Below are 144,179 nucleotides of genomic sequence, written 5' to 3'. Positions count from 1 at the left end.
GCGAAGAAAACAAATGACAAGGCCAAACGCATGGGGTCAAGATAAGATACATGGGACGCTGTGCGTGCATGCAGGAGCATTAACTGGCGCCTGGTCATTATGTTTATCCATCCCCATCAGTCACCATGCATGCAGGATTACTACTAGTACTTCTCTGGTCAAGGTAATTAACCAAATGACCTGGAGAGCAGCATGCACAGCTCACACGGTGCAAGGTCAGCCCAGTAACAGTTCACCTTGAACCAAAATGCCGTCGAACCGAACGCCAGGCATGATTACCCTTTTGCGGTGCAAGTGGAGTACGTTGCGGTCGTGGCCGGAGCATCAAGTATAGCATCAAACCGGACACTTCTGGTTGACTGTGAACCGAACCATTTGTTGGATCGATGCCGGAGCAGCATCGCCGATCGGCAACCAAAAATTGTCGGGCCATCCAGAGATCCTGCAGCCAGCTGAACTGGGTTTGGGTGGACAGACGAGTCATGACTCATGACGGCAGAAAGCGATCCGTCCATCTTCAGGTCAGCCCGCCATATGTACACCAAGTCCATGGAGAGCGGTGCCACCGCGGGTGGCCCACGCGGCAGTTGGACAGAGACCGGCCACCTCCTGCGCCAGGCTCGCACGCCTGGACCCGGCGCATGGACCGCTGCGGGGTCGTCCTGTAACTATAGAAAACGCCCCCCCTGTTTTTCCTTTCCTAGTCCTGGCCTAGCTCCCCGCAAAAAAAATAGTCCTGGCCTAGCTCAGCATCTCTATCCAATCCTCCCTTCCCTTCTCTCTCCACCTCTCTCTTTCCTTCTCTCTCTCTCGAAGATTTCTTGTCCTCGTCTGTGCGCTCCGGCTCGGCGTGGTCAATCTCTCGGCGGACGCACCCACCCGCCGATCCGCGCGTGATCCTCCGTGATTTTCGCTGGATCTTGCTTAGCTAGCTGCGGGTGCGCGCATGTCGACGGCGCTGGCGCCGGGGATGGCGCGGGGGCACGGGTTCCGTGGCGCGGGGAAGGGGAAGCAGCGGCCGGATTCGGAGGAGCCGGAGACGAATCTTGGCGGCGGCCCCAACGGGTTCTACGTTGAGGAGGAGGAGGGGGAGGAGGTTGGGAGGGAGGAGCTGCGGGAGCTGGAGGAGGCGCTCTCGGATGCCTCCTCGATCGGGGCGGCCTCCTCGGATAGCTCCTCGATCGGGGAGGACTCCACGTCGGAGAAGGAGGAGGGAGAGGAGGAGGAGGTGGAGAGCGAGGCGCCGGTGGATGAGGTGCTCGCTATGGGGCTCGGGACCCTCGAGTCTCTCGAGGATGCGCTGCCCAGCAAGTAAGCTTTCTTCTTCCCCATCCTCTTGCTCCTTGCTTTATTATTAATTAATTACCGGAGGTTTTTGCTAAATTTGTATGATCTTGTTTGTGATCTCTTCAAGTTTTTCTTGGTCAAATAGGATATTTCTTAGTCCAACAAGTCTTAGAGAAAAAGATGGATTTTTTTTCTTCTTTGAGGAAAAAATCTGTTCTGATTCCTCGGCCAGTTGTGTTTTCTGGTGTAATCATTAAGCTCTGTAGATCACAGAACTAGCGTACTAGTCTGCCTGTTCTGTTGAACTTTGCATTCTACCAGGACGGACCATGGAGAAAGTTAGCATCTTTCTGCTAGTCAAAACAGATAAAGATCATGGATGGATTTAATTTGGTGTGTGTAATTAGCTGGAATCCCGGGCATGTGAATAGCCCAGCGGTGCATCGACTACAGGCCAAATACTCTGCAAATATGCAATTACTAGTACCCATGGAGTGTTTGCCCTGAACATTAACTGACCAAGATGAATGAAATTAATCGCAGGAGGGGCCTCTCGAATTTCTACGCCGGCAAGTCCAAATCCTTCACAAGCCTGGCGGAGGCTGCAGCCAAGGCGGCTGCCAAGGAGATCGCCAAGCCGGAGAACCCCTTCAACAAGCGCCGCCGCGTGCTGGCGGCATGGTCGCGGCGGCGGGCCTCCTGCAGCTCGCTGGTCACCACGTACCTGCCGCCACTCCTCTCCCTCGACCACACTGTGGTGGAGGGGGACGAGGAGGAGGAGGAGGAGGAGGAAGAACGCTCGGACGACGGCGACGACGAGGGTAACAGCAGCGGCAATGGCAGGAGGGAGAAGGCCCCGGCGTCGCCCAGGTTCCCTCCGCGCAGCCTGCACAGCGCGTCCCAGAAGGCGAGCGTCATGAGTAGGAACACCATCAATCCGAGCACGAGCTCATTCCGATCTCCAAGGTCATTCTCCCTCTCCGATCTGCAAAACGCTGGATACAACTAGCTGAAACATAGGCCGAATTTAGGTTGGCGAGATGGTGCTGCTGCCGCTGCTGCTACTGTATAATCAAGAGGTCTCTACATATAAGAGAACATTAATTTGTTGTGTTTGTCTGTCTGTTGGCCTCTTCTTGAATCACCTGGTACAATAGCATGACATGGCAATGGCAACCCGAAGTGGCCGCTTCTTTCAGCCAAACTGAAAGTTCTTAACCGTGTTCTCATCGATTAAAGGATAATGATGTTGAGCTGATGTCGTTGATGACAGGTTAGTGGTTTAATAGTTGCTCTGACCAGCGGTGTTTGCTGGTGGCAGCAGAGAGGCAGAAATGGTGGGTGATGAGTCCCATGCATGCCTCATCCAGTTGTTAGCGACTCGCTTTAGGCTCTCTTCAGCTGATTGCTACCATTAGCCAGCTAATCTAAAAGCTTAGCACACGGAAAGAAAAACATTTTCCTTTCAGAGGTGGCATAACCTTCACCTCCCAAAAAATTGAAGTTCTTTTTTTTAAAAGGATAAAGTTGAAGATCACATAGACGAATAGCAAACGCTATGCAGATCATCTGGCACAAGCAATGGCTTCCAATGGAGGGGAGTAATTAACTTCATCCTCACGAGAGCAAAAGCTATAACTGCCATAGAAAAAGTGGAAATCGAGAAGCTCTTTGACGGGTCGCCACGTATGGCACACCGGTTAACGAAGCAGGAGAGAAGCGCGATCCGGACTAGTTAACCTGGGGAGGTGGAAACTAAGGCAGCAGGCGGATCACAACCTTAATCTCTCTTGATTAGTGTATAGCTCGCACGTAGTAGTACGTTTCTGCCGCGACTGGGCATTCAAATTAAGCGGCGCGATCTCCCATCTGTAGTAGTAATCTAGTGCGATGATGATGTTGTTTAAGGTTTCGAAGGGGCGTGCCGATGAGATGACGAGATGAGATGAGCTTTCTTCGGGCGCCCGATCGGGGCCGGAGGCGTTTAGTGTGTGAGCGGGACGGGGCATCCTATGCTAATGCTAACCCGCTCTTTGCTTATCTGCTAAGAGTCGTATTCCATCGGCAAGTGTGATTAGATAAGGGTTTCAGGTACGAGAGGGAGTGTGGGAGGAAATGAGAATCGTGGGGGCGGGCGGCGGTGGGGAGGGGATGATAAGGTGCCAACGAAAAGAAAGGCGTGGGGGAAAGGGAGCAGCTGGGCCCCGCGGTGCGCAGCGGTGTGCGAGCGAAGGAGGAAAGGTAGGCGGAAGCGGCGTGACCTGATCTTATCCTGTTTCGCCGGGGAGGTGGTGCTGCTTGAAATACTCCGAGAACGTACGGCGGCCGAGCCTCGCTGTCTGGTGGGGTATGGGTCTATGGGGCAGGTCACGCCGCTTGGCTGGCTGTAAAAAAGGAAAGATTGCTCCACCTACGGCAAATTATCTGTAGTGATTGTTCCCTACAATGGATTTGCATAATTTGGGCAACGGTGTTTCGTGGTGTCCCGCCGTCCGTGATATCGCAACTTAATAGGATTAATATGAATGACAGCCTACTCATATCAACTAGATGTATTTTTTTTTTCAAAAGCCATCCTAAATGAACCTTAAAGTTAAGGGCCTCTTTGATTCATAGGATTGCAAAAACACAGGAATAGGGAAAACATAGGATTTGAATGACATGTCCATTGGATCTTTATAGGATTTGAGTTTGTTTGATTGTGTCACAAGAAAAACAAAAAATTTCTTCCAAGAAGGTTGGAGTGGAGTAGTACAAATGAATCCTTAGGGAAAAAAATCCTATATGATTCAGGTGGTGTTTGGTTCTCTAGTCCTAGGACTTTTTCTAGTCCCAACTAAAAAGTCCCTAGTCCCTAAAAAGTCCCTCCATGTTTGTTTCCAGAGACTAAAAAGTCCCCAGTCCCTTCCTAGAGGTTATTAAATGACCATGTTGCCTCTAGTATATAGAAAAATAACAATCAAACAACACCATGAGGTGGCGGGCCAATGGGTGCATGAAGGAGCATTGTTGGAAAAGTCTCAAAAAGTCCCAAAAAGACTCTCCTTGAGAGTCTTCTTCATTTAGTCCCAAATGCCTAGTTTAGTCCCTAAAAAGTCCTCCCCGTTTGGTAAAAACTCTAAGAGGGACTTTTTCTAGTCCCTACACAAAAAGTCCCTGGAAACAAACACCCCCTCAATCCTACGAATCAAACGATCAACGTAGGAAAAATTCCTAAGGATTCTAATCCTTCAAAGATCCTATGAAAATCCTTTGAATCAAAGAGACCCTAAGTGTGTTTGGCTTGCCTTAACTTCTTGAGAACCATATCCAACTCAGTTGACCCCACGTTGCCTCCTTCTCTGACGACTCGGGGGAGATCCAATCGCGTCGCCGTCGGACTCCCTTCCCTCCTCCTCGTCTCGCCGCCGCCTGAGGCCCTGCAGGCGAAGCACATACAAGTCCGGGGATGGCGGCGGCGGGGTGATTCCCTAAGTCGGCCTCTCACCCCCGGCCTGGATCTCATTGGCGGCAACCCATCGGATGCCTCGGTTGATCCGTGTGGCGGCTGGCCACGGGATGCCTTGGCCGGATCAGCAGGAGAGGGTGGCAGGGCTCCGACGCTCATCGGCGGGCGGCAGCATGGTGTCGACGTTGGGAGGCTCATATGCATGGCAGTGGCTGGAATGTGTGCACAAGGCGACGACGTTCCCGTGATCTGGCGTGGCGTCTTCTTCGGGCGGTGTGGTCCCTGATCTGATTCATATCTCATAGGCCTGCCTCGGGACTTTTTGGCTTAGAAGGATGCAGTCCTCCGGCTGTGGTGGTCCTGTGGTGAAGAAGGTGGACGTGGCGGAGGAGCTAGGCTCATTTTTTTTGGAGGAGACAGAAACTGCGGGCGAAAGCCATACTTTGACTATGGTCGAAGCCAACGACGACGGCGCCTATGGGCGTCGCCACCTTGATGAAGGCGTCGACATGTAATCTTCGACTTTCCTTCCAGAACACTTGAGGGGAAACCCTAGGTCTGGGTTTGCCCGAATTAGATGATGGCGACACTTGGGGTCGTGTTCCCCGTTGGGGGTATCATCTTGGAGTTAGGCCTAGCTAGCGAGACTAGTGGTTGGTGGCGGTTTTCCGGTTGCTTTTCTGTCGTCAAGCAGGGATGGTCTGTTGCTACGGTGGCCTTGCGAACATGGTGCACAACGGTGGTCTAGGGATGTGATAGCGGTACAGATAGCCAAATCATGTTCGATGATATTGACGGCTTGTTGCAGCCAAGGCGACGTAGTTTAGGCTTGTGGTGTATTGCCTGGGGCCTGTGGTCATGCTAAGATTTAGCATCGACAAACACTTGCATCGGAGGCATGGGATCGTTGGAGCGTCTCCATGAGATTTTGGTGGTACCATCTCTTCCTGCTATTTGAGCTACGATCGATGTCACTTGAAGATCGACGGAGGTCTGGTTCCGCGGATGGTCTTTGGCAAGCCGCTTTCATAGTGCATGCACGTTTAGTCCGTGTGGCTGTGTCCAAGTTCGGATCACGCGCGCTTGTCCCATCTTCTTTTGGATCAACACTTGCTCAGCGTGGATTATCATTGCTTTTCCTCACTTTTATTTTTGTTTTCTATCTGCCTTGGCATAGCTTCGGTCATATGACTTTGCTAGTTGTCGGTGTGATTTTTGTGTGTGCGTGTTTGTGTTCGCCGTGTGTATCTTAGCTATGTAGAGGTCGGGTGTGTGCTCTTTGTATTTGTATCCCCTTGATACTCCATATGAGCTAATAAAATCCACCCATTGTCCAAAAATGGTGTGTTTGGCTTGGAGCAATTTGAGGATAGGTGAACGACTAGAAAGTTAATCTCAGGTGCACAAGTAAGGACAAAATGCGCAGAAAAGACCGGTGTTAGTTTGTGATGCCAATTTAGATTGCAAGTGCAACGGCCAAGAACTGTTGGGTGAACTAGTGGGTTTGGCCAAGGCATTACAATTTGTATTGGAGCCAACCCTCGTGGTTACATGGGCATGTGTGTCAGTGAGGAAAAAATGACAAATTTGACCCGTGGACGAAAAGAATTCATAAAGTGAACTGTTGACGAAAAAAATCATCCGACTGATCCTTTTGTGTAGCGCTCGACAGCTAGGCGCCACACTACATTATGCAGTGCCTGACTGACTGGCACTACATGTCGGGGTACGACGCTGGCTAGGCGTGTAGCGCCTGTCAGTCAGGTGCTGCACAGTGTAGTGCGGCGCCTGGCTGTCGGGCACTACACAAAAGGGTTAGCTGGATGAATTTTTTTGTCTACAGTTCACTTTGTGAATTCTTTTCTTCCACAAGTCAAATTTGTTGTTTTTGCCTGTCAGTGATGCATGCATGGGGCACATGGGCATGTTGGTACTGTAGGGGTGTTGGGAAACGTAGTAGAAAAAAAAACCGCCCTCCAATCACTTAGAAACAAATATGAAGATATATTAATGGTTTGGATTCGATCGTTACCGACTCTTGAGTTGCAGCGGAACAAGACGAGGCGTCGTAGATCGTACTTGCAATCCCTTGAACCACGGATGAACGATCCCTCGAACTATCCATGAATAGTCCCTCGTACAGAAGACCGAAAGCACGACCTCTCTACGAGTTGCAAGCGTACAGTCTTCATGATCCAGCAGCGCTTCGCCGTCCAGAGCTTAATCGTCGCAGGAGAATTAGAGGAAGGAGATTAGAACCACACTTGGTTTCTAATTATGAGGATTATAGGATCTATCTCAAACTCTAATTGTTCAACTAGGACCAACTACAACTAGAACTAGAGGACCAGAGGAGGCTCCAAGACTTGTGTAGAGAAAAGGTGCAAAAGCCTCTAGTATATATAGATTAGAGGGGAGAGGAGGGGGCGCCACAAGGAGGGAAATAACGCCCCTCCTTGAGCCGGCCAAAGTGGGGAGGGGGAGTCCTTCCCCCACCCCAACTCGTCCCCCCTAGTGGGAAAGGGGTGCGCCTCTCCTCTTGGCCCTTGTGGCCCAAATTGCCTTCCACCTCTTGGCCTTTAAGACCCGTTCATATTTAATTAATTATGAAAGCCTCCTAGCAATTACTAGAGCCTTTTATTATTAATTCAACAACTTCAAAAACACTTTCCATCTATATATTATTTATCGATAATACCCAGTATTACCCGATAAACTCTGAAAACCTTCTAGTGACCCCGAAGCGCTTTAGGTTCCTCTTGAAACTATTTCGAATATTAATGAAACTATTCCAAATAAATCCTTGTCACTCCCATGCTAATAACACTCAGCAGATCGTGATTACCTTAAGCTTGTGACCCTATAGGTTCAGTAAAACATAGACATGAACAAAACCCTTTTGTTCAATGACCGATAACGGAACCGTGGACGTCCATATCGATCCCTATGGGTACGCGAATGACATTCAAGTGAACCTTTGGTTATCATGTGTTATTCCCTTTGCTTCATGATACTTCACAAAACCCGAGGTGAGATCTATCGGTATCCTCTTGAGTCATACACATGCTCATTAAACCATTATCCTCGTTACCGGTTCTGTTCTTCTTTCTCGATAAATACTATATAGGTGGAAAATGTTTCGCTGATATTAAACTAATAATAAAAGGCTCTAGTAATTGTTAGGAGGCTTCTATATTTAATTTAATATCAGTGGGCCTTAAAAGGCAAGTGGTGGAAGGAGTATTGGGCCACCATGGCCCAATAGTGGAAGGCGTGTTGGAAATATGCCCTAGAGGCAATAATAAAGTGGTTGTTATTATAATTCCTTGTTCATGATAATTGTCTATTGTTCATGCTATAATTGTGTTATCCAGAAATCGCAATACATGTGTGAATACATAGACCACAACATGTCCCTAGTGAGTCTCTAGTTGACTAGCTCGTTGATCAATAGATGGTTACGGTTTCTAACCATGGACATTGGATGTCGTTGATAACGGGATCACATCATTAGGAGAATGATGTGATGGACAAGATCCAATCCTAAGCATAGCACAAGATCGTGTAGTTCGTCTGCTAAAGCTTTTCTAATGTCAAGTATCTTTTCCTTAGACCATGAGATTGTGCAACTCTTGGATACTGTAGGAATGCTTTGGGTGTGCCAAACGTCGCAACGTAACTGGGTGGCTATAAAGGTGCACTGCGGGTATCTTCGAAAGTGTCTGTTGGGTTGGCACGAATCGAGACTAGGATTTGTCACTCCATATGACGGAGAGGTATCTCTGGGCCCACTCAGTAATGCATCGTCATAATGAGCTCAGAGTGACTACGGAGTCAGTCACGGGATCATGCATTACGTAACGAGTGAAGAGACTTGCCGATAACGAGATTGAACAAGGTATTGGGATACCGACGATCGAATCTTGGGCAAGTAGCATACCGATGGACAAAGGGAATTGCATACGGGATTGATTGAATCCCCGACATCGTGGTTCATCCGATGAGATCATCGTGGAACATGTAGGAGCCAATATGGGTATCCAGATCCCGCTATTGGTTACTGGCCGGAGAGGTGTCTCGGTCATGTCTACATGGTTCCCGAACCCGTAGGGTTTACACACTTAAGGTTCGGTGACGCTAGAGTTGTTATGGGAAATAGTATGTGGTTACCGAATGTTGTTCGGAGTCCCAGATGAGATCCCGGACGTCACGAGGAGTTCTGAAATGGTCCGGAGGTAAATATTTATATATGGGAAGTCATCATACGATCACCGGAAGTATTCGGGGGCTTGCCGGTATTGTACCGGGACCACCAAAGGGGTTCCGGGGGTCCACCTGCCCCTGAGGGCCCTATGGGCTGTATGTGAAAGGGAACCAGCCCCTAAGTGGGCTGGGCGCCATCCCCCCTAGGGCCCATGCGCCTAGGGTTTGGGGGAAACCCTAAGGGGGGGGGCTTGGCTTGGGGGGCAAGCCCCCTCCCCTTGGCCGCCGCCCCCCTCTAGATCTCATCTAGAGGGGCCGTCCCCTTCCCCCTATAAATAGAGGGGAGGAGGGAGGGCTGCAGAACCTCATCCAAGGCGCAACCCTCCCCCTCTCAAACACCCCCTCCTCCTCCGCTGAGCTTGGCGAAGCCCTGCCGGAGAACTGCAAGCTCCACCACCACGCCGCCGTGCTGCCGGAGTTCTTCCCCAACTTCTCCTTCCCCCTTGTTGGATCAAGAAGAAGGAGACGTCCCCGTGCTGCACGTGTGTTGAACGCAGAGGCGTCGTTGTTCGGCGCTTAGATCAGAATCAACCGTGATCTGAGTCGCTGCGAGTACGACTCCTTCATCCGCGTTCTTGTAATGCTTACGTCTCGCGATCTTCAAGGGTATGAAGATGCAATCCTCTCTCTCGTTGCTGGTCTCTCCATAGATTGATCTTGGTGATGCGTATAATTTTTTTAGTTTCTGCAACGATCCCCAACAGTGGCATCATGAGCTAGGTCTATGCGTAGTTTCTATGCACGAGTAGAACACAAGATGTTGTGGGCGTCGACTTTGTCAATTTACTTGCCGTTACTAGTCTTATCTTGATTCGGCGACATCGTGGGATGAAGGGCCCGGACCGACCTTACACGTATGCTTACGTGAGACTAGTTCCATCGACTGACATGCACTAGTTGCATAAGGTGGCTAGCGGGTGTCTGTCTCTCCCACTTTAGTCGGATCAGATTCGATGAAAAGGGTCCTTATGAAGGGTAAATAGAAATTGGCATATCACGTTGTGGTTTTGGTGTAAGTAAGAAACGTTCTTGCTAGAAACCTATAGCAACCACGTAAAAACTTGCAACAACAATTAGAGGACGTCTAACTTGTTGTTGCAGCATATGCCGTGTGATGTGATATGGCCAAAAGGATGTGATGAATGATATATGTGATGTATGAGATTGATCATGTTCTTGTAATAGGAATCACGACTTGCATGTCGATGAGTATGACAACCGGCAGGAGCCATAGGAGTTGTCTTAATTTATTATATGACCTGCGTGTCAATGATAACGCCATGTAATTACTTTACTTTATTGCTAACCGTTAGCCATAGTAGTAGAAGTAACAGTTGGCGAGACAACTTCATGAAGACACGATGATGGAGATGATCGTGGTGTCATGCCGGTGACGATGATGATCATGGCGCCCCGAAGATGGAGATCAAAAGGAGCAAAATGATATTGGCCATATCATGTCACTATTTGATTGCATGTGATGTTTATCATGTTTATACATCTTATTTGCTTAGAACGACGGTAGCTTAAATAAGATGACCCCTCGCTAAAATTTCAAGAAGTATCCCCCCTAACTGCGCATCATTGCGAAGGTTCGTTGTTTCGAAGCACCACATGATGATCGGGTGTGATAGATTATAACGTTCGAATACAATGGGTGTAAGCCAGATTTACACATGCAAAACACTTATGTTGACTTGACGAGCCTAGCATGTACATACATGGCCTCGGAACACGAGAGACCGAAAGGTCGAACATGAGTCGTATAGTAGATACAATCAACATGGAGATGTTCACCGTTGATGAATAGTCCATCTCACGTGATGATCGGACACGGCCTAGTCGATTCGGATCACGTATCACTTAGATGACTAGAGGGATGTCTATCTGAGTGGGAGTTCATTAAATAATTTGATTAGATGAACTTAATTATCATGAACTTAGTCTAAAAATCTTTACAATATGTCTTGTAGATCAAGTGGCCCACGCTAATGTTGCCCTCAACTTCAAGCGTTCCTTGAGAAAACCAAGCTGAAAGACGATGGTAGCAACTATACGGATTGGGTCCGTAACTTCAGGATCATCCTCATAGCTGCCAAGAAGGCATATGTCCTTGAAGAACCGCTAGATGAAGCACCCATTTTCCCAGCAACTCAAGACGTTATGAACGCCTAGCAGTCGCGTAGTGATGATTACTCCCTGGTTTAGTGCGGCATGCTTTACAGCTTAGAATCGGGGCTCCAAAAGCGGTTTGAGCAGCACAGAGCATATGAGATGTTCCAAGAGCTGAAAATGGTTTTCAAGCTCATGCCCGAGTCGAGAGATATGAAGTCTCCGACAAGTTCTACAGTTGTAAGATGGAGGAGAATAGTTGAAAGGATCGATATGGTTGACTAGAGGGGGGGTGAATAGGCAACTACCAATTTTTACTTTTCTTTACCAAATTAAACTTTGCATCAAAGTAGGTTGTCTAGATGTGCAACTAGGTGAGCAACCTATATGATGCAATAACAACAAGCATACAAGCAAGCAAGAGAAGTAATACTAAAGAGCTTGCACAAGTAAAGGTAAGAGATAACCAAGAGTGGATCCAGTGAAGACGAGGATGTGTTACCGAAGTTCCTTCCTTTTGAGGGGAAGTACGTCTCCGTTAGAGCGGTGTGGAGGCACAATGCTCCCCAAGAAGCCACTAGGGCCACCGTATTCTCCTCACGCCCTCACACAATGCGAGATGCCGTGATTCCACTATTGGTGCCCTTGAAGGCGGCGACCGAACCTTTACAAACAAGGTTGGGGTAATCTCCACAACTTAATCGGAGGCTCCCAACAAAACCACGAAGCTTCACCACAATGGACTATGGCTCCGTGGTGACCTCAACCGTCTAGGGTGCTCAAACACCCAAGAGTAACAAGATCCGCTAGGGATGAGTGGGGGAATCGAAAATCCCTTGGTGGAAGTGTAGATCGGGGCCTTCTCAACCACTCCCGAGCAAATCAACAAGTTTGATTGGCTAGAGAGATAGATCGGGCGAAAATGGAGCTTGGAGCATTTAATGGAGCTTGAGCAATAAATGGAGCTTGAGGCGTAAGAGGTAAGTCAAAGGGAAGAAGGAGACCCCTTTTTATAGTGGGGGCAACAATCCAACCCTTGCCCCTCACCAACCAGCCCCACACAGGGCGGTACTACCGCTGAGAGGGGGCGGTACTACCGCCAGGTCAGCGGTACTGCCGCGCCAGCCAGCGGCACTGCCGCGCAGGGGGGACTAGTAGGGAATAGGACCCAACGCGGTACTATCGCAGTGGTAGGGGCGGTACTACCGCTCCTGGAACGGTACTACCGCCTCTACAACCGCAACTAGTGCCACAAAACTCGACACAAGAAAAAGACCCCTCGAGTCGAGGCGGTAGGAGCCACACAGCCCAGCGGTACTACGGCAGCGGGGTCACGGGCGGTACTACCGCCGTGGAGCGGTACTGCCGCTTGTGACCTTTCAGCCGTACTACCGCTGGTAGTGCGGTACTACCGCTGGGGCACAGAAGAGAGAGAGAGAATCTCTCCAAAGAGGCTGAGGACGAGGCGGAGGTGCCAGGCACCCCAGCGGTACTGCTGCCGTGGAGCCACGGGCGGTACTACCACTGTGGAGCGGTACTGCCGCTTGTGGCTCCTCAGCGGTACTACCGCTGGGTTGCTGGTACTACCGCTTGGACCCAGACAGGGGAAGGAAGAGAGGAGAGATCTCTACAATGGAATGGAAAAGCTCGGAGGGTGAGAAGCTGATGTCTACGTGTTGATTCCACCCATGCAATACCCCAGCGGACCCCCTCTTGATAGTACGGTGCCCTCTACGCAACTAGTCCACCGAGAAAGAAACGAAAGAGCTACACCGTCTTGAAATACACTCCGAGGGGAAGAAAACGTCTCGTGCCAGGGGAGAATCTGTGAATTATTCAAAGCACAAGATTACTCCGCAAGCATGTTGTCATCAATCACCAAAACTACTTTGAGAGAGATATGCCGTAACAATCTCCCCCTTTTTGGTGGATTGATGACAACTAGGGATTTGCACAAGGAAAAGAAATAAAATAAGAAAACTAAGAACTACAAAATATAGACGGGCTCCCCCAGAATGTGTACACCTGGTTAGAGGAGCATTCAGAAAGCAAGACACACACATCCGGATCAACAACCCCCCTATATTTTATAGTCCAACAATTCTAAGCACAATATATATAAGAGAAGAGAATATAACAGGACAAGCATGCAACTCATAATAAACTACAGTACTGAATAGACATAAGTAATAAGGTAGCGATAGGGAGCATATGTCTCACACCATATGTCTAGAACTTAGGTCTCACGGGCACCAAACCAAACCAGACAAAGACACCGAGAGAACACACAAGAAAACACAAGACGACAAACACAAAGCACGACACAAATCCCTATACTCTCTCCCCCTTTGGCAGCAAGACACCAAAAAGGGAAAAGAGCGATGCTACAACTCCAGGTGATGGCAAGCTGAGTATCTCGAATCATCAAATCTCAGCGTGATCGTCTGCATCTCCGTCGTTGGTCGAAAACTGCTCGGCATCGGAGTCGGTCCAAGGGCAGTGCTGATGAATCCACTCCTCCTCTTTAGTGATCTGCCCCTCAGAACCACTGGCAACTGTCGCTCCCAACTGACGCATGAGCTCCTTGTGGCGCATCCTGGCATGCTTCTCCGCCACATGAGTCATGTACTGACCATGAGACTCCATGCAGAAAAGCTTCTTCAACTTGTTTTTAAGCTTCTTCGCCCACGAGGGTTCAGCACTAGAGGGGCCAATATCCTCCTTGTGATCATCAGTGGCTGCCCCACCCTCGGTCTCCATGGCAGCAGTAGCAACAGCAGCAGACGGACCCCCTGTTTGAGGCGCTGGGGTGACCCAATTGTCCTTCTTCCTCAGACGCTTGATCTCATGAGAAACCAAGTCTCCAGTCTCTAGCAACACTCTGGGATAGGTCTGTGCCCAGGCCCTCTCAATGAGCCTCATGATGAATGGACCATATATCGGGCACTTGCGCTCAGACACGGCAGAGAGAAGTTCAGACCACATGAAATGCGAAATATCCAGGCTCTCTCCAGTGCTTGCTTCCTTCTCATGCTGACAGAAAAAGAGCATGTCCACGAGGTAAGAGTGGACCATATCCAGATTCCTGATCCGAGGGAAGAGAGTCTCATGGAAAATGCGATGAAGAATGTCCAGATATGGAGACAGCTCATAGGTCTTCTTCTCAGTTACTGGGTGAACTTTCACAGTGCAGTAGGGCCAAAGGGCTTGCTTGTGGGTGGACATAGCATTGCGGTGAGGGCGGAAACCGACAGGAGTCTCAAGCCCGTGATCCACCACATCAAGTAACTCCATGAAAGCCTTCCACTTGACGGAAAGTAGCTTGCCATTAGTCATCCATGTCAGAGTCCTGTCGACATCCGTCCCAAGATGGACGGTGGCATAGAATTGAGCCACCAAATCCGCATCGAAATCCTTGTTGAATTGCATGATCCTGAGAATGTTCAGCTGAGTGCACATCTGAAGGGCTTCGCCAAAGTACTCCGGGTCCTTCTCCATAGCATCAGTGTCAATGGAGCGAACATCAACAAAGAGATTCTTCTTGGCCTTGATCACATCAAAGTAGATGGCAAACTGAAAACGGTTCCAGAACGGGCGGTTGACCAAAGTGGGTTCTTGGTCCACCGCATAGGGGTTGCGGCGACGCTTCTCCCAAAACTCCTTGTTGGTCATCTTAGTCACAGTCTTCCCCTTTGCCTTGTTGGCGGACCTCTTTGATTGCTGAGGAGGTGGAGGAACACTTGCAGATGCACTTGCTGGAGGCGGTTGGGTGCTCGAGGAACCACCGACTGGCTCAGAGGTGCGGTAGCGTTTTGATGTTGCACGCCCGGGGTTGATACGACGACCTTGATGCTCAGAATGGTCATCACCTAGAGCCAAACACAAGAACACGCAAAACAACCAGAAAGAACGAGCATAAGCCAACAAACACAACAAAATAATCAAGGTAAGGTAGGAATATGATGGAATCTGGCATGCCGCGGTAGTACCGTGACATGCCCGCGGTAGTACCGCCCAAGCGGTAGTACCGCCCCAAAGAGAGCGGTAGTACCGCTCGAGGTCAAGCGGTAGTACCGCTCCAGCGAGAGCAGTAGTACTGCTTGAGGCGGAGAAACAGCAGTTTCCTACAGCACTAGGCGGAGAAACAACGATTTCCTATTACCGTGGTCAGATCCGGCACTACCGGCCTGCCAATTCAAAAATATTCCTACCAAATTCTAATCGAGATAGTCTAGTTGCCTTCTCCAACCAACTCAAGCCTAGATTTAGCCAAAAATCTAGAGATGCAACCACCATTGCCCCTAAAAAACAAGATCTGAAAACGAGACAAAAGGAGACAAGGAACGGGGGCAATACCGGCATCCATGGCAAGAGAACGGGATGGGGATCGATTCCACCAAAGGAAATGGAGAGGGATGCCCCGGAGATGGAGATCCGCCGGAGCCCTCTCGCGGCGAGTAGAGGATGGAGAGAGGAAGAGGAAAGAGGGGGCGAAGCGAATGGGTATGGGGAGAAGAAACCTCCCCCTGCCCCCATATAACCCCCTGGTCCCGTCCCTCAGTGGTAGTACCGTGCTGGGGGTGGTAGTACCGCTGGCGAGCGGTAGTACCGCGCACCACCAGCGGTAGTACCGCCCAGCACGCTGCGGCAACCAAACGACATGGCTTTTGCTCGAAGAAAAGACAAGAACGACAAGAAAAGAGAGCACACCAGCAAACAACCAAGACATACCTCTTCAAAAGAGGGCGATGGCCGAGGCCACCTATGTTTGAGTCAAGAGGTATGACGCCGCGAAGATTTTAACCTTGGGCCCATGACCAAAACTCGTCTTTGAAACACAAGTACCATCAACGATGTCTAAAGTGAAAGACTTGATCAATTTATGCATAATGGGGGGAGGGAGAGTTCATTGAGAGAACAACACTCCCCCTATGTCCATGCCTATACCTAAACTAGACAGCAAATTGAGCGTGGTGGGGTGTGCAAGGGTTCAAGCCACATTGCTCGAATCAATGATATTTAGCTCATGCCTTAACTCACGAAATCTTGCTTCATCCAAGGGCTTCGTGAAAATATCTGCAAGGTTGTCATGAGTGTTGACATAGTTTAGCTCGATCTCTCCTCGCCTAATGTGATCCCGGATGAAGTGATACCGAATCTCAATATGCTTCGTCTTGAAGTGTTGCACCGGGTTGAGAGAGATCTTGATGGCACTTTCATTGTCACACCAAAGAGGCACTTTGTCACAAGTGACACCATAATCCTTTAAAGTTTGCCTCATCCATAGGAGTTGTGCACAACAACTACCGGCGGCAACATACTCCGCCTCAGTGGACGAGAGAGACACATAACTTTGCTTTTTGGAAGACCAACTTACCAAAGAGCAACAAAGGAATTGGCACCCTCCGGAAGTGGACTTCCTATCCACTTTGTCTCCCGCCCAATCAGAATCCGAGTACCCTACAAGCTTGAAGTTTGATCCTCTTGGGTACCATAAGCCAAAGTTCGGGGTATGAGCCAAATACCGAAAGATTCGTTTGACCGCCACATAGTGACTTTCCTTAGGTGCGGCTTGAAACCGTGCACAAATTCCCACACTCAACATGATGTCCGGTCTAGATGCACAAAGGTAAAGCAAGGATCCAATCATGGAATGATATACCTTTTGATCCACCACTTTACCATTGGGATCTAAGTCAAGTTGGCACTTGGTGGGCATTGGAGTGGAAGCCGGCTTGACGTCACTTAGCTTGAATCTCTTGAGCATGTCTTGAGTGTATTTGGATTGATTGATGAAGGTTCCTTCTCTTCTTTGCTTCACTTCAAACCCTAGAAAGAACTTCAACTCTCCCATGGAGGACATCTCAAACTTTGAGGTCATGAGAGCGGCAAATTCCTCATTGAAAGCTTTGTTAGGAGAACCAAAGATAATATCATCAACATATAATTGGCACACAAACAACTCCCCTTTGACCTTCTTAGTAAAAAGAGTGGGGTCGATTAGCCCAACTTCAAAACCACGGTCTTGTAACAACTCGGTAAGGTGGTCATACCACGCACGTGGGGCTTGTTTAAGGCCATAGAGTGCCTTATCGAGTTGATACACATGATCGGGAAAGTAGGGATCCTCGAACCCAGGGGGTTGCTTGACGTAAACCAATTCATTAATAGGACCATTAAGAAAAGCACTCTTCACATCCATTTGTTGTAACTTAAAGTTATGATGAGAAGCATATGCAATCAACATGCGAATGGATTCAAGACGAGCAACTGGAGCAAAGGTTTCACCGTAGTCGATACCCTCGACTTGGGAGTAGCCTTGTGCTACCAAATGAGCCTTGTTGCGAATGATAATCCCATGGGCATCTTGCTTGTTCTTAAATATCCACTTGGTTCCTATGACATTGTGATTCCCGGTTGGTCTTGGCACCAATCTCCACACTTTGTTGCGCTCGAAGTTGTTGAGTTCTTCATGCATGGCATTGAGCCAATCCGGATCTTCTAGCGCTTCATAGACCTTGTGGGGTTCCACACAAGAGACAAATATGTGATGCTCACAATAATTTGCTAATTGTCTACGAGTGCGTACCCCCTTTCTTAAGCTTCCAAGCACATTCGTCATGAGATGATCCTTGGTGGAGAGCTTGGAAGCAACCTTGGCGGCACGGCGCTCTAATTCCTCCTCAGGGGTGAGACGAGGAGTGGTCACTTGATCATCTTGAGCGTCGTCTTGGGCTTGTTCTTGTTCTTGAACTTGTTCGGAGGAGAGAACTTGACCTTGGGCATCACTTGATGTGTCAACGCCGTCTTGAGCGTGATCTTTCCCTTGGTCATGTTCTTGAAGATGAGGGCCTTCATGTTGAACTTCGGAAGCGTGTGGGCCTTGGGTTGGTGATGGCTCCACTTGAGTGGAGCTTTGTCCTTCTCCTTCGGCCAAAAGGGGTTCCTCAATGGGTAGGATAAAGCCAACAACCATTCTTCTTATGGCTTGGGGAGGAATTTCATCACCTACATCACAAGTGCCACTTTGGTCCACTTGGGAGCCGTTATTCTCATCAAACTCCACGTTACACGTCTCCTCAATAAGTCCCGTGGATTTATTGAGGACACGGTAAGCATGAGAGTTTGTAGCATAGCCAACAAATATGCCCTCATAAGCTCTAGCCTCAAATTTGGACAACCGAACACCTTTCTTGAGAATGAAACACTTACACCCGAATACCCGGAAGTACTTGAGGTTGGGCTTGTTACCGGTGAGTATCTTGTATGGAGTCTTGTTCAAGCCCTTGCGGAGGTAGAGCCGATTGGATGCATGACACGCGGTGTTGATGGCTTCGGCCCAAAAGTTGTACGGAGACTTGAACTCCGCCATCATAGTCCTTGCTGCATCCATCAACGTCCGGTTCTTCCTCTCTACAACACCATTTTGTTGAGGGGTGTAGGGTGCGGAATATTGATGCTTGATTCCCTCATCACTAAGGAACTCATCCAAGGTGTAGTTCTTGAACTCGGTGCCGTTGTCACTTCTTATTGTCAAGATCTTTGCATTGTGTTGACGTTGTGCTTCATTTGCAAAGTCAATGACGGTTTGTTGGGTCTCGCTCTTCCTCTTGAAGAAATACACCCACGTGTACCTTGAGTAGTCATCCACAATCACCAAGCAATACTTCCTACCTCCAAGACTATCGAAGGATGGAGGCCCAAAGAGATCCATGTGAAGGAGCTCCAAAGGCCTCTTTGAATAAATGATAGTCGTGGGAGGGTGAGCCTTCTCATGTAGCTTTCCTTCGATACAGGCACTGCAAGCACGATCTTTAGCAAAACTAACATTCGTTAGTCCACGGACATGGTCCCCCTTGAGGAGACTTTGCAAAGATCTCATATTGACATGGACTAAACGGCGATGCCAAAGCCATCCCACATCAACTTTAGCCATTAGGCATGTCACGGTCTTAGTGCGTCGCTCCGAAAAGTTAATCACATATAGACCGTTCTCGACATGCCCAACAAAAGCTACTTTAAGAGTGTTGCTCCACAAGAGGGCCACGGTATCGATATCAAAGAAAGTGGCAAAGCCCATGATTGCAAGTTGACGAACGGAAAGTAAATTGTATGCAAGGGACTCAACAAGCATGACCTTCTCGATCGTGAGATCATGAGAGATGACCACCTTTCCAAGTCCCAATACCTTAGAAGATGAGGCGTCACCCCACTCGACATTGGTGGGCATAGATGGAACCTTGTGCACGTCCACCACCAAGTCCTTGCTTCCGGTCATATGATTTGTAGCTCCGCTATCGAGCAACCATGATCCCCCACCGGAAGCAAACACCTACAAGAGATCAATGCTTGGTTTTAGGTACCCATTTTGTAATGGGTCCTTTGATGTTAGTAACAAGTGTTTTTGGAACCCAAATAGACCATTCAATGTATTCATGAGGAGAACCAACAAATTTGGCATAAACATGCCCATCACTAGCACGGCATAACACATAAGAAGGATTAAAATCGCCGGCTTTGTTGGGAGGGGTGACATTGGCCTTCTTGACATTGTTCTTCTTTTCCTCGGAGGCACTCTCTCCCTCCTTCACAAAGGTTTGCATGAGAGGAGGAGGTCGTTTGGTCTTGTCATTCTTCTTCTTGTTCTTGGAGTCGGGCACGTACCCAACCCCTTCCTTGGCCACAACTCCCTTTTGGTTGATCAAGAGATCGTTGAGGTTCTTCTTGCCTTGTATGCAAGTCGCAAGACCTCTCTCAAGTTGCCCCTTTAGCTTAGCGTTCTCCTCAACAAGATGCACATGCTCACAACACGCGTTAGTAGCATTTGCATTATCAATTAACATCACACGAGGGAAAGTGGCTTTTTCCTTGGTTAGCTTTACTTGAAGTTGATCATGAGACTCTTTGAGGCTAGCATGAGAACCCTTCAAGACCTTGTGAGCCTTGTCAAGTAGATCAAACTCCTCTTTGAGTCTAGCAAGATCAACCTCAAGTTCGGCCTTCTCGGAGTTTAGCACATGAGAAACTATGAGGACATGATCATAATCTTTCTTTAACTTAGCATGATCAACGTTGTGTGACTCCTCAAGAGCCAAACGAAGACCACGCTCTTCCTCAAGAGCATTGGAAAGATCCGAAATCTCATCGGCATAGTCACGACTATGCCCTTCCATCTTAGTGATGGTGTCTTCGTGAGCCTCGATCATGTCATTGGCTTCACCAAGTTGTTCCAAGAGAGCAACAAAGTGCTTCTTGGATTTTCCCTTTAGCTCCCTCAAGTTCATTAATGCTATCCGTCGGAGAAGGATGATTAATGATGGTAGTTTTGATATTGGGGGTTACCTTGTTGGTGGCTTTAGCCAGGAGGCACTTGGCGGTGATGCTCTCATTGGGTGAGTCGAAGAGAGACACCCGTGAAGTCGTCACAATGGCAACGGAGGCCATGGCAACCGACTCATCATCTTCATCATCGTCATCATCCCCATTGTACTCTTCTTGTACAACCAATGCCTTGGGAGGAGTCTTCTTGGTGAAGTTGTTCTTGTTGGGGAACGACTTGGCCTTGTCCTTTCGGATGAGATTGCCACCATTGTCTTCCCTCTTCTCATACGGGCATTCCGCAAAAAAATGACTCACGTTGCCGCAATTGTAGCAAGTCCTTACACGTTGCTTGCCCCTCATGCCACTCGAGTTATTTTTGCTAAAGTTCGGCCTCGAGTTTTTCTTGCTCCAAAATTGCCTTGAAGCAAGTGCCATGTGTTCATGATATGCATACTTCGTATCTTTGGGGTTGCTCTCCTCTTCTTCCTCTTCTTCTTCTTCAACGATGAGCTTGGCCTTCAATGCAAGGTTAGGCTTCTTTGCCCGTTGAGAATGGAGCACCGCATTGTTGGCGGTCTTGTCCAAATGTTCATGGCCACAAACTCATCCAACACTTCGCTTGAGGTCAAAGTGTGGAAGTACGGTCTTTGACGAATGACGAAGGACATGGCCTTGTGGTAGGGCATCATTGCCTTTAGGAATTTGCGCTTGATCCAATTGTCATCCATGTCCTTGCTCCCGTGATCTCGTAGTGAGACCGCGAGTTTGTTTACTCTCCGTTAAAGCTCACGAGGTTCTTCATCTTCTTTCATAGCAAACTCATCGGCCTCATCTTGTACCACTTCATAGTTGGAGCGTTGAATGCTTGCGCTTCCCCGGTAGAGAGAGACAACACAATGCCATGCATCTTTGGCCAAGGCGAAGGGACGAAGATGAGGTAGGTCTTCGGGTGGAATTGCATCTTGAATGATGAAGAGAGCATTCTCGTTGAATTGATTGTCCGCGGCTTCTCGAGGAGTGAAGTTGCTTGGATCATGTGGATAGAAACCTTCTTCAATGATTCTCCAAAGGTTAGTGTTCACATGATTTAAATGACGTTTAAAGCGGTAAACCCAAGAATCAAAGTCCTCATTTGTCACAATCTTAGGGGGAGGACCGGCATGATTCAAATGAGTGGAAGGAACCGGTCCACCATAAACAAGTGGTGGTTCCACATGGGCAAAGATGCCGGTGCCATTCTTACCACTAGAAGAAGGAGTCTTTTCACTACTAGCTTCCCCCTTGTCGGGGATAGCATCCGTCACCTTGTTGGCGGGGTCACCCACTTTCAACGGTGTGGTGGATAGTTTAAGCCCCTCAAGAAATTTAGTAAACATGCTTTCAACTTCGGTCGTCATGGAGGTTTTCAATGTCTCCAAGGCCACATTGAACTCCTCACGAGAGACCAAGGTTCTCCCATTGCCCATAGACGAGATCAGATTCACACCGGAGTGTTCCTCCACACCGTCTACGGTATCAACCATACTCTTTGGACGGTAAAGTCCTTAATAAAGAGATGAGGCTCTGATACCAATTGAAAGGATCGATATGATTGACTAGAGGGGGGGGGGTGAATAGGCAACTACCAATTTTTACTTTTCTTTACCAAATTAAACTTTGCATCAAAGTAGGTTGTCTAGATGTGCAACTAGGTGAGCAACCTATATGATGCAATAACAACAGGCATACAAGCAAGCAAGAGAAGTAATACTAAAGAGCTTGCACAAGTAAAGGTAAGAGATAACCAAGAGTGGATCCGGTGAAGACGAGGATGTGTTACCGAAGTTCCTTCCTTTTGAGGGGAAGTACGTCTCCGTTAGAGCGGTGTGGAGGCACAATGCTCCCCAAGAAGCCACTAGGGCCACCGTATTCTCCTCACGCCCTCACACAATGCGAGATGCCGTGATTCCACTATTGGTGCCCTTGAAGGCGGCGACCGAACCTTTACAAACAAGGTTGGGGCAATCTCCACAACTTAATCGGAGGCTCCCAACAAAACCACGAAGCTTCACCACAATGGACTATGGCTCCATGGTGACCTCAACCGTCTAGGGTGCTCAAACACCCAAGAGTAACAAGATCCGCTAGGGATGAGTGGGGGAATCGAAAATCCCTTGGTGGAAGTGTAGACCGGGGCCTTCTCAACCACTCCCGAGAAAATCAACAAGTTTGATTGGCTAGAGAGATAGATCGGGCGAAAATGGAGCTTGGAGCATTTAATGGAGCTTGAGCAATAAATGGAGCTTGAGGGGGAAGAGGTAAGTCAAAGGGAAGAAGGAGACCCCTTTTTATAGTGGGGGAAACAATCCAACCGTTGCCCCTCACCAACCAGCCCCGCAAAGGGCGGTACTACCGCTGAGAGGGGGCGGTACTACTGCCAGGTCAGCGGTACTGCCGCGCCAGCCAGCGGCACTGCCGCGCAGAGGGGACTAGTAGGGAATAGGACCCAACGCAGTACTACCGCGGTGGTAGGGGTGGTACTACCGCCTCTACAACTGCAACTAGTGCCGCAAAACCAGACACGAGAAAAAGACCCCTCGAGTCGAGGCGGTAGGAGCCACACAGCCCAGCGGTACTACGACAGCGGGGTCACGGGCGGTACTACCGCCGTGGAGCGGTACTGCCGGTTGTGACCTTTCGGCCGTACTACCACTGGTAGTGCGGTACTACCGCTGGGGCACAGAAGAGAGAGAGAGAGAATCTCTCCAAAGAGGCTGAGGACGAGGCGGAGGTGCCAGGCACCCCAGCGGTACTACTGCTATGGAGCCACGGGCAGTACTACCGCTGTGGATCGGTACTGCCGCTTGTGGCTCCTCAGCGGTACTACCGCTGGGTTGCACGGTACTACCGCTTGGACCCAGACAGGGCAAGAGAGGAGAGATCTCTACAATGGAATGGAAAAGCTCGGAGGGTGAGAAGCTGATGTGTACGTGTTGATTCCACCCATGCAATACCCCAGCGGACCCCCTCTTGATAGTACGGTGCCCTCTACGCAACTAGTCCACCGAGAAAGAAACGAAAGAGCTACACCGTCTTGAAATACACTTCGAGGGGAAGAAAACGTCTCGTGCCAGGGGAGAATCTGTGAATTATTCAAAGCACAAGATTAGTCCGCAAACATGTTGTCATCAATCACCAAAACTACTTTGAGAGAGATATGCCGTAACAATAGTTCTGTCAGCGAGCACATACTCAAAATGTCTGGGTTGCACAACCGCTTGTCTCAGCTGGGAGTTAATCTCCTGGATGACGCGGTCATTGACAGAATCCTTCAGTCGCTTCCACCTAGCTACAAGAGCTTTGTGATGAATTTCAATATGCAGGGGATGGAGAAAACCATTCCTGAGGTATATTCAATGCTGAAATCAGCGGAGGTGGAGATCAAAAAGGAACATCAAGTGTTGATGGTCAATAAAACCACTAGTTTCAAGAAAGGCAAGGGTAAGAAGAACTTCAAGAAGGACGACAAGGGAGTTGCCGCGCCCGGCAAGCCAGCTGCTAGGAAGAAGCCAAAGCATGGACCTAAGCCTGAGACCGAGTTCTTTTATTGCAAGGGAAACGGTCACTGGAAGCAGAACTGCCTAGCAGATAAGAAGGCCGGCAATACCAAAGGTATATATGATATACATGTTATTGATGTGTACCTTACCAGCACTCGTAGTAGCTCCTGGGTATTTGATACCGGTGCGGTTGCTCATATTTGTAACTCAAAATAGGAGCTACGGAATAAGCGGAGACTGGCAAAGGATGAGGTGACGATGCGCGTCGGGAACGGTTCCAAGGTCGATGTGATTGCCGTCGGCACGCTACCTCTACATTTACCTACAGGATTAGTTTTAAACCTCAGTAATTGTTATTTAGTGACAGCTTTGAGCATGAACATTGTATCTGGATCTCGTTTAATGCGAGATGGCTACTCATTTAAATCTGAGAATAATGGTTGTTCTATTTATATGAGAGATATGTTTTATGGTCATGCCCCGCTGGTCAATGGTTTATTCTTATTGAATCTCGAACGTGATGTTACACATATTCATAGTGTGAATGCCAAAAGATGTAAGGTTGATAATGATAGTCCCACATACTTGTGTCACTGCCGCCTTGGTCACATTGGTGTCAAACACATGAAGAAACTCCATGCAGATGGACTTTTGGAGTCTCTTGATTATGAATCATTTGACATGTGCGAACCATGCCTCCTGGGCAAAATGACCAAGACTTCGTTCTCCAGAACAATGGAGCGAGCAACCAACTTATTGGAAATCATACATACTCATGTGTGCGGTCCAATGAGCGTTGAGGCTCGCGGTGGCTATCGTTATGTTCTCACCCTCACTAATGACTTAAGTAGATATGGGTATGTCTACTTAATGAAACACAAGTCTGAGACCTTTGAAAAGTTCAAGGAATTTCAGAGTGAGGTAGAGAATCAACGTGACAGTAAAATAAAGTTCTTACGATCAGATCGTGGGGGAGAATATTTGAGTCACGAATTTGGCACGCACTTAAGGAAATGTGGAATTGTTTCACAACTCACGCCGCCTGGAATACCTCAACATAATGGTGTGTCCGAACGTCGTAATCGCACCCTGTTGGACATGGTGCGATCTATGATGTCTCTTACCGACCTACCGCTATCATTTTGGGGTTATGCTTTAGAGACTACCGCATTCACTTTAAATAGGGCTCCGTCGAAATCCATTGAGACGACACCGTATGAATTATGGTTTGGGAAGAAACCTAAGCTGTCATTTCTGAAAGTTTGGGGATGCGATGCTTATGTCAAGAAACTTCAACCTGAAAAGCTCGAACCCAAATTGGAAAAATGCGTCTTCATAGGATACCCTAAGGAAACTATTGGGTATACCTTCTACCTCAGATCCGAAGGCAAGGTCTTTGTCGCCAAGAATGGATCCTTTCTGGAGAAAGAGTTTCTCTCGAAAGAAGTAAGTGGGAGGAAAGTAGAACTTGATGAGGTATTGCCTCTTGAACCGGAGAGTAGCGCAGCTCAGGAAGATGTTTCTGTGGTGCCTGCACCGACTAAAGAGGAAGTTAATGATGATGATCATGAAACTTCGGATCAAGTTGCTACTGAACTTCGTAGGTCCACAAGGACACGTTCCGCACCAGAGTGGCACGGCAACCCTGTCCTGGAAATCATGTTGTTAGACAATGGTGAACCTTCGAACTATGAAGAAGCGATGGTGGGCCCGGATTCCAACAAATGGCTTGAAGTCATGAAATCCGAGATAGGATCCATGTATGAAAACAAAGTATGGACTTTGACAGACTTGCCCGATGATCGGCAAGCCATAGAGAATAAATGGATCTTTAAGAAGAAGATAGACACAGATGGTAATGTGACCATCTATAATGCTCGGCTTGTCGCTAAGGGTTACCGACAAGTTCAAGGGGTTGACTACGATGAGACCTTCTCACCCGTAGTGAAGCTGAAGTCTGTCCGAATCATGTTAGCAATTTCCGCATTCTATGATTATGAGATATGGCAGATGGACGTCAAAACGGCATTCCTTAATGGTTTCCTTAAGGAAGAATTGTATATGATGCAACCGGAAGGTTTTGTTAATCCTAAGAATGCTGACAAGGTATGCAAGCTCCAGCGCTCAATCTATGGGATGGTGCAAGCATCTCGGAGTTGGAACATTCACTCTGATGAGATGCTCAAAGCGTTTGGGTTTACACAGACTTATGGAGAAGCCTGTGTTTACAAGAAAGTGAGTGGGAGCTCTATAGCATTTCTCATATTATATGTGGATGACATACTATTGATGGGAAATGACATAGAATTCTTGGAAAGCATAAAGGCCTACTTGAATAAGTGTTTTTCAATGAAGGACCTTGGAGAAGCTGCTTACATATTAGGCATCAAGATCTATAGAGATAGATCGAGACGCCTCATTGGTCTTTCACAAAGCACATACCTTGACAAGATATTGAAGAAGTTCAATATGGATCAGTCCAAGAAGGGGTTCTTGCCTGTATTGCAAGGTGTGAGATTGAGCACGACTCAATGCCCGACCTCGACAGAAGATAGAGAAAAGATGAGTGTCATCCCCTATGCCTCGGCCATAGGTTCTATTATGTATGCCATGCTGTGTACCAGACCTGATGTGAACCTCGCCGCAAGTTTGGTAGGAAGGTACCAAAGTAATGCCGACATGGAACACTGGATAGCGGTCAAGAACATCCCGAAGTACCTAAAAAGGACTAAGCATATGTTTCTCGTTTATGGAGGTGACGAAGAGCTCGTCATAAAGGGTTACGTCGATGCTAGCTTCGACACAGATCTGGATGACTCCAAGTCACAAACCGGATACGTGTATGTTTTGAATGGTGGGGCAGTCAGTTGATGCAGTTGCAAGCAAAGCGTCGTGGTGGGATCTACATGTGAAGCGGAGTACATAGCAGCCTCAGAGGCAGCACAGGAAGCAGTCTGGATGAAGGAGTTCATCACCGACCTAGGAGTTATTCCCAATGCGTCGGGCCCAATGACTCTCTTCTGTGCAAACATTGGAGCTATTGCCCTAGCCAAGGAGCCCAGGTTTCACAAGAAGACAAGGCATATCAAGCGTCGCTTCAACTCCATTCGTGAATATATTCAAGATGGAGACATAGATATTTGTAAAGTGCATACGGATCTGAATGCCGCAGATTCATTGACTAAACCTCTTCCACGAGCAAAACATGATCAACACCAGAACTCTATGGGTGTTCAATTCATCACAATGTAACTAGATTAATGACTCTAGTGCGAGTGGGAGACTATTGGAAATATGCCCTAGAGGCAATAATAAAGTGGTTGTTATTATATTTCCTTGTTCATGATAATTGTCTATTGTTCATGCTATAATTGTGTTATCCAGAAATCGTAATACATGTGCGAATACATAGACCACAACATGTCCCTAGTGAGCCTCTAGTTGACTAGCTCGTTGATCAATAGATGGTCACGGTTTCCTGACCATGGACATTGGATGTCGTTGATAACGGGATCACATCATTAGGAGAATGATGTGATGGACAAGACCCAATCCTAAGCATAGCACAAGATGGTGTAGTTCATCTGCTAAAGCTTTTCTAATGTCAAGTATCTTGTCCTTAGACCATGATTGTGCAAGTCCCAAATACTGTAGGAATTCTTTAGGTGTGCCAAACGTCACAATGTAACTGGGTGGCTATAAAGGTGCACTGCGGGTATCCCCGAAAGTGTCTGTTGGGTTAGCACGAATCGAGACTAGGATTTGTCACTCCGTATGACGGAGAGGTATCTCTGGGCCCACTTGGTAATGCATCATCATAATGAGCTCAGAGTGACTAAGGAGTTAGTCACAGGATCATGCATTACGTAACGAGTAAAGAGACTTGCCGATAACGAGATTGAACAAGGTATTGGGATACCGACGATCGAATCTCGGGCAAGTAGCATACCGATGGACAAAGGGAATTGCATACGGGATTGATTGAATCCCCGACATCATGGTTCATCCGAGGAGATCATCATGGAACATGTAGGAGCCAATATGGGTATCCAGATCCAGCTATTGGTTATTGGCCAGAGAGGTGTCTCGGTCATGTCTACATGGTTCCCGAACCCGTAGGGTCTACACACTTAAGATTCGGTGACGCTAGAGTTGTTATGGGAAATAGTATGTGGTTACCGAATGTTGTTCAGAGTCCCGGATGAGATCCCGGACGTCACGAGGAGTTCCGGAATGGTCCAGAGGTAAAGATTTATATATGGAAAGTCATCATACGGTCACCGGAAGTATTCGGGGGTTTGCTGGTATTGTATCGGGACCACCGAAGGGGTTCCAGGGGTCCACCGGGAGGGTCCACCTGCCCCGGAGGGCCCTATGGTCTGTATGTGGAATGAAACCAGCCCCTAAGTGGGCTGGGCGCCATCCCCCCTAGGGCCCATGCGCCTAGGGTTTGGTGGAAACCCTAAGGGGGCACCCCCCCTTGGCTTAGGGGGCAAGCCCCCTCCCCTTGGCCGCCGCCCCCTCTAGATCTCATCTAGAGGGGCCGACCCCCTCCCCCCTTAGCCCTATAAATAGAGGGGAGGAGGGAGGGTTGCATCACCTCATCCAAGGCGCAGCCCTCCCCCTCTCAAACACCCCCTCCTCCGTTGAGCTTGGCGAAGCCCTGCCGGAGAACTGCAAGCTCCACCACCATGCTCCCGTGCTGCCGGAGTTCTTCCCCAACTTCTCCTTCCCCCTTGCTGGATCAAGAAGAAGGAGACGTCCCCGTGCTGCACGTGTGTTGAACGCGGAGGCGCCGTTGTTCGGTTCTTAGATCGGAATCAACCGCGATCTGCATCGCTGCGAGTACGACTCCTTCATCCATGTTCTTGTAATGCTTCCGTCTCGCGATCTTCAAGGGTATGAAGATGCACTCCTCTCTCTCGTTGCTGGTCTCTCCATAGATTGATCCTGGTGACGCGTACATTTTTTTAATTTCTGCAACGATCCCCAACAAGGCGCCCCCTTTCCTTGGAGGGGAGGGTCCCCCCTATGGCAGGCACACCAAGGAGGGATTCCCTCCTTGGTGGTAGCCCCTCTTCCCCTCCAACCTATATATACGTGAGGTATCGGCACCTTTTGGACACACAAGTTTTGGAGCCTCCTCTAGTTCTATAGTACTATTCTAATTGAGATAATTAGAGATATTTATAGTTCCTCTAATCCTCATAATTAGAAGCCCCGTTTGGCTCTAATCTTCTCCTCTAATCATTCGGTGGCGACTAGTTCTGGACAATGAAGCACTGTCGGATCATGAAGACCGTACACTTGCAAAACTGTAGAGAGGCTGGGCTTTCAGTCTTCAGTTCGAGGGACCGTTCGCGGGGGATCCGCAAGATTGTTCATCTACGATTCAAGGGACTTCAAGTACGATCTACACCGACTCATCTACTTTCGCTGCTATTGTCAGTAACGATCATGATCCAAACCCCTTCTGCATCTTCATATTGTTCCTGGGTGATTGTAGGGTGATTTTTTCTTGTTTTCTATTACGTTTTCCAACATTGATACCCGGTGCGCATGAGTGAGGACAACATACATAGGAAAGTCTAGTGTTGGTCTATGGGGGCAGTCTAGATCCCAAACGCACGCCAGGAACTTGTGGGTGAATCAATGGGTTTGGCAAGGGTGTTGCACCGTCCTTCACTTATATAAAGTGCATACCCCTATGTGTTCCTATAACTAGATGAGTCCCCGCGCGTTGCTGCGGGAACATCTGCATACAATTCATTGTAAATATATTTTTTTACCATGGAAAATTGAATCACTAAAGTTGACAACTTATTCCAATGAACTATGCATGAGGTGTTAAATGCTAAGTATATCTTTTTAAGAGATGAAGTCAACCATCATTAGCATGAATAGACATTGGGTATTCATCAAACAATACAATGATGGGAGCGAAGAAAAAATAACTTGACCAAATGTGGGAAAATATAACCAAAATTGCATTCATATTTGCTCTTTCCAAGTGAAGCAACATCATTCATTCTTTATCAATTTTACATCTGGATAACAAAAGATAGGACAGTTAATATATCATTTTTTGAGGAACATGATGTAGAGCATCAACATATATTTCAAGAGGAGATGTCATAGAAAGGGGGAACAATGATAGTTGTGATAATTAGTTCAATTCAGCTGGCGACCTAAATGGGTAGACCTAAAAGTCAATGTGATATGCATCTGATCTTTCTTTGCTATTGTGTTTCAATTTAGACTGAATTTCCTTTGTTACATAGATCTAACTTCAAGTCCCATAAGACAACCAATGAAACCAAAGTCATGAGCAATTCTCCAATAGTATATAATTAGCATCACCGAAAAGGTTGCTAACCTACACCAAAAGAAAAATTAGAGGTGAGAGCTACAGACTAAGTGCTAGTTATAAGGTAAACACCAATTGGTTCCTGATAGGGAAACTGCAATATAGGACAAAGTAAAAATATATGAGCACTTGTTGGCCTTCAACTATGGACTCTGAAAAGGCTACTGCTAAATATATTAGGATGTTCCAATAATTGTACCAGTGGTGTCAGTGTTGGGGAACGTTGTATGGGAAACAAAAAATTTGTTACGCTCACCAAGATCAATCTAGAGATGACCATCTACGACATACCCTTGTAGATCGCTAAGCGGAAGCATTAAGAAATGCGGTTGATGTAGTCGAATGTCTTCGCAATCCAATCACGATCCGTCCCGAGAACTCCCGATCCAAGTGCCGAACGGACGACACCTCCGCGTTCAACACACGTACGGCTTGATGATGCCTTCACCTCCTTGATCCAACGAGCGATGGTGAAGTAGTAGCTCGAGTCCTCTGGCAGCATGGTGGCGTGGTGGCGGTGGGGGTGGAGAAATCTCGGCAGAGCTTTGCGAAGCACTACGGAGAAGAAGATGGCTATGAGGGAGAGGAGGAGCAGCACCGTGGCACGAATATATCTGTATGGGTGCGGCTTCCCTCTCTCCACCTCTCTCTATATATAGGGGGAAGGGGGGAGGGGCGCCCCTAGATCCCATCTAGGGGGCGGCGGCCACAAGGCAGATGAGGGTGCCCCTAGGGTGGCTTGCTGTAACGCCCTCGATGCGGCTATATCTCCCACGTGTCGAAGCACGACTTAGAGGCATAACCGCATTGAAAGCAATGTCGCAAGTGAGGTAATCTTCACACAACCCATGTAACACATAAGGGAAAGAGATACATAGTTGGCTTACAATCGCCACTTCACACAATACATGAATCAAGCATTACATCATCCAGATACACACAAGGTCTGACTACGGAACCCAAAATAAAAGAAGACTACCCCAAATGCTACACAGATCCCCGATCGTCCCAACTGGGCTCCACTACTGATCAACTAGAACGGAACAACACAAAGGACAAGATCTTCAACGAGCTCCTCCTTGAGCTTGGTTGCGTCACCTGCACGTTCTCATCGGCACCTGGAAGCTGGTTTTGGAAATATCTGTGAGTCACGGGGACTCAGCAATCTCACACCCTCGCGATCAAGACTATTTAAGCTTATAGGTAAGGTAAAGGTATGAGGTGGAGCTGCAGCAAGCGACTAGCATATATGGTGGCTAACCTATACGCAAAAGAGAGCGAGAAGAGAAGGCAAATGCACGGTCGGACAACTATGATCAAGAAGTGATCCTAGAACAACCTATGTCAAGCATAACTCCAACACCGTGTTCACTTCCCGGACTCCGCCGAGAAGAGACCATCACGGTTACACACGCGGTTGATGCATTTTAATTAAGTTAAGTATCAGGTTTTCTACAACAGGACATTAACAAATTCCCATCTGCCCATCACCGCGGGCACGGCTTTCGAAAGTTCAAATCCCTGCAGGGGTGTCCCAACTTTTCCCATCACAAGCTCTCACGGTCAACGAAGGATATTCCTTCTCCTAAGACAATCCGATCAGATTCGGCATCCCGGTTACAAGACATCCTCGACAATGGTAAAACAAGTCCAGCAAGACCACCCCATGTGCCGAAAAATCCCAATAGGAGCTGCACATATCTCGTTCTCAGGGCACACTGGATAAGCTAAGCGTACGGGAGCCAACGTAACCCAAGTTGCCAAGGGACGGCCCCACACGGTGCTTTGGGTTGGACCAACACTTAGAGAAGCACTGGCCCGGGGGGGTTAAATAAAGATGACCCCTGGGCTGGCCGACCCAAGGGAAAGAAAAGGCTAGGTGGCTGATACGTCTCCAACGTATCTGTAATTTTTGATTGCTCCATGCTATATTATCTACTGTTTTGGACTATATTGGGCTTTATTTTCCACCTTTATATTATTTTTGGGACTAACCTATTAACCGGAGGCCCAGCTCAGAATTGCTGTTTTTTGCCTATTTCAGTGTTTCGAAGAAACGGAAACTCAGACGGAGTCCAAACGGAATAAAACCTTCGGGAACATGATTTTCTCACCGAACGTGATCCAGGAGACTTGCACCCTACGCCAAGGCATCAGAGAGGCGGTCACGAGGGTGGGGGGCGCGCCCCCTGCCTCGTGGGCCCCTCAGTGCTCCACCGACGTACTCCTTCCTCCTATATATACCTACGTACCCCCAAACGATCAGAACAAGAGCCAAAAACCTAATTCCACCGCCACAACTTTCTGTATCCATGAGATCCCATCTTGGGGCCTGTTCCGAAGCTTCGCCGGAGAGGGCCGTCATCACGGAGGGCTTCTACATCATCATAGCCTCTCCGATGAAGTGTGAGTAGTTTACCTCAGACCTTCGGGTCCATAGTTAGTAGCTAGATGGCTTCTTCTCTCTTTTTGGATCTCAATACGAAGTTCTCCCCCTCTCTTGTGGAGATCTATTCGATGTAATCTTGTTTTTGTGGTGTGTTTGTTGAGATCGATGAATTGTGGGTTTATGAGCAAGTCTATCTATGAATAATATTTGAATCTTCTCTGAATTCTTTTATGTATGATTGGTTATCTTTGCAAGTCTCTTCGAATTATCCGTTTGGTTTGGCCAACTAGATTGGTAGTTCTTGCCATGGGAGAAGTGCTTAGCTTTGGGTTCGATCTTGCGGTGTCCTTTCCCAGTGACAGAAGGGGCAGCAAGGCACGTATTGCATCGTTGCCATCGAGGATAACAAGATGGGGTTTATTTCATATTGCATGAATTTATCTCTCTACATCATGTCATCTTGCTTAAAGCGTTACTCTGTTTTTAACTTAATACTCTAGATGCATGCTGGATAGCGGTCGATGAGTGGAGTAATAGTAGTAGATGCAGAATCGTTTCGGTCTACTTGTCACGGACGTGATGCCTATATACATGATCATGCCTAGATATTCTCATAACTATGCTCAATTCTGTCAATTGCTCAACAGTAATTTGTTCACCCACCGTAGAATACTTATGCTCTTGAGAGAAGCCACTAGTGAAACCTATGGCCCCTGGGTCTATTCTCATCATATCAATCTCCATCACTTTAATCTTGTTTTGCTTTTTACTTTGCCTTTTACTTTTCACTTTGCATCTCTATACCAAAAATATTATATCTATCAGATCTCACTCTCGTAAGTGACCGTGAAGGGATTGACAACCCCTAATCGCGTTGGTTGCGAGTAGCTATCGTTTTGTGCAGGTACGAGGGACTTGAGCATGGCCTCCTACTGGATTGATACCTTGGTTCTCATAAACTAAGGGAAATACTTACGCTACTCTGCTGCATCATCCCTTCCTCTTCATGGAAATCCAACGCAAGCTCAAGAGGTAGCAAGAAGAATTTCTAGCGCCGTTGCCGGGGAGTCTACGCAAAAGGTCAACATACCAAGTACCCATCACAATCCCTATATCTCGCATTACATTATTTGCCATTTGCCTCTCGTTTTCCTCTCCCCCACTTCACCCTTGCCGTTTTATTCGCCCTCTCTCTCTCTCTCCTCCCTCTCTTTTCCGCTTGCCTTTTTGTTTGCTCGTGTGTTGGATTGCTTGTTTGTCGCGATGGCTCAAGATACTACCAAATTGTGTGACTTCACCAATACCAATAATAATGATTTCCTTAGCACTCCGATTGCTCCTCTTGCAAATACTGAATCTTGCGAAATCAATACTGCTTTGTTGAATCTTGTTATGAAAGATCAATTCGCCAGCCTTCCTAGTGAAGATGTCGCTACTCATCTGAATAGCTTAGTTGATTTATGTGATATGCAAAAGAAAAAAGATGTCGATAATGATGTCGTTAAATTGAAGCTATTTCCTTTTTCGCTTAGAGATCGTGCTAAAGCTTGGTTTTCATCTTTGCCTAAAAATAGTATTAATTCTTGGAACAAGTGCAAAGATGCTTTTATCTCTAAGTATTTTCCTCCTGCTAAGATCATCTCTCTTAGAAACGATATTATGAACTTTAGGCAACTTGATCATGAACATGTTGCACAAGCTTGGGAGAGAATGAAATTAATGATACGTAATTGCCCTACTTATGGTTTGAATTTGTGGATGATTATACAAATTTTTTATGCTGGATTGAATTTTGCTTCTATAAATCTTTTAGATTCGACCGTGGGAGGCACTTTTATGCAAATCACTTTAGGAGATGCTACTAAACTCCTAGATAATATTATGGTTAATTATTCTCAATGGCATACTGAAAGATCTTCTAATAAAAAAGTGCATGCGATAGAAGAAATCAATGTTTTGAGTGGAAAGATGGATGAACTTATGAAATTATTTGCTACTAAGAGTGTTTCTTCTGATCCTAATGATATGCCTTTGTCTACTTTGATTGAGAATAACAATGAATCTATGGATGTGAATTTCGTTGGTAGGAATAATTTTGTTAACAACGCTTATAGAGGGAATTTTAATCCTAGGCCATATCCTAGTAATCCTTCTAATAATTATGGGAATTCCTACAACAACTCTTATGGAAATTATAATAAGATGCCCTCTGAATTTGAGAATAGTGTTAAAGAGTTTATGAATTCACAAAAGAATTTTAATGATTTGCTAGAAGAGAAATTGCTTAAAGTTGATGATTTGGCTAGGAACGTTGATAGATTTTCTCTTGAGATTGATTCTTTAAAGCTTAGATCTATTCCTCCTAAGCATGATATCAATGAGTCTCTCAAAGCCATGAGAATTTCCATTGATGAGTGCAAGGAAAGAACCGCTAGGAAGCGAGCTTCCAAAGATGCCTTTATTAAAGCGCGTTCTTCTAATTCCTATGAAAATCAAGATGAAGATCTAAAAGTTATTGATGTGTCCCCTATTAAATCTTTGTTTTGCAATATGAATCTTGATGAAACAGAATATGATCTTCCTTTACCTAGAAGGCGTTCTAAAAATTCGGAGTATTTAGATATTTATGATGAAATTGATGAAAGTGGGATTGAAAGAAATAAAAATCTAGATGTTGCTAAACCCACTATATTGGATTTCAAGGAATTTAATTATGAAAGTTGCTCTTTAATTGATTGTATTTCCTTGTTGCAATCCGTGCTAAATTCTACACATGCTTATAGTCAAAAGAAAGCCTTCACCGAACATATTGTTGATGCCTTGATGCAATCTTATGAAGAAAAACTTGAGTTGAAAGTTTCTATCCCTAGAAAACTCTATGATGAGTGGGAGCCAACTATTAAAATTAAAATTAAAGATCATGATTTTTATGCTTTGTGTGATTTGGGTGCTAGTGTCTCTACTATTCCCAAGACTTTGTGTGATTTGCTAGATTTCCATAATTTTGATGATTGCTCTCTAAACTTGCAGCTTGCGGATTCTACTATTAAGAAACCTATGGGAAGGATTAATGATGTTCTTATTGTTGCAAATAGGAATTATGTGCTCGTAGATTTCATTGTTCTTGATATAGATTGCAATCCTTCTTGCCCTATTATTCTTGGCAGACCTTTCCTTAGAACGGTTGGTGCAATTATTGATATGAAGGAAGGGAATATTAGATTTCAATTTACATTAAAAAAGGGCATGGAACACTTTCCAAGAAAGAAAATAAAATTGCCATATGAAACTATCAGGAGAGCCACTTATGGATTGCCTACCAAAGATGGCAATACCTAGATCTATCCTCGCTTTTATGCCTAGCTAGGGGCGTTAAACGATAGCGCTTGTTGGGAGGCAACCCAATTTTATTTTTATTCCTTTATTTTTGCTCCTGTTTAGTAATAAATAAATTATTTAGCCTCTGTTTTGGTTGTGTTTTTGTGTTTAATTAGTGTTTGTGCCAAGTAGAACCGTTGGGAAAACTTGGGGAAAGTCTTGTTGAACTTGCTGTAAAAAACAGAAACTTTAGCGCTCACGAGAACTGCTGTCATTTTTTATTTGGAGAGTGATATTTAGTTAATTCTTTTTGCAGATTATTAATAGATAAATTACTCACGTACAGCAATTTATTTTAGAATTTTTGGGGTCCAGATATTGCTCTAGCTACAGATTACTACAGACTGTTCTGTTTTTGACAGATTCTGTTTTTTGTGTGTTGTTTGCTTATTTTGATGAATCTATGGTTAGTAAAATAGTTTATAATCCATAGAGAAGTTAGAATACAGTAGGTTTAACACCAATATAAATAAAGAATGAGTTCATTACAGTACCTTGAAGTGGTCTTTTGTTTTCTTTCGCTAACGGAGCTCATGAGTTTTCTACTTTAAGTTTTGTGTTGTGAAGTTTTCAAGTTTTGGGTGAATTCTTGTGATGGATTATGGAACAAGGAGTGGCAAGAGCCTAAGCTTGGGGATGCCCATGGCACCCCCAAGATAATCCAAGGACACCAAAAAGTCAAAGCTTGGGGATGCCCCGGAAGGCATCCCCTCTTTCGTCCACTTCCATCTGTAATTTACTTGGAGCTATATTTTTATTCACCAACATGATATGTGTTTTGCTTGGAGCATCTTGTATTATTTGTGTCTTTGTGTTTTAGTATGACACAATCATCCTTGCTGTACACACCTTTTGAGAGAGCCATACATGAATTAAAATTTGATAGAATACTCTATGTGCTTCACTTATATCTTTTGAGCGTTATAATTTTGCTCTATGTGCTTCACTTATATCTTTTGAGCGTTATAATTTTTCTCTATGTGCTTCACTTATATCTTTTGAGCTATGTAATTTTTCTCTATGTGCTTCACTTAGATCTTTTAGAGCACGGTGGTGGATTTGTTTTAAAGAAACTATTGATCTCTCATGCTTCACTTAAATTATTTTGAGAGTCTCTTAATAGCATGGTAATTTACTTAATAATAATATGCTTGGTATTCAAGATTTGTGAAACTTTCTTTTGAGTGTGTTGAATACTAAGAAAAGATTGAAGCATGGTAATTGTTTTGAGATATGGAGGTGATAATATTAAAGTCATGCTTGTTGAGTAGTTGTGAATTTAAAGAATACTTGTGTTAAAGTTTGTGATTCCCGTAGCAATAGCATGCACGTATGGTGAACTGTTATGTGATGAAGTCGGAGCATGATTTATTTATTGATTGTCTTCCTTATGAGTGGCGGCGGGGACTAGCGATGGTCTTTTCCTACCAATCTATCCCCCTAGGAGCATGCACGTAATACTTTGCTTTGATAACTTCTAGATTTTTGCAATAAGTATATGAGTTCTTTATGACTAATGTTGAGTCCATGGATTATACGCACTCCCACCCTTCCACCTTTGCTAGCCTCTCTAATACCGCACACTTTTCGTAGGTATCATACACCTACCATATACCTTCCTCAAAACAGCCACCATACCTACCTATTATGGCATTTCCATAGCCATCCCGAGATATATTTCCATGCAACTTTCCACCGTTCCGTTTATTATGACACACTCCATCATTGTCATATTGCATATCCCGGTACACCGCCGGAGGCATTCATATAGAGTCATATTTTGTTCTAAGTATCGAGTTGTAATTTTTTAGTTGTAAGAAAAATAAAAGTGTGATGATCATCATTATTAGAGCATTGTCCCGGTGAGGAAAGGATGATGGAGACTATGATTCCCCCACAAGTCAGGATGAGACTCCGGACGAAAAATAAATAAAAGAGGCCAAAGAAGCCCAAAAAAAAAGAGAGAAAGAAAATAGGCCATAAAAAAGAGAAAAGGCCCAAATAAAAAAATATAAATATAAATGAGAGAAAAAGAGAGAAGGGACAATGTTACTATCCTTTTACCACACTTGTGCTTTAAAGTAGCACCATGATCTTCATAGTAGAGAGTCTCTCATGTTATCACTTTCATATACTAGTGGGAATTTTACATTATAGAACTTGGCTTGTATATTCCAATGATGGGCTTCCTCAAAATGCCCTAGGTCTTCATGAGCAAGCAAGTTGGATGCACACCCACTTAGTTTCTTTTGATGAGCTTTCATATACTTATAGCTCTAGGTCATCCGTTGCATGGCAATCCCTACTCACTCACATTGATATCTATTGATGGGCATCTCCATAGCCCGTTGATACGCCTAGTTGATGTGAGACTATCTTCTCCTTTTTGTCTTCTCCACAACCACCATTCCATTCCACCTATAGTGCTATATCCATGGCTCACACTCATGTATTGCGTGAAGATTGAACAAGTTTTGAAAAAGTTAGAGTATGAAACAATTGATTGGCTTGTCATCGGGGTTGTGCATGATTTGAATACTTTGTATGGTGAAGATAGAGCATAGCCAGACTATATGATTTTGTAGGGATAACTTTCTTTGGCCATGTTATTTTGAGAAGACATAATTTCTTTGTTAGTATGCTTGAAGTATTATTATTTTTATGTCAATATAAACTTTTGTCTTGAATCTTTCGAATCTGAATATTCATATCACAATTAAGAAGATTTGCATTGAAATTATGCCAAGTAGCACTCCGCATCAAAAATTCTCTTTTTATCAGTTACCTACTCGAGGACGAGCAGGAATAAAGCTTGGGGATGCCTGATACGTCTCCAACGTATCTATAATTTTTGATTGCTCCATGCTATATTATCTACTGTTTTGGACTATATTGGGCTTTATTTTCCACTTTTATATTATTTTTGGGACTAACCTATTAACCGGAGGGCCAACCTAGAATTGCTGTTTTTTTGCCTATTTCAGTGTTTCGAAGAAACAGAATATCAAACGGAGTCCAAACGGAATAAAACCTTCGGGAACGTGATTTTCTCACCGAACGTGATCCATGAGACTTGGACCCTACGCCAAGGCATCAGAGAGGCAGTCACGAGGGTGGGGGCGCCCCCCCTAGGGCGCGCACCCTGCCTCGTGGGCCCCTCGGTGCTCCACCGACGTACTCCTTCCTCCTATATATACCTACGTACCCCCAAACGATGAGAACATGAGCCAAAAACCTAATTCCACTGCCGCAACTTTCTGTATCCACGAGATCCCATCTTGGGGCCTGTTCTGGATCTCCGCCGGAGAGGGCCATCATCACGGAGGGCTTCTACATCATCATAGCCTCTTCGATGAAGTGTGAGTAGTTTACCTCAGACCTTTGGGTCCATAGTTAGTAGCTAGATGGCTTCTTCTCTCTTTTTGGATCTCAATACAAAGTTCTCCCCCTCTCTTGTGGAGATCTATTCGATGTAATCTTCTTTTTGCGGTGTGTTTGTTGAGACCGATGAATTGTGGGTTTATGATCAAGTCTATCTATGAATAATATTTGAATCTTCTCTAAATTCTTTTATGTATGATTGGTTATCTTTGCAAGTCTCTTCGAATTATCCGTTTGGTTTGGGTAACTAGATTGGTAGTTCTTGCCATGGGAGAAGTGCTTAGCTTTGGGTTCGATCTTGCGGTGTCCTTTCCCAGTGACAGAAGGGGCAGCAAGGCACGTATTGCATCGTTGCCATCGAGGATAACAAGATGGGGTTTATTTCATATTGCATGAATTTATCTCTCTACATCATGTCATCTTGCATAAAGCGTTACTCTGTTTTTAACTTAATACTCTAGATGCATGCTAGATAGCTGTCGATGAGTGGAGTAATAGTAGTAGATGCAGAATCGTTTCGGTCTACTTGTCACGGACGTGATGCCTATATACATGATCATGCCTAGATATTCTCATAACTATGCTCAATTCTGTCAATTGCTCAACAGTAATTTGTTCACCCACCATAGAATACTTATGCTCTTGAGAGAAGCCACTAGTGAAACCTATGCCCCCCGGGTCTATTCTCATCATATCAATCTCCATCACTTTAATCTTGTTTTGCTTTTTTACTTTGACTTTTACTTTTCACTTTGCATCTCTATACCAAAAATACCAAAAATATTATATCTATCAGATCTCACTCTCGTAAGTGACCGTGAAGGGATTGACAACCCCTAATCGCGTTGGTTGCGAGTAGCTATCATTTTGTGCAGGTACGAGGGACTTGAGCGTGGCCTCCTACTGTATTGATACCTTGGTTCTCAAAAACTGAGGGAAATACTTACGCTACTCTGCTGCATCATGCCTTCCTCTTCGGGGAAATCCAACACAAGCTCAAGAGGTAGTAGTGGCGAATGGTAAAACCAAGGTTGGGCCTTGCTAGAGGAGTTTGATTCAAGGCGAACTTTCAAGGGGTTCCCATTATAACCCAACCGTGTAAGGAACGCAAAATCCGGGAACATAACACCGATATGATGGAAACTAGGGCGGCAAGAGTGGAACAAAACACCAGACATAAGGCCGAGCCTTCCACCCTTTACCAAGTATATAAATGCATTAATTAAATAAGAGATATTGTGATATCCCAACAAAATATCCATGTTCCAACAAGGAACAATCTCCAATCTTCACCTGCAACTAGCAACGCTATTAGAGGGGCTGAGCAAAGCGGTAACATAGCCAAACAACGGTTTGTAGGACAAGGTGGGTTGGAGGCTTGGCTTAACAATATGGGAGGCATGATAAGCAGGTGGTAGGTATCGCAGCATAGGCATAGCAAAAGAGCGAGCAACTAGCAAGCAAAGATAGAAGTGATTTCGAGGGTATGGTCATCTTGCCTGAAATCCTGCAAGGAAGAAGAACGAGTCCATGAAGAAGACAAACGGACGTAGTCGAACGGGTCCTCACAAACGCGACGTTATCGGAACCAACCCGAAGAAGCAACACCAGAAAGAAGCACACAACATAGTAAACAACCAACACATGAACATGGAATGATGCACAAACAAGTATGATGCATGTCCGGTTTAAAGAGGCATGGCATGGCAAAGTGCACAAAGAATACTACAAATTAAGTGAAGCTCAATATGCAACGAGTTGCATATTGGCGAAACACCACAATCAAATATTTAGTTCTCTCTCGGTTAGGTACTCAACAATATTAAATGTTGGTTAACATGGCAAGAGGTGAAGCATAACAAAACTAAAATTTTTGGCAAGTTTAAATGTGGCTGGAAACATCAAACAACAATTCCGGTAAATCCTCATGTGCATTAGCAATTTGGTGCAACAACAAATTAAACATTCTTGAAGTTGTTATCATGATGCGGATGACATGATCAAGTTTATGAAATTATTTATTAAAAGTTGACAAGAGCATGATATGAAGCATTTTTCATCATGGCGGAAACGAAAGGGGTGCCACGACAATGACAAGGAAAATGGTGCCACGGCAACATTCTGATGATCCGATAGCTCATGGGGATACCGGTGCAAAAGGAAATGGGTGCGAGTGTGTCATGCAAGAAGATGGGGTGCTCCCGGATTTCGGGTTCCCACATGACGGCGGCAAGGCAAAAGAGGGGCTTCGTGCAACAAACAACTCGGACACGGAGCAACACACGGTTCAACTCATACATCACAAGCATTCGTCCACGGGCGTCGTTCTTGGCGGTTATACCTTCGAAGCGTGCATTATCGGAGGGGTTCGAGTTCGATGCGGTGTAGGGGAAGTAGACGTTCTCGGGACGTTGAGGGAAGTAGTGGTACTTTTCCGAAGAGGAACTTGATGAACCCAACATCTCCAAGGCGACGGTAGCCGTACACGGCAACGGTAACTTGTAGGGTCGTCCATTACGTGGTACTTAGGTGAATCCACAAGAAACGGTAGTCGTACATGGTTCATCGAGGAACTTGACGTTTCGTCCTGTAGTCGTTCAAGTGTCCGACGGTAATGGTACTCGGTCGTTTCGAAGAGGTACTTGGGGTCATTCGAACTTGCCGGTCCCGTCATCTCGAAGGGGTACTTGACGTTCTTAGCGATTCCGAAGACGACGGTAGATGTACACTTGTTGTAGGGGTACTTGTCAGATCCACGGCGACGGTAGAGGTACAAACATTCTCGCGGTACTTGATGGTCCGGTCTTGGTGTAGATGTACGTGGCAAACGTAGGGATACTCGGCATCTTGTCGAACCCAATCGATGGTAAACGTTCTCGCGGACGAAGCCGGGAGGCAAAGGCAAGGCAACACGGTGGCGGCCTGTGCTCACCGGTGAAGCAGCAGCAGAAGACGAAGGTGGTAGTCAGCGGCAGGTGCTCGAGGCGAGAGGAGTAGAGGAACGCAGCGGGGTCGGCCCTGGCGTCACTTGACCAGGAAGATGGCAGAGGGACGCAGGATCCCACCGGCGACGACCTTGAGATGACGACGCCATGGGTTCCCTGGACGGCATCCACGGGAGTTGCAGAGAGGTGAGGTGGAAGGAGCTGGCGCCTGGGCGACACAGGCTCTTGTTGGAGGTCGGCGGCGGCGTCGCAGGCCGGTGGGGCACTTGAGGGCGCTGGGCTATGCAGGACTCCTGCGACAGGAGATGAGCGGTGCGGCTCGAGCTTGAAGGGGAACGAGGCAGCGAGTGTTGCGTGAGGGAGAGAGCGAAAGGAGGGAGGAGATCGATGGAGAAGGGTGGCTGCGTGCGCGGAAGGAGATGGGGATCAAGGAGATGGGGTTCGGCCGAGAGGACTCTGGCGGCGCGAGGGAAGATGCTAGGGAGGAGGGGATCGGGCCAGGGGTGCTAGGGTGCGGCTTAGGGTTAGAGGGTAGGTGGGCTTGGGGCCCAGTAGAGAGGAGGGGTCAGCTGGGACTTAAGGCAAAAGGGCAGGCCTGAGAGGCTGGGCTCTCTCTCCCACTATTTGCTCTAATAAAAAAACAGAAAAAGAGGAAGAAAAGGGAATAAAAGAAAAGGTAGAGAAGGAGTTTGGGCACGGGAATAAATTTCCTGGACTCGCAAAAATGCGCATGTTCCAAGAAAAATGGAGTGGGCATTTTTGAAAGTTTAAATTCAAACTCATTTGATATAAATTGAAATGGTTCGAATAGGAAGTGAGGGTTAGGAAGGTCCAAAAATGTTCGGATTTTTGGTGGAGCTCCGAAAAAAGATGAAAGAATATATGGCAAGGTTTGAGGAGCAACTCGAAGCAGAAAAGAACTGAGAGTTTTTAAATTGCACTTGTGTTTGCGGTAAATCCAAATAATTGGAATATTTACTATAGATCTCTAAATATCGAGAGGATATGTTGTAAAGAGAATCATCATGTGAATTCCCTCGGTTTAAATGGATCAAGGATCCATGCCATTTATTTAGTTGAGTTAAGAAAAAGAAATGACATGATGGCATGATGACATGATGCAATGATCAATGCAATGAACGAAACAAAACACACAACAAAACCCGGAAACCCTGGAAGGCATCTGAAGCTCCGGTCTTGGAGCGTTACAACACTCCACCACTATGAGAGGATCTCGTCCCGAGATCTAGGATGGCACCCGAGGGAAAGAGAAGAGGAAGATAACAGGTAAAGCTAAGTTGCTTGTTTGACAAACGAGTGAAACCAAAGAACCTTGAAAATTTGAACAACTGGAAAGAAAGAATACAACGGAGATGAACAAAGTTGAAACACTCCGTTAGAAAAAAGGAACAAGGAACATTACTAGAACCTTGTAGGTAGAAAGACATAAGAAAAGGGTTGCAATGGACAAGAAGTACATGCAAGCACTACGGTAGAAACGAGATGACAAATATATGAACTTGGCAAAATGAAAGCACTTGGATGTTACTCCGGCTAGAAAAGGAATGATAGCCACAACAATCCGGTTAAAACAAGATAGAGAAAGGATAAGAATGAAAAGATCACGATCTTCACAATTTGAGATGATGACTGAAAAGAGCAATATCACAAAGCCTCCGAAAGAAATGAAAGAATGGAATGGAATGGACGGAGGGGAAAAAGATCTTGAGAGAGCATGCTTACAATAAATTCTAGAACGGGGTTGTTGGATTAACAACAACGAAAGGAGTAAGCTTGTTGTGGGCTTATTGAAAAACATCTCGAAATTATGAGGTGAAATTCTGCCACTAATGGAAACAATAGATTGGATTGATATGAACAAGAAGAAGAGAAACTTATTTCACCGGGAGGATAAATGAAGAACTTGGATCCTTTATAAGCACCATAAATAGTAACAATCCTCAGGGAAGTCTTTAGGTGAAATATAACCCAAGATAACTCCAATGACGAGATTAATGGATTTAATATATCTCATTTTTGATAACTTGTGAATCACGGAGCACGAAGGGAAATTATCAAGAAAGGCATAACACCACCTCAAAAGATATGCGTGAAAGAATTGCACTCCGGATTGCACAAAGAAGAAAACTTGAGCTCCTCTGGAAAGAATCCCGATGAACACTTCGAAAAGGAATTAATCCTTGATGAACCGTCATGTAGAACCTTCATGAAGAACTCCGGTAAACAAAAGGAATGATCAATTGAAAAGAAAGATGAAAAGAGTAAGGTTGAAGCCTTGCAATGATTTGATGATGCTTTGCGACGAGATAAAGATAAAACTTGGAACTCCGGAAAAGAAAAGATGAAACAAGAAAAATCAAGAATTTGACTAACCTCCGGAATAAGGAATTGAATTTACTCGATGAAACAAGAAAAATAATTACATTATGCTTATCCTTCACCAATTTAAATTGATGACAAGCAACGGATTTTTGCATACTACTTATTCTCGTAAAAAGGATTAAGATAGATATAGCGCCAACTTGAAGAGGCCTTCAATGAATCACCGGTAGGATTGAAACAATGAATGAATTGATATGATAGCAAGGAAGAAAATCTTGAACGAACTGCCTTAAGAATTGAAAAACGATGGAAGACAAGATAAAGAAAACACCAGGAAGAATTAAAGAACGAATGCAGATACTTGGGGGAATTTAGATACATGAGAACGAAGAGATCACGAGCTGATAAGAGAATACTCGACTGATGCACCGATAAGATTTAGAGAAACGGGAGCTGAAAGCTAGAATGAATGATATTTGAAAAGATGGCCTTCGGAGGAAAGAAATGGAAACAACTCATGAAATGCTCCGGATGGGTGAAAAGAATTCTCACAATCGAAAATAATAATGAGAGGATGGCATCAAGCTAGTGTTGGGGAATGTAGTAATTTCAAAAATTTCCTACGCACACGCAAGATCATGGTGATGCATAGCAATGAGAGGGGAGAGTGTGTCCACGTACCCTCGTAGACCGAAAGCGGAAGCGTTAGCACAACGCGGTTGATGTAGTCGTACGTCTTCACTATCCGACCGATCAAGTACCGAATGCACGACACCTCCGAGTTCTGCACACGTTCAACTCGATGATGTCCCTCGAACTCTGATCCAGCCGAGTGTTGAGGGAGAGTTTCGTCAGCACGGCGGCGTGGCGACGATGATGATGTTCTGCCGACGCAGGGCTTCGCCTAAGCACTGCCACGATATGATCGAGGTGGATTATGGTGGAGGGGGGCACCGCACACGGCTAAGAGATCAAGAGATCAATTGTTGTGTCTATGGGGTGCCCCCTGGCCACGTATATAAAGGAGTGGAGGAGGGGATGGGCCGGCCCTCTCTATGGCGCGCCCTAGGGGAGTCCTACTCCCACTGGGAGTAGGATTCCCCCCTTTCCTAGTAGAACTAGGAACCCTTCCAAGTAGTAGGAGTAGGAGGGAAGGAAAGGGAAGGGAAAAGGAGAAGGAAGGAAGGCCCCCCCTCCTTAGTCCAATTCGGACCAGCCCATGGGGAGGGGTGCGGCCACCCTTTGAGGCCTTTCTCTCCTTTCCCGTATGGCCCATTAAGGCCCAATACGAATTCCCGTAGTTCCCCGGTACTCCCGAAAATACCCGAATCACTCGGAACCTTTCCGATGTCCGAATATAGTCGTCCAATATATCGATATTTACGTCTCGACCATTTCGAGACTCCTCATCATGTCCCCGATCTCATCCGGGACTCTGAACTCCTTCGGTACATCAAAACACATAAACTCATAATATAACCGTCATCAAACTTTAAGCGTGCGGACCCTACGGGTTCGAGAACTATGTAGACATGACCGAGACACGTCTCCGGTCAATAGGCAATAGCGGAACCTGGATGCTCATATTGGCTCCCACATATTCTACAAAGATCTTTATCGGTCAGACCGCATAACAACATACGTTGTTCCCTTTGTCATCGGTATGTTACTTTCCCGAGATTCGATCGTCGGTATCTCAATACCTAGTTCAATCTCGTTACCGACAAGTCTCTTTACTCATTCCGTAATACATCATCCCGCAACTAACTCATTAGTTGCAATGCTTTCAAGGCTTATAGTGATGTGCATTACCGAGTGGGCCCAGAGATACCTCTTCGACAATCGGAGTGACAAATCCTAATCTCGAAATACGCCAACCCAACAAGTACCTTCGGAGACACCTGTAGAGCACCTTTATAATCACCCAGTTACGTTGTGACGTTTGGTAGCACACAAAGTGTTCCTCTGGTAAACGGGAGTTGCATAATATCATAGTCATAGGAACATGTATAAGTCATGAAGAAAGCAATAGCAACAAACTAAACGATCAAGTGCTATGCTAACGGAATGGGTCAAGTCAATCACATCATTCTACTAATCAAGTCAACAACTCATGTCTTTGGTTAGGAAACATAACCATCTTTGATCAACGAGCTAGTCAAGTAGAGGCATACTAGTGACACTCTGTTTGTCTATGTATTCACACATGTATTATGTTTCCGGTTAATACAATTCTAGCATGAATAATAAACATTTATCATGATATAAGGAAATAAATAATAACTTTATTATTGCCTCTAGGGCATATTTCCTTCAGTCTCCCACTTGCACTAGAGTCAATAATCTAGTTCACATCGCCATGTGATTTAATACCAATAGTTCACATCACCATGTGATTAACACCCATAGTTCACATCGACATGTGACCAACACCCAAGTGTTTACTAGAGTCAATAATCTAGTTCACATCGCTATGTGATTAACACCCAAAGAGTACTGAGGTGTGATCATGTTTTGCTTGTGAGAGAAGTTTAGTCAACGGGCCTGCCACATTCAGATCCATAAGTATTTTGCTAATTTCTATGTCAACAATGCTCTGCACGGAGCTAATCTAGCTAATTGCTCCCCCTTTCAATATGTATCCAGATTGAGACTTTGAGTCATCTGGATCAGTGTCAAAAACTTGCATTGACGTAACCCTTTATGACGAACCTTTTGTCACCTCCATAATCAAGAAACATATCCTTATTCCACTAAGGATAATTTTGACCAATGTCCAGTGATCTACTCCTAGATCACTATTGTACTCCCTTGCCAAACTCAGGGCAGGGTATACAATAGGTCTGGTACACAGCATGGCATACTTTATAGAACCTATGGCTGAGGCATAGGGAATGACTTTCATTCTCTATCTATCTTCTGCCGTGGTCGGGTTTTGAGTCTTACTCAACTTCACACCTTGTAACACAGGCAATAACTCCTTCTTTGACTGTTCCATTTTGAACTACTTCAAAATCTTGTCAAGGTATGTACTCATTGAAAAACTTATCAAACGTCTTGATCTGTCTCTATAGATCTTGATACTCAATATATAAGCAGCTTCACCGAGGTCTTTCTTTGAAAAAACTCCTTTAAAACATTCCTTTATGCTTTGCAGAATAATTCTACATCATTTCCGATCAACAATATGTCATACATATACTTATCAGAAATGCTGTAGTGCTCCCACTCACTTTCTTGTAAATACAGGCTTCACCGCAAGTCTGTATAAAACTATATGCTTTGATCAACTTATCAAAGCGTATATTCCAACTCCGAGATGCTTGCACCAGTCCATAGATGGATCGCTGGAGCTTGCATATTTTGTTAGTACCTTTAGGATTGACAAAACCTTCTGGTTGCATCATATACAACTCTTCTTTAATAAATCCATTAAGGAATGTAGTTTTGTTTATTCATTTGCCATATTTCGTAAAATGCGGCAATTGCTAACATGATTCAGACGGACTTGAGCATAGATACAAGTGAGAAACTCTCATCGTAGTCAACACCTTGAACTTGTCGAAAACCTTTTTGCGACGATTCTAGCTTTGTAGATAGTAACACTACTATCAGCGTATGTCTTCCTCTTGAAGATCCATTTAATCTCAATGGCTCGCCGATCAATGGGCAAGTTAATCAAAGTCCATACTTTGTTCTTATATATATGGATCCTATCTCAGATTTCATGGCCTTAAACCATTTTGTGGAATCTAGGCTCATCATCGCTTCCTCATAGTTCGTAGGTTCGTCATGGTCAAGTAACATGACCTCCAGAACAGGATTACCGTACCACTCTGGTGCAGACCTCACTCTGGTTGATCTACGAAGTTCTGTAGTAACTTGATGATCATCATTAACTTCCTCTCTTGTTGGTGTAGACATCACTGGAACTGATTTCTGTGATGAACTATTTTCCAATTCGGAAGAAGGTACAGTTACCTTATCAAGTTCCACTTTACTCCCACTCACTTCTTTCGAGAGAAACTCCTTCTCTAGAAAGGATCCATTCTCAGCAATGAATAACTTGCCTTCGGATCTGTGATAGAAGGTGTACCCAACATTTTCTTTTGGGTATCCTATGAAGATGCACTTCTCCGATTTGGGTTTGAGCTTATCAGGTTGAAACTTTTTCACATAAGCATTGCAACCTCAAACTTTAAGAAACGACAGCTTAGGTTTCTTGCCAAACCATAGTTCATACGGTGTCGTCTCAACGGATTTAGATGGTGCCCTATTTAATGTGAATGTAGCTGTCTCTAATGCATAACCCCAAAACGATAGTGGTAAATCGGTAAGAGACATCATAGATCGCACCATATCTAATAAAGTACGGTTACGACGTTCGGACACACCATTACACTATGGTGTTCCAGGTGGCGTGAGTAGTGAAACTATTTCACATTGTTTTAACTGAAGGCCAAACTCTTAACTCAAATATTTTACCTCTGCGATCATATCGTAGAAACTTTTATTTTCTTGTTACGATGATTCGCCACTTCACTCTGAAATTCTTTGAACTTTTCAAATGTTTCAGACTTGTGTTTCATTAAGTAGATATACCCATATCTGCTCAAATCATCTGTGAAGGTCAGAAAATAATGATACTTGCCGTGCGCCTTAACACTCATCAGACCGCATACATCAGTATGTATCATTTCCAATAAGTCAATTGCTCGCTCCATTGTTTCGGAGAATGGAGTCTTGGTCATCTTGCCCATGAGGCATGGTTCACAAGCATCAAGTGATTCATAATCAAGTGATTCCAAAAGTCCATCAGCATGGAGTTTCTTCATGTGCTTTACACCAATATGACCTAAACGACAGTGCCACAAATAAGTTGCACTATCATTATTAACTTTGCATCTTTTGGTTTCAATATTATGAATATGTGTATCACTACGATCGAGATCCAACGAACCATTTTCATTGGGTTTGTAACCATATAAGGTTTTATTCATGTAAACAGAACAACAATTTATTCTCTTACTTAAATGAATAACCGTATTGCAATAAACATGATCAAAATCATATTCATGATCAACGAAAACACCAAATAACACTTATTCAGGTTCAACACTAATCCCGAAAGTATAGGGAGTGTGCGATGATGATCATATCAATCTTGGAACCACTTCCAACACACATCGTCACTTCACCCTTAACTAGTCTCTGTTCATTCTGCAACTCCCGTTTCGAGTTACTACTCTTAGCAACTGAACCAGTATCAAATACCGAGGGGTTGCTACGAACAATAGTAAAATACACATCAATAATCTATATATCAAATATACCTTTGTTCACTTTGCCATCCTTCTTATCCGCCAAATACTTGGGGCAGTTCCGCTTCCAGTGACCAGTCCCTTTGCAGTAGAAGTACTTAGTCTCAGGCTTAGGACCAGACTTGGGCTTCTTCACTTGAGCAACAACTTGCTTGCCATTTTTCTTGAAGTTCCCCTTCTTCCCTTTTTCCTTTTCTTGAAACTAGTGGTCTTGTCTACCATCAACACTTGATATTTTTCTTGATTTCTAGCTTCGTTGATTTCAGCATTACGAAGAGCTTGGGAATCGTTTCCGTTATCCCTTGCATATCATAGTTCATCATGAAGTTCTACTAACTTGGTGATGGTGACTAGAGAATTCTGTCAATCACTATCTTATCTGGAAGATTAACTTCCACTTGATTCAAGCAATTGTAGTACCCAGACAATCTGAGCACATGCTCACTGCTTGAGCTATTCTCCTCCATCTTTTAGCTATAGAACTTGTTGGAGACTTCATATCTCTCAACTCGGGTATTTGCTTGAAATATTAACTTCAACTTCTGGAACATCTCATATGGTCCATGACGTTCAAAACATCTTTGAAGTCTCGATTCTAAACCATTAAGCATGGTGCACTAAACTATCAAGTAGTCATCATATTGAGCTAGCCAAACGTTCAGAACGCCCGCATCTGCTCCTGCAATAGGTCTGTCACCTAGCGGTGCATCATGGACATAATTCTTCTGTGCAGCAATGAGGATCATCCTCAGATCACGGATCCAATCCACATCATTGCTACTAACATCTTTCAACTTAGTTTTCTCCAGGAACATATAAAAATTAAACGGGGAGCAACATCGCGAGCTATTGATCTAGAACATAGATATGCTAATACTACCAGGACTAAGTTCATGATAAATTAAAGTTCAATTAATCATATTACTTAAGAACTCCCACTTAGACAGACATCCCTCTAATCTTCTAATTGATCACGTGATCCATATCAACTAAACCATGTCCGATCATCACGTGAGATGGAGTAGTTTCAATGGTGAACATCACTATGTTGATCATATCTACTATAAGATTCATGCTCGACCTTTCGGTCTCCGTGTTCCGAGGCCATATCTGTTATATGCTAGGCTCGTCAAGTTTAACCTGAGTATTCTGCGTGTGCAACTGTTTTGCACCCGTTGTATTTGAACGTAGAGCCTATCACACCCGATCATCACGTGGTGTCTCAGCACGAAGAACTTTCCCAACGGTGCATACTCAGGGAGAACACTTATACTTTGATAATTTAGTGAGGGATCATCTTATAATGCTACCGTCAATCAAAGCAAGATAAGATGCATAAACAATAAACATCACATGCAATCAATATAAGTGATATGATATGGCCATCATCATCTTGTACTTGTGATCTCCATCTTCAAAGTGTCGTCATGATCCCCATCGTCACCGGCGCGACACCTTGATCTCCATCGTAGCATCGTTGTCATCTCGCCAATCTTATGCTTCCACGACTATCGCTACCGCTTAGTGATAAAGTAAAGCATTACAACGCGATTGCATTGCATACAATAAAGCGACAACCATATGGCTCCTGCCAGTTGCCGATAACTCGGTTACAAAACCTGATCATCTCATACAATAAAATTTAGCATCATGTCTTGACCATATCACATCATAACATGCCCTGCAAAAACAAGTTAGACGTCCTTTACTTTGTTGTTGCAAGTTTTACGTGGCTGCTACGGGCTTTAGCAAAAACCGTTCTTACCTACGCATCAAAACCACAACGATAGTTTGTCAAGTTGGTGCTATTTTAACCTTCGCAAGGACCGGGTGTAGCCACACTTGGTTCAACTAAAGTTGGAGAAACTGACACCCGCTAGTCACCTGTGTGCATAGCACGGCGGTAAAACAAGTCTCGCTTAAGCGTACGTGTAATGTCGGTCCGGGCCGCTTCATCCAACAATACCGCCGAACCAAAGTGTGACATGCTGGTAAGCAGTATGACTTATATCGCCCACAACTCACTTGTGTTCTACTTGTGCATATTACATCAACGCATAAAACCTGGCTCTGATATCACTCTTGGGGAACGTAGTAATTTCAAAAATTTCCTACGCACATGCAAGATCATGGTGATGCATAGCAACGAGAGGGGATAGTGTGTCCACGTACCCTCGTAGACCGAAAGCGGAAGCGTTAGCACAACACGGTTGATGTAGTCGTATGTCTTCACTATCCGACCGATCAAGTACCGAACGCACTGCACCTCTGAGTTCTGCACACGTTCAACTCGATGACGTCCCTTGAACTCCGATCTAGCCGGGTGTTGAGGGAGAGTTTCGTCAGCACGGCGGCGTGGTGACAATGATGATGTTCTACCGACGCAGGGCTTCGCCTAAGCATCGCTACGATATGATCGAGGTGGATTATGGTGGAGGGGGGCACCGCACACGGCTAGGAGATCAAGAGATCAATTGTTGTGTCTATGGGGTGCCCCCTGGCCACGTATATAAAGGAGTGGAGGAGGGAAGGGGCCGGCCCTCTCTATGGCGCGCCCTAGGGGAGTCCTAATCACACCGGGAGTAGGATTCCCCCTTTCCTAGTAGAACTAGGAACCCTTCCAAGTAGTAGGAGTAGGAGGGAAGGAAAGGGAAGGGAAAAGGAGAAGGAAGGAAGGGGGCGCCCCCCCTCCCTAGTCCAATTCGGACCAGCCCATGGGGAGTGGTGCGGCCACCCTTTGAGGCCTTTCTCTCCTTTCCCGTATGGCCCATTAAGGCCCAATACGAATTCCCGTAACTCCCCGGTACTCTCGAAAATACCCGAATCACTTGGAACCTTTCCGATGTCCGAATATAGTCGTATAATATATCGATCTTTACGTCTCGACCATTTCGAGACTCCTCCTCATGTCCCCGATCTCATCCGGGACTCCGAACTCCTTCGGTACATCAAAACACATAAACTCATAATATAACCGTCATCGAACTTTAAGCGTGCGGACCCTACGGGTTCGAGAACTATGTAGACATGACCGAGACACGTCTCCGGTCAATAGCCAATAGCGGAACCTGGATGCTCATATTGGCTCCCACATATTCTACGAAGATCTTTATCGGTCAGACCGCATAACAACATACGTTGTTCCCTTTGCCATCGGTATGTTACTTGCCCGAGATTCGATCGTCGGTATCTCAATACCTAGTTCAATCTCGTTACCGGCAAGTCTCTTTACTCATTCCGCAATACATCATCCTACAACTATCTCATTAGTTGCAATGCTTGCAAGGCTTATAGTGATGTGCATTACTGAATGGGCCCAGAGATACCTCTCCGACAATCGGAGTGACAAATCCTAATCTCGAAATACGCCAACCCAACATGTACCTTTGGAGACACCTGTAGAGCACCTTTATAATCACCCAGTTACGTTGTGACATTTGGTAGCACAAAAAGTGTTCCTCTGGTAAACGGGAGTTGCATAATCTCATAGTCATAGGAACATGTATAAGTCATGAAGAAAGCAATAGCAACAAACTAAATGATCAAGTGCTATGCTAAAGGAATGGGTCAAGTCAATCACATCATTCTCCTAATGATGTGATCCCGTTAATCAAATGACAACTCATGTCTATGGTTAGGAAACATAACCATCTTTGATCAACGAGCTAGTCAAGTAGAGGCATACTAGTGACACTCTGTTTGTCTATGTATTCACACATGTATTATGTTTCCGGTTAATAAAATTCTAGCATGAATAATAAACATTTATCATGATATAAGGAAATAAATAATAACTTTATTATTGCCTCTAGGGCATATTTCCTTCAGCTAGAACCATGAATCTTGAACAGAATGGAGCAAGATTGAGAGGAAAGTCTTCTTGGGTCTTCAAAAGCAGAGAATGACGATGAGAAACACCACCATGAATTGTTGAGGCACTCCAAGATGACGATTAGCAAGGTTGAACCAACAATGAAAAGAATTTGAAAGATCTTGGAGAAATACCTATGACTGATGATACTTCATTCTTACGCCAAACTTTGAAAAGAATTTGAGAAGCCCCGGGAAAATTAGAAGAGTCAGGTAAGATCCTGGAAAAAGACATGTGGGTTAGGGCCCACTCAAGGACACACCATTGAACGAGTACTTGAAGAGGAGATTGCACCGGTTGAATAAAATGGCTTGAATGAGATAACAACCTCGGAAGATCTTGAACGAACGCAGAGTGGAAACACGAGTCTTCGAGATATCTTGAGCACTCCGGAACAATTAATAGCGAGAAGTGGAAAGATAATAAGGTGCACCGGCATGGAAAACATTTGAAACGAGTTAAAGGAGATGATCAACACCAAATCTTGAATTGAATCCACCAGAGAAGAAAAGGTCGAAGAATACAACACTTGAAGCTCCGTTAGAATCTTCATGAGAATCACCGGATAAGAACATTGAAAGACAAGAATGAAGAGTCTTCACATCCATAAGATGGATACTTGATTGAGAAAACTGAGTCCTTGAAGAAAAACAAGGGTGGGTGGGCGGGAAAAAACAAAGGCAACTTGGAGACGGATGAAGCAAACAACATTGAGAAGACTTGAGTTGATCTTGCGGATGTTGAAAATGAACGAATCCGCTTGACGAGAGACACACCGATTGAAAAGGATTGACATGACAATCTCAATTATCATGAAGGATTAGTATTCACATGGGAACATGAGAACACCGCTTAGGAAAAAGGTATGGAATCACACTTGACTTCAAAGCAACTCGAATACCACAACTCAAAAACAAAAACAAATGATTGGCTTGCGGAATAAGCCGTAACAAACATATGATAGAGATTTCGTCCGAAGTTTTTGTGGTGGGGCCTACACGGGCTCGATCGTACATCACCATCATGTACAAGGCAGTGCACATGACATCTGAAGTGTCCCCGAGTCAGCATAGCCAAGGACTTTTTAAGCCACAATGAGCCCACTGTAAAACCAACTGTAGATAGGCGGACCACTAGACGTCGAACCCCAATTTCATATCATACATCTGTCGGAAAGAAATCCTACGAGCTACTTGAATTCCCACTTATAAACTCCCGAAACTTTCCGGTTATGCAATCAGGTGTTGGGGATACAGGGGAAGCATAATATCTCACCCAAAACTAGCAAATCCTACATCCAGCTATATCCATCCTTCAACACATAACCAAGAAACCTTCGGAAATCGTTTAGCTCAACCTTTGAAAAGCATCCGTTATACGAGTTATGGCAATATTCCCGAACTCCCGCCCCAGTACTGGGTGGCGTCGATGTTATCTCACCAACAACTGCATAAAAGAGATTTTCGATGTCGGCGAAACTAAGGTATTCCTGAACTGCAACGATAAAATTGTGACGACAACACCTCGGAGCTCAACTCCTCGGGACAGTACCACAACCCCTAAATGTCAGGAGGCACCAAGAACAATGTTCTCGTCACAAAACCATCGGAACGATTTCAACGCGTGATCCTAATTTTTTTAGTGAAATTTGACAAGAGACGAGTCAAAACTCTACGTCAGGATGCCTCACCAGAGCGATGAAGGGACTGAGGAGTAAAAAGAATTCCTAACTCTCCGATATATAATTCCTAAATGACTCAAAACATTTTTCTAGACTCGACAACGCCAGCGATTCGATCAAGCAGGGGGCTCCTAAGGTCGGCGAAGGCCCTGATTACCAACTTGTAACGCCCTCGATGCAGCTATATCTCCCACATGTCGAAGCACGACTTAGAGGCATAACCGCATTGAAAGCAATGTCGCAAGTGAGGTAATCTTCACACAAACCATGTAATACATAAGGGAAAGAGATACATAGTTGGCTTACAATCGCCACTTCACACAATACATGAATCAAGCATTACATCATCCAGATACACACAAGGTCCGACTACGGAACCCAAAATAAAAGAAGACTACCCCAAATGCTACACATATCCCCGACCGTCCCAACTGGGCTCCACTACTGATCAACTAGAACGGAACAACACAAAGGACAAGATCTTCAACGAGCTCCTCCTTGAGCTTGGTTGCATCACCTGCACGTTCTCATCGGCACCTACAAGCTGGTTTTGGAAATATCTGTGAGTCACGGGGACTCAGCAATCTCACACCCTCGTGATCAAGATTATTTAAGCTTATAGGTAAGGTAAAGGTATGAGGTGGAGCTGCAGCAAGCAACTAGCATATATGGTGGCTAACCTATACGCAAAAGAGAGCGAGAAGAGAAGGCAAAGGCACAGTCGGACAGCTATGATCAAGAAGTGATCCTAGAACAACCTACGTCAAGCATAACTCCAACATTGTGTTCACTTCCCGGACTCCGCCGAGAAGAGACCATCATGGTTACACACGCGGTTGATGCATTTTAATTAAGTTAAGTCTCAGGTTTTCTACAACCAGACATTAACAAATTCCCATCTGCTCATAACCGCGGGCACGGCTTTCGAAAGTTCAAATCCCTGCAGGGGTGTCCCAACTTAGCCCATCACAAGCTCTCACGGTCAATGAAGGATATTCCTTCTCCCAAGACAATCCGATCAGACTCGGCATCTCGGTTACAAGACATCCTCGACAATGGTAAAACAAGTCCAGCAAGACCACCCGCTATGCCGACAAATCCCGATAGGAGCTGCACATATCTCGTTCTCAGGGCACACCGGATAAGCTAAGAGTACGGGAGCCAACGTAACCCAAGTTGCCAAGGGACGGCCCCTCACAGTGCTCTGGGTTGGACCAACACTTAGAGAAGCACTGGACCGGGGGGGTTAAATAAAGATGACCCCTGGGCTGGCCGACCCAAGGGAAAGAAAAGGCTAGGTGGCGAATGGTAAAACCAAGTTTGGCCCGTGCTGGAGGAGTTTTATTCAAGGCGAACTGTCAAGGGGTTCCCATTATAACCCAACCGTGTAAGGAACGCAAAATCTGGGAACATAACACCGATATGACGGAAACTAGGGCGACAAGAGTGGAACAAAACACCAGACATAAGGCCGAGCCTTCCACCCTTTACCAAGTATATAGATGCATGAATTAAATAAGAGATATTGTGATATCCCAACAAAATATCCATGTTCCAACAAGGAACAATCTCCAATCTTCACCTGCAACTAGCAACGCTATAAGAGGGGCTGAGCAAAGCGGTAACATAGCCAAACAACGGTTTGCTAGGACAAGGTGGGTTAGAGGCTTGGCTTAACAATATGGGAGGCATTGGAAGAAAGTGGTAGGTATCGCAGCATAGGCATAGCAAAAGAGCGAGCAACTAGCAAGCAAAGATAGAAGTGATTTCGAAGGTATGGTCATCTTGTCTGAAATCCCGCAAGGAAGAAGGAGGAGTCCATGAATAAGACAAACGGACATAGTTGAACGGGTCCTCAAAAACGCGACGTTATCGAAACCAACCCGAAGAAGCAACACCGGAAAGAAGCACACAACATAGTAAACAACCAACACATGAACATGGCATGATGCACAAACAAGTATGATGCATGTCCGGTTTAAAGAGGCATGGCATGGCAAAGTGCACAAACAATACTACAAATTAAGTGAAGCTTAATATGCAACGAGTTGCATATTGGCGAAACACCACAATCAATTATTTAGTTCTCTCTCGGTTAGGTACTCAACAATATTAAATGTTGGTTAACATGGCAAGAGGTGAAGCATAACAAAACTAAACATTTTGGCAAGTTTAAATGAGGCCGGAAACATCAAACAACAATTCCGGTAAATCCTCATGTGCATTAGCAATTTGGTGCAACAACAAATTAAACATTCTTGAAGTTGTTATCATGATGCGGATGACATGATCAAGTTTATGAAATTATTTATTAAAAGTTGACAAGAGCATGATATGAAGCATTTGTCATCATGGCGGAAACGAAAGGGGTGCCATGACAATGACAACGAAAATGGTGCCACGGCAACATTCCGATGATCCGGTAGCTCACGGGGATACCGGTGCAAAAGACAATGGGTGCGAGTGTGTCATGCAAGAAGATGGGGTGCTCCCAGATTCCGGGTTCCCACATGATGGCGGCAAGGCAAAAGAGGGGCTTCATGCAACGAACAACTCGGACACGGAGCAACACATGGTTCAACTCATACATCGCAAGCATTCGTCCACGGGCGTCGTTCTCGGTGGTTATACCTTCGAAGCGTGCATTATCGGAGGGGTTCGAGTTCGATGCAGTGTAGGGGAAGTAGACGTTCTCGGGACGTTGAGGGAAGTAGTGGTACTTTTCCGAAGAGGAACTTGATGAACCCAACATCTCCAAGGCGACGGTAGCCGTACACGGCAACGGTAACTTCTAGGGTCGTCCATTACATGGTACTTAGGTGAATCCACGAGAAACGGTAGTCGTACATGGTTCATCGAGGAACTTGACGTTTCAGCCTGTAGTCATTCGAGCATCTGACGGTAATGGTACTCGGTCATTTCAAAGAGGTACTTGGGGTCATTCGAACTTGCCGGTCCCATCATCTCGAAGGGGCACTTGACGTTCTTAGCGATTCCGAAGACGACGGTAGAGGTACACTTGTTGTAGGGGTACTTGTCGGATCCACGGCGATGGTAGAGGTACAAACGTTCTCGCGGTACTTGACGGTCCGGTCTTGGTGTAGATGTACATGGCAAACGTAGGGATACTCGGCATCTTGTCGAACCCAAGTGACGGTAAACGTTCTCGCGGACGAAGCCGGGAGGTGAAGGCAAGGCAACGCGGCGGCGGCCTGTGCTCACCGGTGAAGCAGCAGCAGAAGACGAAGGTGGTAGTCAGCGGCAGGTGCTCGAGGCGAGAGGAGTAGAGGAACTCGGCGGGGTTGGCCCTGGCGTCACTTGACCAGGAAGATGGCGGAGGGACGCAGGATCCCACCGGCGACGGCCTTGAGATGACGACGCCATGGGTTCCCTGGACGGCATCCACGGGAGTTGCAGAGAGGCGAGGTGGAAGGAGCTGGCGCCTGGGCGATGCAGGCTCCTGGTGGAGGTCGGCGGCGGCGTCACAGGCCGGCGGGGCACTTGAGGGCGCTGGGCTGTGTAGGGCTCCTGCGACAGGAGATGAGCGGCGCGGCTCAAGCTTGAAGGGGGACGAGGCAGCGAGTGTTGCGTGAGGGAGAGAGCGAAAGGAGGGAGGAGATCGATGGAGAAGGGTGGCTGCGTGCGCGGAAGGAGATGGGGATCGAGGAGATGGGGTTCGGCCGAGAGGACTCTGGCGGCGCGAGGGAAGATGCGAGGGAGGAGGGGATCAGGCCAGGGGTGCTAGGGTGCGGCTTAGGGTTAGAGGGTAGGTGGGCTTGGGGCCCAGTAGAGAGGAGGGGTCAGCTGGGCCTTAAGGCAAAAGGGCAGGCCTGGCAGGCCTGAGAGGCTGGGCTCTCTCTCCCACTATTTGCTCTAATAATAAAAAAACAACAGAAAAAGAGGAAGAAAAGGGAAGAAAAGAAAAGGTAGATAAGGAGTTTGGGCACGGGAATAAATTTCCTGGACTCGCAAAAATGCGCATGTTCCAAGAAAAATGGAGTGGGCATTTTTGAAAGTTTAAATTCAAACTCATTTGATTTAAATTCAAATGGTTCGAATAGGAAGGTCCAAAAATGTTCGGATTTTTGGTGGAGCTCCGGAAAAAGATGAAAGAATATATGGCAAGGTTTGAGGAGCAACTTGAAGCAGAAAAGAACTGAGAGTTTTTAAATTGCACGTGTGTTTGCGGTAAATCCAAATAATTGGAATATTTACTATAGCTCTCTAAATATCGAGAGGATATGTTGCAAAGAGAATCATCATGTGAATTCCCTCGGTTTAAATGGATCAAGGATCCATGCCATTTATTTAGTTGAGTTAAGAAAAAGAAATGACATGATGGCATGATGACATGATGCAATGATGAATGCAATGAACCAAACAAAACACACGACGAAACCCGGAAACCCTGGAAGGCATCTGAAGCTCCGGTCTTGGGGCGTTACACTTGCCCCCCCAAGCCAGGTGGAGGGAAACCCTAAGGGGGGCGCCCCACCTCTCCTCGTTACGTAGGAAAGGGTGAGGGGGCACACAACCCCTTAGTGGGCTGGTTTGCCCCCTCCCGTGGCCCATGGGCCCCCCAACACTTGCCCCCCCGAAACCTTTTCGGTCATGCTGGTCGTCACCCGGTACCCCCAGAACAGTTCTGAACTCCAATACCCTTCGTCCAATATATCAGTCTTCACCTCCGGACCATTCTGGAGTTCCTTGTCACGTCCAGGATCTCATCCAGGACTCCGAACAACCTTTGGTAACCACCATAATGACTCAACTATACTTATACCGTCACCAAACGTTAAGTGTGTAGACCCTGCGGGTTCGAGAAGTATGCAGACATGACCGAGACATCTCTACGGTCAATAACCAATAACGGGAGATGGATGCCCATATTGGTTCCCACATATTCTACGAAGATCTTATCGGTCAAACCTTGATGTCAAGGATTCAGCTAAGCCCGTATGTAGTTCCCTTTATCTATCAGTATGTTACTTGCCCGAGATTCAATCGTCGATATCACCATACCAAGTTCAATCTCGTTACTGGCAAGTCTCTTTACTCGTTCCGTAATACAAGATCCCGTGGCTAACTCATTGGTCACGTTTCTTGCAAGCTCAGTGTGATACTGTATTACCGAGTGGGCCCTAAGATACCTCTCCGTCATACGGAGTGACAAATCCCAGTCTTGATCCATGCCAACTCAACAGACACCCTTGGAGATACCTGTAAAGCACCTTTAGTCACCCAGTTACATTGCGACGTTTGGTACACATAAGATACTCCTCCGGTGTCAGTGAGTGACATGATCTCATGGTCATAGGAACATATACTTGACATGCAGAAAACGATAGCAATAAACTTGACACGATCATATGCTATGTTTATATTTTGGGTCTTGTCCATCACATCATTCTCCTAATGATGTGACCCCGTTATCAAATGAGAACTCATGTCTATGACTACGAAACTATAGCCATCTTTGATCAACGAGCTAGTCTAGTAGAGGCTCACTAGAGACACGTTGTTGTCTATGTATCCACACATGTATCCGAGTTCCCGGTCAATACAATTCTAGCATGAATAATAAACGATTATTATGAACAGGGAAATATGATAATAACTAATTTATTATTGCCTCTAGGGCATATTTCCAACAGTCAGGGGGTATAAAGAGCAAACTTAGTCACCATTGTAAATTGGTTCTTCTTTACACTTTTTGCTGCACAATTATATTAAATAAAGGGACAAACAAATATGGAATTGACAGTTTTATCCAAGACGAGAGTAATATGAACTCTTGGGGACCTATTGATACCTAATCCTGATGTGCGCATGACCAACATTGGGTAAATATAATACAGTGTTAGGATTTCATTGCAAAAAGGAAATTTACCAATTTGTTCTCAAGATCTTGATTAGGACAGTTTGCAGGTTTGGCAAATTAAAAACACACCAAGACCAATACAAATGTTGTAGTGAAGGATTTATGGATAAGCTAACTGAGAAAGAAGTATAGAAATGCTATGGTGAGGTACTGCTACTTCTTGAGCTTGCGTTGATTTTTCCCTTGAAGAGGAAAGGGTGAGGCAGCAAAGTAGAGATAAGTATTTCCCTTAGTTAAGAACCAAGGTATCAATCCAGTAGGAGGCACAAGAAAGTCTCCAATCTATGCACCTGCACAAACTAACAAACACTTGCACACAACGCGAAAAAGGGGTTGTCAATCCCTTCACGATCACAAACACGAGTGAGATCTAATAGATATAGGTATAAAAGATAAATAAAATACCAAACTAAAGTAATATAAATAAATTGCAGCAAGGTATTTTTGGGTTCTTTGGTTTATAGATCTGAAAAAATATGATGGAAAATACCTCTAGTGAAACCTACGGCCCTTAGGTCTATTTTCCTGGAGATCTATATGATGGAAAATATTTTTGGGTTTTTTGGTCAATCCCTTGCTACCCCTTCTATCACTGGGTGAGGACACCACAAGATTGAACCCAAAACTAAGCACCTCTCCCATTGCAAGAAAAACCAATCTAGCTAGTTGGCCAAACCAAACTGATAGTTCGAAGAGAAATACAAAGATATCTTAATCATGCATAAAAGAGTTCAGATAAGACTCAAATAATATTCATAGACAATATGATCATAAATCCACAATTCATCGAATCTCAACAAACACACCGCAAAAAAGTATTACATCGAATAAATCTCCAAAAACACCGAGGAGAACATTGTATTGAAAATCAAAGAGAGTGAAGAAGCCATCTAGCTACTAGCTATGGACCTATAGGTCTATGGTAAACTACTCACGCATCATCGGAAGGGCATCAAGGTTGATGCAGAGGCCCTCCGTGATTGAACCCCCCTCCGGTAGATCGCCGAAAAAGGCCCCAAGATGGGATCTCACGGGAACAAAGGCTTGCGGCGGCGGAAAAGTATTTTGGTGCACGCTTCTGATGTTTGGGGAATATTTTGGAATTTATAGAGGTGGAATTAGGGTTGGAGGACACCCGAGGGGCCCACAAGCCCTCAGGGCGCCCCCTTGGGGCGCGGCCTAGAGGCTTGTGGCATCCTCGGGACTCTTCTGGCCCTCTCTCCAAGTCATGTAGGTGTCTTCTGGTCCAAGAAAAATCATCGCGAAAGTTTTATTCCGTTTGGACTCCGTTTGATATGTCTTTTCTGTAAAATTCAAAACAAGGAAAAAAACAGAAACTGGCACTGGGCTTTAGGTTAATAGATTAGTCCCAAAAATAATATAAAGTAGCATATTAATGCATATAAAACATCCAAAATAGATAATATAATAGCATGGAAAAATAAAAAATTATAGATACGTTAGAGATGTATCAGGTACCGATTAGAACTGATAGAAAACTCAATAGTTATGATGTATCCGAAATCTAAATAAATATGTAAATTTGGTAGAGCAGGCCCATGTTGCAACTCGCATGAAGCAATGAGGCGTGTGCAGCTGTTGCATAGAGAAGAAATAATGTAAGTAAGTAGGGGGATATAGCATGAGATAAATTAATACAATACGAACTGAGTCTTTAGGTTACTGGTGGGCTTCTCACTGGGTGGAGCCTAATTTCCATGAACAACATCATCAGGTGCGATTTTTACACATATGCAAGAACGAACCTAGAATTAAACCAATATGTCATGATGTGTTCTAAGGAATCAACCAGGCAAGCAAAAACAATTCCTTTGCATAGCCAAACAGAGCTACCACATCAAACAATAACCAAGGAGAAGCACTTACAAATTGCGTGAATTCTAATACCCAGGCACTACTGCAGGATGCTGCTAACATGACACTACGATCAGAGACCCTTTGATGAAACTATGTGCGATGCATTAATCACAAATGGGGATGTAAAAAACCGTAAAAAAAGGTGCAAAACGTTTGTGATGGAGGATGCATCAAACACGGTTCAGATTTTAGTTGTGTGTGTGGTGCAGGGCACATGGTTAACCCATTCGAACTGTTTGCGATGAGGCAGAACAATGGAAACGGCCAGCCATATCAATGTGTGTGCGATATACGGCATACAGTTCGCTCCGATGAACCGTTTGCTATTAGGGAGTGCAACATAAACGGTTAGCCAGATCAAGGTGTGTGTGATATAGGGCATACGGTTCACTCGGACGAACTGTTTTCGATTAGCGAACGCAACAAAAATGGTTCAACTTAACAAGATGTGTGTGATACGTGGCAAACAGCCGACTCGGATGAACTGTTTGCGATGAGAATTTACAACACAGACGGTTAATACAGTTAGTTCGTGTGCGATTATGTGTGTACAAAAAACTTTGAAAAATGCAAACTAGTTGCTTGCGGTGGCTAGGAGTATCACACACGATGCGTCTGCGAGTACTCATGTGCGATGATTAGTAAATTACACATGCATTTCCTTATGTTAACACTTGTGTGATAAATAACATGTGGCACCGGATACGGTATTCGGGTTGTGTGTGTGCTCCACTTATTTTTCCCGCGCCCCACATGGGTGAATTGTAAAATCCACGCATATTCCCTCACCGGTTTCCCGCCACCAGCTAACGGCTTGCTGCATATAACCCAGGCGGCAATGCACCACCGCGACACTTTGTGAATATCTAGTCCTCAACCATCTACCATTAGGTATTCCAAGCATGCTAGGCAATGACCAAAGCTTCGACGTCGACGCCTACCTGCGTTACATCTTCGGTGAGGAGAACGAGCCGGAGCAGGTCGGGGAGCAAGAACTTCATCGGCCGGTGCAGGCACCATGGCCCATCGACAGCAATATCAGTGTCAGAGTCCTTGGGAGCACAATCGACATATTGCAGAGGAGGTGTGATGAGCAGTTTGCCATCCACCGTGCAAAAGATCCAGAGCTGCTCGGCGGCATGATCGACGACCCACCCAAAGAACCGCCTTCACCAGTGCTCATCGAGAGCCTGATGCCCCACAAGGAATGGGCAGATGACCTCTGCGATTCAGTCAAGACAAAGGCAGCCTGCGGTTTCATCATTGCCCGCGGCAGCCGTGTCAACCTCGATCCCGATGATGTGGTGGCCAGGGTCAAGCGCATCATTGGCGGAGTTGACGTCCCCGATGAAGTAGAACATTGCCAACGTGATATCTTGAGGATGCAGGTGATCGACGGAATTTGCAACCAGGCCAGAGACATGGAAATGGAGCGGTTCCGCGGAGTTGTCATGCGCGCGATTGCACGTTGTCAAGCTCTTCTGGAAGAGGCCCAGCAGCCCCAAGAGCCTCCCAACGCCAGCAGCTTCGTAGGCGGAGGCGGGTCAGGACACTCGGAGTGAACGGCCACAAGGGTGCTATGCTGATCATGGAGTCCGAGAAGACCATCGCCAGAAGGCCGCCAACTCAGCCTTTTAGCTTATATTTTATTATAATTCTATGCATATGTAGGCCGTGAGTGTTCTGGGCATTGCCGCATTTGGCATTTTAAATTATCCTGAATATGTAAGACAATTATTAAGAATTATTAACCATTGCCATTGTAACTTTGCCTCAACGGCGAGCAGAGCGCACACAGGGACGCCAGAGCGGAGCGCGGCGCGTCCGCCTCAACGGCGAGCACCTACGTGGTCAACCTTCTGCCATCAATAAATTTTGACCTTGTTTCTCGTCACATTGCTGATTAAAACGCAATAAGTAATTGCAAATCTATTCGCACCTATCAAACTAATATGTGTTCACACTTAGCATCGGGCTATAAAAACTACCCACTCGAAAATTACTTCACAGTTTCTCTCCTGATCACCCACAAACTGGTTTTTTCTATCAAGTCATTCCGCCATGACCGGTAGGAGGAGTTTAGGGTGGATATATAACCAGGCAGCAAAGACCAAGGTCGCGGAAGCACTAGAGAGGTCCCACCATGAAGCCACAGCCATAGCAGAGATGTCCCGGCGTGCCGTGGAGCCATCGAACGAGCTCTCACGGGCACGCGAGGGCTCTCACAAGCACATTCACGGCGTCGTCCATCGTGACGAGCCGGCGTTCCTGAAGTCCTTCGCTGGCGATGACGACATTCTCGCTGGCGTCACTACGCACCAGGAGCTGGTCGACGGCTTGATGAAGCTGCTCAAGATCAGTGATGCCTCGGTTGACAAGGCGACCAGCCTCGTCGAGCAACTCATGGGTGACAATGCGAAGCTCCTCAAGTTGGTCGTAGAGAAGGAGGAGGAGGCCTCCTGATGGAAGATGCTGCATGAGCAGAGCAGTGCCTCGGAGATGACGCTAAAAGTGGTCGTCGAGGAACTGATGGGTGGCTTGAGGAAGCTCCGGATGGAGCGCGAGCAGGAGGTGGAGGAATCCGTGACTGCTTTCAAGCAAAGTCGTGAGGAATTGAAGAAGGAGCTGGAGGATTTCGCCGCCTGGCGATCCATCGACGAGTAGAGACAGTAGCGACCCATATCATTGTCTGCAATTTCCTTCTTCTCTTGCCCCCATGTCTTCCAGGCTTTGCCGCATGTGGCATTTTAAATTATTCAGAATATGTAAGACAATTATTATCTGTGCCATTGTAAATTTGTCGTCGTATTATCCGTTGCCATTTTATTTGTGGTCGTATTATCCATTGCCCTATGTGGCAATTTAAATTAGGGTGGAACATGAGTTGAAAACATGAACAAAGCAAATGCTGCCATGGGATCACAAGCAAACACCCTCCATCCAGGTGCTTTAGTTAACCCATTAATGGAGAAGTTGTGAGCGAGGCGGGCGGCGGCTGGTGCATGGAGGTCAAAGAGCTCGCTCCCCGGTGAGCATGGGCAGCCTTGCTGCTCGCATGTGTCCCGTCGATCCTGCGAGGTGGACAGGATGCACGCGTCCCGTCAAGCCTCCATGGCGGACTGCTCGCACACGTCCCGTCGAGCCTGCACGGCGGACTTCTTGTGCTCGTCCCGTCTAATCAAATAGCTGCACGCACGCCACCGAGTATGGTTAAATTTCGACACGGTTAATATGATACAACCATTTGCGATATTAACATGTCAGTTTTTTGTTACAAAAAGGACTTCGTTGGCTACTAATGTGTGCGCCTCTTCTCAAACTGGACGATTTTTTTACCACGACATATATGTGCCATGTCATGAAACCATGCCAAGTTTCATGCTTTTTGGGTGTCTTTTTGATTTACTGGGATTTAAAAACCGAGATTCTCAATTGTTAGTGTCAAAACCGGTGGATCTCGGGTAGGGGGTCCCGAACTGTGCGTCTAAGGCGGATGGTAACAAGAGGCAGGGGACATGATGTTTACCCAGGTTCGGGCCCTCTCGATGGAGGTAATACCCTACTTCGTGCTTGATTGATCTTGATGATATGAGTATTACAAGAGTTGATCTACCACGAGATCGTACAGGCTAAACCCTAGAAGCTAGCCTATGGTATGATTGTATGTTGTCCTACGGACTAAACCCTCTGGTTTATATAGACACCGGAGGGGGCTAGGGTTACACAGAGTCAGTTACAAGGGAGGAGATCTACATATCCGTATTGCCAAGCTTTCCTTCCACGCCAAGGAGAGTCCCATCCAGACACGGGATGAAGTCTTCAATCTTGTATCTTCATAGTCCAACAGTCCGGCCAAAGGATATAGTCTGGCTCTCCGGAGACCCCCTAATCCAGGACTCCCTCAGTAGCCCCCAAACCAGGCTTCAATGACGATGAGTCCGGCGCGCAGATTGTCTTCAACATTGCAAGGCGGGTTCTTCTCCAAATTCTGAATATCTGCTAAGTAGTGTCCGGCTCCCCATAAATGTTGCACTTCTTGGCTTCCGCGCCCAATAAGGGCTATCTTCCACGTGTCGAGCGAATGCGAGGAGCCAGGGCATTTTTACATTCGCCACCCTAGCCATGTAAGTAAACTGTCTATTAAAGAGACGAGGATTCTTAGATCCAGACCACACCATCCTCCCACGGCGAGTATCCATCGGAGCGCGCTCGGAAAAATCCATTCCAACATCGCCGGCCATCGCAGCTCCTCCTCCCACTCCCGTAGCCCTAAGCCCGGTGATTGGGAGAAGTGTTCCGTCCCGCACAACCAATTAGTAGAGTTACAGACCCAGGGATTTCTCCCTCCAGCGTATATGGTCCCCGTTCGAGTCGGGCTCGCCACCTATAATGGCGGGGAGCAAGCGGAGAGCTTCCCCAATCCCTCCAAGGGGGAGCGGGTATGCCTTATCCCTTATTTACTAAGGGGACTTGGATTTCCAATCCATCCGTTCCTTCGCGGGCTCCTGGGGTTTTATGGCCTCCAGCTACATAATTTCACCCCCGCTTCCATATTACACATCACTGGTTATGTTGCCCTTTGTGAGTTGTTTCTGGGCTGCAAAGCTCATTTCGAGTTGTGGAAGAGGCTATTCTGCCTTGTGCCCCGTACATAGAAGGGGTCAATATATCAAGTGGGTGGAGCCGAAATATGGCGCATCGCGGGGACCGAATACCTGTCCGGTACCCCGAAGAAGATGTCCGAAGACTGGCCTTTGGAGTGGTTTTACATGGAGGACGTCCCCCTTCCAGATCCTAGTCGGATGGGTCTTCCCGAGTTCGACAATGCCCCTTTGAAGAAACGCCGAAGCTGGCGCCCACGGAGCCCTCAGGAGGAAGATAATGGAGAAGTCCTTTACCTGATGGGCCAGATAAAAGTGTTGGCTCAATCAGGACTGACAATAATCGAGGTTATGTCAATATGTATAATGCGGCGGGGGGGGGGGTGCAGCCACTTCAATATCGAGGGCACCCCATGTGGCGCTTTAACGGGGAAGATGATGCCACCCACTGCGGGCGTAAGGGACCGAACTCAGTTGCTGCTCTAGCAAACAATTTGTCCGATTTGTTCAAGGGAGAGGAAGAGGAGTTCATCCGTATTAAGCCACGGGATGGATTCTCCATGTACAACCCTCCAAGCTGGGTGAGCTGTCACTTTTTACTCCCAACCTTCCCGCATTCTTCGTCATAAATACTCACCTTGTCGTTTCATGGCAGGAACTGCGAAAAGCTATAAGGGAGGTCAACAGCCCACCTCCACAACCGGAGGACCCTGACCGGGCCCTCGATCCCGGACTCGAATAGGATTCGGACATATTTGTGGAGCTGATCAACAGGACATTCTATTAATTGAGCTGCGATGATGCCATGGTGGCCATCATAGCCGACTATCCTGGGCTACTCCCTGCATCACATGTAAGAAAAACCGGAGTCCCAACTTCCAAGAAGGATCCCCTTTTATGCACTTCACCTACCGTACACATATAGTGTTTTACAGGGAAGGCCCTCGGGACGCCATGCCAAACCCGGAGTGACTCGCCAACAAGGGACATCGAAGCCGGGTAGGCTAAAAAGGAAGGTGGTCAGGACTGAGATGCCGGCGCAGAGGTATGATACAGAACCTCGCTCCGTCGTTGTCGTCTTTCTTAAAATATATTGACGTCCATGTTTCCTAGTAGGAAAAACGTTTGCCGGACTATATCCGGAGAGGTTGCCGATCACGCCTCCACCAGTCGGGCTCTAGGGCCGGACATAGAGGCAGAAGCTCACACGGGGCGAACGCCGGATGCTCCTCCTAAAAAGGATGCAGATAGACTATCCGCTACAATTTCCAAAGTGGAGAGCGCCATGAATCACAGGCATCGCCGGGCCATACTCTGTGACGCTTGTTTCTCCCAAGAGGCGTTCGATGCCTTCAACTCAGGAGACGCGTACATCCGTGGTGCTCAAAATGGTCTTGCCAGAGCCACTGACCAGTATGTAAAGGATATACGGGTAAGAAAATCTGACGATTATATATCTGTAGCCCCTGAGACTTGAAATAGCTGACACAACTGATTTAAGGATCATTATTTGTGCAGGTTCTTACAGAGAAGAATACCCAATTGTCTCAAGAGCTAGAAGAGTGCAAAGCCCAGCTACGGGCCGCGGTTGCCACATTGAAGGAGTCCGAGAAGGCCCCCTCTCGTAACACTTGTTTCCATTGCAAAGAATGATAGGTACCAGATAGTATGCGGCATGCATGCAAATCTAACAATAGATGTTGCAGATGACTCCGGAGTGAATCCGGAGGCCGTGCTGGAGAATGCGCAACGTGCTAATCGACAACTAAATGCTGGCGAGCGCGTGCTTACGCGGGTTAGGCAGGAGAAAAATAATCTCCAGGACGCCAATATCCAGCTAGGCGTGGAACTGAAAGATGTCCGAGCCCAGCTTGCGGACTCCGTGAAGGAGAATAAGCGGCTTCGACGCGGCATTTTCAGTAAGTGCTTGAATGAACTTTTGAAAGAGTTCGGCGAAGAAGCCGGCTAACAGAGTTATGTCTGCAGGTATGCTGACGGGTCATCCCGCGGAGGAGATGGTCGGGTCTGCGGGTGATCTTCTACCAGAGCTCTCACAACTGCACGAACAAGTTCGGCAGGTGATGCAGGGTATTGCCCAAGCCTTGTGGGCATCCGCCTCCCCGCCAGGAGGCATGGGGGAGCTTATAGAGAAGCTCAAGGGAGCACGGCGGCACTTACGATTATGGAAGATATCAGCCTGCCGACAATGTGCAAGGGAAGCCTGGGCCATGGTGAAGACGCGATATACCAAAGCTGACCCAAACCACATGGCCGAGGTCGGACATATGGGGCCCGATGGGAAAGAGATCCCCGTCAGTTTGGTGTATGACCAAGTAGAATTAGCCGCAAAGTATTCCCAACAGGATTGTAGGCTAGACAGCCTGTTGGATGGTATAGAAGAAGAATTTAGTCAGTCTTAGTGACTGTGTACTTTAAGTGACATATATAATGTCCCTAGCCGGATTGTAAATCATTTGTCATGGCGGACCTTTTCGCTTGGACCTCTGGACCCGATAGTCCGGAGTGTATCCAAATACCCGCTCGGTTATGTAAAAACCGGGGTATGCGTGGAAATGAGACGTAGGGGTCATAAGTGCTTGAACAGACAAGTACCCAACTAGCTATGTTATATTACATGGATAGTAAGAAACATCTTCCAGGGAGAATAGTTCCGTTAAGGGTTCCTTTCCTGGGTACGCATGCCCTAATGTGCATGTCCGAACTGCGAAAAGAGATGCAGGCTATAAACATCTGGGGGCATGTATCAAAATAAATAAAAGTCATCTTTTGTTCACCGACCGAATATTCCCTTAAGAACGCTAGCTTTCGGCTTCACCCAGTCTGAGGTACACATCCGGCTAACCCGGCAGTAACAATTGCAGAGGTGCTCCCCTTATGCCCTAGCCGAATTAACGGGAACGTAGGGCATAAATACAAGAGCCAGGCAACCCACCTTGGCCAAAACTTAAGTCATATCGATGCATATAATGGCGAAAAAAGGTACATGTGGAAGAATAACACATGTGTGGGGCATAAAGCCCAAAAAAATAGTTATATTAAGCTTCTGTATAAGAAGCCCCCAGGTACAATGAGCGCGGTTAGCGCGTCAAGATTGTGTAGTCAAGACACAAGTTAGCCTTTTAAGGCCTTGAGGAGAAGAAAAAAGAAGAGAGAAAGAGAGAAAAGACAGATAACGGATATGCAAAAAATTGATGGGGGTAAGGAGACGAACATAGAGTCCGGCACTAGGCGTAGAATCTTCGGAGTCTGGCTGCATTCCATGGGTTTGGCTCGAGTCAATTGTCCGATGCATCCCGCAGACGGTACGCTCCACCGGTCAGAACCTGGTCAATAATGAAGGGACCTTCGCATTTGGGCTTGAGCTTGTTCTTTTTCTTCTCCGACAGGCATAGAACTAGTTCACCAATGTTATAGGTTTTGGTCCGTACTTCTCTGCTTCGATACTTTCGAGCCTGTTGCTGATAGAATGCGGAACGGGCTTTTGCCATGTCGCGCTCCTCCTCCAGGGCGTCCAAACTGTCCTGCCGATCGAGCTCAGCCTCTTTTTCTTCGTACATGCGCACTCGATGTGAGTCATGAATTATGTCGCAAGGCAGAACCACCTTTGCGCCGTACACCATAAAAAACGGTGTGTATCGGTAGTGCGATTCGGCGTGGTCCGCAGCCCCCATTGTATGGAGTCGAGCTCCTCTACCTAGTGTGTGTTTGATTCCTTTAAGGACCGCACTAATCTGGGTTTGATGCCGCTCATGATAAGACCATTTGCTCGCTCAACTTGACCGTTAGTTTGCGGGTGATAGACAGAAGCATAATCAAGCTTGATGCCCATGTTGCTGCACTAAAGTTTGACCTCGTCGGCTGTAAAGTTCGTGCCGTTGTCAGTGATGATTCTGTGGGGAATACCAACGGTGTACAACCCCAGATATGAAGTCTATCCCCGGTCCGGATTCAGCCGTTTTAACGGGTTTGGCTTCTATCCATTTGGTGAATTTATCCACCATGACCAGTAAGTATTTTTTCTTATGGGTTCCCCCTTTGAGGGGTCCGACGATATCAAGCCCCCAGACCGCAAAGGGCCAAGTAATGGGAATTTTTTGGAGAGCGGTAGGCGGCATATGGCTTTGGTTTGCAAAAAGCTGGCAACCGACGCAACATTGGACCAGATCATGTGCATCTGCTCGGGCCGTCAGCCAATAGAAACATGTACGGAAGGCCTTGCTTACAATGGCCCGGGCTACGGCATGGTGGCCGCCGAGTCCAACATGGATCTCTGCCAAAAGCTTCCGCCCTTCCTCTTCGGAGATGCACCTTTGAAGGACTCCGGTAGTGCTTTTCTTATAGAGCTCTCCCTCGTGGACCTTGTAGGCTTAGATCACCGCACTATGCAGCGTGCCTCATTTTGGTCCTCAGGTAGTTCCTGCCTGGTTATGTACGCCAGGAATGGTTCTGTCCACGAGGCGATGACGGCCATTATCACGTGGGCTGAAGGTGTTATTTCGATGGCAGAGCCTCCGATTCTGTGAGAGTGTTCGGTATCTGGTGTTGTGTCCGGGTCCGGACTATTGTTACCGGTGTCCCCTTCCCATACCACGGATGGATTAAACAGCCTTTCCAAGAAGACGTTAGGTGGGACAGGATCGTGCTTAGTGCCGATACGGGCGAGGATATCCGCCACCTGATTATTTTCCCAAGCCACATGGTGGAATTCAAGCCCCTCGAACCGAGCTAACTTTTTGAGGACGGCGTTGCGATATGCCACCATTTTCGGATCCTTGGCATCGAAGTCTCCATTTATTTGAGATATTGCGAGGTTCGAGTCCCCATGCACCTCCATGTGTTGAATGCCCATGGAAACTGCCATCCGGAGACCATGCAATAGGACCTCGTATTCGGCTGTGTTGTTGGAGTCTGTGTATAGTATTTGGAGTACGTATTGGACTGTATCTTCGTTGGGGGATGTCAGGATGACGCCAGCCCCCAGACCAGCCAGCATTTTAGAGCCATCAAAGTGCATGATCCAATTGGAGTACGCGCCGTACTCCTTAGGGAGTTCGGCTTCTGTCCACTTGGCGACGAAATCGGCCAGTACTTGCGACTTAATGGCTCGCCGTGGTCTATATGTTATGTCGAACGGGAGGAGCTCGATAGCCCATTTGGCAATCCGGCCCATGGCATCGCGATTGTTTATTATGTCATTGAGTGGTACTTCTGAGGCCACCGTAATTGAACACTCTTGAAAGTAGTGTCGTAATTTCTGGGATGCCATGAATACCGCGTATGCTATCTTTTGATAATGTGGGTACCGTGATTTGCATGGAGTGAGGACAGTGGATACATAATATACCGGCTTTTGAAGTGGGAATTTATATCCGTCCGTCTCTCGTTCGACGACGAGCACTGCGCTTACAACTTGGTGAGTTTCCGCTATATATAACAACATTGGTTCACCGACATTTGGCGCGGCCAAGATTGAGTTGGTGGCCAGGATGGCTTTTATTTCTTCCAATCCGGTCGTGGCTGCGTTCGTCCACTCAAAGTGTTCGGTGCGCCGAAGAAGGCGATAAAGGGGGAGTGTCTTTTCTCCTAATCAGGAGATAAAGCGGCTTAAGGCCGCCACACATCTAGTTAACTTCTGGATTTTCTTGAGGTCAGTTGGGATAGCCAACTGCGACAGAGCTCGGATTTTAGCCGGATTTGGTTCAATTCCTCTACTGGAGACGATGAAGCCCAGGAGCTTTCCGGCGGGTACGCCGAAAACACATTTTTTCCGGACTGAGCTTAATGTCATATGTTCGGAGATTGTCGAACGTGAGCCTCAAGTCGTCTATTAAGGAGTCGACGTGTATGGTTTTAATGACCACATCGTCTATGTATGCCTCCATTGTTTGATTTGCTTTTCCAAAAATGTCTGAATCATGCGTTGATACGTTGCGCCGACATTTTTGAGCCCGAAGGGCATTGTGTTAAAAAGAAGGGGCCATATGGAGTGATAAATGACGTTGCGGCTTGATTGGACTCCGCCATCTTAATTTGGTGGTAACCGGAGTATGCGTTGAGGAAGCACAACGAGTCGTGCCCTGCGGTGGCGTTGATAATTTGATCGATGCGAGGGAGGGGGAAGGGATCCTTTGGGCAAGCCTTATTAAGGTCCTTGAAGTTGATGCATAGGCGCCAGGATTTGTCCTTCTTTGGTACCATTATCAGGTTTGCTAGCCAGTTCGGATGTTTTATTTCTCTAATGAATCCGGCCTCCAGTAACTTGGTAGCTCCTCTCCCATGGCTTGTCGCTTAGGTTCATAGAAACGCCGAAGAGTCTGCTTGACCGACTTGACTCCCTTTAGAATGTTAAGGCTATGCTCGGCCTGCCTGCGTGGGATTCCTGGCATGTCTGAAGGATGCCAGGCGAATATGTTCCAATTCTCGCGCAGGAACTCCCGTAGTGCGGCGTCTACAGTGGGGTTTAACTGTTCCCTGATGGATGCCGTTTTTGTGGGGTCCGTTGGATGGACTTGGAATTTGACTATTTCATCCACTGGTTTAAAAGTGGTGGACTTGGATCTTTTGTCGAGTATCACGTCGTCCCTGTCCACTGTGGAGCGCGACGCAGTTAATTCCTCCGCCGCAAGGGCTTCAGATAATGCCTCGAGGGCCAGTGCGGCTGTTTTGTTCTCGGTGCGGAGTGCTATGTCCGGATCACTAGCTAGAGTGATGATTCCATTGGGCCCGGGCATTTTGAGCTTCATGTACCCGTAATGGGGTATGGCTTGGAAGATCGTGAATGCCTCCCACCCTAGAAGGGCGCGGTATCCGCTACTGAACAGGGCCACTTGGAATGTAATTTCTTCGGACCTGTAATTCTCCGGAGTGCCGAATACCACATCTAGTGTGATTTTCCCAGCGCAACGTGCCTCCCGACTGGGGTTGATTCCTCGGAAGGTCGTGCTGCTTTGCTCAATATGGTTTCTGTCTATTTCCATTTTTTGAAGAGTCTCCTCATAAATGAGGTTTAATCCACTGCCACCGTCCATGAGCACTTTGCTAAGCCGAAAGCCGTCCACAATTGGACTGAGGACCAAGGCGGCTGGTGCTCGGGCTGTTCGGAATTTAGGTTCGTCACTGGCATTGAAGGTGATAGCCGTGTCGCTCCATGGATTTATTGCTGCCACGTGGCAGACTTCGGCAAGGCTGCGGAGTGCTCGCTTACACCTATTATTTGAGGCGAAGGTCTCGAAGACTGTCACTACTATATTGTTATCCACGGGATGGTGCTTTGCGGTGTTTTGAAAGAGGAGATCCTCACCACTCTTGGCCACCTGCCGGAGTACCCAACATGCTCTAAGGCTGTGTGTTGGTATGGTATCCGTTGTACTATGAATTTTGCAGGGCTCGTTAAGCCATCCCTCCAATACGGTTCCACACCCTGTAGTGGGCTTTTGCTTCTTTGTAATTGAGTCGGGCGACTTATGAGAGTGCACCCTTTTAGTTCGGACTGGGGGTTTTGTCAGAGCCGGATTATCCCAAAATTTTGTTTGGGTTTTCCAGGCGCTTTCCATCGCACAGTACTTCCGTACTATGGCCGCCAAGTCAGCAAAGTGTGCTATGTCACGGCGACTTATGGCGTTGAGGATTCCCTTGTCCGTGCAATTGTTGCAAAAGAACGAAATTGTGTCTTCCTCGCGACAGTCCTTGACCTTGTTCATTACAAGGAGGAATCTGGCCCAATAGTGATGTACTGTCTCTTGGGGCTCTTGCCTAATGTGGGAAAGATAATTTGTATCTAGGTGGGTGGGTGGATTTAAGTCCAGACCTTGACCCAATCTGAGACCCAGGGGCGCGGGAGTTTCTGATCTTGGAAGTTCGGGCTCCGGGATGTTGCCCCGCAGGTTCGGCATGCTACCTGATTCTGGGTTCAGGGTTAGGGCGACGTCCTCTCGTGGATGGGTATCCGGCTCGAAGAGCTCGGGAATCCGGACATAGTTCGTCCTCAGGACAGAGGGAGAATCGCCGCATTTCTCCTCCACCACAGCTATCTGATGGGTGACTGGCGGAGAGTTAATCTCCCTTTGGTCGGGTTTAAGCCCAATCCGATCATAGTCCGTAGCGATTCCCAGAGCGGCGATGCGATCCAAGAGCTCGTTCAAAGAGGAGAGCTCCATTGGATCCATCAGCTTGGTGAATTTTGAGCCAATGTGGAGGCTATTTTCAATGACCCGAGAAGTCATCATCGGCGGAGCGGCCGAGCGGGCGGTCATGATGAAGCCGCCTAGTCGGAGAGTTTGGCCTACAGCCAGGGCTCCCCCAAAGGTGATGTTGTTCTTGACAACAAGACGAGCCATCCCTCCTTATGATGATGACACAGTGGAACTCTCAATGAAAGCACCAATGTCGGTGTCAAAACTGGTGGATCTAGGGTAGGGGGTCCCGAACTATGTGTCTAAGGCGGATGGTAACAGGAGGCGGGGGACACGATGTTTACCCAGGTTCGGGCCCTCTCGATGGAGGTAATACCCTACTTCCTGCTTGATTGATCTTGATGATATGAGTATTACAAGAGTTGATCTACCACGAGATCATAGAGGCTAAACCCTAGAAGCTAGCCTATGGCATGATTGTATGTTGTCCTACGGACTAAACCTCCGGTTTATATAGACACCGGAGGGGGCTAGGGTTACACAGAGTCGGTTACAAGGGAGGAGATCTACATATCCGTATTGCCAAGCTTGCCGTCCACGCCAAGGAGAGTCCCATTCGGACACGGGACGAAGTCTTCAATCTTGTATCTTCATAGTCCAACAGTCCGGCCATAGCATATAGTCCGGCTGTCCGGAGACTCCCTAATCCAGGACTCCCTCATCAATGTTTTAGGACGACGACTGATACGTCTCCAACCTATCTATAATTTTTTATTGTTCCATGCTATTATATTATCTATTTTCGATGTTTAATGGGCTTTATTATACACTTTTATATTATTTTTGGGACTAACCTACTAACCCAAGGCCCAGTGTAAATTGCTGTTTTTTTTGCCTATTTCAGTGTTTCACAGAAAAGGAATATCAAACGGAACCCAAACGGAATGAAATTTTTGGGAGAGTTATTTTTGGAATAAACGTGATCCAGGGGACTTGGAGTAGACGTCAAGAAAGAAAGAGGTGGCCATGAGGCAAGGAGGCGTGCCTGCCCCCTGGGCGCGCCCCCCACCCTCGTAGGCCCCTCGCAGCTCCACCGACCTACTTCTTCCTCATATATATATATCCATATACCCCGAAAACATCCAGGAGCACCACGAAACCCTATCTCCACCGCCGCAACCTTCTGTACCCAAGAGATCCCATCTTGGGGCCTTTTCCGGAGCTCCACCGGAGGGGAATCGATCACGGAGGGCTTCTACATCAACACCATAGCCTCTCCGATGATGTGTGAGTAGTTTACCACAGACCTTTGGGTCCATAGTTATTAGCTAGATGGCTTCTTCTCTCTCTTTGGATCTCAATACAAAGTTCTCCTCGATCTTCTTGGAGATCTATTCGATGTAATTCTTTTTGCGGTGTGTTTGTCGAGATCCGATGAATTGTGGGTTTATGATCAAGATTATCTATGAACAATATTTGGTTCTTCTCTAAAATCTTTTATGTATGTTTTTTTATCTTTGCAAGTCTCTTCGAATTATCAGTTTGGTTTGGCCTACTAGATTGATCTTTCTTGCAATGGGAGAAGTGCTTAGCTTTGGGTTCAATCTTGCGGTGTCCTTTCCCAGTGACAGTAGGGGCCGCAAGGCATGTATTGTATTGTTCCCATCGAGGATAAACAGATGGGGTTTATATCATATTACTTGAGTTTATCCCTCTACATCATGTCATCTTGCCTAATGTGTTACTCTATTCTTATGAACTTAATACTCTAGATGCATGCTGGATAGTGGTTGATGTGTGGAGTAATAGTAGTAGATGCAGAATCGTTTCGGTCTACTTGTCGCGGACGTGATGCCTATATACATGATCATGCCTAGATAATCTCATAACTATGCACTTTTTATCAATTGCTCGATAGTAATTTGTTCACCCATCGTAATACTTATGCTATCTTGAGAGAAGCCACTAGTGAAACCTATTGCCCCCGGGTCTATCTTTTATCATATAAGTTTCCAATCTATTTTATTTTGCAATCTTTACTTTCTTATCTATATCATAAAAATACCAAAAATATTTATCTTATTATCTCTATCATATCTCACTCTCGTAAGTGACCGTGAAGGGATTGACAACGCCTTTATCGCGCTGGTTGCGAGGTTCTTATTTGTTTGTGTAGATACGAGGGACTTGCGTGTAGTCTCCTACTGGATTGATACCTTGGTTCTCAAAAGCTGAGGGAAATACTTACGCTACTTTGCTGCATCACCCTTTCCTCTTCAAGGGAAACCCAATGCCGTGCTCAAGAGGTAGCAACAACAAGTTTGTAATTCATTCCCATTCCTTAAACAAGACCTAAAAATGCACCCAATGACACATGTATGATTTCCCACCCATTTTGCTTTCACTGGAGCATGTGGTTGTAGTTCAAATTTGAATAATGGACTACATTAAATGCATAGAAAACTTAGTAATTAGTAATATATATATATATATACAATGGCCAAACGAACCCTGAACAGTTTCAAATTTCAGCCCCACACTCCTGTTATTCTATGTTGCCTATAGAAAACAAAGTTCAAGGTGAGAAGAGGTAGCGATTATCGTTCCACCCACAAGAGGGGCATGTTTCCCTACCAGAACCACGAGGGTTGTGACAGGCTCCGGTTTGTAAAAGGCTTGTAATATAGCTTCGCCCAAATTGGACAATTATATGTACCATGTAGTGACACCATGTCAAGTTTCATGATTTCCTGGTGAGTTTTGGATTTACAGAGATTTAAAAACTGAGATTCACAATGTTTGTGGCCAAGCCAGGACATTGAGACGGTTGAATTTGTTCCCATTCGTTCCATGGGACCTAAACATGCACTCCAAGGAAACATGTACGTTTTTTCCAGCCATTTTGGTGCACTGGAGCATGTATTTGTAGTTCGGATTTGAATTATAGACATTAAATGCCTAGAAAAGTCAATTATTGAATAAAAATGGTCAAACGAACCCTGCATAATTTCAAAGTTTAGAGCAAATCTCGAGTTGTTCTGTGTCACGTGTAGAAAAAAATACGAGGCTAGAAGAGGGAGTGATTATCGTTTGCCCCACAAGGGGACACGCTTCCCTATCGAAACCACGAGGGTTCTTGTGACAGGCTCTGGTTTGTAAGAGGTTTGTAATAAAGCTTGGCGCAAATTTGCAATGTTTTCACCATGACATATATGTGCCATGACGTGACACCATGCCACCTTTGATGACTTTCTGGTGAGTTTAGGATTTATGGGGACTTAAAAACCGAGATTCAAAATGTTTGAGGACGAGCCAGGACACCGGTACGTTTGTAATTCGTTCCCATTCCAGGCATGAGACCTAAACATGCACCCAAGGAAACATGTATAATTTTTCTAGCCATTTTGGTGAACTGGAGCATGTATTTGTAGTTCAGATTTGAATTATGGACATTAAATGCCTAGGGAACTCAATTAGTGTATAAAAAGGCCAAACGAACCCTGAATAAGTTTAAATTTCAGCACGGATATCATGTCGTTCCATGTTATCCGTGGAAGAAAATACAAGGCGAAAAGAGGCAGTGATTATGTTTCGCCCACAAGGGGAACACGTTTCCCTATCGGATCCATGAGGCTTCTTTGAGAGAAGCTCCAATTTTTGTAAGAGGTTTGTAATAAAGCTTGGCCCAAATTGGACAATGTTTTTACCATGACATATATGTGCCATGACGTGACACCATGCCACCTTTGATGACTTTCTGGCGAGTTTAGGATTTATGGGACTTAAAAACCGAGATTTGAAATGTTTGAGGACGAGCCATGACACGAGTATGGTTGTAATTCGTTCCCATTCCTGGCATGGGACCTAAACATGCACCCAAGGACACATGTATAATTTTTCTAGCCATTTTGGCGAACTGGAGCATGTACTTGTAGTCCAGATTTGAATTATGGACATTAAATGCCTAGGAAACTCAATTAGTGTATAAAAAGGCCAAACGAAGCCTGAATAAGTTTAAATTTCAACACGGATATCCTGTCATTCCATGTTGCCCGTAGAAGAAAATACAAGGCGAAAAGAGGCAGTTATTATGTTTCGCCCCCAAAAGGGACACATTTCCCTATCGGAACCACGAGTCTTCTTTGAGAGAAGCTCCGGTTTGTAAGAGGCTTGTAATAAAACTTGTGCCACATTGGACGAAAAAAATTCCTCGACATATAAGTGCCATGTCGTGATACCATGGCAGGTTTCACGATTTTCGGCTTAGTTTTGGATTTATGTGGATTTAAAAACCGAGATTCTTCTCATGAAATGTTTTCAAATAGCACACGGTTCACTCACGAAAGCCGATACTCAATGAAAACTTCGTGGAAACCATATTTTAAAGTTTCATAAAAATCTGAAAATATGTGGGATGTTAAGAAGGTGATGTTTTATAGCGACGCAAAATTTCAAGTTGAAAAACATTACGAGATGTGAGCTATGAAAAAGACAAATTCATCCTTGAATAGTGACATTAATATTCGACACTATTCAACGCTGATTTTGTCTTTTTCATAGCTCACATATCGTAATGTGTTTCAACTTGAAATTTTGTGTGGCAATAAAACATCATCCTCTTAACATCCCGCATTTTTTCAATTTTTTTTGAAACTTCAAAACATCTTTTTCTCGTGGTTTTCACTGGTTTCCACCGAATGTTGGTTTCCGTATGATATTCCTCCCCCCGCTGCGCGCGCGATCTGAGTCGTGCGTTCTGACTCGCCAGAACCCAAACCCCACGGATCGTACGTGTGCACCGTTGGATGCTCCAAGATCGAATGGCAACCCTGAGCCCTTTCGACAGCACATGCAGTACATGGGTAAGCACTGTGTGCATGCATCGTGTAGCTCACGCTTCCTTCTCTACTAGGTTTTCATCAAAACAGGCTACCGTTTCTCGCCATCCTCTCATCGGTTTCCCGCCTCTTCTCCCAGATATGCATGATGTAGATGTTCGTTTAATTCTTATAGTTCATCTCATCCAAAATCAATTAGTTTTATAAAAAAAATCAATTTTAAGGTTCATGGAATTGTGCATTGTAAAGTAAAAACAAAAAGTGACAATTCATTTAGAAAAAAAATAGTTTGGGCAATTAAGTTATGGAAGATTCTAGAGAACAAAGATGTGTTTTGAGGTTTGTGCATTATGCTTAAGTTCAACCATGGAGTCTTTTAGATTGTACATGTGGCAGAATCTGGTGGAATGTAGATGATATCCAACGACCAGTAGTGCTCGGATTTGCCATCTCTATACCATCGGATTGGCTTCATCCAACGAGCAACTTTCAAAGTTATTCTCACACTATATAGGTGTATAGATGTATAGATATATATAGATGTGTCCCATGCTAGACAAAATAAAGTTTGAGCGCATGCATGGGACGACCCCCGCCGCCGCTGCCTCGAAGTTGGGAAACTGACATCATACGTATTGAACCAGGCTTGGAGTCGGGTACGGTGTTTGGTTTGTAATGTAGTTGGTGGCCCATAGAAGTTGTGCATTTGGTATTTAAACACATCATACACCATCGTACCCATACATATTTTCGGGCCGCATGCAGTGTATACGGGGTCTTCTGGTCGACCACGTCTCCCTTGTGCGGTTTTTGTGACGACACGGATATCTGTGGGCTCCCTGAGTGTATATGTATCATCCCTTTGACCGATAATGAGGGGTATGTGTTGGCCATGCATGAATGGATTCCTCCTAGTTCGTGTTAGGGCCGGTCACCGTCAAATGTCGGTCAACCAAAGCTCGAGCTCATGCATTGTCAGGATTCCCTCCCAGATGCTCGGATTGCTGGGTTTGACCTACATCAAACCCTATGTATCTTGTCCTTAACTACCTTGCCTTCATGGTTGTTGTCTGTATCGAGAGGTAGGCACCACATCTAAATTGTACATTATTCTATATTGAAAACACACATCACCCCTTCCCAACATACATCATTTTGGGCCGCATGCAAGAGGTGCTGGTTTTGTGGTCCCTCTCGTACGATTTTTATGATGGTTCAATCTATTGGCCCATGCGGTTTATCGACAACAACAATTGTCATTTGACCAAATGATAGATTCATTGGTCCGTCTTATGGTAGGTCATGGCGACATGCATGTATGAGCAAAGTATTGATCATTACGTGCATCCGCCCCACTGACACGAAGTGGGAGGTGGTGGGCCAAGCATCCCAGCTAGGTATGACATTATGTCATTATATATATCCTAGCTAGGTGGTTGTTAGGATGCTTTCGGGTTTGCGAGGCGGGTGCCACCAAAGATATGCATTGTGTATTTAAAAGTTTTAAACATCCCTAATATTCGTACATATATTTGGCCACTTCCAGGTGGTTCTTGACTTCTGGCCCCTCTCATCGATCTTCAACGACGCGCCCAACCGTGGGCCCGCGGGGTCAAAATTGTGCATTGGAATTTTGAACATCACACAGACCACCCTTGTCACTCATATATATTTGGGCCACATGCTGGCGTGGCTGTCTTTTGACCCTCTCTAACATTATTTATTGCTGAAAAGACTCTGATGACCCTCAACGGACACGGAGTATAATATCTTAGCCGTGTGCGATACAAGTGCGATGTGAATCACCAGGCTTGCGCAAGCACGAGCAAATTAAGGCGAAGGTACTGGCTCAACCTTGTGTGATGCAAGTGCGCTGAAATCACCACGACCGTTCAAGCACGAGCAAATTAAGGTGGAGGTACTGGCTCAACCGTGTGCGATTCAAGTGCGCTGAAATCACCACGACCGCGCAAGCGCGAGCAAAGGGTGGAGGTACTGGCTTAAACGTTTGCGATGCAAGTGCGCTGTAAAACCATCACCTGTGTAAGCTAAAGGTGGGTAAGTTTATTTAGAAATTAGGACGAACCGTGTGCGATAGACCATCTAGCTAGAAATATAAAAAACAAACTACCCGCCTTGAGCGTTGCAAAAATTGTCGGATTCGCGCCACTTTTCCTTATTATCATACACGCTTATTGTTATTGGACCGTGCGCGATCTTGAGCACTCCCGCCCCGCATCAATTCCTTTACCCAAATTTTAGTAGCCACCGTGCTTCAACCATCGCCCACACTCCTCCAGCACCGACCTTAATTGTAGTAAAATTGCAGTAGCGGAGGCATTTGAACCGTCGCCCTCCCTCGTCCACCACCATCTCCACCCACCATTACTGAACTTTTCAGTAACCGCGACGTATCCTCAAACACCACCACCCCCTCCACATTCCCCCACCCGCCCCTCCCGCCCTCGAACTCTAGTTCACGGCGGCCGCCGACGCCGCCGCCAACCCCTACCGGTCTGCCCGTTCCTCCTAGCTTTGATAATAAAGTTCAGGTTACCAAGTGAATCCCATACCGTCGCCCCACTCCCCCTGAGTTTTTAGATGAGGCCTGCAGTGTCTCTCCCCGCCAGATCCACATCCCCTGCTCCAGAATGTCGCAGTCTAAGCTCGACCACGTATGCCGGGGAGCCCGACGAGCGTTCAGCCAAGAAGAGGTTTATCTTGGTCTCTCCGACGGACATTGGCGAGGTGGCCGCCATTCGCCCCGACCTGTCGATCCCGGAGCAATACGTCGCCGCGGAAGCTGGCGAAGACGTTGACTACGTTGCCATGCCGAAGGCTTCATGTCAGCGGGCTAGCGTATTACAGTATCTCGAGAAAGCTGGCTACGACATCAAGCTCGTCCACACTGACGGCTTCATGTGGGCCATGTCACAAGTTAAGTGGTCCATCCCCAACCCCTCTGGTTCAACCGCCGTCGATCTCTTCGACGGCCCTGCCGCTGATCTCCTCTACCAAGCGGTCAAGGATTTGCGAGCTTTATACACCATCGATCCCATTTTGTCATTTCTGAAGGACACGTTCTACAACAGCGGCTTGGGATCCTCAATTGCCAAGTCAGATCTCATCGACCACGACCATGAGGAGGGCATCCACGAGGGTTCTTCCAAGGTGAAAGAACCCATCTGTGACATTAGAGAGCTCACCATGGGTCTGTGCTCTTCCAATTAGAAGGATCCCGTCCATGAAATGTGAGGCAACATTCTATTAGCAAATCTTACCTTTTCTAGCTTGCCAACATGTACCCTTTGTTGTAGTAGCATCTGCCGTGCGGTGCTTTAAGTGTGTCGTGTTTAATTATTTCAGTTATGCAAAAATGTATTGTTCAATAGGTCTATGTGATGTTTAAGTATGAATTGTCCACTTCAATTTCACGAATGGCTATATTTGATTGTTTATAGTGAGTAGATGCCTTGTTTATCTGTATTTGGTTGTTAGGTTGGTTGGAGTGAGCATTTTTCCAGTTATCGAGCAGATGCCTTATTTATCTGTATTTGGTTCTTAGTTTGGTTGCAGTGAGCACTTGTCCAGTTATCAAGCAGATGCCTTGTTTATCTATATTTGGTTGTTAGGTTGCTTTTTTTAGCATTTGTCCAGTTATCAAGCAGATGCCTTGTTTATCTGTATTTGGTTGTTAGGTTGCTTTTTTTAGCATTTGTCCAGTTATCAAGCAGATGCCTTGTTTATATTTATCTGCTTGTTAGGTTGGTTGCAGTGAGCATTTGTCCGGTTTTCAAGCATATGCCCTGTTTATCTGTATTTCTTGTTAGGTTGGTTGTAGTGAGACTCTGTCCAGTTTTCAATGGCTATATTTGGTTGTTATACTGGTCATTTATGCCTTGTTTATTCCATTCATTCACAATGTGTTGTTCATTATGTGCAAGTCGGAACGGTGTCGCTCGACTACATCAATACCAGTTTGAACGGCTATATTTGGTTCCAGTTATTCCTGGTGTAGTTAACACATGCCCTTTATTTCAGTTTTACACATTTATCCAGTGTGATGTTTAAGTATTACCTATGTTCTATTCATTTTCGACAATACTAGTTTGAATTTCAATATTTGATGGCTGTTAAGCCTGTTGTTGGTAACATTGCCTTTCCATTTTATATCTGCTTTAACAGCATGCCGAAACCAACACATTCAAGCTATCATTTGGAGATGATGTTGTTTACCTTTGCTATATTTGTTTGATGTTAAGATTGTTGTACTTATCGTGCCTTTCCACTACTTATGCAGGACAACAACGGGAGTGGCCACCATTTTCCGCCGAGGTTAGCTTCATCCCTCGGCTTGTACTCCCCCCATCGTTCCATAATGTAGTGCATATAGATCCAGGCCTGGACACTAGTTAGCTTTTAATATTGACTTGTTGCTTGTAGGTACATATGCCCTTGGCAAGGATCCAAGCATCGACCCTTTTTGCGTATGGGGCAATAAGATATTGATGAACAAGCATCAAGTGAGGAAACTGATAAGGATTATTAGCAAAAAGATACGAATGGTGGCAAGAAAATCATTTGTTTATGCTCTATCCAACACAACAGTGAGTTGTAGTGTAACATCCCAAAATTCTAAATTTTGGAATGTTATATTAAATAGATAGATTTGATTGATTGTTTGATTGTTGTGGGATTGATTGACTGAAATTGAGTGAAATTCAGAACTTTTTGAAATTTAAATGACAGGGGAAAAGGACTTTCCCAAACTTTCATTTTGCATTTCGGATTTCCGTGAATTCAAATCCTTTCCATCACAAAACCTTGGAGAGAAGATGACATGACTTCTTCCATTTAAAATAAATGAAAACAGGTTTCGAAAATATTTGTATTTCATTTGGAAAATATTTCAAAATTCAGAAACTTTAAGCAACTCAATGATTTTCATGAGAGAAGATAAAATGACTTCTTCAAAACATATGAAATATGAGTTGGAAGTTTAAAAGGATCAAATTCAAAGTCCTTTTGAAATTATTTTCAATTTGGAGTTATTTGGGTTTTATTCAAATTATTTTTATCCAAAAATAAAATAAATGGAAAATAGGGTAAAATGCTTCCCTACATCAGAAAATTGGAGAGAAATAATTTTGAAATAATTTTGGTATTTCTAAAATGATTTTTATTGGGTTTTATTCGACCAGTAGCACTCTTTGCTTTATTTAATTTTTTGTGGGTTTTATTTGATGTTAGAAAAATGTTCAAGTCGTAGAAAATCTTTTTCTAAAAATTTTGATATATTATATGCCTATATAATGTTTGTATTTCTTTTGTTTTATTACTTTTTGTTTGTGTGTGTTCAAAACAAATGTTTATTAAAAAAAATTAGGACGAAGCCGACCGAGCTAGGCCGGCCCAGCCAGAGGCCGAGCCAGCCAAGCCACTCGCCCGCGCGCGCTGCAGCAGTCCACGGCCCAGCGGCCCACCTCCCAGTCGTCCCCGACCCTCGGTCGAAGACCAACTCCAGCACACACCCGCCGCCGCTGTCGTGTCCTCGCCGGACTTCTCCACCGCCTCGCCTCGCCCCTCCTCCAAGTCTTCTCCTCCTCCCCTCCTATATAAACGGAGCACCCCTGCCCCGTTCCCCTAAAAAAACCGAAGCCCCGAGCCCCACAGCTGCGCGGCGCCCTCGCCGGAGTTAGCCGCCGTCGCCGGAGATCCACGCCGCCGCACCGCTCCGCCCCGCCACTCCTAGCCCCCACCGACCCCACCAACCTCACTGCCGCGCCGTGCCGCACGCCCCAGTGCTCTCGCCCACCGCCGTGCACCAGAGCCGCCGCCCGGACGCCCGCATCGGAGTTCGCCACCGGCCGGATCCGCTCCGCCGCCGACCCGTTCGCCCGTTCCGGTACGAACCACAGACCACCCCGGTTTTTGGTTTTCTTTTATGGTTTAGATCGGTTTTGTTAAAAGAAAAACCCAGTTTAGTTTTTTTGTTAGATCTATTCAATGAACGTTCTTTGTTTAGAACTAGATAGCGAGTGTTCGCTCGATAATCTTTTTTTCTACCAGGGACCTATCCATGAATATTTTATTCACAGATTAGCCCCTGATTTTCAAACGATCATTACTTTTTGCTAGTTAGTCGGAATTCGATGAAACCAACGCCCACTTCTTCGTTACGATCCCCTCTACCCAGTAAAGCAACTTAAACTTGTTTTTGAAAGTTTTAGAATTTTCATTCAAACAGAATTGTATTTGAACTTCATTTGATCGTAACTCGAGTTTTATAACTCCGTTTGAGTTGATTCTTTTTGCAAATCGAAGCACTTGACCTAAACTTTCTGATAAGGCCAAATTCCTCAATTTTGGTACTGTTAGAAATTGTTTTCAGTCGCAAGAGTTATTCGCCTATTTTCAAAGTTTTCTGAGATCTTTTCTTTTATTCTTTTGCATGATTGATTATGTGTGGTTACTATTGCTTGCCTACGATAGATTGACCGGAGTGTGAAGAGTAGAACTATCAGGAGTTATGAGTGCGAATCATCTTCATCAACAGTACAAGGCAAGTTCACACTTTGATCATATTCTTCAGTACCAAGTTTTTATGCATTAGTTTCAACCCTGAAACATTGCATGAGTAGGATTGATAACATGTGGGTATTGGGAAGTAGTTGATGAGGTAGGAACCTATTGCCCTTTTATTATCAAACCTTGGGAGTTACTTCTACGTTATGCTCATACTGCTATGCTATGCTTGTAGACGTGGTTTGGTTTTGAGAGAATTCATGAAAGTTGTGAGAGTTACTGTTAACTAAGGTTTTACTTAAGGTGGCTCCTTTAATACACCTCTGGGTGGAATGGTAGGGGCACCCTGGAGCACCCAGTGGTTTGCCCGGGCACCTGGAGAACCTAGTGCTTGCCCAAGGGGATCCCGGAGGACCCGTGTGATCACCCTATGGAATGCCACCCAGGCTCAAAGGGATCATAAGATTATTCATGCTAGAAACTTTTGTGTGCAGCCACAAGCCATTATGGGCTCTGGCATAGTTGTGTAAGTTGTGTGAGCTCTTGAAGAGGTGGACTAGCAGATGTAGGGGGATTGTAGGTGTACAGGTCTACCCGGAGTAAAGAGTTAATGCTTCTAAAAGACTGTGTCTCATTCATCCGTTTCTCAAACATCATGTAGTGTGAGAAATCCAACGAAGGAGATCGAGTCTTGTGGGGAAAAGTGCGCAAACCTCTGCAGAGTGTATAAACTAATCATGGTTAGCCGTGTCCCAGTTATGGACGTCTTGAGTCTTTGGTTCTTGAATTATCATGTTGATCTCAACACTTTATTTAATTAATTTGATGGGGTTAATGATTATTATTTTGGGATTGAGTTGGAGGAACCTTCTCAATATTTATCAACCAACTTTGTAGTTAAATAAAATATATTCCTTTGATGTAGGGAAAAATTGGCTTTTCGCAAAAACATTATAACCATAGAGCTTCCACCAGCCTATGTCCTATGGTGTGATAGCTATTATTCATCCTTGTCCTATGGTGTGAATTTGCCAGTACATTCAATGTACTGACCCTTTGTGGCTACAACGTTTCATGTTGCAGGATTCTTACGACAAGTAAGTGATACGTTAGGGTTATGATTTCTACACTCGGCTTTGTCGTTGGTGTTGATGGGAATCCACAGCCTCGTTACTTCCGCTATATGGATTGAGGTAATAGTATTTACATTATTTATACATGTGATTTACCTCTGCTATAAATCCTCGAGTACTGTGTGTGTCAGCATACCGATACAGGGATGACACTTAAGCACCGAGACTTGACCGTCTGAGGTCGGGTCGCTACAAGATGGTATCAGAGCACATGTTGACTATAGGCGTGACCCTAGAAACTGGCAAGCCCATAGGAAAGATTTTTCTCTACAACTTTCTTCTCAAAAGGATCCTTTTACCTTTCTTCTCTTCTGAGCTTATTCAAATATTCCCTTTTAGTTAGGCTATACCCCTTTCCCCTTTTGACCACGAAGATTTGACTGATGAGACCACTTCAAGGAGTACAAGATATCGGACAACTAAGACCACTTCGAAATGAAGAGGATTTTACCATGCAGTATAACAATGAAAACTACAACGGTTGAAGACTCCAAAGGGAGAATTTGAAGGCGCTAAAGGATTTCCAGATTAGTATGACCTAGGAAGGCACCCCTTATGGAACTTGGCAGACTATGGAAGCTGTCAATACCTGAGATCAAGGTGTATCGGAGAAAGACCGGAACATGGAGCATAAGAACTCAAAGTTTTGTCAAGAAAAACCCTAAGGCAGGAGATATCCACTATGGAATGATAGCTCATGGAAATGACAAGGGAAGAAACACGGCTATCCATGATGTTATCGCCCTCTTATGCCAGTATCACCGTGCTGAGTTAAGCATGCATATGCATGGAAGGATTGGATGGTAGAAGGCTGATGGAGCATCTGTCAGCGAAAGATGAAGTTTTAACCTTAGTTGGTGTATCACCAGGATCTGGAGTATTAAGGAGTTTAAGATGGATCTTCAGGAAGCCATATTTGACAATGAAGCATTTCGTGAAGAACTCAGGACCCAGAAGCTGAAAGTAGCCAAGCTGGAGGAGCAAAACCTCGAGATACCGGAGAAATCGTCAGGAACTGAAGGACAGTAGGACCATGGTTCATGCCAAGGATGTTGAAATCCAGAAGTTTGGAATGCAACTCCAAGAATATTAAAGGACGTCATGAGAGACTTCGCGTCAACAGAGATGATCCGGCAAAAGAACTTGAGAAGGACAAGCATGATCGAAAGAAGCCATCAGAGACATGAACAAGACTGGAAGAGTTTGATAACTTTGAAGATTTATTGACCTTTAGAAAAACAAACCCCTGGTATATACCTACGTTAGATGCGACGTTTGGGAGATGTCACTTGTTTGCTGTTTTCCTGACAGCCACAAAATAAAAATCCGTATTCTCAAAACTATTGTTTGTAGTGTGTGTATCCCCCTCTCTATCTCTCTTATCTTCCCCCCAAAACCCATGGACCCAATAGAGGATGAATGGAGATGAAACCATATTTTTTGGACCGATGAGTCAATTGGAGACTGACCGATGGATTCAGAACATGGAGGATCATATGGATAATAACACTATAGTCGGAAAGGATATGGCCCAGCATGCTCTTAAGTGCTTTGAAAGAGGTGCTGCAACTTGGTGGAGGATGTACCAAACCATCAATGGATGGCAAGGAGTAACCACTTGGGAAGAATTTAAGTTGACTTTGCTAAAATCTCGTCTTGTGTCCCATAAATTGAAGCCTAATGGGAAGGATATGAAGAAACCTTATGCATGCAAGCTTTGTAGAGAAATAGGACACAACCATAAAGAACACAAGGATGAATGCCCTAATTGTGAAGGAAGTCACCCAGCTGAAGAATGCCCAACTAGCAGATCACTTGTTTCTTGTGTGAAGGGACTACCCACTACCCTGCTCAGTGTCACATTTACCCCATGGTACAACGAACCATCCAGCAAAAGAAAGAAGCAATGAAAGGAGCCCTCATGGAAATTTTAGAAGAAACGGTGATGAAGGAAGAGGTGGAGGACACACCTAAAGAAGACCGGAGTAAACCCTACACTAAGTCTTGCTATTCATGTGGAGAAGAAGGACACATCTCCCAAAATTGTCTGAGTGGGGATCTAGTAGAATTCCCGACAGAGGAAGTAGAATATGAACCACAGGAAATAGAAGCCCTGATTGGAACAGAAAAGTCCAGGAAGCGAAGTAGATTGGATTCCAGGAAGGATCTGAGTCATATCACCTGTTATAAGTGCAAGGAGTCAGGGCACTACCTCAGCAGTTGCCCAAAAAGGAAGCCGAGGACCCAAGGAGGCTATATAATCACAATGAAACCTCGAGACTTGTCAGAAGTAATATGTTTATGCTCTAATGAAGCAGGGCACCTTGCCAGAGATTGTCCCAAAGAGAAGGAGACTCATGATAAATAGTTGAGTCTATGAGAAGTATAGTAGTAGTAGTGAGAACATTTTTTTTATATTAAGGCGATGAGTTGAGACATGTAATGGAAAAACAAGAGATTTTAATCGTTGGAGAATCAATAAAGATAGCATTGTTGGTACTGATTTGGATTATATGAGTTGTTACTCTATGAAGGAAGATTTTGACCATTTTCGAGGATATGAGAAATATGGTCTATGGATGAATTTGTGTATTTTAAGGGTGGTAGTACCCTGTGAGGAGATTTGATCCCTGGAAAAGATAAGGATATTCCACGGAGTGGATTTCGGACAAAATAAGCACGAGTTTTATCTCGATATGTGGGATACCCCAAGAGTATGAAGAGATGAAGTACTATTGGAAATAAAGGAGGTAGAATGTTGGCAATATAGCGCAATTGTAACTCTATGATGAGTCTGAGTAATCACATCTTAGTTTGTTACCCATAGAAAGAAGAGAGACAGTACGATTGGATGGATTTAAGAATTCTAGGAAGATGGATGTTGGAATAATGGTCAGTTGCCCCGAGGATGAGTTCAAGGTTTACTAGTGATATGATGAGATGGGACATAACCCACAGGCCCCAGGAGCAGCCAAGAAGCAAGCACACTCTTGCTGAAGGAAAAACCGTGGGAGAAGTTATGATTTTATCGACAGACGATTTTATAGGGGTAACGCAAAACTTGAGAGTTGTGAAGGAATGATATATGTTTGTTTGGCTTGCAGAATCTATGGATTTTTCCTAACTTAGTTCGTCGACAAGAGAAAATTCTGCAATGCTTGTGAGGATGACCGAGTGTTAGAATGCGAGATTCGCTAAACTATATACAGGGTAATGATTTGGGTGCGGGATGGATTGATCACCATACCGACTTACTCTTATTATCCGCCTTTGCTATATGGGATGGTAAATCTGAGTAACTTACCTATAGTAGAGTGACGACGATCAAAACCTTGTTTAAACCTTAGAATGGTATAAGTATTTTTCCCTTGTACAAGGCATTGTTGCCAATCGTAGGATATACGGTGAGGTTCAAGCCCAGACCCCTTTTCTGCAGGGACCCAGTCTAATTGTTGGATGACCACCATGAGATATAGATAGTTGTTTAGTATTGGCGCCAGACCCGTCAAATAAGAAGACCCAGTCTCAGAATAACCTTACCAAGATGAAAGGACATAAGAATTGAGGAAAAGGTTATGCCGCTACCAGAAGAGCCCAGAGAAGAAATTTCCCGAGAATCTGAGAAGACCGACACTGTCAACAATATGGATGAAGTATATGAGTTTGGATGGAACCATAACAATGCTTCTAAGGGTGGTAGCACCCCAAACCCCTGTGGTGATCGATGGATTTTGAGAAGACCCCCGAACCTAACCTATTTTCTTTTTAGCCTCTCTGAATCTCGAGGACAAGATTCATTTTAAGGGTGGTAGGTTCGTAACATCCCAAAATTTTAAATTTTGGAATGTTATATTAAATAGATATATTTGATTGATTGTTTGATTGTTATGGGATTGATTGACTGAAATTGATTGAAATTCGAAACTTTTTGAAAGTTAAATGAGAGGGAATAAAAGGACTTTCCCAAACTTTCATTTTGCATTTAGGATCTCCGTGAATTAAAATCCTTTCCATCACAAAACCTTGGAGAGAAGATGACATGATTCTACCATATAAAATAAATGAAAAAGGGTTTCGAAAATATTTGAATTTCATTTGGAAAATATTTCAAAATTCAGAAACTTTAAGCAACTCAATGATTTTCATGAGAGAAGATAAAATAACTTCTTCAAAACATATGAAATATGAGTTGGAAGTTTAAAAGGATCAAATTCAAAGTCCTTTTGAAATTATTTTCAATTTGGAGTTATTTGGGTTTTATTCAAATTATTTTTCTCCAAAAATAAAATAAATGGAAAATAGGGTAAAATGATTCCCTACATTAGAAAATTGGAGAGAAATAATTTTGGTATTTCTAAAATGATTTTTATTGGGTTTTATTAGACCAGTAGCACTCTTTGCTTTATTTAAACTTTTGTGGATTTTATTTGATGTTAGAGAAATGTTCAAGTCGTAGAAAATATTTTTCCGAAAATTTTGATATATTATATGCCTATATAATGTTTGTATTTCTTTTATTTTATTACTTTTTGTTTGTGTGTGTTTCAAAAAAATGTTTATAAAAAAATTAGGCCGAAGCCTACCGAGCCAGGCCGGCCCTGCCAGAGGCCGAGCCCGCCAAGCCACTCACCCGCGCGCGCGATGCAGCAGTCCGCGGCCCAACGGCCCACCTCTCGGTCGTCCCCGACCCTCGGTCGGAGACCAACTCCAGCACGCCCCCGCTGCCGCTGCCGTGTCCTCCCCGGACTTCTCCACCGCCTCGCCTCGCCCCTCCTCCAAGTCTTCTCCTCCTCCCCTCCTATATAAATGGAGCACCCCGGCCCCGTTTCCCTCAAAAAAATCGAAGCCTCGAGCCCCGCAGCTGCGCCGCGCCCTCACCGGAGTTAGCCGCCGTCGCCGGATATCCACGCCGCCGCATCGCTCCGCCCCGCCACTCCTAGCCCCCACCGACCCCACCAACCTCACTGCCGCGTCGCGCCGCACGCCCCGGTGCTCTCGCCCGCCGCCGTGCACCAGAGCCGCCATCCCGACGCCCGCGTTGGAGTTCGCCGCTGGCCGGATCCGGTCCGCCGCCGACCCGTTCGCCCGGTCCGATACGAACCACAAACCACCCCGGCTTTTTTGGTTTTCTTTATGGTTTAGATCGGTTTTGTTAAAAAACCCTGTTTAGTTTTTTTTGTTAGATCTATTCAATGAACATTCTCTGTTTAGAACTAGATAGCGAGCGTTCGCTCGATAGTCTTTTTTTTCTTTTTTTTTCTACCAGGGACCTATCCGTGAATATTTTATTCACTGATTAGCCCCTGATTTTCAAACGATCATTACTTTTCGCTAGTTAGTCGGAATTTGATGAAACCAACGCCCACTTCTTCGTTACGATCCCCTCTACCCAGTAAAACACTTAAACTTGTTTTTGAAAGTTTTAGAATTTGAATTCAAACAGAATTGTATTTGAACTTCGTCTGATCGTAACTCGAGTTTTATAACTCCGTTTGAGTTGATTCTTTTTGAAAATCAAAGCTCTTGACCTTAACTTTCTGATAAGGCCAAATTCACTCAATTTTGGTACTGTTAGAAAATTTTTTTGGTCGCAAGAGTTATTCGCCCATTTTTAAAGTTTTCTGATATCTTTTCTTTGATTCTTTGGCATGATTGCTTATGTGTGGTTACTATTGCTTGCCTACGATAGATTGACCGGAGTGTGACGAGTAGAACTATCAGGAGTTATGAGTGTGAATCATCTTCATCAACAGTACAAGGCAAGTTCACACTTTGATCATATTCTTCATTACCCAGTTTTTATGCATTAGTTTCAACCCTCAAACATTGCATGAGTAGGATTGATAACATGTGGGTATTGGGAAGTAGTTGATGAGGTAGGAACCTATTGCCTTTTACTATCAAACCTTGGGAGTTACTTCTACGTTATGCTCATACTGCTATGCTATGCTCGTAGACGTGGTTTGGTTTTGAGAGAATTCATGAAAGTTGTGAGAGTTATTGTTAACTGAGGTTTAACTAAGGTGGCTACTTTAATACAACTCTGGGTGGAATGGTAGGGGCACCCTGGAGCACCCAGTGGTTTGCCCGGGCACCTGGAGAACCCAGTGCTTGCCCAAGGGGATCCCGGAGGACCCGTGTGATCACCCTATCGAATGCCACCCAGGCTCAAAGGGATCATAAGATTATTCATGCTAGAAACTTCCGTGCGCAGCCACAAGCCATTATGGGCTCTGGCATAGTTGAGTAAGTTGCGTGAGCTCTTGAAGAGGTGGACTAGCAGATGTAGGGGGATTGTAGGTGTACCGGTCTGCCCGGAGTAAAGAGTTAATGCTTCTGAAAGACTGTGTCTCGGTCATCCATTTCTCAAACATCATGTAGTGTGAGAAATCCAACGGAGAAGATTGAGTCTTGTGGGGAAAAGTGCGCAAACCTCTGTAGAGTGTATAAACTAATCATGGTTAGCCGTGTCCCCGGCTATGGATGTCTTGAGTCTCTGGTTCTTGAATTATAATGTTTATATCAACACTTTATTTAATTAATTTGATGGGGTTAATGATTATTATTTTGGGATTGAGTTGGAGAAACCTTCTCAATATTTATCAACCAACTTTGTAGTTAATTAAAATATATTCCTTTGATGTAGGAAAAAATTGGCTTTTCGCAAAAACATTATAACCATAGAGCTTCCACCAGCCAAATATGCATGTAGTGCTAGCTATTATTCATCCTTGTCCTATGGTGTGAATTTGCCAGTACATTCAATGTACTGACCCTTTGTGGCTGCAATGTCTCATGTTGCAGGATTCTTATGACGAGTAAGTGATACTTTAGGGTTACAATTTCTACACTCAACTTTGCCGTTGGTGTTGATGGGAATCCACAACCTTGTTACTTCCGCTATATGGATTGAGGTAATAGTATTTACGTTATTTATACATGTGATTTACCTCTGTTATAAATCCTCGAGTACTGTGTGTGTCAGCATACCGATACAGGGATGACACTGAAGCACAGAGACTTGACCGTCTGAGGTCGGGTCACTACATGTAGGATGGTAACTACAAACTCTGCAGCCTTCTCTTTTTACTGCCCATAATGAGTTGTTAGACAACAATGTCTGAATCTTTTTCGTTCCCAATGGTTCCCGAAGCAGTTCACTCAAGATTACCTCGCAAAGTACATGATTGGTGGGCATGCAATGATGGTTAAAGTATTTCATCCAGACTACAATGAGCATCGAGAAGTCCTAATGAAGACAGTGAAGGATGGACGGGCAGCCATCACAAGGGGTTGGCCTAGAGTCGTGCGCGCATTACGCATGGAGGAGGGCACAATATGGGCATTCCGCTTGACCTTCTCCAACAACCAGAATGTCTTTCACCTCTTTCTTTACAGTCTTTAGTACAACTATGGTTCATCATTCTTTACTTGGTTCTTCTGTAGTTCTTCAGTATATGTACCTATGCATCGAATTATGGATTCGTGGTTGAACCTATATTTGTAATAAACATGGTTGGATATGAAATAAGTGATTTCCTACTTTCAAATTCAAAACATGTGATTTTTAAATTAGGGATTAATTAGGGATTACACTACACACGGTTTGCGAAAGCGAAACGTCTGCGATATAAGTGGAGATCAGAAACGTTTCTAGGATCCACTATGTGTGCGATCAATCTCCACTACACACACGACTTTCTTTTGAAAACTGTTTGCGTTAGGCCACCTTGCGCAAACATTTACCACATAAAAAGTGTGTGTGATGGACAACCTTTGCCACGCGGTTTCTTCTAAGCACTGTGTGTGATGCATTCAATAACGCAAACGATAAAATTATTAATATCGTGTGCAATGGCAACGCTATCACAAATGATTTTACGTGAAAAAGTGTGTGTGATGTACCTGTGAACGGAAATGTTTTCCTTGGAGCGACTATGTGGGATGTACATACGAACGGAAAATTTTTCGGGGACTGACTGTGTGGGATCTACTTGCGACCGGAAACAATTTCGCCATATAATTGTATTTTTTAGCTCTACTACACGTATTTCCGTATTTGAGCGCTCACCGGTCGCACACGACCTCATTTTGCCGAGCGTGTGTGCCAGGAGGGCATATCCACGACGGTTTCTGGGTCGTGTGGGAAGGACCCCCCTATCTCCCACACTCACTTTGTGACGGTTCCAAATGACGTCATGGAAAGGGGTTAAAAACTGTTTGTTTAGCACCGACGCGCACCAGTGAAGCCTGACTGAAATGGCAGCGGATGGGTCAACCGAATGAGTATAAAACTTGAAATGAGGATGTGCGTACATATCGAAAATATTTTCTTACTCGGGATGATGTGTCTATCATCTTTTGACTTCGAAATGGCCGCAGCGCTCCCCTCTTCCTTCTATCGGCATAGCCGCCGCCACATTCACCAGCCTTCTCTCTCCTTCACTGACGCCACTCCGCTCCTCAGCCTTCTCTCTCTCTCTCACAACCTCTAGATGACATGTCCTTCCCGTCTCTATATATAGAATAGGCCGAGCAGCGGCATGCAGAAGGAGCCAAGCGATGGAAGGCGGAAGGGATAAGCACCCACCCAGTGGCTGTGCGCACCCAGCGGCATCTGTTTCGGCGTGGACTTGCGAGTGTGGGAGGAGTTATCTCGCACCGGTAGAGGATTTATTAGAGGAACCATCTCGCGAATACGAAGCAAAGGAGGCCGTAGTCGTTCGGAATTAAAGAAGGGGAAGTGCAAGGGAAATAGGAAGGCACCGGATCTGCAGCTGCGTTGGTGCTAGCGTTTCTCGGAGATGAGGAGCCGAGGAAGGTGGAGTCAAAGCAACACAAGGGAATAGAGTGTGGGAGGTTGAACCCATAAGCTACAAATCTGGCCACACGTGATCAATCAAATGGATGAGAGAATTGGTTGATGCACCATCCCTATAAACTAAATGTTTTAACAAAAATTGCTGATATGGTATAGTGACATGGAAGCCTACATGTTAATATAGTTGGTCGTAATGGGTTGATGATGTGGATAGGCTGCATGTCAAGAGAAATATGATAGTGGGGATCACCTATTTAGGTATTATAGATTATAGATGTATGCATGCACTCATACAAAAGCTAGAAGGGATTGCATGCAAATCACCAATGCGATATATCAAATAACTACTCAAACATAGAGGTAAAGGTGCAATTAATGAGGACCCTAAATCTTAAAGCTATAATTGGTCGTTTCCTTGACAACTACCAATTGCTAGGTGGGTTTCCCTTTGGGAGTTCAATCATATGTACATGTCAGTCAATGGTTTTGTAGCAGTAAGCTTAGGATCCACTGTAGTATAAACACGAGCTTCACTTATGGAGGGAAACACAAATTCCACCTTACGTAATGCCTTGTCTACCCCCGCTACGAGAGTGCCTTGAGGGAACCTTCGAGGGATATCACATAGGAAGACTATCGAGATGCATGTTTTGTGTTGCTTTTAGACTTTGCCCATGATCTATAATACGCAAAACCACTTTGTCACAAAATATTCAATTGTCGTCTAAATTTAGTTGGCTTTCTTGCACGAGAACAACTTACACATATAAAATTAACTCTTATTAAAGTACTACCTCTGTTCACTAATATAAGACATTTTGGCAGTTCAAATTGAACTGCATCTTATATTTAGGAACATAGGGCGTATATACTAAAAGTGCATAGAATGTTTTGTAACTGTCATACATCACTTGAGAGGATAAGTTGCCTACCTTTCTCCTTAAGGGTTCGACAGTCACTGCTTCTACATCCATAATTGGAAATTATTACAATTATCCCTTGAATTTTGGAATGATCAATCAACCATTACTCAACTCATGACCTCACCATGGCCATATCTTGAAGCTTGCCTTAAATTCTTCTCTATAATTCATTCTATCAAGATCTTGATCCTTCACGGCTCCACCATAAACCAAATCATGACGATCATGAGTGAAGGAAATATGCCCTAGAGGCAGTAATAAAGTTGTTATTTATATTTCCTTATATCATGATAAATGTTTATTATTCATGCTAGAATTGTATTAACCAGAAACTTAGTACATGTGTGAATACATAGACAAACAGAGTGTCACTAGTTTGCCTCTACTTGACTAGCTCGTTGAATCAATGATGGTTATGTTTCCTTACCATAGACATGAATTGTCATTTGATTAATGGGATCACATCATTAGAGAATGATGTGATTGACTTGACCCATCCGTTAGCTTAAGCACGATGATCGTTTAGTTTGTTGCTATTGCTTTCTTCATGACTTATTGATACGTCTCCAACGTATCTATAATTTTTGATTGCTCCATGCTATATTATCTACTGTTTTGGACATTATTGGGCTTTATTATCCACTTTTATATTATTTTTGGGACTAACCTATTAACCAGAGGCCCAGCCCAGAAATTGTTGTTTTTTGCCTGCTTTAGGGTTTCGAAGAAAAGGAATATCAAACGGAGTCCAAACGGAATGAAACCTTCGGGAACGTGATTTTATCAATGAACAAGACCCAGGAGACTTGGACCCTATGCCAAGACACAAAAGAGGAGGCCACAAGGTAGGGGGCGTGCCTACCCCCCAGGCACGCCCTCCACCCTTGTGGGCCCCCTGTTGCTCCACCGACGTACTCCTTCCTCCTATATATACCTACGTACCCCCAAACGATCAGATACGAAGCCAAAACCCTAATTCCACCACCGTAACTTTCTGTATCCATGAGATCCCATCTTGGGGCCTGTTTCGGAGCTCCACCGGAGGGGGCATCGATCACGGAGGGCTTCTACATCAACACCATAGCCCCTCCAATGAAGTGTGAGTAGTTTACCTCAGACCTACGGGTCCATAGTTAGTAGCTAGATGGCTTCTTCTCTCTTTTTAGATCTCAATACAATGTTCTCCCCCTCTCTTGTGGAGATCTATTCGATGTAATCTTATTTTTGCGGTGTGTTTGTTGAGACCGATGAATTGTGGGTTTATGATCAAGTCTATCTATGAACAATATTTGAACCTTCTCTGAATTCTTTTATGTATGATTGGTTATCTTTGCAAGTCTCTTCGAATTATCAGTTTGGTTTGGCCTACTAGATTGATATTTCTTGCAATGGGAGAAGTGCTTAGCTTTGGGTTCAATCTTGCGGTGTCCTTTCCCAGTGACAGTAGGGGCAGCAAGGCACATATTGTATTATTGCCATCGAGGATAACAAGATGGTTTTTTTTATCATAGTGCTCGATCCCAGTGACAGAAAGGGAAACAACACGTATTGTATTGTTGCCATCGAGGATAACAAGATGGGGTTTTCATCATATTGCATGAGTTTATCCCTCTACATCATGTCATCTTGCTTAAGGCGTTACTCTATTTTCATTAACTTAATACTCTAGATGCATGCTGGATAGCGGTCGATGAGTGGAGTAATACTAGTAGATGCAGGCAGGAGTCGGTCTACTTGTCTCGGACGTGATGCCTATATACATGATCATACCTAGATATTCTCATAACTATGCTCAATTCTGTCAATTGCTCAACAGTAATTTGTTCACCCACCATAGAATACTTATGCTCTCGAGAGAAGCCACTAGTGAAACCTATGGCCCCCGGGTCTATCTTCATCATATTAATCTCCTACTACTTAGTTATTTCCTTTGATTTTACTTTGCTTTTATTTTACTTTGCATCTTTATCACAAAAATACCAAAATTATTATCTTATCATATCTATCAGATCTCACTCTCGTAAGTGGCCGTGTAGGGATTGACAACCCCTTATCGCGTTGGTTGCGAGGATTTATTTGTTTTGTGCAGGTGCGAGGGACTTGCGCGTAGCCTCCTACTGGATTGATACCTTGGTTCTCAAAAACTGAGGGGAATACTTACGCTACTTTGCTGCATCATCCCTTCCTCTTCGGGGAAAACCAACGCAGTGCTCAAGACGTAGCACTTATACATGTTCCTATGACTATGAGATTATGCAACTCCCGAGTACCGGAGGAACACTTTGTGTGCTACCAAACATCACAACGTAACTGGGTGATTATAAAGGTGCTCTACAGGTGTCTCCGAAGGTGCTTGTTGAGTTGGCATAGATCGAGATTAGGATTTGTCACTCCGATTGTCGGAGAGGTATCTGTGGGCCCTCTCGGTAATGCACATCACTATAAGCCTTTCAAGCATTGTGACTAATGAGTTAGTTTCAGGATGATGCATTATGGAATGAGTAAAGAGACTTGTCGGTAAAAAGATTGAACTAGGTATGAGGATACCGACGATCGAATCTCGGGAAAGTAACAAACTGATGACAAAGGGAACAACGTATGTTGTTATGCGGTTTGACCGATAAAGATCTTCATAGAATATGTAGGAGCCAATATGAGCATCCAGGTTCCACTATTGGTTATTGACCGGAGACGAGTCTCGGTCATGTCTACATAGTTCTCAAACCCGTAGGGTCTGCACGCTTAAAGTTCGGTGACGATCGGTAATATGAGTTTATGTGTTTTGTTGTACCGAAGGTAGTTCGGAGTCCCGGATATGATCACGGACATGACGAGGAGTTTCGAAATGGTCGAGACATAAAGATTGATATATTGGAAGCCTATATTTGGACATCGGAAGAGTTCCAGATGAAATCGGTGTTTTACCGGAGTGTCGGGGGGGTTACCGGAACCCCCGGGGGTTAATGGGCCTTGTTGGGCCCTAGTGGAGAGAGAGGGGCCGGCCAGGGCAGGCCACGCGCCCCCTCCCCTTGAGTCCGAATAGGACAAGGAAGGGGGGCAGCGCCCCCTTGCCTTTCCCCTCTCCGACTCCTTCCTTCCCTCTCCTAGTGGGACTAGGAAAGGGGAGTCCTACTCCCACTAGGAGGAGGACTCCTCCTCTTGGCGCGCCCTGCAAGGGCCGGCCGGCCTCCCCCTTGCTCCTTTATATACGAGGGCAGGGGCACCCCAAGACACACAAGTTGATCAGTTGATCTTTTAGCCGCGTGCGGTGCCCTCCTCCACCATAATCCACCTCGGCCATATCGTAGCGGTGCTTAGGCGAAGCCCTGCGTCGGTAGCATCATCATCACCATCATCACGCTGTCGTGCTGAGGGAATTCTCCCTCGAATCTTTGCTAGATCAGAGTTCGTGGGACGTCACCGAGCTGAACGTGTGCTGAACTCAGAGGTGACGTACGCTCGGTAGTTGGATCGGTCGGATCGTGAAGACGTACGACTACATCAATCGCGTTCTCATAACGCTTACACTTACGGTCTACAAGGGTACATGGATGCTACCTCTTGAGCATTGCGTTGGTTTTCCCATGAAGAGGAAAGGGTGATACAGCAAAGTAGCGTAAGTATTTCCCTTAGTTTTGAGAACCAAGGTATCACTCCAGTAGGAATCTACACGCAAGTCCCTCGTACCTACACAAACAAATAAGAACCTCGCAACCAACATGATAAAGGGGTTTTCAATCCCTTCACGGTCACTTACGAGAGTGAGATTTGATAGAGATAATAATGATAAGATAAATATTTTTGGTATTTTTATGATATAGATTGAAAGTAAAGATTGCAAAATAAACGGTGTCAGAAATAACTTGTTGACAGGAGATTAATATAATGGAGAATAGACCCAGGGGCCATAGGTTTCACTAGTGGCTTCTCTCAAGATAGCATAAGTATTATGGTGTGTGAACAAATTACTGTTTAGCAATTGATAGAAAAGCGAATAATTATGAGAATATCTAGGCATGATCATATATATAGGCATCACGTCCGTGACAAGTAGACCGACTCCTGCCTGCATGTACTACTATTACTCCACACATCGACCGCTATCCATCATGCATCTAGAGTATTAAGTTCATAAGAACAGAGTAACGCATTAGGTTAGATGACATGATGTAAAGGGATAAACTCAAGCAATATGATATAAACCCCATCTTTTTATCCTTGATGGCAACAATACAATACATGACGTTTCCCTTTCTGTCACTGGGATCGAGCACCGCAAGATTGAACCCAAAGCTAAGCAGTTCTCCCATTGCAAGAAAGATCAATCTAGTAGGCCAAACGAAACTGATAATTCAAAGAGACTTGCAAAGATAACCAATCATACATAAAATATTTCAAAGAAGAATCAAATATTGTTCATAGATAGATTTGATCATAAACCCACAATTCATCGGATCTCGAAAAACACACCGCAAAAAGAGTTACATCGAATAGATCTCCAAGAAGATCGAGGAGAACTTTGTATTGAGATTCAAAGAGAGAGAAGAAGCCATCTAGGTAACAGCTATGGACCCGAAGGTCTGAAGTAAACTACTCACACATCATCGGAGGGGCCATGGAGTTGACGTAGAGGCCCTCCGTGATCGATGCCCCTCCGGCGGAGCTCCGGAAAAGGCCCCAAGATGGGATCTCTTGGGTACAGAAGGTTGCGGCGGTGGAAATAGGGTTTTGTGGTGCTCCTGGATGTTTTCGAGGTATATGAACATATATAGGAGGAAGAAGTAGCTTGGTGGAGCCACGAGGGGCCCACGAGGGGGGAGGGCGCGCCCCCTGCCTCGTGGCCACCTTGTTGGTTGCTTGATGTCTACTCCAAGTCCTCTCGATCACGTTTGTTCCAAAAATCATGCTCTCGAAGGTTTCATTCCATTTGGATTCCGTTTGATATTCCTTTTCTGCGAAACACTGAAATAGGCAAAAAAACAGCAATTTGCAGTGGGCCTTGGGTTAGTAGGTTAGTCCCAAAAATAATATAAAAGTGTAAAATAAAGCCCATTAACATCCAAAACAGATAACATAATAGCATGGAACAATCAAAAATTACAGATACGTTGGAGACGTATCAAGCATCCCCAACCTTAATTCCTGCTTGTCCTCGAGTAGGTAAATGATAAAAACAGAATTTTTGATGTGGAATTCTACCTAGCATAATTATCAATGGAATTCTCTTTATTGTGGCATGAATATTCAAATCCGAGAGATTCAGGACAAAAGTTTAATATTGGCATAAAAATAATAATACTTCAAGCGTACTAACTAAGAAATTATGTCTTCTCAAAATAACATGGCCAAAGAAAGTTCATCCCTACAAAATCATATAGTTTGGTCATGCTTCATTTTCATCACACAAGAATTCTCTCATCATGCACAACCCCGATGACAAGCCAAGCAATTGTTTCACACTTTAGTAATCTCAAACTTTTTTCAACTTTCACGCAATACATGAGCGTGAGCCATGGATATAGCACTATGGGTGGAATAGAATATGATGATGGGGGTTATGTGGAGAACACAAAAAAGGAGAAAGTCTCACATCGACGCGGCTAATCAATGGGCTAGGGAGATGCCAATCAATTGATGTCAATGCAAGGAGTAGGGATTGTCATGCAACTGATGCACTAGAGCTATAAATGTATGAAAGCTCAACAAAAGAAACTAAGTGGGTGTGCATCCAACTTTCTTGCTCACGAAGACCTAGGGCACTTGAGGAGGCCCATTGTTGGAATATACAAGCCAAGTTCTATAATGAAAAATTCCCACTAGTATATGAAAGTGACAAAACAAGAGACTCTCTATCATAAAGATCATGGTGCTACTTTGAAGCACAAGTGTGGAAAAAAAGGATAGTAGCATTGCCCCTTTTTATTTCTTTTTCTTTTTTCCCTCTTTTTTTGGGCCTTCTTTTTTTGGCCTTTTTTGGGACAATGATCTATTAATGATGATCATCACACTTCTATTTATTTACAACTCAATGATTACAACTCGATAGTTGAACAAAGTATGACTCTATATGAATACCTCCGGTGGTGTACCGGGGAGGGCAATGAATCAAGAGTGACATGTATGAAAAATTATGAACGGTGGCTTTGCCACAAATACGATGTCAACTACATGATCATGCAAGGCAATATGACAATGATGATGTGTGTCATGATAAATGGAATAGTGGAAAGTTGCATGGCAATATATCTCGGAATGGCTATGGAAATGCCATAATAGGTAGGTATGGTGGATGTTTTGAGGAAGATATAAGGAGGTTTATGTGTGACAGAGCGTATCATATCATGGGGTTTGGATGCACCGACGAAGTTTGCACCAACTCTCAAGGTGAGAAAAGGGCAATGCACGGTACCGAAGAGGCTAGCAATGATGCAAGGGTGAGAGTGCGTATAATCCATGGACTCAATATTAGTCATAAAGAACTCACATACTTATTGCAAAAATCTACAAGTCATCAAAAACCAACCATTACGCGCATGCTCCTTGTGGGATAGATTGGTAGGAAAAGACCATCGCTCGTCCCCGACCGCCACTCATAAGGAAGACAATCAAATAACACCTCATGTTTCAAATTTGTTACACAACGATCACCATACATGCATGCTACGAGACTTGCAAACTTCAACACAAGTATTTCTCAAATTCACAACTACTCAACTAGCACACTCTAATATTACCACCTTTATATCTCAAAACAATTATCAAGTATCAAACTTCTCCTAGTACTCAATGCACTTTTTATGAAAGTTTTTATTATACCGATCTTGGATGCCTATCATATTAGGACTAAATTCATAACCAAAGCAAATTACCATGCTGTTCTAAAGGACTCTGAAAATAATATAAGTGAATCATGAGAGATCAATAATTTCTATAAAATAGAACCACCACCGTGCTCTAAAAGATATAAGCGAAGCACTAGAGCAAAATTATCTAGCTCAAAAGATATAAGTGAAGCACATAGAGTATTCTAATAGATTACGATTCATGTGTGCCTCTCCCTAAAGGTGTGTACATCAAGGATGATTGTGGTAAACTAAAAAGAAAATACTCGAATCATACAAGACGCTCCAAGCAAAACACATATCTTGTGGTGAATAAAAATATAGCCTCAAGTAAAGTTACCGATAGAAGAAGACGAAAGAGGGGATGCCTTCCGGGGCATCCCCAAGCTTAGGCTTTTGGTTGTCCTTGAATTTTACCTTGGGGTGCCTTGGTAATCCCCAAGATTAGTCTCTTGCCACTCCTTGTTCCATAATCCATCAAATCTTTACCCAAAACATGAAAACTTCACAACACAAAACTTAAACAGAAAATCTCATGAGCTCCGTTAGTAAAAGAAAACAAACCACCACTTAAGGTACTGTAATGAACTCATTCATCATTTATACTAGTGTTAAACCTACTGTATTACAACTTTTCTATGGTTCATACACTCAAATACTAGCCATAGATTTATCAAAATAAGCAAACAACACACGAAAAACAGAATCTATCAAAAACAGAACAGTCTGTAGTAATCTGTAGGTTTCAAATACTTCTGTAACCCCGAAAATTCTAAAGTAAATTTATTGAAGTGAGGAATATATCTATCAATCATCTGCAAAAAGAATTAACTAAATATCACTCTCTAGTAAAAAATGGCAGCAAATCTCGTGAGCACTAAAGTTTCTATTTTTTACAGCAAGATCGCAAAGACCTTCCCCAAGTCTTCCCAAAGGTTCTACTTGGCACAAACACTAATTAAAAGCATAAAACCACATCCAAGCAGAGGCTATATGAATTATTTATTACTAAACAGAATCAAAAATCAAGGAACAAAAATAAAATTGGGTTGCCTCCCAACAAGCGTTGTCGTTTAACGCCCCTAGCTAGGCATAAAAGCAAGGATAGATCTAGGTATTATCATCTTTGGTATGCAATCCATAAGTGGCTCTCATAATAGATTCATAAGGTAATTTAATTTCCTTTCTAGTAGAGTGTTCCATTCCCTTCCTTAACGGAAATTGGAATCTAATATTCCCTTCCTTCATATCAATAAGTGCACCAATCGTTCTAAGGAAAGGTCTACCAAGAATAATAAGACATGTAGGATTGCAATCAATATCAAGAACAATGAAACCCACGGGCACATAATTCCTATTTTCAATAATAAGAAAATCATTAATTCTTCCCATAGTTTTCTTAATGGTGGAATCCGCAAGATGCAAGTTTAAAGAACAATCATCAAATTCACGGAAACCTAGCAAATCACACAAGGTTTTAGGAATCGTGGAAACACTAGCACCCAAATCACATAAAGCAAAGCATTCATGATCTTTAATTTTAATTTTAATAGTAGGTTCCCACTCATCATAAATTTTTCTAGAGATAGAAACTCCCAATTCAAGCTTTTCTTCATAAGATTGCATTAAAGAATCAACGATATGTTTAGTAAAAGCTTTATTTTGACTATAAGCATGCGGAGAATTTAGCACGAATTGCAACAAGGAAATACAATCTATTAAATAACAATTATCATAATTAAATTCCTTGACATCCAAGATAGTGGGTTCATTAATATGTAAAGTTTTGACCTCTCCCATCCCACTTTTATCAATTTTTGCATAAAGATCTGAAAACTCCGAATCATTGGGACGCCTTCTAACTAAAGTTGACTCATCTCCAGTCCCATCATTATCAAGATTCATATTGCAAAACAAAGATTTAATAGGAGACACATCAATAACTTTTAGATCTTCATCATTATTATCATGGAAACTAGAAGAACACGCTTTCACAAAGCAATCTTTTTTAGCACGCATCCTAGCGGTTCTTTATTTGCACTCATCAATGGAAATTCTCATAGCTTTGAGAGACTCATTGATATCATGCTTAGGTGGAATAGATCTAAGTTTCAAAGAATCAACATCAAGAGAAATTTTATCCACGTTCCTAGCCAACTCGTCAATCTTAGACAATTTTTCTTCAATCAAAGCATTGAAACTCTTTTGCAAACTAATAAATTCTTTAATATTGGATTCAAAATCAGAGGGCATCTTATTATAATTTCCATAAGAATTGTTGTAGAAATTACCATAAGTATTAGAGGAATTACTAGGAAATGGCCTAGGATTAAAATTACCTCTATATGCGTTATTACCAAAATTGTTCCTACCAATAAAATTCACATCCATAGACTCATTATTATTCTCAATCAAAGTAGACAAATGCATATCATTAGGATCAGAAGAAACACTCTTATTAGCAGACAATTTCATAAGTTCATGCATCTTGCCACTCAAAACATTAATTTCTTCTATTGCATGAACCTTTTTACTAGTAGATCTTTCAGTGTGCCATTGAGAATAATTAACCATAAAAGTGCATAAAAGTGCCTCCCGACTGAATCTAAAAGATTTCTAGAAGCAAAATTCAATCTGGCATAAAATTTTTGTATAATCATCCAAAGATTCAAACCATGTGTAGGGAAATTGTGTATCATTAATTTCATCCTCTCCCAAGTTTGTGCAACATGTTCATGATCAGGTTGCTTAAAATTCATAATATCATTTCTAAGAGTTATGATCTTAGCGGGAGGAAAATACTTAGAGATAAAAGCATCTTTGCACTTATTCCATGCATCAATACTATTTTTAAGCAAAGACAAAAACCAAGTTTTAGCACAAACTCTAAGCAAAAACGGGAATAGCTTCAATTTAACAATATCATTATCCACATCTTTCTTCTTTTGCATATCACACAAATCAACCAAGTTGTTTAGATGGGTAGCGGCATCTTCACTAGGAAGGCCGGAGAACGGGCCTTTCATGACAAGATTCAGCAAAGCAGTATTAATTTCACAAGCTTCAGCATTGGTAAGAGGAGCAATCGGAGTGCTAATAAAATCATTATTGTTGGTATTAGAAAAGTCACACAATTTAGTATTATCTTGAGCCATCGCGACAAACAATCCAACACACAAGCACACAAGAGGCAAGCGAAAAGAGACGAACTTGGAAAAGAGAAGGGGACGGAAAAAGAGGGCGAATAAAACGGCAAGGGTAAAGTGGGGGAGAGGAAAATGAGAGGAAAATGGCAAATAATGTAATGCGAGGGATAAGAGTTTGTTATGGGTACTTGGTATGTCTTGACTTGTGCGTAGATCTCCCTGGCAACGGCGCCAGAAATCCTTCTTGCTACCTCTTGAGCATTGCGTTGGTTTTCCCTTGAAGAGGAAAGGGTGATGCAGCAAAGTAGAATAAGTATTTCCCTTAGTTTTGAGAACCAAGGTATCAATCCAGTAGGATACAACACGCAAGTCCCTCGTACCTACACAAACAAATAAGAACCTCGCAACCAACGTGATAAAGGGGTTGTCAGTCCCTTCAGGTCACTTACGAGAGTGAGATCTGATAGAGATAATAATGATAAGATAAATATTTTTGGTATTTTTTATGATGTAGATTGAAAGTAAATATTGCAAAATAAACGGTGCCAGAAATAACTTGTTGACAGGAGATTAATATAATGGAGAATAGACCCGGGGGCCATAGGTTTCACTAGTGGCTTCTCGCAAGATAGCACAAGTATTACGGTGCGTGAACAAATTACTGTCGAGCAATTGATAGAAAAGTGAATAATTATGAGAATATCTAGGCATGATCATGTATATAGGCATCACGTCCGTGACAAGTAGACCGACTCCTGCCTGCATGTACTACTATTACTCCACACATCGACCGCTATCCATCATGCATCTAGAGTATTAAGTTCATAAGAACATAGTAACGCATTAGGTAAGATGACATGATGTAGAGGGATAAACTCAAGCAATATGATATAAACCCCATATTTTTGTCACTGGGATCGAGCACCGCAAGATTGAACCCAAAGCTAAGCACTTCTCCCATTGCAAGAAAGATCAATCTAGTAGGCCAAACCAAACTGATAATTCGAATAGACTTGGAAAGATAACCAATCATACATAAAAGATTTCAGAGAAGAATCAAATATTTTTCATAGATAGACTTGATCATAAACCCACAATTCATCGGATCTCGACAAACACACCGCAAAAAGAGTTACATCGAATAGATATCCAAGAAGATCGAGGAGAACTTTGTATTGAGATTCAAAGAGAGAGAAGAAGCCATCTAGCTAATAGATATGGACCCGAAGGTATGAGGTAAACTACTCACACATCATCGGAGGGGCCATGGAGTTGATGTAGAGGCCCTCCGTGATCGATGCCCCCTCCGACAGAGCTCCGGAAAAGGCCCCAAGATGGGATCTCTTGGGTACAGAAGGTTGCGGTGGCGGAAATAGGGTTTCATGGTGCTCCTGGATGTTTTTGGGCTATATGAACATATATAGGAGGAAGAAGTAGGTCGGTGGAGCCACGAGAGGCCCACGAGGGGGGAGGGCGCGCCCAGGGGGTAGGCGCCCCCTGCCTCGTGGCCACTGATACGTCCATTTTCCATCATGCTTTTATATCAATATTTATTGCATTATGGGCTGTTATTTCACTTTATGTCACAATACTTATGGCTATTCTCTCTTATTTTACAAGGTTTACATGAAGAGGGAGAATGCCGGCAGCTGGAATTCTGCGCAACTCCAAAAGTCCTGAAACTCCACGGAACATCTTAAAATAAATAAAGAAATATCCTCGCCAAAGATGAAGGCCAGGGGGCCCACACCTTGCTCACGAGGGTGGGGGCGTGCCCCCTCCTAGGGCGCGCCCCCTACCTTGTGGGCCCCCTGGTGGGTCTCCGACGTCCATCTTCTGCTATATGAAGTCTTTCGATGAGAAAAAAATCAGAGGGAACTTTTCGGGACGAGACTCCGCCGCCACGAGGCGGAACCTTGGCGTAACCAATCTAGAGCTCCGGCAGAGCTGTTCTGCCGGGGATACTTCCCTCCGGGAGGGGGAAATCATCACCATCGTCATCACCAACGCTCCTCTCATCGGGAGAGGGCAATCTCCATCAACATCTTCACCAGCACCATCTCATCTCCAAACCCTAGTTCATCTCTTGTATCCAATTCTTGTCTCAAAGTCCGGGATTGGTGCTAGTAGGTTGCTAGTAGGGTTGATTACTCCTTGTAGTTGATGCTAGTTGGTTTATTTGGTGGAAGATCATATGTTCAGATCCTATATGCATATTATTACCCCTCTGATTATGAACATGAATATGCTTTGTGAGTAATTACGTTTGTTCCTGAGGACAAGGGAGAAGTCTTGCTATTAGTAGTCATGTGAATTTGGTATTCGTTTGATATTTTGATAAGATGTATGTTGTCTAGCCTCTAGTGGTGTTATGTGAACGTCGACTACATAACACTTCACCATTATTTGGGCCTAGAGGAAGGCATTGGGAAGTAATAAGTAGATTATGGGTTGCTAGAGTGACAGAAGCTTAAACCCTAGTTTATGCGTTGCTTCGTAAGGGGTTGATTTGGATCCACATGTTTCATGCTATGGTTAGGTTTACCTTAATACTTTTGTTGTAGTTGCGGATGCTTGCAATAGAGGTTAATCATAAGTGGTATGCTTGTTCAAGTAAGAACAGCACCCAAGCACCGGTCCACCCACATATCAAATTATCAAAGTATCGAACGTGAATCATATGGACGTGATGAAAACTAGCTTGACGATATTCCCATGTGTCCTCGGGAGCGCTTTTCCTATTATAAGAGTTTGTTCCGGCTTGTCCTTTGCTATAAAAAGGATTGGGCCACCTTGCTGCACTTTATTTACTTTTGTTACTTGTTGCTCGTTACAATTTATCTTGTCACAAAACTATCTGTTACCACTTATTTCAGTACTTGCAGAGAATACCTTGCTGAAAACCGCTTATCATTTCCTTCTGCTCCTCGTTGGGTTCGACACTCTTACTTATCAAAAGGACTATGATAGATCCCCTATACGTGTGGGTCATGAAGACTCTTTTCTGGCGCCATTGTCGGGGAGTGTAGCGCCTTTGGTAGGTGGAATTTGGTAAGGAAAAAATTATATAGTGTGCTGAAATTTACTATCACTTGCTACTATGGAAAGTAATTCTCTGAGGGGCTTGTTCGGGGTATCTTCACCCCGTCCAGTAGAGCAAAGAGTTGCTCCTCAACCTACTGAACCTATTGAAAATGAAACTCCTTTTGAGTTTCCTTTGGGTATGATGGAAAAACTGCTAGCTAACCCTTTTACAGGAGATGGAACAAAGCATCCTGATGAGCATTTAAAATATGTGGATGAAGTTTGTGGATTGTTTAAGCTTGCAGGTATACCCGATGATGTTGCTAAGAAGAAGGTCTTCCCTTTATCTTTGAAGGGAGACGCATTGATATGGTATAGGCTATGTGATGATATGAGATCATGGAACTATAAAATATTGAAATTGGAATTTCATCAAAAGTATTACCCTATGCATCTTGTTCATCGTGATTGCAATTATATATATAATTTCTGGCCTCGCGAAGGAGAAAGCATCGCTCAAGCTTGGGGGAGGCTTAAATCAATGTTATATTCATGCCCCAATCATGAGCTCTCGAGAGAAGTAATTATGCAAAGTTTTTATGCTTGGCTTTCTCATAATAATCAAACCATGCTCGATACTTCTTGTGCTGGCTCTTTTATGATGAAGACTATTGAATTCAGATGGAATTTATTGGATAGAATTAAACGCAACTCTGAAGATTGGGACCTCGACGAAGGTAAGGAGTCAGGTATGACACCTAAGTTTGATTATGTTAAATCTTTTATGGATACCGATATTTTCCATAAGTTCAGCACTAAATATGGACTTGACTCTGAGATCGTAGCTTCTTTTTGTGAATCTTTTGCTACTTATGTTGATCTCCCTAAGGAGAAGTCGTTTAAATATCATCCTCCCATAGAAGTAAAAGTAGTTGCACCTATTAAAGTTGAAGAAAAGACTGTCACTTATAATGATCCTATTGTTCCTACTTCTTATGTTGAGAAACCACCTTTCCCTGTTAGAATAAAGGATCATGCTAAAGCTTTAACTGTTGTTCGTAAAAGCAATGTTAGAACTTATACACCTCCTAAGCAAGTTAAAGTAGAACCTAATATTGCTATTGTTAAAGATCTCTTGTCTGATAATATTGATGGGCATGTTATTCAGTTCGAAGGTGAAACTGCTAGAATTGCTAAACCTTGTGCTAAAGATAAACATAGACCTGTGGTAGGCGTGCCTGTTATTTCTGTTAAAATAGGAGATCATTGTTATCATGGCTTATGTGATATGGGTGCGAGTGCTAGTGTTATACTGCATACTTTATACGAAGAAATTAAGAATGAAATTGCACCTGCTGAGTTAGAAGGTATTGATGTCACAATTAAACTTGCCAATAGAGATGCTATTTCACCAATTGGAATTGTTAGAGATGTTGAAGTCTTGTATGGGAAAACTAAATATCCTGCTGATTTTCTTGTTCTTACTTCTCTGCAAGATAGCTTTTGTCCCATTATATTTGGTAGACCCTTCTTGAACATTGTTAATGCTAGGATAGATTGCGAAAAGAATTTTGTTACTATTGGCTTGGATGATAGGGTTCATGAGTTTAATTTCTCTAAATTTAGTAAACAACATCGCGAGGAAGAATTACCTAGTAAGGATGAAATTATTGGTCTTGCTTCTATTGTCGTACCTCCTAGTGATCCTTTAGAACACTATTTGCTAGACCATGAAAATGCTATGTTCATGAATGAAAGAAGGGAAATAGATGGAGTATTCTTTAAACAGGAACCTATTCTGCAACACAACTTGCCTGTTGAAATTTTAGGGGATCCTCCTCCACCCAAGGGTGATCCTGTGTTCGAGCTTAAACCGTTGCCTGATAATCCTAAATATGCTTATCTTGATGAAAAGAAGATATATCCTGATATTATTTGTGCTAACCTTTCAGAGCATGAAGAAGAAAGATTATTGAAAACTCCGAGGAAGCATCGTGCTGCTATTGGATATACTCTTGATGATCTTAAGGGCATTAGTCCCACTCTATGTCAACATAAAATAAATTTGGAAGCAGATGCCAAACCAGTTCGTGATCCTCAACGACGTTTGAATCCTAAAATGAAAGAAGTGGTAAGAAAAGAAATACCCAAGCTTCTGGAGGCAGGTATAATTTATCCCGTTGCTGATAGTCAGTGGGTAAGTCATGTCCATTGTGTCCCTAAGAAGGGAGGTATTACTGTTGTTCCTAATGATAAAGATGAATTGATTCCACAAAGAATTATCATAGGTTATAGGATGGTAATTGATTTCCGCAAATTAAATAAAGCTACTAAGAAAGATCATTACACCTTACCTTTTATTGATCAAATGCTAGAAAGATTATGCAAACATACACACTATTGCTTTCTAGATGGTTATTCTGGTTTCTCTCAAATACCTCTGTCGGCTAGAGATCAATCAAAGACTACTTTTACATGCCCTTTTGGTACTTTTGCTTATAGACGTATGCCTTTTGGTTTATGTAATGCACCTGCTACCTTTCAAAGATGCATGATGGCTATATTCTCTGACTTTTGTGAAAACATTTTTGAGGTTTTCATGGACGATTTTTCCGTCTATGGTTCCTCTTTTGATGATTGCTTGAGCAATCTTGATCGAGTTTTGCAGAGATGTGAAAAAACTAATCTTGTCTTGAATTGGGAAAAGTGTCACTTTATGGTTAATGAAGGTATTGTCTTAGGGCATAAAGTTTCTGAAAGAGGTATTGAAGTTGATAAAGCCAAGGTCGATGCTATTGAAAAGATGCCATGTCCCAAGGACATCAAAGGTATAAGAAGTTTCCTTGGTCACGCCGGATTTTACAGGAGGTTCATTAAGGACTTCTATAAAAATTTCTCGGCCTCTGACTAATTTATTGCAAAAAGATATACCATTTGTCTTTGATGATGATTGTGTAGAAGCATTTGAAATACTTAAGAAAGCATTAGTCTCTGCACCTGTTGTTCAGCCACCTGATTGGAATTTACCCTTTGAAATTATGTGTGATGCTAGTGATTATGCTGTAGGTGCTATTCTAGGGCAAGGAGTTGATAAGAAATTAAATGTTATTTATTATGCTAGTAAGACTTTAGACAATTCTCAAAGAAATTATGCTACTACTGAAAAAGAGCTTTTAGCGGTTGTATTTGCTTGTGATAAGTTCAGACCTTATATTGTTGATTCTAAAGTAACTATTCACACTGATCATGCTGCTATTAAATACCTTATGGAAAAGAAAGATGCTAAACCTAGACTTATTAGATGGGTTCTCTTGCTACAAGAATTTGATTTGCATATTGTTGATAGAAAGGGAGCTAAGAACCCTGTTGCAGACAACTTGTCTAGGTTAGAGAATGTTCTTGATGACCCACTACCTATTAATGATAGCTTTCCTGATGAACAATCAAATGTTATAAGTACTTCTTGTAGTACTCCATGGTATGCTGATTATGCTAATTATATTGTTGCTAAGTTTATACCACCTAGCTTCACATACCAGCAAAAGAAAAAGGTTTTCTATGACTTGAGACATTACTTTTGGGATGACCCACATCTTTATAAAGAAGGAGTAGATGGTGTTATTAGACATTGTGTACCTGAGCATGAACAGGAACAGATCCTACGCAAGTGTCATTCCGAGACTTATGGAGGACACCACGCTGGAGATAGAACTGCACATAAGGTATTGCAATCTGGTTTTTATTGGCCTACTCTCTTCAGGGATGCCTGTAAGTTTGTCTTGTCTTGTGATGAATGTCAAAGAATTGGTAGTAGACGTCAAGAAATGCCTATGAATTATTCTCTTGTTATTGAACCGTTTGATGTTTGGGGCTTTGATTATATGGGACCTTTTCCTGCCTCTAATGGATATACACATATTTTAGTTGCTGTTGATTACATTACTAAGTGGGTAGAAGCTATTCCAACTAGTAGTGCTGATCATAACACTTCTATTAAAATGCTTAAAGAAGTTATTTTTCCGAGGTTTGGAGTCCCTAGATATTTAATGACTGATGGTGGTTCACACTTTATTCATGGTGCTTTCCGTAAAATGCTTGCTAAATATGATGTTAGTCATAGAATTGCATCTCCTTATCACCCTCAGTCTAGTGGTCAAGTAGAGTTGAGCAATAGAGATCTCAAATTAATTTTGCAAAAGGCTGTTAATAGGTCTAGAAATAATTGGTCCAAGAAACTTGATGATGCATTATGGGCTTATAGAACTGCATACAAAAATCCTATGGGTATGTCTCTGTATAAAATGGTTTATGGAAAAGCATGTCACTTACCTCTCGAACTAGAACATAAGGCATATTGGGCTATTAAAGAGCTCAACTATGATTTTAAATTTGCCAGTGAGAAGAGGTTATTTGATATTAGCTCACTTGATGAATGGAGAACCCAAGCTTATGAAAATGCCAAGTTGTTTAAAGAAAAAGTTAAAAGATGGCATGACAAAAGGATACAAAAGCGTGAGTTTAATATAGGTGATTATGTATTGCTATACAACTCCCGTTTAAGATTTTTTGCAGGAAAACTTCTCTCTAAATGGGAAGGCCCCTATGTTATCGAAGAGGTCTATCGTTCCGGTGCCATAAAAATCAACAACTTAGAGGGCACAAATCCGAAGGTGGAAACGGTCAAAGAATCAAACATTATATCTCAGGTAATCCCATAAATGTTGAAACCAATATTATTGAAACCGTAACCCCGGAGGAATACATAAGGGACACCTTCCATACCGTTTGAGACTCCGAAAAGGAATAGGTATGTGGTACGGTAAGTAAACCGACTCCAAAACAATTTTTAAGGCAATATTTCTCCGTTTTGGAATATTTAGAAAAATAGAAAAATAAGTAGCAGTCTGGGAAGGACACGAGGGCCCCACGAGGGTGGTGGGCGCGCCCCCTACCTCGTGAGCACCTTGTGTGCCTTCCGGACTCCGTTTTCTTGCACGTTACGTATTTTGGTCGGTAAAAATTCATTATATAACCTCCCAAAGATTTTGACTCCCGTATCACGCAAATATCCTCTGCTCTTGTTTCAAGCTGCCCCGTTGCAGATTAAATCAACATGTCTTCCCAGGATTCGGAAGGAGAAAGCTATGTGGATGATTACTTAGCAAATCCCAAGGTCTATGGAGATGTGGAACACGATGGATGGACCACGGAGGAAGAAGAGGACTATGAACCCAAGGGGAAGGAGGAGACGAGCTCAGATGAAGATGAAGCACCATTACCTCAACCTGGGGACATGCACGTGGAGTTCGAAAAGTCAAGTCTCCCTAATAGGGTAAAGAAACCCAAGTTCGAGTTTATCCCTTTTCGTCTCTTGCAGGAAAATAAGCAGGACCTATGCAAAAATATATTCACCCTGGAGTGGGAGATTGATGATCTGAGGGATCAAAATGCCGTCCTCAAGCGCAAATTAAGGGGGAAGCCTAAGCCATCAACTAAGCCAACATCACCACCACCTTCTTCACCAACAAAGAAGGAGATATAATCACATGGGTATGGGCACTCCCCTTGGCAACTACCAAGCTTGGGGGAGGTGCCCCGGTATTGTATCACCATCACAACTCCTATCTTTATTGTTTTTCTTAGTTCGATCCTATTAGTAGTTTCTTGATCTAGTAGAATAAAGTTTATGGCATGATTTAGTTTTGAGTTTTGCTTTTTGATCTCTCTATGTAATCGAGTCTGTGAGTTATATATAATAAAGATTAGTGTTGAGTCAAGGGCTTGATTATTTTGCCATGATCTTGGGTGAATAAAAGAAAAGAGAAAAAGAACAAAAAGAAACAAAAAGTTCATATTGATCTTATTGAGAGTAATGACTTCACATAGAAAGAGTATGATGATTAAAAGTTGTTGGGAGTTGGCAGACATAGCTTTGGTCATTGTTGCAATTAATAGGAAGTAATAAGGAAATAGAGGTTTTCACATATAGATATATTATCATTGGCATCTTTTATGATTGGGAGCACTCATTAAAATATGACATGCTAAAGAGTTCATGTAGGACAAGGAAGACAACGTAATGAGTTATGTCTTTCTTATATCTGAGATAAAGTATGTTGTCATGGATCCTCTAGCTTGTTGAGCTTGCCTTTCCCCCTCATGCTAGCCAAATTCTTAGCACCAAGTAGAAATACTACTTGTGCTTCCAAAATCCCTAAACCAGTTTTGCCATGAGAGTCCACCATATCTACCTATGGATTGAGTAAGATCCTTCAAGTAAGTTTTCATCGGTGCAAAGCAATAAAAATTGCTCTAAATATGTATGATTGATTGGTGTGGGAGAAATAAGATTTATACGATCTTGTGATGTGGAAGTAATAAAAGCGACAGACTGCATAATAAAGGTTCATATCATAAGGGGCAATATAAAGTGACGTTCTTTCGCATTGAGATTTTATGCATCCAACCATAAAAGCGCATGGCAACCTCTGCTTCCCTCTGCGAAGGGCCTATCCTTTATTACTATCTTCTACCTTATGCAAGAGTCACGGTGATCTTCACCTTTCCCTTTTAATTTTATCCTTTGGCAAGCTCAGCATGTTGGAAAGAACATGATATATATATATATATATATATATATCTAATTGGATGTAGGGGAGCATGAATTATTATTGTTGACATTACCCTTGAGGTAAAAGGTTGTGGGGCAAAACTATAAGCCCCTATCTTTCTCTGTGTCCGATTAAAACTTCATAACCACAAGTATTGCGTGATTGTTAGCAATTATGAAGGACTAAATGATAGTTGAGTATGTGGACTTGCTTTTTAGCTCTGACATAGACTCTTTCCGATGTTATGATAAATTACAATTGCTTCAATGACTGAGATTATAGTTTGTCGGAGCCCAATAAGGTTTACGATTTATACTTTTGCATTGTGAATAGATCATCACTTGAACATAAGTAATCATATGACAAAATCTATATATGTTGTTGTTATTAGATTAATCATGATGCCTTCATGTCCATATTTTATTTTTATCGACGCCTCTACCTCTAAACATGAGGACATATTTATTCTTATCGGCTTTTCGCTTGAGGACAAGCAAGGTCTAAGCTTGAGGGAGTTGATACGTCCATTTTGCATCATGCTTTTATATCGATATTTATTGCATTATGGCTGTTATTTCACTTTATGTGACAATACTTATGGCTATTCTCTCTAATTTTACAAGGTTTACATGAAGAGGGAGAATGCGGGCAGCTGGAATTCTGGACTGGAAAAGGAGCAAATATTAGAGACCTATTCTACGCAACTCCAAAAGTCATGAAACTCCACGGAACATCTTAAAATAAATAAAGAAAAATCCTCGCCAAAGATGAAGGCCAGGGGGCCCACACCCTGCTCACGAGGGTGGGGGCGCGCCGCCCCTCCTAGGGCGCGGCCCCCCTACCTCATGGGCCCCCTGGTGGGTCTCCGACGTCCATCTTCTGCTATATGAAGTCTTTCGATGAGAAAAAAATCAGAGGGAACTTTTTGGGACGAGACTCCGCCGCCATGAGGCGGAATCTTGGCGGAACCAATATAGAGCTCCGGCAGAGCTGTTCTGTCGGGGATACTTCCCTCCGGGAGGGGGAAATCATCACCATCGTCATCACCAACGCTCCTCTCATCGGGAGAGGGCAATCTCCATCAACATCTTCACCGGCACCATCTCATCTCCAAACCCTAGTTCATCTCTTGTATCCAATTCTTGTCTCAAAGTCCGGGATTGGTCCTAGTAGGTTGCTAGTAGTGTTTATTACTCCTTGTAGTTGATGCTAGTTGGTTTATTTGGTGGAAGATCATATGTTCAGATCCTATATACATATTATTACCCCTCTGATTATGAACATGAATATGCTTTGTGAGTAATTACGTTTGTTCCTGAGGACAAGGGAGAAGTCTTGCTATTAGTAGTCATGTGAATTTGGTATTCGTTTGATATTTTGATAAGATGTATGTTGTCTAGCCCCTAGTGGTGTTATGTGAACGTTGACTACATAACACTTCACCATTATTTGGGCCTAGAGGAAGGCATTGGGAAGTAATAAGTAGATGATGGGTTGCTAGAGTGACAGAAGCTTAAACCCTAGTTTATGCGTTGCTTCGTAAGGGGCTGATTTGGATCCACATGTTCCATGCTATGGTTAGGTTTACCTTAATACTTTTTTTGTAGTTGCGGATGCTTGCAATAGAGGTTAATCATAAGTGGTATGCTTGTTCAAGTAAGAACAGCACCCAAGCACCGGTCCACCCACATATCAAATTATCAAAGTATCGAACGTGAATCATATGGACGTGATGAAAACTAGCTTGACGATATTCCCATGTGTCCTCGGGAGCGCTTTTCCTATTATAAGAGTTTGTTCCGGCTTGTCCTTTGCTATAAAAAGGATTGGGCCACCTTGCTGCACTTTATTTACTTTTGTTACTTGTTGCTCGTTACAATTTATCTTGTCACAAAACTATCTGTTACCACTTATTTCAGTACTTGCAGAGAATACCTTGCTGAAAACCGCTTATCATTTCCTTCTGCTCCTCGTTGGGTTCGGCACTCTTACTTATTGAAAGGACTACAATAGATCCCCTATACTTGTGGGTCATCAGCCACCTCGTTGGTTGCTTGACGTCTACTCCAAGTCCTCTGGATCACGTTTGTTCCAAAAATCACGCTCCCGAAGGGTTCATTCCGTTTGGATTCTGTTTGATATTCCTTTTCTGCGAAACACTGAAATAGGCAAAAAAAACAGCAATTTGCATTGGGCCTTGGGTTAGTAGGTTAGTCCCAAAAATAATATAAAAGTGTAAAATAAAGCACATTAACATCCAAAACAGATAATATAATAGCATGGAACAATCAAAAATTATAGATACGTTGGAGACGTATAAGTGGACGACACTCTCCCCTCTCGTTGCTATGCATCACCATGATCTTGCGTGTGCGTAGGAATTTTTTTGAAATTACTGTGTTACCCAAAAGTGGCATCTGAGCCAGATTTATGCATAGATGTTATATGCACGAGTAGAACACAAAGGAGTTGTGGGCGTGGGTATATACACATTGCTTGCCATCACTAGTTGATTCTTGATTCAGCGGCATTGTTGGATGAAGCGGCCCAGACCGACATTATGCGTACGCTTACGCGAGACTGGTTCTACTGATGTGCTTCGCACACAGGTGGCTAGTGGGTGTCTGTTTCTCCAGCTTTAGTTGAATCGGATTCAATGAACAGGGTTCTTTCTGAAGATCAAAAAGCAATCACTATACCGCATTGTGGTTTTTGATGCGTAGGTAAGAATGGTTCTTGCTCAGCCCGTAGCAGCCACGTAAAACTTGCAACAACAAAGTAGAGGATGTCTAACTTGTTTTTGCTGGGCATGTTGTGATATGATATGGTCAAGACATGATGCTAAATTTTATTGTATGAGATGATAATGTTTTGTAAACACAGTTGTCGGCAACTGGCAGGAGCCATATGGTTGTCGCTTTATTGTATGAAATGCAATCGCCATATAATTGCTTTACTTTATCACTAAGCGGTAGCGATAGTCGTGGAGGCAATAGTTGGCGTGACGACAACGATGCTTCGGTGGAGATCAAGGTGTCAAGCCGGCGACGATGGTGATCATGACGGTGCTTTGGAGATGGAGATCACAGGCACAAGATGATGATGGCCATATCATATCACTTATATTGATTGCATGTGATGTTTATCTTTTATGCATCTTATTTTGCTTAGATCGATGGTAGCATTATAAGATGATCTCTCACTAAATTTCAAGGTATAAGTGTTCTCCCTGAGTATGCACCGTTGCGAAAGTTCATTGTGCCTAGACACCACGTGATGATTGATGTCTACTACACAACCTTCTTGTCATAGGCGTTGTTGGGTGTAGCGACCCGACCTCAGACGGTCAAGTCTCTGTGCTTAAGTGTCATCCCTGGATCGGTATGTTGACACACACAGTACTCGAGGATTTATAACAGAGGTAAATCACATGTATAAAGTAACGTAAATACTATTACCTCAATCCAAATAGCGGAAGTAATAACAAGGTTGTGGATTCCCATCAACACCAACGGCAAAGTTGAGTGTAGAAATCGTAACCCTAACGTATCACTTACTCGTCGTAAGAAGTCCTGCAACATGAGACATTGCAGCCACAAAGGGTCAGTACATTGAATGTACTGGCAAATTCACACCAGAGGATAATGATGAATAATACCTATCACTACATGCATATTTGGCTGGTGGAAAAGCTCTATGGTTATAATGTTTTTGCGAAAAGCCAATTTTTCCCCACTGCAAAGGAATATAATTTATTTAACTACAAAGTTGGTTGAAAAATATTGAGAAGGTTCCTCCAACTCAATCCCAAATTAACACCAATAACCCAACAAATTATTTAAGTAACGTGATGAGATCAATATGATAATCCAAGAACCAGATACTCAAGATGTCCATAACCGGGGACACGGCTAACCAAGATTAGTTTGTACACTCTGCAAGAGGTTTGTGCACTTTTCCCTACAAGACCTGATCTCCTCCGTTGGATTTCTCGCACTGCCAGGTGTTTGAGAAACGGATGACCGAGACACAGTCTTTCAGAAGCATTAACTCTCTACTCCGGATAGACTATACCACCTACAACCCACTACCTGCTAGTCTATCTCTTCAAGAGCTTCATGCAACTTACTCAACTATGCTAGAGCCCATAATAGCTTGTGGCTGCACACGGAAGTTTCTAGCATGAATAATCTTATGATCCCTTTGAGCCTGGGTGGCATTCCATAGGGTGATCACACGGGTCCTCCGGGGTCCCCTTGGGCAAGCACTGGGTTCTCCAGGTGCCCGGGCAAACCACTGGGTACTCCAGGGTGCCCCAACCATTCCATCCAGATGTGTGCTTAAGTAGCCACCTTAAGTTAACCATTAATTATGAACCCTCACATTTGTCATGAATACTCTCAACCAAATCCACGTCTACGAGCATAGCATAGCAGTATAAGCATAACGTAAAAGTAACTCCCAGGGTTTGAATGCAGGGCAATAGGTTCCTACCTCATCAACTACTTCCTGATACCCACATGTTATCAAGTCCTAACCATGCAATGTTTGAGGGTTGAAACTAATGCATAAAAACTGGGTATGAAAGGGATATGATCAAAGTGTGAACTTGCCTTGTACTATTGATGAAGATGATTCACACTCATAACTCTTGATAGTTCTACTCTTCACACTCCGTTCAATCTATCGTGAGCAAGCAATAGTAACCACACATAAGCAATCACTCAAAAAATCAGGAAGAACGAAGAAGACAGTTCGGAAAACATCAAAACCAACAAATAACTCTTGCAACATAAAACAATTTCTAACAGTACTAAAATTATGTGAATTTGGCCTTATCAGAAAGTTTAAGTTAAGAGCTTTGATTTGCAAAAAGAATCAACTAAATCGGAGTTATAAAACTCAAGTTATGAACAAAAGAAGTTTGAATACAAATCTATTTGAATTCAAATTTTAAAACTTTCAAAAACATGTTTAAGTTGTTTTACTGGATAGAGGAGATCGTAACGAAGAAGTGGGCGTTGGTTTCATCTAATTTGGATGAACGAGTAAAAATTTATGGCTATTTGAAAAATCAAGGCCAAGCTATTTTACGGAAAAAAAAATAGCTACGACTAAAGTCTAATGTATAAATACGTAGATTAATTGATAATCTAATTATTCTATCATATTAGTCTAGAAATAATAAACTACAGAAGTATAAAAAAACAAAGAAAGATACCTTTATAAGGTAGAGAAAAAACAACTTTGAAGAGAAGAGACAATTTCCAGAAGTCGCGCCGAAGATGACAAATATATTTTTCTTAAATGAATCTAGTCAAACCAAAATATTGATTTAACCCGAACCGGATGATTTTTGAAGGCTCTATGTGTCTAATTATAGGTGGAAAAGAGGTTTAAGGGTCAAAAGCTAGGCAATATGGGACTAAACGTAGACGAAAATATACGAAACAGAGAAGAAAAAGGCTTACGCCTCGCACGGGCCTAAAGGCCTCGGCCGGCCGCGCGCCGTACACGGGCTGCATTTTTTTTCGAACTCTATTTTTTTCTAAAATTTGTTTTAAGAAAAAACTAAACATTAACAAAAATAATTTAAAAAATACAAAAGAAAACAAAAGAAAAACGGGTCGGCCTGCTGCTATGCTACGCATGTGGGCGGTGGTTAGTTCCAGGCGCACGCGTAGTTTTTTATATAGAAACAAAAAAAGGAAACTAGATAACGAAAATAAAATAAAATTTTATATAGGCATATTATATATCAAAATTTTCAGAAAAAGATTTTCCACAACATGAACATTTCTTTAGTGCCAAATAAAGTTCACAAAAATTCAAATAATTCAAACAGTGCTACTTCTACAATAAACCCCAATTAAAATCATTTAGAAATACCAAAATGATTTCAAAATTATTTCTATCCAATTTTCTGATGTAGGGAATCATTTTACCCTATTTTCCATTTATTTTATTTATGGAGAAAAATAATTTGAATAAAACCCAAATAACTCCAAATTGAAAATAATTTCAAACGGACTTTAAATTTGATCATTTTAAACTTCCAACTCGTATTTCATATATTTTGAAGAAGTCATTTTATATTCTCTCATGAAAATCATTGAGTTGCTTCAAGTTTTTGAATTTGAAATATTTTCAAATAAAATTCAAATCTTTTCAAAAAAACCTTTTCGTTTAATTAAATGGAAGAAGTCATATCGTCTTCTCTCGAGGGTTTTGTATTTGAAAAGAATTTGAATTCACAGAGATCAAAATGCAAAAAGGTGAAAGTTTGGGAAAGTCCTTTTATTCCCTCTCATTTAAATTTCAAAAGGTTTCGAATTTCACTCAATCAATCACACAACAATCAAACAAACAATCAATCTATCTATTTATTATAACATTCCAAAATTTAGAATTTTGGGATGTTACATTGGGCCTCCAAGTGCAGAGGTTTGTAGGACAGTAGCAATTTTCCCTCAAGTGGATGACCTAAGGTTTATCAATCTGTGGGAGGCGTAGGATGAAGATGGTCTGTCTCAATCAACCCTGCAACCAAATAACAAAGAGTCTCTTGTGTCCCCAACACACTGATACGTCTCCATCGTATCTATAATTTTTGATTATTCCATGCCAATATTATACAACTTTAATATACTTTTGGCAACTTTCTATACTATTTTTTGGGACTCACATATTGATCCAGTGTCCAGTGCCAGTGCCAGTTCCTGTTTGTTGCATGTTTTTTGTTTCGCAGTAAATCCATATCAAACGAAGTCCAAACGGGATAAAAACTGATGGAGATTTTTTTGGAATATATGTGATTCTTGGGAAGAAGAATCAACACGAGACGATGCCTGAGGGGGCCACGAGGCAGGGGGCGCGCCCCAGGGGGTCAGGCGCGCCCTGGGCCCTCGTGGCCACCCCGTAAGGCGGTTAATGCCCTTCTTTCGCCACAAGAAAGCTAATATCCGGATAGAGATCATGTTAAAATTTCAGCCCAATCGGAGTTACGGATCTCTGGGAATATAAGAAACGGTGAAAGGGCGGAATCTGAGAACGCAGAAACAGAGAGAGACAGAGAGACAGATCCAATCTCGGAGGGGCTCTCGCCGCTCCTATGCCATGGAGACCATGGACCAGAGGGGAAACCCTTCTCCCATCTAGGGAGAAGGTCAAGGAAGAAGAAGAAGAAGAAAGGGGGGTCCTCTCCCCCTTTCTCCTGGTGGCGCCGGAACGCCGCCGGGGCCATCATCGTGTGACGGCGATCTACACCAACACCTCCGTCATCTTCACCAACATCTTCATCACCTTCCCCCATCTATCTATAGTGGTCCACTCTCCCGCAACCCGTTGTACCCTCTACTTGAACATGGTGCTTTATGCTTCATATTATTATCCAATGATGTGTTGCCATCCTATGATGTCTGAGTAGATTTTCATTGTCCTATCGGTGATTGGTGAATTACTATGATTAATTTAATTTGCTTATGGTTATGTTTTTGTCCTTTGGTGCCCATCATATGAGCGCGCGCATGGACCACACCATAGGGTTAGTTGTATGTTGATAGGACTATGTATTGGAGGGCAAGAGTGACAGAAGCTTCAACCTAGCATAGATATTGATGCATACGGGATTGAAGGGGGACCAATATATCTTAATTCTATGGTTGGGTTTTACCTTAATGAACGTTAGTAGTTGCGTATGCTTGCTAATAGTTCCAATCATAAGTGCATAGAATTCCAAGTCAGGGATGCCATGCTAGCAGTGGCCTCTCCCACATAAAACTTGCTATCGGTCTAGTAAAATAGTCAATTGCTTAGGGACATTTTCACAACTCCTACCACCACTTTTCCACACTCGCTATACGAACTTTATTGCTTCTTTACCTAAACAACCCCTACTTTTTATTACGTGCACTTTATATTCTTGCAAACCTATCCAAAAACACCTACAAAGTACTTCTAATTTCATACTTGTTCTAGGTAAAGCGAACGTTAAGCGTGCGTAGAGTTGTATCGGTGGTCGATAGAAATGGAGGCGATATTTGTTCTACCTTTAGCTCCTCGTTGGGTTCGACACTCTTACTTATCGAAAGAGGCTACAACCGTTGCCGGGGAGTTATAGCATGGGGTGAATATTCTCGTGTGTGCTTGTTTGCTTTATCACTAAGTAATTTTTATTTGCTGTTATAAGTTGTTCTCTATCTTTAGTTATGGATATGGAATACGAAATACAAAAAAATTGGTTTACTTGCTACTCATGGAGATGGGGAACCTCCTAAAACCCTCGATGCTCATTATGTGAAAAATATTATGTACTACTTTGATAATCCTGAGAAAACCCCATTCAATTATGTAATGGGAGACACATTGGATCAACGTGAATACTTTAGGGATTATCGCTTGACTCAAAAACGGAAACTATTATGGGATCAAATTCATATGTTGCATTGGTATGCTCGGGAACTATGCTTGAGATATGATCATACTTGTTGCTCTAGGATGAAGGCTCCACACCTTCCCTTTTCATGCAAATTTAATGATAATAAAACCTTGGCTTCTTATGCTAATGGTATATATGATTACTATGATGTGGAACAAATAGAAGAATTTGTTGCTTTTATGGGTGCTTATGAGATTGAATCTTTGTTTAAAGAGTGTGAAAATTTTGATGATTCAGTTTATAGACCTGAAAACTTAGCTATCCTTAAATATTTCTATGATAAATATTAATTCAATTCTGACATTGATGATTTTATTGAGAGAGACTCCGCTATCCAAGAAGAGACTAATATTTTGCAGGAGTCTATGGAAGAAGAAACTGATGAAACTGTGCGCTCATTAGATAAAAAAGATGAGGAGGAAGAGCGGATTGATCACCCGTGCACACCTTCTAATGAAAGTAACTCTTCAACTCATACATTGTTTAATTTCCCTTCGTGCTTATCGAAGGATGATTGCTATGATCCCGTTGATTCTCTTGAAATATCCCTTTTTGATCATGCTGGCTATGCTTGTGGCCAAGATGCCAATATGAATTATGCTTATGGAGATGAACTGGCTATAGTTCCTTATGTTAAACATGAAATTGTTGCTATTGCACTCACACATGATAGTTCTATTATCTTTTTGAATTATCCCAACTACACTATATCGGAGAAGTTTACCCTTATTAAGGATTATATTGATGGGTTGCATTTTACTATTACACATGATGACTTAGATAGATATAATATGCATGTTCTTGCTGCTCCTACTTGCAATTATTATGAGAGAGGAACTACATCTCCTCCTCTCCATGTTTCCAATATGATAAAATTGCAAGAAACTGTTTATACTATGCATTGGCCTTTACTTTGTGTGCATGAATTGTTCTTGTATAACATGCCGATGCATAGGAAGAGAGTTAGACTCCGTCATTACATGATATATGTTACTTTGTGCTCACCACTAAATTACAAATCATTGTTAATTAAAATTGGCTTTGATATACCTTGGGATCCGGGTGGATCCATTACTTGAGCACTATATGTCTAGCTTAATGGCTTTAAAGAAAGCGCTGCCAGGGAGACAACCCGAAAGTTTTAGAGAGTCATTTATTTCTGTTGAGTGCTTTCATATAGTTCAAAAACAAAAAAATTAAGAGGGGAACCCAAAACTTTTTCAAAAAAGAAGGTGAAAGTGCGAGAGACAAGCATTCTTGAAGTGGGGGAGCTCCTTGAACTTTGTTCATGCCCATGGGAACTTTGTGAATCTTGATTATAGAAAATTTTCAACAAAAATAATTATCCCCTTGTAAAATTCCTTTGTATTATTAAAATAATGTGCCAAGGTTTGCCTTTAGGATGTTTTAGATTACTTGTTTGTTTGTACGATGCAGGACCGAAACTTTGGTTGTAGTGCGTGATTTTACATTTTTTACTGGAATGTCAAACGGTTCTGAAACTTTTTGCAATGTCTTTATATACAATTTTTTTATTTTTCCTAATTTTGGTAGAATTTTTGTAGTACCATAGGTATGGTGAATGTTCAGATTATTACAGACTGTTCTGTTTTAGACAGATTCTGTTTTTGATGTATAGTTTGCTTGTTTTGATGAAACTATCGATTTATATCAGTGGATTAAGCCATGAAAAATTTATATTATATTAGATACAATGCAAAAACAAAATATGAATTGGTTTTCAACAGTACTTAGAGTGGTGATTTGCTTTATTATACTAACGGATCTTACCGAACTTTCTGTTGAGTTTTGTGTGGATGAAGTGTTCGAAGATCGAGGATGTCTCGATGTGAGGAGAAGGAGGAGAGACTAGAGCTCAAGCTTGGGGATTCCCAAGGCACCCCAAGTAAATATTCAAGGAGATTCAAGTGTCTAAGCTTGGGGATGCCCCGGAAGGCATCCCATCTTTCTTCAACAAGTATTGATATGTTTTCGAATTTGTTTCGTTCATGTGATGTGTGCAAATCTTGGAGCGTCTTTTGCATTTAGTTTTCACTTTTCTTTGATGCACCATGCTGGTATGAGATAGTACATGGTTGATTTATAGAATGCTCTTTGCACTTCACTTATATCTTTTGAGTATGGCTTTATAGAATGCTTCATGTGCTTCACTTATATCATTTGAAGTTTGAATTGCCTGTTTCTCTTCACATAGAAGACCGCCATTTCTAGAATGCTCTTTTGCTTCACTTATATTTGTTAGAGCGTGGGCATATATTTTGTAGAAAGAATTAAACTCTCTTGCTTCACTTATATCTATTTAGAGAGATGACAGGAACTGGTCATTCACATGGTTAATCATAAAATCCTACATAAAACTGGTAGATCACTGAATATGATATGTTTGATTCCTTGCAATAGTTTTGCAATATAAAGATGGTGATATTAGAGTCATGCTAGTGGGTAGTTGTGGATTGTAGAAATACTTGTGTCGAAGTTTGTGATTCCCGTAGCATGCACGTATGATGAACCGTTATGTGATAAAGTCGGAGCATGAGGTATTTATTGATTGTCTTCCTTATGAGTGGCGCTCGGGGACGAGCGATGGTCTTTTCCAACCAATCTATCCCCCTAGGATCATGCGCGTAGTACTTTGTTTCGATGACTAATAGATTTTTGCAATAAGTATGTGAGTTCTTTATGACTAATGTTGAGTCGATGGATTATACGCACTCTCACCCCTTCATCATTGCTAGCCTCTTCGGTACCGTGCATTGCCCTTTCTCACCTCGAGAGTTGGTGCAAACTTCGTCGGTGCAACCAAACCCCGTGATACAATACGCTCTATCACACATAAGCCTTCTTATATCTTCCTCAAAACAGCCACCATACCTACCAATCATGGCATTTCCATAGCCACTCCGAGATATATTGCCATGCAACTTCCATCATCATCATATACATGACTTGAGCATTTATTGTCATATTGCTTTGCATGATCGTAAGATAGCTAGCATGATGTTTTCATGGCTTGTCCCTTTTTTGATGTCATTGCTACGCTAGATCATTGCACATCCCGGTACATCGCCGGAGGCATTCATATGGAGTCATATCTTTATTCTAGTATCGAGTTGTAATATTGAGTTGACGGTGTCCTGGACTAGGGGGTACTCAACACATCATCTCCCGATCTGATAGATTGGGCCGAGGACCCCCGTGGCTGTATACTCATGGGCCAATTCGGACAGCTGCCGCATACATGGAAGATTCTACAAGACTTGGTGATCAAGACAAAGACTCCTCCCCACCGGCGTATTCGGCTAGGACTCTTGTTATCCTAGGCCTCTGGTGCATTATATAAACCGAGGCCAGGCTAGTCGATAGATATATACAACAATCATACCATAGGCTAGCTTCTAGGGTTTAGCCTCCTTGATCTCGTGGTAGATCTACTCTTGTACTACCCATATCATCAATATTAATCAAGCAGGAGTAGGGTTTTACCTCCATCGAGAGGGCCCGAACCTGGGTAAAAACATCGTGTCCCATGCCTCATGTTACCATCGATCCTAGACGCACAGTTCGGGACCCCCTACCCGAGATCCGCCGGTTTTGACACCGACATTGGTGCTTTCATTGAGAGTTCCGCTGTGTGATCGACAAAAGGATCGATGGCTCGCCTGCAGATCAACTGCGACTTTGGCATCTTCGTCACCAGCTCGACTGGTCACCTTGGTTCGACCAAGAACTGCGCCTCGTGTTCGGATCACCATGTTCGGACGAGGGCCTTCATCAAATATCAACTCCGATCTATATCAAGATCATGGAGGAATCATCCATGGAGCTCGGGGGCTCAACGTCAACATTGCCCTCAAGTGACCGTGCTGTTTTTCTGGACAACGATCTCGTATCTGCCGCCACCACCTCCTCGAGTATCGCTTTGATGATCGCTTTGGTGGAATTGTGCGGAATTGAGTCTACAACAACCCTGGAAAATTTCGTCGAGTTCCGATGGAGGAATCTCTGGAAATCCACGATATACCGGAGCCCTGTCAAATCTGGACGGGAATTTGGATGAGTTTAGGGCGTGGTGTCCAGCTTCTAGCTCGGACGTCCTTTGGAAGATCCAACCGTTGATCGTCTGTGGAATTCCTATATCTACCACCTCTCAAAATGTCAGCTCGATCCGACCGTCCAAACTCCGGGAACCTTCCAATTAGTGCATCACTTTTCGGATCTGTTTTCTGCGCGAAAACGAATTCGACCCGAGTTCATCTTTTTTATGAACGGGATTTCGGACATCCCTTTTGAAGGAAGTTTTGTATGGGGTATTGTGTTTTGTTCCCGAACATATCCCACTAACTTTAAGATCTTTTGAACATGATCTTCAACATCATGCTAGTGTCAAACCAGTCCGGCAATATTACTCCACGGCTGCCGACCTGCGCTAGACACGTCGTCACTTTATCCGAGCTCAACTTCTTTGGATCATCATCTCGGCAAGCCGAACAAGAGTCCGGCATCGCGAAGGATAAATCATCATCAACATCGCCGCCCCACGGATTATACGGAGCGGGCATACCGGCATCGCCGCACTGTCGCTTCATCAAGCCGGCATCGACCATGTCACGACCTGCATCGACGGGGCCGCACTATTACTTCTTCAAGCTGGTGTCCATCACGCCGACCTACTTCGACTCATCGGCTGACGTTGAGGCTTTGACATCTCGGCTGAACCGGGGGCTTCGCCATCTCTTCATCAACCTACTCCGGACACTTCGGCGTCACTAGCCGACCAGCTCCGTCACGTTAGCTGGGCCGAGGGCTTTGCCTCGGCGAGTCAACCTTTACCAGCATTGCCATGCCGTCGCTTTATCGCCCATCAGGCAATGGGTGTGCGGAGCGAGTCTCAATTTTGGAAATCATCTTCCTTCGGATTGCTACAACAAATAAACCAGGTGTTATAAATCCCAGTATTTTTTGCTTGTTTGGGTTCATTTTTCCCAAGGAATTATTACTTTGGTTTGTCCATGATATGTACACATGTCTATCAAATGGTGACCGCCTTAACGACGGTCACGTGGTGGTTCGATCAGTTTCCGTCCATAGTCCGGTGAATGCCGCATCCGAAGCTCGGACCGACCTGTGAATTCAGGCTTTGCCACGCCTTTACTACATCATGCCGACGCCCTGCATCGACATTGACTTCGGTGCCAGGCCATATTTCTTCTATTCCTCACTTTGCATAAATTATTTATTATGCAACATTTTTTTATTATCATTATTACTATTATCTCCGGTTTGCACTATTTTTTGTGCACAGGAAAATGATCCGGGGACTTCGGCGTCACTCTACCTGTCTGCATTGACCGTGCTATGTCACCACTTCGGTGTGTCGAGCTCTCCGCTCCGCCACCTCGGGACCAGCTTGGGGGATGGAACCTTGCCCCGCATCAAGCTCGGACCGCGTCATCAATACCGAACACATTAACCAGCTAAGTCGCTTTCATGCTCAAAGCTTTAATTTCTAACTTGTGTTCGGTTCGACCAAGCATTATAATTTTTTGGAAAAAAGTTGCTTGTAAAAAATTTCCTTGTCCAAACATTGTTTGTGATGCATAAATTCAAATACTCAATTCATTTGGGGGCTTCCTTCATGAAGCTTTTCCACTTGCATATGATTATACTTGTACGGCTTCGTTCCTTGTTCATGTATTACGCCACAATATGCACCATATTGACTTAAGTGATTTGCAAGCTGGGTTGCCTCGCTCCTGTGTTTACCCCTACGTTCCCGATTGTTCGGCTAGGGAGTAAAGGGAGCACCTCTGCGATTGTCACGATCGGGTCGCCCGAGCCGGACCTCAGACTGGGTGAAGCCGAAAGCTAGCGCTCTTATAGTTTTCAATGATGGTCGGCACACAACGGAACTCATAAGTACAAAAAATCTATTGCACAAGTCTCATAATAACAATGAGCACCGAAGAAAGGTATCGGTGGGGGTACTATTTTCTTCGAAGATGCTTCTTACACTTCACGGTAATATAGCATAAGTTCCCTGAGCGCGCTTTGTCTGTTACAGCCTTATGGCCTGATTGCCTGGTTATTGGAAACACCGTCGATATTCTCGACCAATGGAGTACATAACACTTTTCGGTCCTTGACCGAAGAGGGAGAAGCCGACGGTCGGTTAAGACGCGTTTAAAGTTCGGTTGAACATAGATATGATATAAGTACTTCGGTACATGCAATCATTCTTCTACCCAAGTCACTTGGGGGCTCTTAAATTTATATGAGTCGTTTTATGATAAGTTTTCTTCTTCTTAGTCGTTGCAAAGTTTTATTATTATTATTATTATTATTATTATTATTATCTATCACTCCTTTTTTCGACACGAGCGTGTGGTCACTAGCCGGGGAGTCTAATTTCTCTCTCAAAGCCGCTAGAGTTTAGTTTGCTAAACTGGCCTAATGAGAAGTACTCCGCCCTCGGGATAGGAGGTTGAAGCCATAGGCTGACTCGCTTGAAGTCTTGAGATAGGATGTATCATGTTAAAGCACGACAGAAGCACTTCTTTTGCTAAGGCCAATTTTCGGATCGGCACCGAACACTTGATCTTATTCGGACGTCAAGTTTTTACTGACGTTTTTTGGGTTTCCAAGCTTATGGCACTTTTAAACTATTTGTGTGTTTTCAGCACAAGTCTCGCAGTGCAATGCCAGACACCTTTAGAGATTCAGCAGAAACATTCCCGGATATTGCTATATATGCATCGGTTTCGAATTGTGTCTTCGGTCAATAGTTGGGTTGCCCGGCTCCTGCGCTTGCCTCCTACGTTCCGCTTTGTTCGGCTAGGTGTGAAAAGGGAGAACCACTGCGATTGTGCTTCTAGCTCACATGGTTAAGCACCTCAGTGGAGAAAGCCGAAAACTGACTGTCACAATAAGCGTAAACTGGTCAGCGATCCGATGACGGTGTTAAATGGCGGGCCATTCATAACAATGGCCGAAGTGTTCACGGCTTGACCTCGACTGTCGCCGAACACTACCGGGGGCTATTAACTGGCCTCCCAAACTAAAATCCTCAATATTTTGCTCTTACGTTAGAGCTGAGGTTTCATGATCATGCTTAGCATGACAACCCAAAGAAAGGGATCGATAGCGGGACTATTTTCTTTGGAAGACATTTCTTATGTTAAACAGTAATATAACATATCTCTCTGCGTACCTTTGTTCATAAAACCGTATGGCTAGATTGCCTTTTTTGTCGTAAATCTTTGCCCTCATAAAGGCATTATAAAGTAGGACAAACACTCCTTGGCTACTGGCCGAGGAGGTGGAAGCTGATGGTCGGTCAACAAAGTTTTGTACAATGCGGATCTGAGCATCAATGACGTAAAGTACTTGGATACATAGAGTCATTACACATAATTTGTGATTTTACTACGGATATTGATCCTTAATTCGGCCACCCGTGCCCACATTAAGGCTCGGGGGCTACTGGGCTTCGGGCTTATTATTTACAAATATTAAAGGGGCACATCGATCCCCTGATCTGGTGTTGCCACCCGACCAGTGTCTCGGGGGCTACTGCATTGCTTGACCAATGTAGAAAATTTTATGTGCAATATAGTTTCCAAGGAGATTTTGATCCTCAGGTTGGTCGGCCGCACCCAACCCGAGTCTCGAGGACTGAGCACGCCGCTTTTAGTGTCCCGAAGTATCCTGCCGAGCTTGGACTTGATCCTCAGGCCGATTTTGCAAATCAACCTGAGTCTCAGCGGCTACTGGGATCAGCGGTCTTACGTCATCCTTCAGGTGCATCTCGGGTTTTAGACCGATACACACCTTGAGGGCTACTGGCTATATATCTCGGCAGAGAATAAATTGCACCAATAAAAAATATTCACAAAAATCGGCCCACAGTCGGAGTGGTGCACCACCTCGGAAGCAGTCCGGCATAAAGCTCGGGCGCTAGTGGCTGGCTCCATAGAGGGCATTTCCGGTATTAAGCTCGGCTAAACTCCTTCAACTTTTTTGAACCAAGGTGATATGACACCTCGGATATAGTCCGGCATTGGAGCTGGGACACTGTCCGGCGTTGGAGCTTGGACATAGTCCGTCGTTGGAGCTCGGATACATTCTGGCGTTGGAGCTCGGAAGCGGTCCGGCATTGGTGCTCGGCTGCAAAAGATACCTCGAATGCAGTCCGGTGTTAGAGCTCGGACGCAAGAGGACACTGCCTCTCGGGAACAACTTCAAACCCGAGGTGTGGCATAAAAATAACAAGGCATTGATAAAGGCCGGAAACTTAAAGGGGCTCCTCGGATACCCGACGTGTAAAGTCACCGAATGCATTTCAGCGATCCTCAAGATCGAAGATGAGAAGATTTGTTGAACCAGTTTTCAAGATAGTCAACCGAAAATGAAGAACGGTTCGGAAGAATCGAGGAGCATCCCTAACTTGAAGACCGGTTCAGGGGGCTACTGACGGTGTCCTGGACTAGGGGGTACTCAAGACGTCATCTCCCGATCTGATAGATTGGGCCGAGGACTCCCGTGGCCATATACTCATGGACCAGTTCGGACAGCTGCCGCATACATGGAAGATTGTACAAGACTTGGTGATCAAGACAAAGACTCCTCCCCACCGGCGTATTCGGCTAGGACTCTTGTTATCCTAGGCCTCTGGTGCATTATATAAACCGAGGCCAGGCTAGTCGATAGATATATACAACAATCATACCATAGGCTAGCTTCTAGGGTTTAGCCTCCTTGATCTCGTGGTAGATCTACTCTTGTACTACCCATATCATCAATATTAATCAAGCAAGAGTAGGGTTTTACCTCCATCGAGAGGGCCCGAACCTGGGTAAAAACATCGTGTCCCATGCCTCCTGTTACCATCGATCCTAGACGCACAGTTCGGGACCCCCTACCTGAGATCCGCCGGTTTTGACACCGACATGAGTTGTAAGTAAATAAAAGTGTGATGATCATCATTATTAGAACATTGTCCCATGTGAGGTTATCAAAATAAAAGAGGCCAAAGAAGCCCAAATAAAAAAAGAGGCCAAAGAAGCCCACCAAAAAAACAAAAAAACAAAAAATGAGAGAAAAAGAGAGAAGGTACAATGTTACTATCCTTTTACCACACTTGTGCTTCAAAGTAGCACCATGTTCTTCATATAGAGAGTCTCATTGAGTTATCACTTTCATATGCTAGTGGGAATTTTCATTATAGAACTTGGCTTGTATATTCCGATGATGGGCTTCCTCAAATGCCCGAGGTCTTCATGAGCAAGCAAGTTGGATGCACACCCACTTAGCTTCAGTTTGAGCTTTCATATACTTATAGCTCTAGTGCATCCATTGCATGGCAATCCCTACTCCTCACATTGACATCAATTAATGGGCATCTCCATAACCCATTGATTAGACACGTCGATGTGAGACTTTCTCCTTTGTTGTCTTCTCCACACAAACTCCACCATCATATTCTATTCCACCCATAGTGCTATGTCCATGGCTCACGCTCATGTATTGCGTGAAAGTTGAAAAGGTTTGAGAACGTCAAAAGTATGAAACAATTTCTTGGCTTGTCATCGGGGTTGTGCATGATTTGAATATTTTGTGTGCTGAAGATGGAGCATAGGCAGACCATATGATTTTGTAGGGATAACTTTCTTTGGCCTTGTTATTTTGAAAAGACATGATTGCTTTATTAGTATGCTTGAAGTACTATTGTCTTAATGTCAAATGATAGACTATTGCCTTGAATCACTCGTGTCTTAATATTCATGCCATGATTAGATTACATGATCAAGATTATGCTAGGTAGCATTCCACATCAAAAATTATATTTTTTATCATTTACCTACTCAAGGACGAGCAGGAATTAAGCTTGGGGATGCTGATACGTCTCCGTCGTATCTATAATTTTTGATTATTCGATGCCAATATTACACAACTTTCATATACTTTTGGCAACTTTTTATACTATTTTTTGGGACTAACATATTGATCCAGTGCCCAATGCCGGTTCCTGTTTGTTGCATGTTTTTTATTTCATAGTAAATCCATATCAAACGGAGTCCAAACGGGATAAAAACTGACGGAGATTTTTTTGGAATATATGTGATTTTTGGGAAGATGAATCAACGCGAGACGATGCCCGAGGGGGGCACGAGGCAGGGGGGCGCGCCCCAGGGGGTCAGGCGTGCCCTGGGCCCTCGTGGCCACCCCGTAAGGCGGTTGATGCCCTTCTTTCGCCGCAAGAAAGCTAATATCCAGATAGAGATCGTGTTAAAATTTCAGCCCAATCGGAGTTAAAATTTCAGCCCAATCGCTTTTTGTAATCAGAAAAATATAAAAACAGCAAGGTAACTAGTGGTAAAAGTGAGCATAAACGGTATTGCAATGCGTTGAAACAAGGCCTAGGGTTCATACTTTTGTTGGAAATATGCCCTAGAGGCAATAATAAAATGGTTATTATTATATTTCCTTGTTCATGATAATTGTCTATTGTTCATGCTATAATCGTGTTATCCGGAAATCGTAATACATGTGTGAATACATAGACCACAACATGTCCCTAGGTAGCCTCTAGTTGACTATCTCGTTGATCAATAGATGGTTACGGTTTCCTGACCATGGACATTGGATGTCATTGATAACAGTATCACATCATTAGGAGAATGATGTGATGGACAAGACCCAATCCTAAGCATAGCACAAGATCGTGTAGTTCGTCTGCTAAAGCTTTTCTAATGTCAAGTATCATTTCCTTAGACCATGAGATTGTGCAACTCCCGTATACCATAGGAATGCTTTGGGTGTGCCAAATGTCACAACATAACTGGGTGGCTATAAAGGTGCACTACAAGTATCTCCGTAAGTGTATGTTGGGTTGGCACGAATCGAGACTGGGATTTGTCGCTCCGTGTGACGGAGAGGTATATCTGGGCCCATTCGGTAGGACATCATCATAATGAGCTCAATGTGATCAAGGAGTTTATCATAGGATGATGTGTTACGGATCGAGTAAAAGAGACTTACCGGTAACGAGATTGAACAAGGTATTGGGATACCGACGATCGAATCTCGGGCAAGTATCATACCGGTAGACAAAGGGAATTGTATACGGGATTGATTGAATCCTCGACATCGTGGTTCATCCGATAAGATCATCGTGGAACATGTAGGAGCCAACATGGGTATCCAGATCCCGCTGTTGTTTGTTGACCAGAGAGATGTCTCAGTCATGTGTGCATGCCTCCCGAACCCGTAGGGTCTACACACTTATGGTTCGATGACGCTAGGGTTATAGGGAAAGTTAGTACATGGTTACTGAATGTTGTTCGGAGTCCCGGATGAGATCCCGGATGTTACGAGGAGTTCCGGAATGGTCCGTAGGTAAAGAATAATATATAGGAAGTGAGGTTTTGACCACCGGAAGTGTTTTGGGCGTCACTGGTAATGTACCGGGACCACCGGAGGGTTCCGGAGGTCCACCGGGAGGGGCCACCAGCCCCAGAGGCTTGCATGGGCCAAGAGTGGAAAGGGACCAGCCCATGAGTGGGCTGGTGCGCCTCCCACCAGGGCCCAAGGTGCAACTAGGAGGAGAAGGGGGAAACCCTAGGCGCAGATGGGCCTAAGGCCCACCCTAGGGCGCCCCCCTCTCCCCCTCTTGGCCGCGCCCTCCATCCCATCTAGGGATGCCGCCCCCCTAGGGGTGGGAACCCTAGAGGAGGCGCACCCTCCTCCCCTCCTCCTATAAATAGTGGGGGTTTTGGGGCTGCCAAAGACACGAGTCTCTCTCTCGGCGCAGCCCTACCTCTCTACATCCTCGTTCTCCGTAGTGCTTGGTGAAGCCTTGCTGGAAACCATGCTGCTCCACCACCACGTCGTCGTGCTGCTGTTGGAGTTGTCTTCCCCAACCTCTCCCTCCTCCTTGCTAGATCAAGGCATGGGAGACGTCACCGGGCTGCATGTGTGTTTAATGTGGAGGCGCCGTTGTTCGGCGCTTAGATCGGAATCGACCGCGATCTGAATCGCTGCGTGTACGACTCCTCCAACCGCGTTCTTGCAACGCTTCCGCATCACGATCTTCAAGGGTATGAAGATGCACTCCCCTCTCTCTCTCGTTGCTAGTCTCTCCATAGATTGCTCTTGGTGATGCGTAGAAAATTTTAATTTCTGCAATGATCCCCAACAACTTTGACTAGTGCAAGTTCTCTCAACAATAATAACATAATTGGATCATATAACTACCCCTCAACATGCAACAAAGAGTCACTCCAAAGTCACTAATAGAGGAGAACAAATGAAGAGATTATGGTCGGGTACGAAACCACCTCAAAGTTATCCTTTCTGATCGATCTATTCAAGAGTCCGTAGTAAAATAACATGAAGCTATTCTTTCCGTTCAATCTATCATAGAGTTCGTACTAGAATAACACCTTAAGACACAAATCAACCAAAACCCTAATGTCACCTAGATACTCCAAGTCACCTCAAGTATCTGTGGGTATGATTATACGATATGCATCGCACAATCTCAGATTCATCTATTCAACCAACACAAAGAACTTCAAAGAGTGCCCCAAAGTTTCTACCGGAGAGTCAAGATGAAAACGTGTGCCAACCCCTATGCATAAGTTCACAAGGTCACGGAACTCCCAAGTTGATCACCAAAACATACATCAAGTGGATCACGTGATATCCCGTTGTCACCACAGATAAGCACATGCAAGACATACATCAAGTGTTCTCAAATCCTTAAAGACTCAATCTGATAAGATAACTTCAAAGGGAAAACTCAATCCATTACAAGAGAGTAGAGGGGGAGAAACATCATAAGATCCAACTATAATAGAAAAGCTCGCGATACATCAAGATCGTGCCAAATCAAGAACACGAGAGAGAGAGAGAGAGAGAGAGATCAAACACATAGCTACTGGTACATACCCTCAGCCCCGAGGGTGAACTACTCCCTCCTCGTCATGGAGAGCGTCGGGATGATGAAGATGGCCACCGGAGAGGGATTCCCCCCTCCGGCAGGGTGCCGGAACGGGTCTAGATTGGTTTTCAGTAGCTACTGAGGCTTCTGGCGGTGGAACTCCCCATCTATTATGCTCTCTGATGTTTTTAGGGTATATGGACATATATATATAGGAGGAAGAAGTAGGTCGGTGGAGCAACAAGGGGCCCACGAGGGTGGAGGGTGCGCCTAGGGGGTGGGCGCGCCCCCCTGACTTGTGGCCGCCTCATTGATTGCTTGACGTCCACTCCAAGTCCTCTGAATCATGTTTGTTCCAAAAATCACGCTCCTGAAGGTTCCATTCCTTTTGGACTCCGTTTGATATTCCTTTTCTGCAAGACACTGAAATAGGCAAAAAACAGCAATTTGGGTTGGGCCTCCGGTTAATAGGTTAGTCCCAAAAATAATATAAAAGTGTAAAATAAAGCTCGTTATCATCCAAAACAGATAATATAATAGCATGGAACAATCAAAAATTATAGATACGTTGGAGACGTATCAAGCATCCCCAAGCTTAATTCCTGCTCGTCCTCGAGTAGGTAAATGATAAAAACAGAATTTTTGATGTGGAATGCTTCCTAACATATTTCTCAATGTAATTTTCTTTATTGTGGCATGAATGTTCAGAACGGAAAGATTCAAGATAAAAGTTTAATATTGACATAAAAATAATAATACTTCAAGCATACTAACTAAGCAATCATGTCTTCTCAAAATAACATGGCCAAAGAAAGTTCATCCCTACAAAATCATATAGTTTGGTCATGCTCCATTTTCGTCACACAAGAATGCTCTCATCATGCACAACCCCGATGACAAGCCAAGCAATTGTTTCATACTTTAGTAATCTCAAACTTTTTTCAACTTTCATGCAATACATGAGCGTGAGCCATGGATATAGCACTATGGGTGGAATAGAATATAATGAATGGGGTTATGTGGAGAAGACAAAAAGGAGAAAGTCTCACATCGACGCGTCTAATCAATGGGCTAGGGAGATGCCCATCAATTGATGTCAATGCAAGGAGTAGGGATTGCCATGCAACGAATGCACTAGAGCTATAAATGTATGAAAGCTCAACAAAAGAAACTAAGTGGGTGTGCATCCAACTTGCTTGCTCACGAAGACCTAGGGTACTTGAGGAGGCCCATTGTTGGAATATACAAGCCAAGTTCTATAATGAAAAATTCCCACTAGTATATGAAAATGACAAAACAAGAGACTCTCTATCATAAAGATCATGGTGCTACTTTGAAGCACAAGTGTGGAAAAAAAGGATAGTAGCATTGCCCCCCTTTTTTTGGGCCTTCTTTTTTTATTTGGCCTTTCTTTTTTTGGGACAATGCTCTATTACTGATGATCATCACACTTCTATTTATTTACAACTCATTGATTACAACTCGATACTAGAACAAGATATGACTCTATATGAATGCCTCCGGCGGTGTACTGGGATGTGCAATGACTCATGAGTGACATGTATGAAAGAATTATGAATGGTGGCTTTGCCACAAATACGATGTCAACTACATGATCATGCAAGGCAATATGACAATGATGATGCATGTCATAATAAGCGAAACGGTGGAAAGTTGCATGGCAATAATCTCGGAATGGCTATGGAAATGCCATAATAGGTGGGTATGGTGGCTGTTTTGAGGAAGATATAAGGAGGTTTATGTGTGATAGAGCGTATCATACCATGGGGTTTAGATGCACCGACGAAGTTTGCACCAACTCTCGAGGTGAGAAAGGGCAATGCATTGTACCGAAGAGGCTAGCAATAATGGGAGGGTGAGAGTGCGTATAATCCATGGACTCAACATTAGTCATAAAGAACTCACATACTTATTGTAAAAATCTACAAGTCATCAAAAACAAAGCATTACATGCATGCTCCTAGGGGGATAGATTGGTAGGAAAAGACCATCGCTCGTCCCCGACCGCCACTCATAAGGAAGGCAATCAAAGAAACACCTCATGCTTCAAATTTGTTACACAACGTTTACCATATGTGCATGCTACGGGACTTGCAAACTTCAACACAAGTATTCCTCAAATTCACAACTACTCAACTAGCACAACTTTGATATCACTATCTCCATATCTCAAAACAATCATCAAGTATCAAACTTCTCTTAGTATTCAATGCACTTATATGAAAGTTTTTATTATGCCTAAAAGAAAATTGCCATGTTGTTCTAAAGGACTCTAAAAATAATATAAGTGAAGCATTAGAGACCAATTATTTCTATAAAATAAAACCACTGTCGTGCTCTAAAAAGATATAAGTGAAGCACTAGAGCGAATGACAAACTACTCCAAAAGATATAAGTGAAGATCAATGAGTAGTCAAATAATTATGCAACTATGTGAAGACTCTCTAACATTTAAGAATTTCAGATCTTGGTATTTTATTCAAACAGCAAGCAAAACAAAATAAAATAAAATGACGCTCCAAGCAAAACACATATCATGTGGTGAATAAAAATATAGCTCCAAGTAAAGTTATCGATGAACGAAGGCTCTTGGTTGTCATATTACCTTGGGGTGCCTTGGGCATCCACAAGATGAGGCTCTTGCCACTCCTTATCCATAGTCCATCGAATCTTTACCCAAAACTTGAAAACTTCACAATACAAAACTTAACAGAAAACTCGTAAGCTCCGTTAGTATAAGAAAATAAATCACCACTTAGGTACTATTGTGAACTCATTCTAAATTCATATTGGTGTAATATCTACTGTATACCAATTCATCTATGGTTCATACCCTCCGATACTACTCATAGATTCATCAAAATAAGCAAACAACACATAGAAAACAGAATCTGTCAAAAACAGAACAGTCTGTAGTAATTTGTAGGTTTCGAATACTTACGTAACTCCAAAAATCCTGAGAAATTAGGAAGTCCTAGGCAATTTGTTTATTAATCTAAGTGGAATTGGTATTTTTATCGCTCTCTGGTAAAAAAAGAAAACTATTCTCGTGAGCGCATACTTTCTGTTTTTTACAGCAAGATCAAATAACAATCACCCAAGCCATCCCAAAGGTCTTACTTGGAACTTTATTGAAACAAAAGCTATAAAACATGATTACTACAGTAGCATAATCATGTGAACACACAAAAATAGTAGGTATAAATTTTGGGTTGTCTCCCAACAAGCGCTTTTCTTTAATGCCTTTCTAGCTAGGCATGATGATTTCAATGATGCTCATATAAAGGATAAGAATTGAAATATAAAGAGAGCATCATGAAGAATATGACTAGCACATTTAAGTCTAACCCACTTCCTATGCATAGGGATTTTGTGACCAAACAACTTATGGGAACAATAATCAACTAGCATAGGAAGGCAAAACAAGCATAACTTCAAAACTTTAAGCACATAGAGAGGAAACTTGATATTATTGCAATTCCTACAAGCATATGTTCCTCCCTCATAATAATTTTCAGTAGCATCATGAATGAATTCAACAATATAACCATCACATATAGCATTCTTTTCATGATCTACAAGCATAGAAATTTTATTACTCTCCACATAAGCAAAATTCTTCTCGTTCAGAATAGTGGGAGTATCATAAGAAACTCGAATACTATAAATTGTTTCCACATTAAAGGAGTAATGTTCAGAAAAAGGGTAATCATAATCATGACAAGTTTTATAAATATAATCATCACTACTTTTTATAGCATAAGTATCATCACAATAATCATCATAAGTAGCAACTTTATTCTCATCATAATCGATTGAAACCTCTTCCAAGATAGTGGAATCATTACTAAATAAAGTCATGACCTCTCCAAATCCACTTTCATAATTATCGCAATACGATTTAACACCCTCCAAAATAGTGGGATCATTACTTCCTAAAGTTGACACTCTTCCAAACCCACTTTCATCAATATAATCATCATAAGTAGGGGGCATGCTATCATCATAACTAATTTGCATATCAAAACTTGGGAGGCTAAAAATATCATCTTCATTAAACATAGCATCCCCAAGCCTGGGACAAACATTAATTGCAGCAAATATATTCTCCAACATGTCATTCTCATCAAACATAGCATCCCCAAGCTTGGGCCTTTTCATATCATAAGCATAATCATTCTCATCATTAATAGTATGGATAGCACCAATAGTATAATAATCATCATCCTCATAATGAGTAGTAGGAGAAACATCATTTGGGAGGGATACATTTTTACCTTTACTTCTCCGTCTTTTCTTTTTCTTCTCCACATTATGTGTGGGTTCGATCCTCTTTTTGGAGCTCCCTATTGATGAGATTGGTTGAATAGAAGGCTCCTCCTCGTTACCTGATTCATCATAAGAAATAATAGGAGCATATTGGGAAGCCTCTTCCCTTTCATTAGTATTCTCTTCATCCTCTATTTGTTTTCTTTTCTTTATGTAATTGGCAATATGAGGATTTTCAATGCAATTCACCGCATAATACATAAAAATTTATTCTAGATCAATGTCGAGGAATTTCTCAAGGTTATATTCTGGAATATGCTTAGTTATATGTTTCATTTCTTCATAGCCCAAAAGCAAACTAAGTTCATTATGATGTGCAAGAGAAATAAAATCATCACAATTTTTGGACACGATACGATCATGAAACAATTTACATTTGAGATTTAAATGACCATGTTCATTGCAAAGT

At 43.8% G+C, this 144,179-nt stretch overlaps 1 protein-coding gene across 1 annotated transcript; it reads left to right on the top strand.

Moving 5' to 3' along the window:
- Nucleotides 1–697: 697 nt before the first annotated feature.
- On the top strand, nt 698–2,402 carry LOC125520451 (uncharacterized). Its single transcript, XM_048685379.1, has 2 exons — nt 698–1,311; nt 1,831–2,402. The coding sequence occupies exons 1-2, from the start codon at nt 947–949 to the stop codon at nt 2,294–2,296; spliced, it is 831 nt and encodes a 276-aa protein (XP_048541336.1). The 5' UTR covers nt 698–946; the 3' UTR covers nt 2,297–2,402.
- The last annotated feature ends 141,777 nt before the right edge of the window (nt 2,403–144,179 follow it).

This window comes from Triticum urartu, chromosome 7A, assembly GCF_056163025.1.
Source record: "Triticum urartu cultivar PI428250 chromosome 7A, HENAU_Tu73, whole genome shotgun sequence".
NCBI lineage: Eukaryota > Viridiplantae > Streptophyta > Magnoliopsida > Poales > Poaceae > Triticum > Triticum urartu.
This window is presented reverse-complemented; position numbering and strand designations above follow the sequence as displayed.

Excerpts from the sequence above, each read along its gene's own strand:
- LOC125520451 (XM_048685379.1), top strand. The coding sequence starts at position 947 with ATGTCGACGGCGCTGGCGCCGGGGATGGCGCGGGGGCACGGGTTCCGT. Across the intron at positions 1,312-1,830 it reads GAGGATGCGCTGCCCAGCAA|GAGGGGCCTCTCGAATTTCT; the intron begins GTAAGCTTTCTT and ends AATTAATCGCAG.